This window comes from Acomys minous, assembly GCF_964271855.1.
Source record: "Acomys minous genome assembly, chromosome: 2".
NCBI classification, from domain to species: domain Eukaryota; kingdom Metazoa; phylum Chordata; class Mammalia; order Rodentia; family Muridae; genus Acomys; species Acomys minous.
In genome coordinates this window covers 113,296,954-113,441,132 of record NC_140484.1, presented here as the reverse complement: position 1 = coordinate 113,441,132, position 144,179 = coordinate 113,296,954, and positions in this window count along the sequence as shown.

Below are 144,179 nucleotides of genomic sequence, written 5' to 3'. Positions count from 1 at the left end.
TGTTATATATCCACTTTAATTAGAGATATGATGAATGACCTGAGAATTCTGGGATTCATAAGAGAGAAGATTATGAGCATAGAAAATTTCCAAAGGACAACTGTCCAAAGTCAACAGTGGAGAAGTTGTGACTCCTCTGAGTACTTCAGGAACAGGCTGCAGGTTAATGAATGTATTCCACTTGCCACATGCTCTGCTGTGATGCATCTTATTTATCTTCATGACGATTTCTTAAGGAAGTGTGGAAGATAATATTTACCAATGATGGTTTAAACAGTGGTTGCCTCTCAACATGTTCCTCGGCTTCCTCCTCCTCCATCTGGCAATGGAGGCTAATTTCCTTGGTCTGGAAACTGGGCAGGCTTCTGGTTTGCTTGCTTCCTGCCAATAGCATACCATACAAAGTGTGATTTCCAATGTGGTATGATTTATAGTTTACTGACAAGGGCATCCGGTTTTCGATCTGTTGGTTCTGTATAGGAACCAACTACTCTTATGCCATATTCTGTGAGGGTGCTGAGGAACACGGAGAACTTGTGTAATGATGCTCCTGTCAGAAGCCCTATGCTTTGAACCCTCCCAATCCAGTCTTAAGATATCCAAGTAAATTAATTTTTAGATAAGTCAAGTCCTCATATCTCAATCACTTTTAGTCTCCCATTTCCCAGGTGTGTCCCTGACCACTGGGCAGAGACAAGCTGCTGACTCTGCCTTTTCTGTAAATGTAATCGAGTGGCTGTTCTGTGCCATCAAGTTAGAAATGATTCCACACACAAGTGACAGCTGGAATTAGCACCCCACATCTTTACAGGCAACAAAACCCAAGTCTCAAAGAAGGCGGCTGTTTTCCACAGTCCCATATCCGATTATTGTCATTTCAGATTCACATAGAGGGCTTCCAGGCAGGAAATTCCAGACTCTTTGCTCTATGCTATATTTTTCTGCACATTGGAAAGATGGGAACTGTTGCTTTATAATTAGATGATCTTACCAGGACAGAGAAGGGAACCAGAAGGAGAGGAGAGAGAAAGCAAACCAGCTCCTAGAGAATCCTAAAGACTGCTCGGTTCCTGATGGAAATAAACCTGCCAGTGGGAAAGCAGGATCTGAGTTTTCAGTGAGTTGAAGGACTGAGGGCCAACTCTGAAATTAAATCCTAACACTATATACTATTAGAGGAAATTATCACTGCACTTTGGAATTTGTAGCTGTTTCTCGTATAGGCACATTTCTACCTCAGGGTGGGGTGGGATGGGGTGTGGAACTGATGCTTCATTTAATAGTGGCGTAGTTTTAAGTCTTTGGGTGTCCAGATCTCATCTGAGGACCTGTGGCATAATTTCCTCACTCCTTTGCCAGCAAGACACTGCAGAAAGGGTGTTGATTCTTCTTCAGTGGATCCTTGGGATCATGGGAGCTACAGCAATCCTCTTATCTTAGGGTATAGGTATTCATGGGATGATGGAAAGCTGTCCCCAAATTGTCTCTAGAAGTCCCCTCCCTGAGATGGCAAGTACCACTGGTAAGCCTGCTTAGCTTTTTCTCTTGGATACTACATCTGCATACACTCTTTGCACTCTCGTTTTTATCAACACCAATCCTTGTCATTACTGTTTTAAGCAATTAATACATTGTGATCGTGTGGCATCATGTGCTATATATCTACACAATGCTTTACACAGTAGTCTCACAGCAACAGCTTCCTTATTCTCCTACATTACAGGTGGAGAAAAGGGGACAGAGAAGGTAGCTATCAACATCACTGGACTGACATCAATGTAAAACAGAAGCTCTGTCCTGTAGTATTTTATTTATTTATATTATTTTATCAAATAAAATCACAGAGGAAGGAGGGAGACCAATAATTGTGAACTATAGTGGATCTTATACATAGAATGCCCGGTATTTTGCCTATTCTTGAAATTAGTAATCTTATGATAAAACCATCTCACAGATGAGGACTCAAAGGCCATGGGGGCATTCATTCCTTCATGAAAATTCCATGCACTGCTCTACTAAACTTACTCCAAGTTATTTGAAAATGTTATTTCTGGGCTCAATCATGATAAAGTCCCCAAACTCACATGGCTTGAGCCACTTATATTGTCATGCTTCCTTATGTGCAGAATCTAAAGAAATGGGCAATCAACAGTGGCTATAGTGGTGTAGAGGTGACAGCCAACTGAACTGAAGCATTGCCCATCCCCTTGCAATTGCCATCCTTGCCCCTTTGCCTGGAATACAAGTCTTTCTGGACTGAACTGGTACCTGTCTCTGAGTGGATTGTTTAGATATTCTCTTCAATAAAACAATCCATCTCAAAGAAAAGAAGCAGGGTCATGAATCTCAAAAAGACAAAGAGAGTTGCAACATCTAGAACCTCACAAATTTATTGGTATCCAAGGCTTCTTCACAAGTTTACATAAGCAGTAACCTTCCAAGAAGCTGCCTGTCAGTTGTTCAAGGAGCTACAGGGATATCTCATCTGTGAGCCCATGTTGGGTTGGGCTTTTCAGTGATACACCTGCCTTTGAGTCATCTGTTTCCTGTACCCTTTCAATATGCTCCTTCCTCTAAGTAAAGTCTCACCCATGTTCCTATAACAACAATAAACCCATTGGTTCACCAAATAGACTTGGATGGGGTTATGAGGTTATTTCTTTGTTTTGTTGTTGATACCTTTTCTGCAGTGTATAAGTATTTGTTCACAAGTCCCTAGATAAACCTCACAAAACCATACATGCTCTAGCTAGAGCTGGTGTTTGGTCTGTGAGATCACTTATCCCTTCTATAATCTGAGGTTCATCTCTTTCTTAGCCTCTACTGTGAAGCTATTCCTGACTCCTCTGAGCAAGTTGGGTTGATTCTTGCTATGTGCTGTCCAAGCAGCAGGTCTTAACTAGACACTCAGTCTGAAGTGCCCTAGGAAAAACCATGTATCTTTTCCATCTTCATTATCAATGTCACTGGAATCAAAGGAGGCCTCAGTAAGTTATATTATTCAGTTACTTTTAAGTACTTCATAGAGACTGACTAAGTGCAGAGCTATTGCATCCCATTTTTAGAAATGCAGAGAGTGATGCTTCTCTAGGATTCCAGCTACTAAGTGGAAGAACTGGAATTTGAACCCACTGGATTCAATCTACCTCTTAGCCTGTCTTTCAGTTTTCTGTCCATCATTTCATGTCAGGTATAATTCTAAGATTTGGAGAAAGAAGTGACCAGGAGACAGAAAGCACTCTGTTTGTCTTAGTGTATTACTATTGCTATTACAGAATTCTAGAGAATGGATAATTTAAAGCCAAAAAAAGTTATTGTATCACAGATAATGAAGACTGGGCAGTGCCATCTTAAGGCTATCCATTTAGCAAAGAACTCCATATGACAGCATTGTGAGCCTTCTACCCTCAAGATCTTACTTTAATGTGGTAGAAGTTGAGAGAGTGTGAGAGGAAGAAAGAAGGGGTCAAATTTAACCTTTTGTGTTATCACTCACCTCCACTAATTTGTAAAATACACTCTACATGTTCAGCTTTTTATCTGTGTTCTAGAGATTTAAACCCAGATCTTCATCTTTGCACACCAAGTGTTGTTGACAATATTTAATTTTATGGTAATATTTTCATCTAGATTCTATTACCAATTGGCTGCTGAAGGAATGCACAGGAAGATTCAATTATGTGCCTCAAATTTTCTTACAGTAGTCAGGAAATGAATCTGTCCTATTGAAAAGTATGATACGTGGGCTCTACCCTCAGACTGTGGACTTCCAGATTAATGTGTTGGAATAGGGAGGCAGGGGAAGCATGCATTGGAGGAGCAGACTCAGTAACATATATATATATATGTGTGTGTGTGTGTGTGTGTGTGTGTGTGTGTGTGTGTGTGTATGTGTGTGTGTGTATTATATATGACTTATTGATTAGTTCTTTGAGAATTTCTTACAAGGTAGTTTTGTTTTGTTTTGTTTTTAAATCATATTCCCTCTTCTCAACTTTTCTCTGATCCAAATCCTTATTCCCCACCTATTTAACTTTCTGTTTGTTTTTAATAACTAATCAACTGAACAAAAATGCCCAGTCTAATTTGTACTGCTCATATACTCTTGTACGTGTGGCTTTTAATTGGAGTGTGGTTGACCTACCAGAATTCACACCCTTAAAGAAAGCTGACTCACCCTTCCTCAGCAGTGATTAGTTGCAGATAGTGTCCCTGCTAGGGTTGGCACTTCATGCTCATGTCGTCTCTCCATGCTGGGATTTTGTTTGGCTTGAGTCTGGGCAGGTCTCGTGCATACTGCCATAACCGCTGTGAGTTCACACAATCAACTTCCTGCTGTGTCTGGAAAACACTTGCCTTGGAGTCACCCACCAGCTCTTGCTCTTATGACCTTTCCATTTCCTTTTCTGCAATGATCCCTCAGCCACGAGTGAAGGGACTCCTATCTTGGATTGAGCATTTATACAGTATATGGTGATTAACACAGAGACCCAGAGTAAACCAAGGTGCGAAGAAGTCTGGCAGTCTTAAAAAGGCACGCACATAACTCAGAACAACAGGAGTCCTGAGGAATGAAGAATAAAAGCCTGTCCTTCTGATCTTTCTCCTCGGCTTCCTACTAGGTGTCCACTTCCCCAGGAAGGGCCTTTCCTTTGTGGAGTTCAGAGCTGGGCAGACCCTGAGGGAAAAAGCTTTCTCCACTGCAGGTGTCAGGAGTGCTGGGCGCAGCTACTGGAGTCATAGGTTAAATGCTGCATCTAACTAAGCAGGATAAGATCTTAGCAACAATTAGCACCTCTCCAGTTCCTGACAGCAGCTACTTGCCGGACTGCACGGCTCTGCTTCCTACTCACCTGTTTTGAATTAACAAGAGAAGCTTGGCAATTCTGGGCAGTCGGAGGTTTTCCTGTGCACAGTTTACCATTCTCACACTGGCCTCTTGGTTCTTTTTTTTTTTTTTTTTTTTTTAGAGTTTTGCTTAGACCACTTCCTGCATGGTAAGATCTCCTCCTCTCTCTCCTTCTCCCTCTCCTTCACCTCTTCCTTCTCCCATCTCATCCTCTTCCTCTTCTTTCTTTCTCTCCTGGCACTGCTTTTAAAAATAACTGTCAGTGTTTAGGGATGTATCAGAGTCTCTAGCAGGCTTGACAGGCTGTCCACCACATAGACACATCCCAGTAATTGTTCCTTAGCATGGAGTCAGATGCCAGAGCCTGATGGAACCTGTGTAGAGACCATTTAGGTCTTCCCAGTTTCTTTCTCCTCCACTGTTTCTCTTTTCTTAAGTCACATTTAAAAAGAAGACTATAAACCAGCATGTGGTGGCACATGCCTTTAATTCCAGCTCTCAGGGAGGCAGAGACAGCAGCAGGAGGATCTCCGTGAAGCAGGCTAATCTCTATAAGTTCAAGTCCAGCTTGGTCTACAAAGGAAGTACAGGACAGCCAAGGCTATATAGAGAAACCCTGTAACCCTGTCTTGGAGAAGGAGGAGGAAGAAGAGGAAGAGGGGGAGGAGGAGGAGGAGGTGGAGGAGGAAAAGGAAGAGGAGGAGGAGGAGGAGGAGAAAATGATGATGATAACTGATGCAGAAGGCTGAAGACAATGATGACACTGTTGAAGTTCATGGTGACTTGGATAAAAACTAGACCAAAGAAGGAATAATTACTTTTTTAATAAATAGTAACTCAAATGCCAACCACTGAACAAGTCAAGGTTTAGAACCAAGCTCCTATTGCTTTTAAGTTAGTGGAGATATAGTCTCAGATTTCCATTTGACTTTTATAAAGTACAGTTTTTCCCTTAGGGGTATCATCAGGTCAGTTTGGTCATTGGTATTAGTAAAGCAAAAATAATTCAGGAGGGCCATTGGCTTGAGTTTTGTTTTTCTTTAAAACACCACAATTCCTGCTGCTCAGGGAAGCATTTCAGACAAACCTGAAATAGTCATGGTATTTTCATCTATTCATGTGTTTGGGTTTTTTTTTTTCATTTGCTTTTGGCTTAGTGAGTGAAAAGTTCTAGATGAAGATAAAAAAAGAAAAAAATATAGCCTATGAAATATATGTAGAGAGTAACAGAGACAGGGGAGAGAGAGAGAGAGAGAGAGAGAGAGAGAGAGAGAGAGAGAGAGAGAGAGAGAGAGAGAAATAGAGAGGAAAGAGAGAGAAGAGGAAAGAAACATTCAGAAATTGTACTCAGAGTTCTAGCTGAGGTATGGGGACAGACTATAATGACTATTTAAGGTGTTTCACATATGCTACATGCTTAATGTTTCGACATCCTTATGATGCAAATGCAACAGATGAAATTACTGAGAGATAGAAAGGCTAAATAAATTCCCTAAGGGATGAATTACGACAGACCCAGATTCTAGCTCACTCACCTTGTAGGTCTATTGTGCTACTTTGATTCTACCATGACCTTCCAGACACACAGCTGGGGTCCAGGTAAGATATCTATCAGCACAGTCAACTCTGTCCTTGGATGTTACAAAGAGAGTTGATTTCAGGATGGAGCTGGACTTTAGCCTGGCCAGCTAAGAGAGTAGGTCTCATGGACACCTAGAAACAGAGCAATAGAAGAAACTATGTGTGACTAGATCAGGAGAGAGCTGTCAATTTGCCTAAGAAGGCATAAAAGTGAGATGAGAATACATCGTATAGATTGTTTGTGGATCTATGTGTGGTTGTTCAACAGGAACACAGAGTTTGTTTTAGGAAATAATGGGAAATCAGCACCAAGTGGAAATGTGTAGCTAAATGATAAGAAGTCCAAGTTAAGCTTAGTATATGGGGCTGGGTGTTGCAGCTGCTGAGTGCTGATAGATACCTATTTGTCACAATTTCATGTATGTCTGCCATTCAAGGTACAATTGACCTCACTATGACATTTTCTTCACATATTTCAGCTACATGCTTCAGATTGCTGACATTGTCCCAATTTTTCATGGATAAATGTCAAATAGGCTGCTTGCCATTCCATTTCAGTCATAATAAGCATTGACACCAGAAAGAAAACATAAACAGTCTTAAAGCTTCTTCCTAGTTCCATTTTTTTTCTACATAACTTCAGTTTGGATATTCCTCAGGTGAAGGTACCAGCATCAATTGTTTGGTCCTCAGCAATGAGTCTCCATATCGACAAACCACTGCTAACCATGAGACACCCCTCATTCCTTGTCTCTCCTGTCAGCCTGCCATCTTGTAATCTCTTTAAGAATTTCTCTCTAACCCTGATTGATTCCCTAATCTCCCAAATTAATCACAGCCCAGTTAGACCATAGACCTCCTTTACTTGTTTGGCCACCTCGCAAAGGGCACTCACCCTGATGTTGGGTCATTAATCCTCATGCCAGATATTTGCTTAATTTGCCTAGTTTAAATTCATGCAACTCATTCAATGTTGTTATTTGTAAAGAATTGCTTTGGAAGTCATGGGATCAGACCTGAAATTTCCCCATACCCATTACAAAATCTTATAAGGCATGCCTTTAATGTGATAGGAAGAGAAAATGTTGCTGAAGGCAATGAATGAAAGGAGAGGGTGCTGTATTAAACACTAAATAAGCAGTGGTATACAAAACACTGGCTCTGCAATTAAGAGTTCAGGGTGCCAGAGGGTAATTGAATTGGTGCATGCATGAGGAGGGAGAAAAGACTACAGACCTTGATGAAAATTTTAGCCTAGGATGGCATGAGGGTAGGGTTTGAGAATGATTATGTATAGGTGATGTCATTCCCACTAAACTTTAAGAAATAAATCAGAGCAGCTATGGAATACTTGGGAGTTCATAGGGCTGACTATAGGCATTCAACAAAAATGTAAGAAAAGGAAGCACAGGGTTTTTTTTTCAGCTTTTCTTATCATGTGTAGGCTCTTCTTCTACTGGGACAGCAGAGGTTAAAGTCTTCAAGGCGGAGTCCTAGGCCGTCTATAGTCCTAAGTCATCTCTTCGCATGACTCCACTCATGCTTGTGTGCGTCATAATTCTCTACATAAAACGGCAATAGGTTCAAGTTTGCTCATAGTCTGACCTCTACCTCAGAACCCTAGACCTTATACTTTCAAACGGACCATATTTTATTTAAACTTAAGCCTGTCATTTTTCTCAGATAACTCCTCCCTTTATTCTCTAGCTTTATCCCTTTATCACCCATCCAACTATATAAATTGTCCACTATCCCAAATATGGGCCTTCTTCTGAAGACTCTTTCAATTCCCATATGTCTTTTACCTTAAGTGATGCAAATTCTACTTAAGTATTTCTAAAATCTCTATTATTGATTTCTGCCAAACAAGTACCTACTATATGAAGCTACTATTGCTTGCCTAGGCTATTTCAATAACCTCTAACACATGTGTCTGTGTCTACTCTGAATTTCAGTTTAATTAAAACTCCCCAGTTCAGAGGCAAGGGATCTTTTAGGAATCTGAGCGGTGTGGTAGTATGGAGAGACTACTATCTTCTTTCATCCTGCAACTAAATAAACTACTGTCTTACTGACTTGAGAACAGGGTGGAGAGTAAACTCATAGAGATAATAGAGAAAGTAAAAGTACTAATCTGTAGTACCTGTCTCTTGTTATGGAAGGAATTCTCTGGGTGGCAATAAAAACCTGGACCAGCATCAAAAAGGAAGTAGAAATAAGGATTAAGAATAAAGCCACATTTCCAATAATAATATCTACTATGAGTTAAATTAAGGAAAAAAATCTACTCCTGAGGGAGACTTGGAGATATATGCAAGGTTTTTCATGGTTGATATCATGAGAGAGAGGTTAAAGATTTTATTCTAGGCTCATGATCTGAGAAAACAAAATTTAAAATGGATATCTAAGGCAATCAAGTTTAGCCATTTATTATTTAACCTGCATTAATTTTTTTTGACTGGTGGAACACTAGTTCACACTTCAGTGAGCTTTTACAGGTAAGACAATAATTAAACACACACACACACACACACACACACACACACACACACAAGACAAAGAAATAGATTAAGCAGAACTCAAAACATAACTTCATAAGCAGGCCTTTATACTTAAAGGTCTGTGAGCTATATAATATTGAAAACATATCTAAGGAATACAAAGAATTTGTATTGAAGCAGATAAAAAGTGTGATGAAAGAAAGACAATATATTAAGAGTGTTTGGACAGATATGACCAAGGAATGGTACATACTTTATAAAATAAATATACCAGTCATAGAATATGAGTTTTATTACAGGTTAGACACAGAAAAATGGAAAGTTCATATAATGTAGGACACTAAAAAACTAATGAAAGAAAATTTGGAAAACAGACCTATAGGACAACACAAAAAGGAAGAGAGACAAGAAATATTAAAATATGAGAGAAATAGAGGATAGAGCAAGAAGAGACAATGCAAGTCTAATTGAAGTTTCAAAAGGACATTACATAAAAATGGGTAGTATTTGAATTGCCATGGTTAAATTCCTTGGTTGATAAAATATACCAATCGCTGAAAATAGAAAGACCAATAATCTTATTATGAAAAGAAATAACAGTGCCAATGCTCCCCCCTATCCCTGGAGGCCCTCTGTGACCACCTGGGGAAGACAGGGAAGATTTCTATGAGCCAGGCCCCTGCTTATACCAGGCCACTGGGAAAACAAAGCAGTAATGAGCTATGTCAGACTGGACCACCTGCATCCATGATCTATTGAACATCACCCTACCTGCTTTTCTGGAGGCCTGTGGGCCTCAGAGACCACCAGGTGAGAGACCTCAGTGATGAGAATTCCAAGCTGTCCCTATCCTCCTGTTCAACCTAGCAGAGGAGAAAGTCACCCTGTCCCCTGCTCTCCCCATTCTTAGTCCAGAGCCCTGATCCCTCAAGGCCCTCAATGGCCAACTGGGGAAGACAGAGGCCTATGGCCCCCTGGGACTACTAGGCTACAGGGAAAACACAACAGAGGTGAGCTATGTCTGGCCCCTTGCACCCTCTATGTACTGCACCTCACACATACATACATTCTCAGGATCTGGCAGCCCTAAAGGAACAAGCAGCCAACACTAGACACAACCAGATGGCTAAAGAAAAGAACAAAACCAGCAAAAGCCAACTAACTTGGGCCTAAAGGGGCTTGCAGAGACTGACACAAGTCAAGGATCATGTATGGACTGAACTTAGGCTCCCCTACACATACATAGTTGATGGGCAGCTTGGTATTCATGTGGCTTCCCTAGTAAGGAGAACAGGGCCTGTCTTGGACAAGGACCTTTTTGAGTGTTTTTAAAATCACTTCGCCCTGGGGGAGCTACCTTGCCAGCACCATGGTAGAGGACGTGCTCAGTCCTAATATGACTTGCTGTGCTGGGATGTATGGGTGGGGGTTGTGTCCCTTTTTATGAGGGGTACAAGATGGGGAATACAGGAAAGAGGAAGGGACAGTAGGAGGAGAGAGAAGAAGGAGTGGGCTAAATTGGGATAAGTGAATAAATAAATTATAAACAAATAAAATCAATTTTATTTTCTAATACACTTTATGTAACAGACAAGGAAATTTCTTTAAAGTAGATATGAGAGGAAAAAAAAGACATACTTCTTACTACTTACTATGTAATATTTACAACACTAGTGATTTTTCAAAGGTAACAACGGGAACCACAAAAAAAGTGAAATTTTATCTTCAGAGTTAAAAGAAGGTGCTTTCCTTTTAAAATCTTTCTTTGAAGCTTGAGAAAGCAAGGTGATATTTGCAGACAAATTGAAATAGAGTTTACTAGTAAACCATCTTCACTAATGAAACTCTTTACTGTGCTTCAGGAAAAGAAGAAAATATTATGAGGGTGACATCTGTATTACAAAGGTAATAGAATGATGAAAAAGGCCAAGGCATCAGCTATTTCCAGCCATAAGGGTGGTACATAGTGTCTGTTGGTGAAAGGTGAAAAGCAACAAAGGCAATATCTACAGAACATTTCACCCAAACACAGAAGAATATGCCCTTTTCTCAGCACTTCATGAAACTTTCACCCAAACTGAACACATATTCCTCAAATTGTCCACAAATTGTCACAAAGCAAGTCTCAACCTATATAACGATATTGAAATAACGACCTGTATCCTATTAACAACCACAGACTGAAGGTGAATTTCAACAGCAACAGAAACAACAGAAAGTGTACCAACTCATGGAAAATGAAAAACTATACTGAAAGACTACTGGGCTAAGACAGAAAGAAAGAAACAAATCAAAGACTTCCTAGAAGTCAATGAAAATGAAGGCACATAATGAAAGGGACACAATGAAAGTGGTATTAGGAAAAAAGTTCATAGCTCTAAGTGCCTTCATAAAGAAATTAAGAGTGCTCTCATATTAGCAATGTACTAGCACACATGATGCTCTAGAAAACAAGATGCAAAGGAACCCAAGGGGAGTAGATGTCAGGAAACAATCAAACTAAGGACTGAAATCAACACAATAGAAACAAAGAGAACAATACAAAGGGACATACATAAACACAACAAAAACAATATACAGTAAGCCTATAGGCAACAGTAAATTAAATGGAGAAAAACTCAAAGCAATTCCACTAAAACCAGGAACAAGATAAGGCTGTCCACTCCCTCTATATGTATTCAATATAGTACTTGAAGTTCTAGCTACAGCAATAATACAACTAAAGGAGATTAAGGGGATACAAATTGGAAAGGAAGAAGGCAAAGTACTGCTATTTGCATGTGATATGATAGTATGCATAAATGGCCCCAGAAATTCTACCAGGGAACTCCTACAGCTGATGAACTCAGCAAAGTGGCTGGATACAAAACTATCTGAAAATAATAAGTAGCCCTCCTGTATACAAATGACAAATGAGCTGAGAAAGAAATTAGGGAAACAACACCCTTCATAGTAGCCACAAATAGTATAAAATATCTTGATGTATCTTGAAAGACCTATATGAGAAGAACTTTAAGTCACAGAAGAAAGAAATTGCAGAAGATATCAGAAGACAGAAAGACCTCCCATGTTCATGGATCAGTAGAATTAACATAGTAAAAATGGCCATCTTACAGAAACAATCTACAGATTCAATGAATTTCTATCAAAATTGCAACACAATTCTTTATAAACTTTGAAAGAATAATACTCAATTTATATGGAAAAACAAAAAACCCCAGAAGAGCTAAAACATTCCTGTACAATAGAAGAACTTCTGGAGGTATCACCATTCCTGAACTGAAGCCACAGTAGTAGTAGTAGTAATGATAATGATAATAATAATAATAATAATAATAATAATAATAATAATAATAATAATAATAATAACAATATAATAATAATAATAATAATAATAATAATAATAATAATAATAATAAAACAACTGTGTGGTGTTGGCATAAAAACAGACAAGTTGATCAATGAAATTGAATCAAAGACACATACTTAAATCTACACATCTATGGACACTTATATTTTGACAAAGAAGTCAAAATTATACAATGGGGAAAAAACTTTAACAAATGCTTCTGGTATTACTCAATGTAGGCATGTAGAAGAATGCAAATTGATCCATATCTGTTGCCTTGCACAAACTCAAGTCCAAGTGGATCAAAGACCTTGACATAAAACCAGATATAGTGAACCTGGTAGAGGAGAAAGTGGGGAATAGTTTTTAATACACTGGTACATGAGACAGCTTCTTGAATAGAATAGAATAGTCAGGCACTAATATTGAAAATTAACAAATGGTTCCTCATGAAACTGCCAAATTTTTGTAAAGCAAAGGGCACTGTTAACAGGATAAAACGGCAGCTGATAGAATGGGAAAACTTTTCTCCAACTCCACATCTGACAGAATTCTGATATTCAAGATATATAAAGTACTCAAGAAACTAGACATCAACAAACTAAATAATACAATTAAAAATTGGGTGCAGAGATAAACAGAATTCTCAACTGAGGAATCTCAAATGACTGAGAAACACTTAAAGCAATGTTCTTAGCTATCAGGGAAATGCAAGTCAAAACAACTCTGAGATTACATTTTATCCCATGAGAATGGCTTAGATCAAGAACACAAGTGACAGCTCATGTTGGGATGGATGTGGAGCAAGGGAAACATTCTTCCATTGCTAGTGGAAGTGCAAACTTGTACATCCACGTTAAAAATAAATATGGCAATTTCTTAGAAAAGTGGGAATCGATCTACCTCAAAACACAGCTATACCACTCCTGGGCATATACCTGAAGGACACTCCAACACATCACAAGGACACTTGCTCAACTATGTTCATATCAGCTTCATTCATAATGACCAGAAACTAGTAACAATCTAGATGTCCCTCAGCAGAAGAATGGATAAAAAAATGTGACATATTTACACAATGGAGTATTACTCAGCTGTCAAAAACAATGACATTATGAAATCTTCAGGCAAATGGATAGAACTAGAAAAAAAAAATCAAACTGAGTGAGGTAACCCAGACACAGAAAAATGCACATGATATGTGCTCACTTTTAATTGTGTATTTGCTTTAAAGTAAAGGATAACCATGCAATAATACACAAACCCAGGGAAACTAAGTAGCAAGGAGAGCCCAAGGGGGTGGAATGCATGAATCTCCCTGTGAAGGAGAACTAGGGTAGACAATGCGGGTGGACGTGGAGTGGTGTCTGGTTGGCGGGTGTGTATGGGAACAGTAGTGATCAGGTTAGGGAAGGACGGAGGGAGAGAAGACTGGGAAAGATAATTGGAATCAGGGGTGAGGGAGGCATCTCTGGGAGGACCTAGAAATCTAACACAATATAAACTCCTATAAATCTAAGATGGTAACCCTAGCTAAGAGTCCCAGCATTGTAGAGTACGCTGCCATAGCTGGCCATCTCCAAAAATCATGCAAGATTTCCTGTGGAAGGATTGGGAAGTAAACCCAGCCACAACCTTTGATGTACAATTTGTCCTGCCTACAAGATGGGCTGGGGTAAAGGTAGTGCAGAAATTGTGGGAGTGGCCAACCCATTGACTGGTCTACCTTGAGACCCAGGCCATGGAGAGGAGGTCCACTGCTAACATTGCCTGGAGGGCGAGGACCCAGAGTCTGGAGAGTGCAGAGACCTAGGGTAGAAAATGATATTCTGCTACACTCATAGATTGATGCCTAGCCCAATTGTCATCAGAGAGGCTTCAGCCCTGCAATCTACAAAAGCAGACACAGAGACCCAAAGCCAAACATGAGGCAAAGCTTGAGGAATCTTGTGGAAGAGGGGAAGAAGGATTGTAGGAGCAAGAGAAGTCAAGGATGTGACAAGAAAACCCATAGAATCAACCAACCTCTGCTCACAGGGACTCACAGCGACTAAACCAAATAAATGGGTAAAATTTAAACATACAAGGAGTATATAAATACAATGGAGTTTCTGCTGTTAAAAACAATGACATCACAAAGTTTTTAGGCAAATGGATGGAGCTAGAAAAAAAAAGTCATCCTGAGTGAGGTAACCCAGACCCAGAAAGACAAACATAGTATATATTCACTTATAAGTGGATATTGGCTGTAAAGTAAATGATAACCATGCTACAATCCACAGACCCAGAGAAGCTCAGTAACAAGGAGAGCCCAACATGCCTAAACTTAGGGAGCAGAATGAAAGTGGTGCTAACAGGAAAGTTCAAATCAGTAAATCCATTCATAAAGAAATTAGAGGGAAGAGAAAGTAAGATGCCTGCATGTGTCTTACCTAGGCCCTCTGCAAAAATTACAAGCTGTGTAATTTGGTCTTCTTGTGGGACTACTAACAGTGAAGCAGGACCTGTCTCTTAGTCTTTTGCCTTGTCTAGCCTCAGTATGAGGGGAGGTGGTGCCTAGTCTTACTGGCCCTTGATATGCCATGGTGTGTTGCTATCCATGGGAAGTCTTCCCTTTTCTGAAGAGAAACAGAGGAGTGGATAAGGGGGATCAAGAGGAGATATGGCAAGACAAAGGAGGGGAAACTGTAGTATGTATATATATATATATGTGTGTGTGTGTGTGTGTGTGTGTGTGTGTGTGTGATAGATAGATAATATGTATATGTATATTCACATGAGATAGAACTAAAACAAACAAACAAAAAATTTCTGGAGCAGGGCAGTTAGCAAAGCAAACTAATGTGCTTGTGTTGTTTTCTACTAGGTTAAATACCAGTGTTCTGTGATGATGGAAACTTCTATAGATTTGTTCAGTACATGTTGAATTATGAACTTGAGATGTTGCTAGACAAGACTTGGGAGCTTAATTCCTAATTTCACTGAACTTTAATTGATTTAAACATAAACCTAGAGTGATTGATAGCTACAGACCTATATGAAATAATAAATAGAGGAAAAATGTCATTATGGGCTTCAGTCAAATAACCAAGAAATCAAAGAGCAGAGAGAAAAAGGGAAAGTATATGATATGATTCTTCAAAATTATTTCCAGATATCTGGTATGAAACCCTTAAAACAGGGCTACTTCCTCCTCCTGGAATAATCTTTCCTTTCCCAGCACCCTACAAAGCTCTTCTTCATCATTAGGTCTTGCATCTCAGAGAAGCCTCTTCTGAAGCCCACAGTCAAGTCAGATCCCCACTAATGCTTCTCTCACCTTTAAAATTAAACTTTAAAAAATTTCAAAATCATTATAGATTCATACATAACTTTAAACAGCAATGAGGAGAGACTCCACATATTTTTTTGCACATTTTCCAATGCCAACTTTCATCAAAATGTCAGTTGGATATTATTCTCAGCCTGTGTTTTGTTACAGATAAAGTCATGGTGATTTTAATTACTGTATAGTTAAGTTATATGAACTCTGCCTAGCCTTGGATCCTGAAGATTTTTCACCTGTTATTTTCCTAGGCTTTTCACTGTTATATTTTTTTTTATATAAGCCAAAAGTGCATTTTGGATAATTTGATATAAACGAGAGATTATTTTTTATCTTTTTAAATTTTTTTATACTTTTATTTTATTACACATGTATAAAACAAACTACATACAACAGGGAGAACCATGTGACAATAATGAGAATACTAAGTTCTATATATGTTACATTCATAGACACTTGGCCATCTGCATTCATCTCGTTTGAAGTAAGTCTTTTTCCTGTTTTGTTGGGTCTAGATTTCCAAATGAGATTCAATATCTATCTTATCTCAACTCTAATAGCTTAACTTCTTTATCTTGATCTAAAACGATCTTGTCCCCTAACCAGCTAACCTTGGTTATAGAACTATATTATCTTGTCTTCATTGCCCCTCAGAGACTTGAGAAGGAATAAAACATAAATTCCTGAGTGAATCAGCAGTGAGGGTTAGCAGTTTCCAAAACGTACAAATTGACTTAAGACAGTTTACCTACTGACTAGTCACCCAATACATTTTATAACGTTGGAGCCTCATCTTCAGCTTTCTGTCCTAATACTTCTGCCAGACTTGTTCACAGGGCAGGAACTATTGAGGACTTGCTTACCCTGATTTGGCAGAGTGCGGCCTTGACTCTGCCTGAATCTAAGTTTCCCATTTTTAAGCAGATTCTGTTAGTGGTGGAGCAAGGACATTTTGCCCAGTGGTTATTTTGCCAACTTTGAAGCCATGTCCATAAGGAGGCTCTTTGATGCTCATCATTTTCTTTGAGATCGGCTGGTTGTTGTTAGGAGTTAACTTGTCTTGTCAAAGAAATTTATGGGGCTGGAGAGATGGCTCAGTGGTTAAGAGCACTGACTGCTCTTCCAGAGGTCCTGAGTTCAATTCCCAGCAACCACATGGTGGCTCACAACCATCTGTAATGTGATCTAATGTGCACTGTATACGTAATAAATAATAAATAAATCTTTAAAAAATAATTTTTATTTTTACATATATTTATATTATTGCATACATATAAACTACATAAAGCAAGAAGAATAATGAAACAACCAGGAGTTATATTAATGTTACATTCACAGTTTTTGCCTATTTGTATTTAGCAACCTGGAAGAAAACATCTTTCCTATCTTGGTGAGTCTAAAATTCTGAACGTAAATCAATATCTATCATATCTCATCTCTATCAAATTAAAACATCTATCTAGACCTAAAAGCATTTTAACCCCTAAAAGGTTAAGCTTAATTATAAAACTAAACTATCTAGTCTGCAACCCCATCAGAGACTTGAGAAGGAATAAAATTAGTTACCTGAGTAAACAGGAAGTTCAAGTTAGCAGATTCCAAAATGAAAAAAAAAATGACAGAGACAGTTTGCTATCTGAACAGTCACCCAAAAATCTCTGTAATGTTGAAGCATCATCTTCAGCTTTCTGGCCCAATATATCTGACAGATATTTTTGTGAGGCAGGAACTATTGAGGACTTGCTTATGCTGTCTTGGCAGAGATTATTTTTAATTACTACATCTATTTTTATTTGTGTGTGTGTGTGTGTGTGTGTCTGTGTGTGTGTGTGTGTGTGTGTGTGCGCACGCGCACACAGGTATGCACATCTGAGCATGTACACCTTTGCCACTGTGTGAGCGTTGCGGAGGGCCAGAGGGAATTTGTAGGAGTCTGGTCTCTCCTCCTGCCATGTGGGTTCAGGATCACACTTAGGTTGTCAGGCTTAGCGGCCACCAGCCCAAAACTGACTTCTTTTTAAATCTTCATGAATATTTAGTTTCTCAGCACTTTCTGTTGACGATGCTATCTTCTACTGACTTGGTTTTGATGGTTTATGATGAATTGGTTGCACATTATTTGTCCATGAATATATTTCTAAGATCTTTATATTGTTTTACTGATTACTATAAAATTTCCTCTCATCAATATTACTTAATATTAATTACTATATAATAGGTCTTGATATGAAGTAGTTATCCTCCAAATTGATTTTTACTCATCACAAAATTGAAGAATTGCTTTACTCTTATTCATTAATGGATATTTTTGCTTATGTCTACAAAACACGTTGTTGAGGTTTTGATAGGAATAGTGCAAAACTGGTAGCTACCTTGAAAGAATTAATGTCAGTATTACAATGAGTCTCCTAATCCATGAATATAGTATGTTCCTGTATCTATTCAGCCTCCTTCTGTTTTCTTTTGCTATTGTTTTGTGTATTTCAACATCTATGTCAAGTACGTATTTTTGTGGGATTTCTACTTAATGTCTCTCTACCCAGTTATAATTAATATTATACTGAGGGCACAAGATAAATCTAAAAATTCAACTGAGAACTTAAAGAACTTGCTATTCTTTCTGACAGCTATTTTATGTCTTCCTTAGTGTTGCCTGCATACAACATTATGCCCACCTGCAAATTTTCCTTTCAGATATGTGAGCCTTTTAGTTCTGTTCCTTATGATATTGTGTTGTGTAGAAGAGCCAGCATTATTTACAAATAAAAATGGTAGTTATGAATATTCTTGTCTTGATTCTGATTCCAGAAGGAATATAGTACTGCATCATTAGCAAATTAAGTTTACATCATTTTTAGGTGATCTTTTAGATGTACGATGCTATATTCTATTTTTTTTCTGAATGATTTGAATGAAGATTGAATATTGAATTTCAAAAAAAGTAGTTTTCTTCTGTACCAGCTTGTACAAACACATGAGTTTTCTTCTTTGGTCAGTTAATATGTGGGATTACAGTGATTTATTTTCAAATATTTAACCAGCCTTACATCTCTGCAATAAACCTCTCTTGGGTGTGGGATAAAATTCTTTTTTTTATATATTTCTGAATCCTGCTTGCTCATATTTTAAGGATATTTATGTCTGTATTAGTGAGGTTACTGGCCTGCAATATTTTTTTTCTTTCCTTGATATTGTTTTTTGCTTATTTGAGGTGTCAGCCTAACACTGGCTTCATAAAATGAATCAGGAAGTGTGGCTTCTATATTTTGGAAGAAATCGTACAAAACTGGTAATATTGAGTCCCTGATAGGGGATACAATTATCCAGTGAATGAAACCATCTAGGCCAGGAGATTTCTTTTGGAGAGTTTTTAAAATTATGTATTTAATTTCTTAACAGTTGTAAGACTTTTAAAACACTTATTTCATATTGTGTTGTAATTTTAGCCATCCTCAAGTTTACAGTTGAGTGGTTTTTATTATATTACAAGGTTATACAACCTTCACTGCCTGATTTCATAGTATTTACACCATTCTAGAAGCTAACTCCGCTCCCTTTAGCAGTTTTTGCACATGCTCTTCTCATCCCAGTGCTGGGAAATCACAAATTTCCTTGTTTTAGCTCTCTGAATCTGTGCTTTTGCATTATTTCACATAAATAAGGAAACACAACACATAATCTTTTTATATCTCCATTTTCATTAGATTGATGATTTTGATGTTTATGTTACAACACACATCATAAAACTCATAATTTCATGCCCAAATAATACTCCATTGAATGAAATAACTTAAGTTTTGTTCATGTTTTAATATATGGACTGTTTTTTTTTCTTATTACTTATTCTGAATAATAGGATGGGAAGTAGTCACTTCCAAATTTAAATACAGATAAACTGGGTGGGTGAATGTAGTCCTAAGTAAATATGTACTATTGACATGAGCACAGACCTGTTAAGAACTCTAGTGGCTCAGACCCATGGGTATGGCTATACCTCTTTTTTTCCCCCAGGTGAGGCTAGAACAATGGCAAGGCCTTCCCCTAGTCGATGGGCTGCTGTTGATGAACAATTGACTTTCTGCTAAAACTTTCAGCCGAAAGTATGCACAGCAGCTCCCTCCTCCAGATGGCTGCATCCTGAGACTTCTGCCCTACGGAGACTCCTCCTGAGATTGGCTAAGCCACCTCCTCCCCATTTCTTTGCCTTGTGTAGTCATTAAATTTACCAAGGTTCAGATAGAGCACCGGAATCACTTGATCTCAGCTTTTCTGTATGTATATCCATGTCTGCTTTGTCTTCATTGCCCTGTTGCCTCAATCAGGGCAACTCCAAATCTATTCAAGTCACAGGAATACATTTCTTAATTCTTTTGGATAGACACCTAGGAGACAATTTATGTATCATAGAGTTTAAGATTTTTGAGGAACTATTAACATATTTTTTTTCAAAGGAAGTACGCACATTACATGGGGTATGTGTGTGTGTGTGTGTGTGATTTTAGAAAAAGAGTAAAGATAGTTGAAGAAAACATATATTTAGGTTCTGAACAGCATCTGTAAGAAAATGGGGTGGGGAGAAAAGAGAAAGAAAAAGTCAAGTCTTTCTGATTAAGTCTTGAAAGGCAGGCCGACCAGCCTGATCACGTGGTGCCTTGTGGGGAATGTGCTAGGGAGAGGTAATTCTGGAAAGGAAAAGTACAGTATCTCACTAAAAAACCCTTGTTCTGCTTGTTTCTTCAGCATTGTTGAGGGTAAGCCTGTCTTCCCAGGGGTGGTCCCTTGGTAGATGGAGTGACGTCATCCAACATCCATGGAATGTTAGATCTGCACCCATCCCGGCGATTCCATTCTCTTGGCCAGGAGGAGCTTATTCTTTATGGGCCTTTATCAACACTCCAAAAGTTGGCGTAGACGCAGAATTATTGGTTGGCCGAATTTCCCCCTTTTCATTTCTTTTCTTTTCTCTGCAGCTGCTCTTCTTTCCTCCATATTTGATCTCTCCCCCAAATCTTTTCCTTGTTCTCTTCCTGTTCATCTATTCTTGCTTTCTTCACTCTTTGCAACTCTTACATTTCTACTTAGCTCTTTTCAAAGTTTCTGCCACTTTTGGGGTGATTTCTTTTGATGATGACCTTGCTCTTCTACATTCATTTAACTTGTAAACCCTTTAAAATTTTTTTGAACATATTAAAGTAGTTGATATGTAGCCTTTAATACATTCAAAACCAAAATCTCCTTGGAGATAATTTCTATTGATTCCCTATGTACAATTTGCACACCAATTTTATTCCTGTAAAAATACCTAGGTGGTGATGATAATATACTATAAATCTCCTCCCTAAGTTTTTTTTAAATTTCTCTATAGGCAATTATTTCAATCTTACCATTGGCAAGTGTGAGACCAAGACAAATCTCATGAAATCCACTCACTGTTAGTCCTTGAATTCCTAACAAGTCTATCTTCCTCCTCTCCAACTTCCAATGTATCTGTGATTTTCTTCTGTGTAGAAGGGCAGTGTTTTATTACTGATAATTGAGAGAGGATGAAAAGTGTATGTACTTCCTTTTCAAACAAATAGAACTCTTCTTGATTCTTAGGAAGATTGTGTCAGGGAGAATAAGGAGAAGTTTAGAGAATAAATATTGCCACAATTCACTGCATAAATACATGCAATTATCAAGGATAGAGAATTAAGAAGATATTACCAAAAATATAGTCATATACAGTTTTTCAATGATTTTTGTTTTGTGTTTTCTACTAGGCAATAAGCTATGTGGAGCAAGAATTTTGTCAGCTAACCATAGGGTTTTTTTTTCAATGCCTGACACAAAGAGCAGGTTCTGTACATGATTCATCTACCTTAAAAATCTCAATGAAGTGATGTTATAAACTAATAGACATGATACAAACTTTGTCACATAGTGTTGTTGTAGATGAAACTTCAGAGCTTAACCAAGAGGTTCTATGTATGTTGAGTTCTTTCTTGATGTAACCAAATACATCAGCAGGGATACTATGAAGTGGTGAAGTTGGTGCTACCTGTTGATAGTTCCAGAGGCCCAATTCCTCCATGAAGACCACAATAACACAAATATAATCATGAATGTATGGTGCTGGAAGAAGTTCTCTGTGTTTGCAAAATGCCACAGCAAAATTTCAAATACAAGGCTTACTTATACAATGATTTGGATGGAATCAGAAGAAGAAAGTGAAGGATTACCAGGCTGGCCATTTATCTCACATCCTTTTCCTGGATTTCATGGGTGGAAATGGAGGTAAACACTGCTTTTAAAATCATCATGAGCAAACATCACTTATAATTATACAAGGATATCTAGTCCTGTTGCATACTGCTCAGGCACTGTTCTGTTGCATCTTCTTTACAAGAGTTATGAGACATAGAGATGCTAAAGTAACATGCCTACATCTGAGCTTGATATATAGTTTTTATATGTATGCATGTATGTGTTTGTATGTGTTTTATTTATGCATTGTACAACACAATAAAAATCTTCACTGTGTAAGCAGTGTTGCACAAAGTGTGATGGACAATGGAATATCCAAGAATGAGACTCAGGAGTCTAGAAAGGCTCTGTGATCTTCGATCTCAGGAAAAGAACCAATAAGTTCTGGACCTACTGAAAAAAATAATCAATCCAGAATACAATAATATGATCTCCCTCTGAAAGGAACAGATAATTAAGGATTCTGAGAAACTTAGGGTTTTTGAATGGACATTTCTATTTTTTTCAAATCATTACTGCTTTGACCCTGAGTCACCCATCCTTACCCACAATCCTCATTCTTGCATTGGACATAGCAGCTGTCATTTCTTCACTGGCAGGTCTGAGGACTACTCCATGTGGCATGTGGTTCAGTGAGCGGCTGAACGAAGAAGAGCAAGAGAGGAGAGTTGTTATTGCTGTCCTGGAATGCTTGCTCTATAGGATTCCTGGTGAAAATACATTTTTTGTTTGTTTGCTTGTATACTTTCCATCCTGGTTGTTGCCCCAACCCCCTCTCCTCCCAGTTCCACCCTCCCTTCCTCTTCTCCTTCTCCCTCTTTCCTCCTCCCTTATTCCTTAGAAAATGGGAGCACCCACCCCACCTCATCAAACTGCATCAGGACTGAGCATGCCCTCTTCCCCTGTGGCCTGGCAAGGCAGTCCTGCCAGGGAGAATTGATCAAAAAGCTGACAACAGTCCATGTCAGAGATAGGCTCAGCTCCCATTTTAAGTGGACCCTAATGAAGTCTGAGATGCCCCCTTTCTTGGGGGCCTAGGTCCAGTCCATGCATGGATCTTGATTGGCGCTTCAGTCTCAGCAAGCTGCTCTGTATCCTGGTTAGTTGGCTTTGCTGGTCCTCTTGTGGAGCTTCTGTCACCTCCAGGTCTGTTTCTCTTTCCCTGTACTTTTTCACAGGACTCCCTCTGTATTGCCCAAGTTTTGGCTGTGAGTCTCAGCATCTGTTTTGAAGTGCTCCTAGGTGAAGCCTCTCAGAGGACAACTCTGCTAGGCTCCTGTCTGCAAGCAGAGCTGAGTATCATTAATAGCGTCAGGTGTGGGCTCCCTCCCATGGGGTGGGTCTTGGGTTGGGTGCAGCATTGGTTGGACATTCCCTCAATCTTGCTGTGTCTTCTCTCTTTATCCATGCACATATTGTAGGCAGAGTAAACTTTGGGTAGAAGGTTTGTGGTGGGTTGGTGTTTCCTTCCCTCTACTAGGAGTCTTATCTAGTTGGGGCAAGTCCACTTCAGTTTTTACAGCCCCGGCTAGTAGGAGCCTCCACTAGAGTTCCCTTCCTATTCTTCCAGGAGCCTACCCTGACTTAGGTCTCCAGCTTGCTATAGTCAAGACACACTCTCAAGTCCCTGTGGCTATCTTGATTCATTCTAAAAAGATGGCTGTAAGTCTGGGTAGAGATCCTGGTTATGAGCCATAGGTTCCATTAATTGGACAGTATAAAGGGTAAATTTTTCAGTGTACTTGACCTTTAGAGAAAGATACTGTCACTATAAGCTCTGATCCCATTCAAAGACGTTCATTGCAGAAATATCATGAGAGGTTCAGATATCACCACAGACATTTACAAATAAACAAAGGGCTCAGCAGTGGTACAGACAAAACTGATAACCAGGGTTCTAAAAATGGGTACATACTTGCCTCATATTCTAGATGAGAATGTGTTTGCCATGACTGAGTTCTTTGTGGCTTCCATTTACTTCTTGTTAGAAACCAGACCATTACATAGAAGGGGGCGGGGTAGGTATAGCCTATCATTTCCAGACAAAGGGATTGTTTCCTCAACTCCACCTTAGTGAACAAATCCTCTTTCCTTATCTAAAATTAATTTGCAGTAAAACCATTAGCAAGATCTGGAATATGTACACTCAGAAGATGAAGACACTGAGAACTAAATATCCACATGTAGAACATCTGTTCATACATCTGGCAGCCAGCTAGGAAGCAAGCAGACAGACTAGTACACAAGAAGTGACATAAGGTTGAGTGCAATGACTAAACTCTCCTCAGTGTGTTTGGGACAACAGTAACAAAAGAGAGATCATGCATAGATAGGGCCACAGAGAGGTTCTTCTGTTCCCAAGATGCCATTTGTTTCTTTGCATCCTTTACTAAAGGAATGATGGAAGCAAGCTGATATTATCTCAGGCCTCTTTATTTATTTTTTTTAAACCTCATCTTCAATGGAAAGTAAAGGAATCAAGAAATCAACTAGAAAGCCAAGAGCAACAGGACATTGTTCCCTCTGTAGAATTTGGCACTGTGGTTTGCCAAATTCTTTATGGAACATTTTTTCTTCCTTGGCTCACCATGACATTGTTTCGTCTGATTTCATTCTAGCAAAAGTTGTGATCACTCTTACTCTGTTTCCTCAATTGCATCTTCTTTTTCATCTTGTAGAGGAAGTTCCGTGTTTCTTGTTATACTTTCACAATACTTCTTTCTTAGAGCGTTAAGTGAAAGCCTGTACACTGACTTGTGCTGACATGTTTTCACTCATGTACTTTACTTGACCATTTATTTATACAGTGCACATTTGTTTCCAGCCCTCACAAGAGGAGCACTGAGCCAGGTTGTACATGTTACTTGAAGAAAATGACAGCCCCAGAACAAATACTCACTGTCTCTCATGCCTTAGTATAGCCACAATGTTCCTTATTTGTCCTAATATGTAGATGTTTGTACCCTACTGTTTTAACTATTAGCTTAGGCTCTTCTTAGAGGGAGTGTGTTAAATCATAAAGAATGCTTATGTCCAAAACCAAGATGGCTCTGAATTCTAATGTAAATTCTTCTGGTAAAATTTCACATTGATGTCAAAAGTACAGATAACTAGTTATATTCAACAACAACCAACAAAAATAAAATATCACGATTTGAAAGTGCCAAGTCCATTTCCTTTCAAAATTGTAATCATAGATCTCAGAGCTGAAAGAGATTTTGGGAAAATGAGCTGGATTCTTATTTTGAAATAAGAAAGAATCCCTCAGTGAGGGGCTGTGGATCACCCGGTTCAGCAGCTGACTAGAACCCAGATCCCCCAGCCCTGTCTTCAGCATATCAGCAGTCTTAGGGATTTGGAAGAATTTTTCAATTTCCTACCAGCTGCCCTGGCATGCAGACACAGTAATGAGATTCTGAAATGAGGACGTGGCTGTGCATTACCAAGAAGGTGTGAAGGCAACATGTGCGAACAAGTGCATTCTCGGTGATGGCCACAGGGATACAGTCACTGCAATGCTGCTCTCAGAGCAATCCTCAGGCTGCCACATCATCTGCATGTGTTTGGTGCCATTGTTTGAACTTGCCACGTGCTGCATGCCGCTCCAACAAGGTCCTTTGGTATTGCTGTGTTAGATGTTATGACATTGGTATGTGTCGATGGCTGAGGACATTGTGATCTCAGATGATATGTCTCAGATGTTTTGAATATTCAGATACTCAGAAGCTACTTCAAACTGTTTCACACAAAAACATTTGCATATAAGCACATACATTCAAAATATGACTGTCCTCTATTAGTTCTTGTGTCCGAATATTTGCATAACAATATATGAGCACTGTACTCATCAGAAATACAGCAAAGAACAGTAAACAGGAAGAATGACAAAAGAAAAGTGACAGATGACAGTCTAATAGCAAAGGAAGAAAAACATATATCGTGGCAGTGAAGGGCCTTCCTGAATAGTGACAAATTGCTTGTCAGATAGCAATGTGATATGACAGTAGGGAGGATAATGGATATTAATAACGGAAATCCTGGAACACCAATGAAAAAATGCACTAGTTTTCTATTCATTTTTAAAAAACACCGAAGCATACATACCCCTCACACATGCATACACACGTGTGCTGCAGATTTTAGGAAGGTTTCCACTGAAAATGGTTATGCTAACTGAGTGGTGCTTTAAGGTCGTGATACTATCACTGTAATACTGGTCACAGAGGAGGAGGAATAGAGGAGATAGTGTGGGGTTTCCCCACAGTTGTAAGGTTTTTCATTTTCTTTTAGGTTGTCAAATAGGTCTGTAAACATGTATCAACATGTAGCCAAACTTTGTTGGTTATAAGATGCAACAGAGTCAAACAATTACATGAAAAAAGGATTTATGGCTCATCCTTCCAAAAATAATTCATGGACTACTCTTTCTGGAATATCTCAAAGTAGTGGTGTCCACATTCCTGGCTCTCTAAGTAGCTACACGTGATGGGCCTACATTCTGGGGGCTGGCTGATTATAAGCAATACTGGGTCGAAGGTCATTCTATTTTCTTTTAGAGACATCTTAACAATGTATTCTTTTTGTTCCAATATTCACAGCTCTATTTTATTTGTATCTATGAGAAAATTCCATGATGTTCTGTGTGACATTGCATGGTTATGCCACAGCATTCTTTCCCACTTACTCTGGCAGTCAGAGAATGAGGAGTGGGCATTGTAGGTTATGGTGGGTGCAATTGTGCTCCAATATGAAATTCAGAAAACTATCACTTGTCCCATAGTCAACATGTTACCTTTTCACCTAGCATGTGAGCATCACGTCTCTACTCAACATGGTTGTGATGGCTATTTTTGGTTCTCAGCTTGACTTCATCTGCAGTTAATGAATACCCAAATGATTGGGCATATGTGTAAGGGATTTTTTTCTTAATTAAATCATGTGATGTGGGAAGACTTGCTTCTAATCTGAATCTTTGAAGTGAGATCAACCTTCCATCGGGACCACACCTTCAGATAGCCTATATACAGGACATGGAAGAAGAAATCTTCTTCTCACAATTGCTAGCAAGTCCATTTCATTAGTGGTGTTCGAGCATACTTCTGTGGGATTCCAGCATATAATGGAAACCACCTGAGATATCTAGGTTGGTGGTCCCAACCACCATTGGATTCTTGGACCTTCCATTGGTAGACAGTCATTGTTGGGTTAGGTGGACTACTGCCTGTAAACCATTCTAATACATGTAATATATATTATGTGTAGTAAATACATATTAAATATATTTCAAAAGGCAAATATATTATATATCATATTTATTAGATTATACAAATATATATAAGCATGTGTGTATGTATAGGCATATATGTACATACATGTATATTTTTACTCATTCTGTAAGGATAAATATCCATCCTCTAGGGAACCCTGACTAATACAATAGTACTCCTTAGTGTGTTGAGTGTGGTGGTGCTCTCTAGTGTTAGAGAGGTCTTATTCATCAGGTTGTTGTCAGCTCTGAAATATACAGTCACTTGTCAGTTCTACTAAAATCCTTAGTTCTTACAAATTAGACTTATGAGCATTGTTGGTCCATCAGCCCTTCTGATGGGCATGGACACCTTTGAACCTGAACCAGCAACAGTTCTAGCCTTTGCTATGAGACAATTCTTCTAAGCCATTGCCTCATCCCCTTGTAACAACCACTTAGTGGTAAACAGTTTCCAAAAGATTCAAACCAGCTCCAGGCAAGTGCGAGGAGATGGTACCTCAGAGTAAGCTGATGGAAAATGTTTTCTCCTTTCATTCCCATGCAGACCGTCCTGAGATCTGTTTCATTCATTTCCTTAGAAGCTCCAGCAGGATTGAGTCTTGGTTCCCTGCAGCAAGGAGCAATTGAATAATGCGCTCACACATGTGTTTTCTCTCCTTTCACTCCTCTGCTCTTCCTCCCTGGGATCACATCCCAAATAAACCACAATGCCTATAAGCTTTTGTTGAAAGTTCTGTTTTAAATGGGAGGGTTAGGGGGAATAAAGAGGAAGTGCAGTCCAAGTTAAGACATTTATGCTCAAGGTAAAATACAATAATTAAAGAAAGAAGATCCAATGTTTGCTAAGTACTTATATGCTGAATATAGTTGACGCTTTTCATGTTCCAACAAAGATAACGCAATGTGTGCATTTTGCAGATTTAAAAGTGATATTGTGTTGACATGACTGTGCTGAGTATTGCAGCTTTCAGAGTTAGGGCATGAAGAAAATAGAGAACCTGGATTCAAAGTCCTGGCAACTATACAGAAACTTATGGTAAGGCTTCAGTTGCTTGGAAACCTTCGAGAGGCACATCATTCATTCATGTTTCCTGCTATGGATGGACCCCAGGGCCTCATTCATGTTTGGCAAGTGCTCTGCATTTGAGTCACATTCCAGCTCCAATCTGTCTATTTTATTTTGAGGCAAAGTCTCACTACTTAGTCCAAGCTGGAATTGAACTCACATGATAGCCCAGAATTATGCTCAACCAGCCTCAGCTGCCTCAGCATCTGACATTAAAGGCTTTTGTCAATGAGCTGACCTGTATGTAGTTCAGTTTTGTAAACTAGCAAACAGCGTTCTTGAGTAAGCAATGGTTGACCCAGCTGTGTGGAGGTCAGTCACTGACACCTCCTGTCCAAGCTGGCTAGTTGAGGGCAATGTATTCAGTCTTTTTCTGGTTTGTGGGGTCCTGAGTCTCATTGTAGAAGATCTCCTTTGTGTGGTCCCCCAAAACAGAATGGTTCATCCACCCACACCAAGAAGGACAGGGAGCTTCCATGGCTTTTGAGCAGTCATCAGTAGCATTTTTATACACTAATGCTGGTTTCAAACACACACACACACACACACACACACACACACACACACACACACACACACACACAGCCCTACCTTAAAACTACCAGTGGGGAGACATTCCACCCTGTATTGTTTCAAGTTCTATTTGAGTTGCTCAACAGACTCTTGAAATTGAGGCATGAGGAGCTCACTTCTCAAGTACAACTCAGGACTGAATACAGAGCTCCCACCTAATCCATAGACATGGAGTTCATCTCTTCTGAGACAGTTTTCATGCCTTTCACAAACCTCTGCCCAGACCTTCACACCTCAGAGATGCCAGTGCCTCCTGTTGGGTGGGGTTCACATCCCGGAAAGCTGTCTCACAACTCCATGCAGAAATAGCAGCCGGCCATGCCACTGGTTGGTTTATGATACAATAGCTTCCTTGGAGCGTGCTTATAAATATTTATAGCACAGAGCAAGCAGTAATGGGCTGCTATTCAAACACACCTGCTGGGGAAGAAAGAGATGAAGAAGAAAGGGAAAACACATACACACTTACACACATTTATGCCCACTACATGAAGGCCATGTGGGCACTTTGACCTAGAGAGCATATATGCAAAACAATCATAATAACCACTGCTTTTCCAGGAGCTGTGGTCCACCCAGGCAGAGTCCTCTAGGAGGAAACAGGACAGGAGCTGTTTTTAAATGCTTCTTTTCTTCAATGGTGAACATGTTTGTTGAATTAGGTTTGGAAATACTGAACGGAATAAAGCATAAGAAAATACTTACACATCTTGCCTCTCAGAGGCAACAGTGCTAATATTTTAAAATATTCCTTTCTTTGTCCTAGGAAATGCATACTGTTCTAGATCATTTGAGGTCTGCTTATTACACACAGCTAATGCAACAGTTGTTTCAAAATGGTATAAAATCATCTCTAATTTGATAGTTGAAAATGATATGTTGCTGTTCTTGTTTGTATTGATTTGATTATTGATGGCTGCTTACTAACCCAATCAATAAAGACTTTTCTGATGTGACTGGATGTTGAGATGCTAACATATGGGACAAATATGTACAGAAGACTTGGACAGAATCCTCGCTTCCCCAGGCTTACAATCTGGTGGAAAAACAAGGCAGCATTCCTCTGCAATAGACAACCATTTCTTTCTGTGTTACCTGTAAATTCAGAACTTGTAAAGATTTGGGATTTGAATGGTTTGCCCCACAACTCAGTGCTGGTGCTTTCGTTCTGTGCATGGGGCAGTGTGTTAGTGAGAGTTACTTCATTGCAGCCCTACATCTTACTACCAAACCTACTTCCATAATAAACCATGCTACGTATGGCATTGCTCAGAGAATATTTAAAACACTTGTACTCCAAGGCCTGGAAACAACTCCTTAATTAGTCTTGAAATGGACACAAAGGATTTAGGTTAAAATAAAGCAAAAGAGGAGGACAACTTAAAGACTGGTAACAATATAAAAAAAGAAAACAACAACAACAACAAAAACAAAATGAAAGACAAAACAACCAACCTACCTGCATATATATCACGTTCTTCATATGCCTGGGTGATTCTCAGGTGTAGTCTTTAGTAACAGAGTGTTTAATTATGCTTCCACTTTGTCTCATATTAAATGGTTTCCTGTGGATTTCCAAGGTCTCTATTGTATCATATTCTGCATGTAAATAGTAGAGACTCAGCATTATGAAAGAACAAAGCCTTCCTGAGTATATATTGTATGTACAGTGTTAAGTCCTGAAATGAAAGCAATATAGAATGTACACTCAAAGAGACTCCTCCCTTAGTACCCAACATGCACTAGGGCTCAATCTAACTGGAAGTGTCAGTGCTGCCAAAAGGCAAAAGCCTTCAGCAGATGCTGGAACAGTGAGGATTGACTGGTATAACTGTGCACATGGTGTTTAAACAACAACCACACACAGTTTGTTCCTTACATAGTTTGTGCATAGCTTTGTAATGGAGGATTCTGGTTGTCAGAGAATCTCAGCATCACTAGGAGCAGGCCAAACAGACATCGCTTGTGTCCTGCTGTGATTCAAAGTGAACTCCAGCACCCTCCCAGGCATGAGCTGTCGCCCATGAAGTATTTCACCTGAAACTAATGAAGTCTTTAGCTCTGCATTCTGGATTGCAGAAAGCACAGACAATAGATACGCAAGTTAAAGAATGCTGAGAGAAAATGACCAGACATCTCTAGCATTTGTACTCAAAAAGGAAGGGATGGATTCTTTATGAAGGCAGCGTGGTAGCAGCAAATGAAAAGGTGCTTGCCGAACTGTGTTTGGAAAATCATGTTTCAAAAGAAGAATTTAACAGATTGGACAATCAAGTGAATTGTGCACTTTTAAAAATTCCTGAACTATACATTTTGAGAACAAGTAGGTAAGTCCGAATATAGTTTGATAGTTTTTGTGTCATAAGAAAATGATTGCTAATTTTATTAGGTGTGAAAATTTCTATGTGGCCACAGAGTAGGAAGCATTTTTAAGGAATATGAATGACAGGAAAATGATCTCTAAATGATAGGGCTACTGAAAGACAGGAAGCTCTGTAGTTGAGTAAATTTGGCAAAATATGCATGTTGAATCAAGAGCCTGCTTCATTGTAATTTTCATTTTTTTCTATATATTTTTGAATTTTTCTTACATTACCACTATTTTGGAAAGTATTTCTTTCACATGACTTCAAAATCCTGGTGAAATGTGCAAATGTCATTTCCATTAAAATTTGATTATGACAAGACATAGGGTGAGGTCACCCATAGGCACTTGGATTTTCTGGCATGTCACAGGAAGCATATCACAGACATAACTTTATAATTTCTGTGGAAGTTTTTATTCTTTAAAAAAAAGACTTCCACAGAGTTCATAGCTCACTTTCTTTAGGCTCATAGTATCTTGTTCAGATCAAAAGTAAAGTTACTCCTAGCCAAAAAGGGTGTGTGTGTGTGTGTGTGTGTGTGTGTGTGTGTGTGTGTGTGTGTGTGTGTGCCTATTATAGCTGTTGGGCTGGAGGAAGATTATTTAATCTCTGAATATATACTTTCTTAAAATATATGTAAATAATAGTTAATTGATTCACTTCCCAGATTTCCTATGAAATAATAAGAAATCTTTGTAGAGCTCATCTCCATACTGGATGCACCAAAATATGTTTGTTTGTTTTTTAAAATCCACCCCCAAAAGAAAATAGAAGCTATTCTACCAAGACACCCATTATTAGAGCTGTCCAAGTGGCATAGCTGGTGATGAGGAGACAGTGCCACTCAATGGGTAACAAAGGGCAAAGAGGAGGGCATAATGTTGCCAGTATCAAGAGCGAGGAAGGAGGAAGGAATAGGAGTTAATAAACAGAGCTTGGGGAAATCAAGTAAAAAGTATCTAAGAACTAACCAAACAGATGGTGCTAAATATACACATGAATATGAAAGCGGTGATGACTAATATGAGACAAGGAAATTGAAGTGGGAATGATTTAAAAACAAATTAAGGCCAGAGTGACCCAGCATGAGAAACAAAGTTAGGTAGGGAATACACTTGTCAGAGAAGCCAGAACTGGCCTTGCAGGAAATGGTAATTGGAGGATGAAGGTGGCTGAAAAACCACTTCAAATAAGCATTCACATTTTGCTTTAGTAAAGACACCTGGGGAAGTGGGTGATGGGAGAGGGCTGGTGATCAGCACCAAGTGTAGAGTTTGAGCTACATATTTAGCCTTATGGAAATAGATTTTTTAATTGATGAGAATGGCTTGTGAATGCTTTATGGGTATGAGTCAAAGTTTGAAATTAGAAGGGTTTAAAGTATAGCTCAGGGGCAGAATATATACAAAGTTTTAAGAAATTAGAAAATGGTATTATTCACGTGGTTGAACAATATCAAAGTTATTTTTGTTGCTAGTGGTGGTTTGGTTCCTAGTTTGACACAAGAATAAAGGGAAAATGGCAAATTTTGCTGATGACATAGAGCAACAGAAGATGAATCCAGAGTCTAAGCCATCCTATGTCTAAGGATTTGGATGGAAGGACCTGGGTCTGAGAGTGGTCAAATCCTGGAGTGAGGGAGACTCCACCAAGATTACTAACTCCTGAAGAAACAGCTGTCCTGGTCTCCTTTCTAGCTTTCTTTCTTTGGTTTGACCATGGTCACTCCTTAATAATCTCCTTTTAGTTTTTGTTCTACTCTTCTCTCTCTAGTTGGGGATTCTTGGCCATTGCTTATTTACTAGCTACCATGGTTCTTCAAGATACCCAGTACTTTGCTTTCCTTGCTTTTGACTATAGATCTAACTTGAAGTAACAGGAGTGCCGTGTTCACCACAAGGAGGGCCTATTACCCAGTAATTCCACCATGGCTGCCCAGGCACATGTGGTAGAACCACAGTTCATGCAGAGATGAAAAACAGACTTGGAAAGTCTACTCAGAAGCAGATCCCTATAAACGGAATCACTAATGCTCATGGCTTCAGACTCAGCCATGTTTGCCTTTAGTGGTAGACTAAATGCCAGTTTAGTTAGCTAATCATGAGATAAAATCACCGGTTTGCACATAGTAGTTAATTTTTTAATGGGACACAAATACTATGAACATAACAATGATCTCAACATGGTGAGGGTTTTCATTGTCAGAGGTACTTAGGAAACAACACAGGATTTAGGGCACCAGATTCATGTCTGTCATTTCAAGGCCCACATATGGGAAAGAATGGTACTAAGAATTTTTGTGCTATTAAAATTATTTTGCTGGCTTTCTTCTGCTTCTCCCTCCTTTGTTATGTACCTACGTGAATTCACTTTAATGTAAAGCATCTCACATGGTTCTATGTCTACGTCTAGTCTATACATGATGGGAAAGAATGGTCTATGGCCAGGCAAACCAATGGCAGGAACAATGAGAGAGAAAATACACCAAAATATGGAGGTGGAGGGTAGAGTCTCATGTGAGCCTTTTAGCAGAATGCCTGCTGACATGAGGGGACAATGATGTTTATGTAGAGGTCTTTAGATCACGGTAGAAGTGCTACGGAACCATACAGTGAGTACCCAACATCCTTTTCTTCTTCTGCAGAGCTTCTTGGTGATTTGTTTTGCTGCACATTCCCAACCTTGTGCACTACTAACCATAAAGCAACAGGGTGAACCAATCATAAACCAATGCCATTGAAATGTGAGCAAAATAAACTCCTTTTCCTTGTAAGCTGATTGCCTCAGATATCCACTGTAGGGCTGGAAAGCTAAACCAAACAGCCCTAGGCTCTTCCTATGCAGGCTCACTGTCCCTGTAGTCTCCTGGGATCCCATCAGGAGAGGTATTTCAAGGGCTTAGATCTTTCCCACAGGAATCCCTCAGGGGCCACATTTATCGTTGGGCAGGATAATACTTGATCACACAGAAACAATCAGAAAAACTACAAAGAGCAAAGAAATGTGGTCAGTAATGGAGAAGGAAAGGAGAGGGTCAAGAAAGCAGTGAATTGCAGCTGGAGAGATGAGCCGGTAGTCCAAGAGCACTGGCTACTCTTCCAGAGGACGCAGGTTTAATTCCCAGCACTCATCATGGTCTAGAAGTCCACCTCTGGCGCATTCCAGCATCCTCTTTTGGCTTTCACAGAGAGTACACACACATGACACACAGACATACATGCAGGCAAAGTGCTCATAAACATAAAAAATTAATAAAATCTTTTAAAAAAAAGAAAGCAGTGCTTCTAAGGATATTAAAGGCAAAAGTGGTATGCAGGGAGCAGAAGCCAGGAAGCAAATGGACGCGTTAGCTGCTTAAATGAAACAGAACTGGCATTTGTGGTACCTATAACTAAAATCACACATCAGTTATCATACATGTTAGCCCAGCTTGTGCCAGTATGGACTGACAGAGGGGCCTGTGAGTCTCTGCTTTTGTACTTCCTGCTGTCAGTATTCACCTACTTGGATGGCTTAAAGGTTCCTCCAGGCTTTTTCCCCCAGGATCTCAGATTCTCAGCAGGAATTCTCTTATTCCCATTTGTCCTTTAGGTCCCACCCCCACCTCTATCACTGCAGGTAGACTACAGCACCGGGACACACGTGTTTCCATGCATGGCCGTACACATGCCCACCCTCCACCAGGAGTACTTCTGTTGTGTATTCATGATTTTGCATATAACAGTTCACCACACTCACTAGAGGCTGCTTTGCCTAGTGTGTGTTCTCTTACACCAAATCCTAACTTGTGTAGAAAATCTGGCCTGTTTCTCCTTCAAATAATTTCTCTTTGGGCCTCATCTATAGCAAACTCCCTTTATCTTTTCATCTTGCGGCTGGGTGCTTCCCTTCGTGATTGGAACTTTACAAATATGAAACAGCTTGAATAATTGACCCCTTATCATGATTTATCAGAAACAGCTTTCCCTTCCATTTTCTTCTTGCCTTAAAGACAAAGGCCTGCCGCACAGGCTTGCCAGTTCTCTAAGCCTTGGAAGTGGTGTCCTTGGGAGGACAAAGGGTTCCTGAAGCTTCAGCTTGTACATGCCAACTTCACTTTTTCTGAGTGTATAGAGTAGAAACATGGCTAATGAATTGCCTATGATGGTGTTTTCTTTCTCCTTGAGTTTGTTTTGGGATGGCTCCTCAACATCCAAAGCCAAATAGCAGTGCTTGCTGCAGGATGCGCCTGTGTAATATTATCTGTGCCATAGGATTGCTTCTCTTTTTTTCTTCAGACTCTCTTCACAGTCTCTGGAGAACTCCCACTTACCTAGAGCACCCAAGTGGCCTCCTCTATCATCCTGAGTCTGTTATTCCACCTCATAAGCTGCATTTCCTTATCAGTCCATGCCATCCAGTTTTCCAGATGCCTTCACATCCATCCTTTTCAATATTTCAACGAGTCAGGATAAGTGTCCTCATTATCGTCATTACTTTGTTAATTGCAATCATTTTTACAGTTACAAAAAACCAAGATCAATGTAATTTCAGTGAATTAAAAGTACTTCAAATTCCTGTTTCTAATCTAGATTGTTCCATTTGTCATTGCCTGTGTGGTTCATGTAGACCATGCCATGATGATCTTATAGTGCCTTTCCACAGTGCTTCTGACAAAAACCTCTGTTCTCTTTTGTTTCTTCCTGAAGCACCTTGTGTGGTTAAAATACACTCTGAGTAGTGTTCTGGGCATTCACTTCCAATTGAGCAGAGCTGGCAAGTGGGTCAACACAGTTTCCATTCATAGTGGGGACGTCCTAGTGGTATTAGTCATGAAAATTCCTACAGTGCGAAGGCCTCCAAGATTTCATGGAATGACTCCTGCTTGGAGGCTTCTCAGACACATATGCAAAGGGAATTTATATGAGTGCCTAGGTTTTTACCGACTTTGCACTCAATTCCCCTGACAACATGTAGAGCTAATGCGGTATCGTTTCTGGCTTTGCATTGAGTCAACAGAAGCTAGTATTCAACACACCGTGCAAGTAGCAGATCCATTATTTAAGTCAACATGGAAACCAGAAGCCCTGTTGTTAATGTCCCTTCACCCATCGCCACATCTTATTGTAATAGCACGCATCTCAGCCTTATAAGATGGCAGCTGAAAAACACACTGGAGTGAGGAAAAACGAAAGTGTAAGAATGACACGAAGCTTTGTTGTGTGTTGCTGTGTATAAGAAGTAAAGTCAACATTAACTTTCTATTTCCCGACAGGTAAATGACTCTGCCTGAGAACCTACATCTTAAGACTTTTTTTTTCCTCAAATTTCTTTCTATTTGTTTGAAGGCACCCTTACAACCCTGTGCATATGTGTATGCAGCAATTTCCTCTCCACCACTCTGCAATAAGTGGATCAGGATCAATGACGGTGGCAGAAAGGGGAGCAGTAGAAAGGACTATCAAAGACTTTGTCAGCTGGCCAGTATTGATTGACTACTTTCTGTGTATTTTTCATTGTTCTGGGCACTGTGGCCACCATAGAGAATATATAATACAGGATCATTCCTCCCTCAGATATTATAATGGGCTTAATTTCAAAGACTTTAATATATGATGGAAAAAATAGTCATGCCTGTCTTAGGGAAGCAGGAGAACCACAAAAAGCTAGGAATTGAAAGGGTGCTTATATTACACGTGGCTACATCCCTCACTGAAGGACTCAGGGAAGGAGATATGCGGTCTTACTTATATTGCTCCACCTATAGCAGCCGACAGTTCCTGGTAATGGTGCAATTTGCTTTATCACCTTCAGCCCGCGTTCATCCTGATTCTGCAACATGAAACCTTTCTTCATTTTTTTCTCTAAGGAGTTTGTCATTATACTTGATGTCAGCCACCATGCTCCCTTACCTGCTTCTTTTCCTGTTCATTTTTCCTTCAGCTATTTTTGTGGTCACTTTCCAGAATTATGTCCATTCCCCATTATGTACTCTTTTTAATTAACTAGAATTTTCTTGAGCATGATGGGCAGAAGAAATACAGTATTATTCTGGAGTGGGTGATTGGGGACAAACTGAGGCAGCATTTATTTCCAGCCTTTAGTTCTATGATTCTTTTAGTGTGGGTTATGGTTATGTTACTGGTTCTGTAGCAGCAAAATGTTCTTGGCCTTATTAAGTGCATGTTTCCTGAAAGCTCCTCAATTTATTATCTTAGGAATGGGTGCTGAGTCAAGGGGATCCTCTATCAACTCGTAAGCATTTAAAAGGAGGCAGACGTGAGAGGTATGGGGGTCAGTTCTGGTTTCACCACTCTTTGGTTGTTTGTCCTTGAGGTGCTCCTACACTTTGCTGGCTTGTCATCAGCATCCTGGTCAAATGAGGCTATTGAACATAACCCTAACCCACAATGAAATAAGCACAAAACCACAGACCGGAAATGAGCGTTGCCTCATTTTGATCTTTCACATTATTTATATCACTATATTTCTGAGCTATCACCTTTATGCAAAATTTCACATTTACCCCAATTACATTTGTTCCATTTACTTCCGTGTGTTTGGCCTGGAATCCCAGGCTCTTTACTTCTTTTTGAATTATAATCCCATAGTTGAAAACATTAGCTCCTGTGCACCACAATATTTCATTGATTGCAGATGAGCCACTTAAATAAAGCTCTTTCAGAATATTGCCTGACCTGCTCTCTTCCTGACCCTGATGCTGATCAGCCTGATTCCTCCCCTCAGTCTGGTCCTTACTGCCTGCACTCCCGAATCTATTAGCTCCTTGTTTACAATCCCATTGTTGCTACCTTTTAGAAATTATAAAATTATGCATCGGGGTCTCCAGGCCTATATCTTCCTGACTATTTTTTACTGTCTCAGTGCTCCAAGATGCAAACATCCTATCTGCAAGTGCTTTTTACCTTGTGTGATGAAGATTTTGTCATTTAATTTTTAGCTGTCCAATATTAAATGTAATCTTATAGTTGGCAAATTCTCCCATTGTACATCTCATGGGCAGCATATGTTACCACATTTTCCACGGTGGAAGTCCATCACGATGCAAGTCAAAGGTGAGTGATTGATACTCTTAATGTCTCGTGTCAGCCTGCCTAAGGGCACATGGCCTAGGCTTCCTCAATCAGATCCTCTTGTCTAGGACTTTTTGGATAAAGTCATATAAACATGAAGTCACCCACATTTTGGGTGAACTTATGAAGTCTGGGGTAGTTTTTTGGAGCCACAGCTTATCTTTAGCTTCAAGGCCGTCATAATAAATGCTTCCTCCATAACTCAGTTGTTCTGCTTTCTACCTGTTGCCCCTGAATAGTTCCATGGGCCTTATGTCTTTCCAGTCCTCATTCAGGTTTATGAACGACCCTGTATTTCTAGTATATTCATCCTTTAATTAAGATAGTTCGGTTGTTAGCTTCTATTTGCGACAAGGAACTCCAAGAAAATATCACTGAAGCTATCACTATTACCAAGAAACTTATTTTTCAAGGATATTTCTTTCCAAAGAGAGTTCTGTGCACAACACATTGCTTGTGTGTGGGTTCACTCATATCCGTTGAAATATGTTCCAAGCCCCCCCATAGAGTACTTGAAACCATAAATAATATCACATTCACCATCTGTAATGTTTTCACCTACATATAAATGGCTACACTAAAATGGAATTTAAAAATTATGCTCAATAAAGTTAAAAAACTTATCATTAATAAAACAGAACAATTACAGCAGGATTCTGGGGGAAAAAAGTTATGTGAATGTCTGTTCTCATAAAATATCTTACTTTACTGTACCTATTCCTCATCTTCCATGATGGTGAGAGATGATACAGGCCACAGAATTTACTGTACCTATTCCTCATCCTCTGTGATGGTGAGAGATGATACAGGCCACAGAATGAGTTGGAGTGACATAGATGATGCAGGTATTGTGGTAGATCTGATGACATGATAAGAAGAGGGCTATCTGCTCCGGTTAATCCCAAATGGTGAGGCTATGTTAGTGTTGATGGTCTAATATTGTACCCTGGCTCATGAAGTATAACTCACTGGGGAACATGACATCACAGGTAAGAGGGGGAGGGTGTCAATTTTGACAGGGAAGAGGTGATAGAGTCTTACAGAACAAGGAGACAGTGACACTTGTGGTCTTTAGAAAGGGAGTGACTGAGTAAAAGAACCAGAAGGGATTGAAAGGTTGTTGACTTAAAGGTGAGCCTATGGGATGGAGAGAGAGAGAGGCAGGGGGTGGGGTGAGGATCAAAGGAAGACCCAGAAAGATTAAGAACAAGCAAAGAAATGCAGAATGGGTTGCCAGGAAGAGACTGCGGCTGATGAAGCTTGCAGTTTAGGTTTGGACTTTACATATCCAGAGATAAATGGATACAGAAAGCCCCTCTCCATTGTGTCTGCATGTACAGCAGAAATACAATTATAGATACAAAATCAGAATCAAAATACATTTCTCATCATATGTATACAATGAGTGTAACACTTCAAGTCAGTGCTAGAAAAAGAACAAAGAGGGAGCACAGGGAAACTTCAGGCATCTGTATACACACCGTGTTTCAGGTATTTAGCTTGGCATTGTGTTCTGTTTTATAGAATTATGAAATACATCCAAAATCAAGATAGAAATAAATTCCTTAAAACACAAAGGAAAGTAAAACAAATGAGCCTTAAATTATACTGCATGCATAGCATTTTGACACAGCTACAGATACTAAAATTACTTCAACTGGATTTAAAATGCTACATGCAAAATACACAGTGAAAATGCCTAAACCGTAAAAACAAAAGAAGAATCACCAAACCTAAAAATGTTTCCAGAATCACATTGCTAGTGATCACTCTGCCACTCTGCAGCATTGTACACACACACACACACACACACACACACACACACACACACACACACACACTTTACACAGTAAGACAAAGCATGTGGAGTACTTGATCATAAGGAAGCCAAGGGAGGTAGCAATAACTAGCAATGACTTGCCAAGACAGCAAGACAGATGGGGAATGGAGACAGATGGAAGACTCTATTAAAATAGTGTACATTTTGTGAATAAATAATAGACTTCTGATACTTGTTTGGCGGGGGAGATATCGTGATCACAAAGGTGGCTCTCTCAGGACAAGGCTTATCCTTTGCATTCCTGATATTCTGACCCATGTAATAGTCCCAAACTTGGGAAACTCAACTGCTTACTTTTATGTAGTGGGGGGGGGACTGCTTTCATATTCTTCCCTATTAAAAATAGACTTCTGCCTCTAGGAATATGTAGTACTTGCAGTTTTATACTCCCCCACCCTCTGACAAGTACAAGTAAAATCCTTGGACACTGTATTTATAACATGAGATGCTGAATGATGAAGAGGTGATAAATATTGGGACAGAGAGAACAGAGAAAACATTTGGTGAGCTCCCTGAGATTTCCTTGTGCCTCACAGGTAGTGGGTCTGGAACAGAATAATGGTAAGTTTAAAGGGGCAGAGCACAGGTCCCTTCAAAATTCTGCCCTCTGTGTGCATCCTAATGAACAGGAAATGAGCATCTGATAAATATGAAACTTTCTAGACAATAGACACCACATTCTAGCCAAAAGCCACAGAACAAGTATGTCCTCACACTCTCCTATTTCGGCAAAGGTCCAGAGGGAAACCTAGACTTGCTCTGTCCTAATCGTTCTGCTGATTGGAAGGACAGCAGAGAAAACTCAATGAGAACAGAAACAACAGCAGGAAAGACAACCCACGCCCTGGTAAGATGAGTGAAAAGGCCATAGGTAACCAGGTTTCTACTCTACTGGGGTGATGTTGCAAGTCCTATTTGTACTCAGTGGGGCCCGGTCAGAGGAGGCACTGTGGAGATTCTGGGTGACAGAACCCTTAGGATCAGCAACATCATGGTAGTATGCCAGAACGCCCAAATATTCCTGCCAGTAATCCCAAGGAGCAAAATGGGGAGCCTAGATATATATGGGTAATGAAGGACAGAAAGAAAATAAATCCTAAACATAATGAGTAGTGTGTTTCAGGGACCTGTGGCTTCTGTCAACTGTGTTCACCATCCCATGGTTTTAGAATAACTTTTCAATAAATAGTGCTGAGGCAATTTTAAGAGCCAGAGACACAAGAGAAAATAAAAACCAGAAAGATGACGGTGAGAGTGCAGAGAAACTGGTTTCTTCACATATGGCTGTTAGAAATGAAAAATGGCGTAACTACCCTGAAACCTGCCTGGAAATTTCTGTAAAACTGAACGTGTAACAACTGCATGAATCAGCAATTGTGTTCCTGAACATATATCCTAAGTAACTGAGAACTTTCTTCACAGAGCACTCTCTATACAAATCTTCACAGAACCTCTCCTAAGAATATTCTCCAACTAGAAGCAACCCAGATGTCCTTCTAAAGCTTTTATACAAACTCTTCCACACCATCTGACATTACCTGGCAGTGAAAAGTAATGATCTACTAATATAGGTCAAATTATAGAGGAGTGTGCTACTTCATGATTCTATTACATAACTAGATGGATGTTTGCCAGTCGTGTCAGCCAGCTTTCCCTGGCTGTGCGTATGTTGGCTCACATTTTCAGAGGGTTCAGTTTCTTGCCTCCATGGCTTTGTTCCCGTGGTCATACATTAGTAGGCCACGGCAAGTATAGGTGGTAGAAGTTTCTTTCCTTCCAGGTAGCCAAGAAACAGAGATGAAGGGGATAAGGCCCAAGGCCCCAAGTGAGACTAAAAAAAAAAAAAAAAAAAAAAAAGAAAAAGAAAAAGACAAGGTCTCTCCTTAAACCTGAGGCTCACTGATTGGAGAAGACTAGTTGTCCAGGGAGCCCTACTAATCTTTCTGTCTCCACTTGCCCAGCTTCCTACCATGCCTGGCTTTTGGGGCATCCATACTCAGCTCCTTATGTTTTCTTACCTAGCATTTTACCCTCAGAACTATTGCCCCGCCCCCAAGATCACCATTTTAAGCTTAATGAATTAGTCCAAGAGTGCTGTGTTTCTTGATAGGAGCTGAAAGCATGGATAAAAAGCTGACGGGACAATTCATGATGGAGCAGAGTGATAACTTAATCTTCATAGTAAGGAAAATCAGACATGAGTCTACTAAGGAAAGTACATTTCTTCATCTATACTCTTCTAAAAGCTTAAACCAGAATCAAGAGTCTTACTGTTGTTGACAGATTATGGAGTTGGGGGGAGTGGACAAGATACATGCTAAGGGACCCACAGGACACACATAAAAAGAGTTACAGTAGGATACTCTACAGCACTAACAAACATATTGTTTTAATTAAGAAAAATTTTATTAAAACGAAAAGGAATCCAGGCTATAATCCCTTAGTGGGCATGGGAAAATGCAACTCATGGACTTTGAATACTGGATCTCAAAGGAAAATGATAAAAACACAGATTATAAGACAATGGAGTAGACTTTAGATAATTGATGACATTCAGGATCTGCTATACTTTTTAGATATGAAAACAATAATATTGTTATGCTTTTAACAAGACCTTAATGTTCAAAGATACATATTGAATTCTTTAAGATTTGTATTTGCTTCTCACTAGTACAAATGGTACAGGGAAAAGTAAGCCTACAACCTTCCACTAGTCACTTTAGCATGCCAATTGATGCCATTCTTGTTCTAGTTATTGTTCAGGGGTTTGTGCTGATGAGACTTTATGGATGTAGCTTCTGACATTCTTAGGAGACAAAATCTCACAGTATTTTTTGAGCATCAGTTTGTTCTGATTGGAGCATTTCCCAGCTACATCCGCATGGGTGTGGAGCGCACCTGCTTGCTCTCTCCTTGCTCACATACATTCTTGGAGATGTTTCAATCCTTAGATTTCAGCAATCTGAGCTTGTCAGAGAACCCTCTCTGAATCACTTCATACTTGAACAGCATTTCTTCCCTTGCCATATAATAGTCAAATTGTAGCATCAAAATTTCACTTCTCATAATCCCTATTTAATTTTAGCCATATGCTGTCTTGCACTCCTGCATATGGCAGGCTTCATCTCATTTCCTTGAGCTCTATGATGCTTGTAACCAGGACAAATAACTTAATACCTGCTGAGTATGCACTATGTGACTTTGAGTACCCACTATGTACCTGGCACTAATAGATTCCTCACATGCATCACCTTACATTTAGTTCTAGCAATTGTTATAAGAACCAAATCGTGCACCTGTTTCTCCTTTGTTTGTTTGTTTGTTTGTTTAATGCAAAAAGAAACTGTAGAACAGCAGTAAATGTATGTAAGCCAGGAAGTTGAATCAGACCCAAATTCAAATCTCTGCTCCATCACGTAATAGTCTTGTAACTTTCTTTCTGGATCTTATCTTTATCACCTGGGTTTCCTTCATTTATGCCATTCATTCTTCTTGACTCCGAGAAAACAAGATAGAGGCTTACAAGATAGCCTGCTTATATCAGAATTTGGATGCTAGTGGCTCTTGGAGAGTTGAAATTCCTCTTTTAATTTATTCCTATTTGATAGTGTACATTAAAGAGAAACTGGCCATATCACTGGAGTGTGTAGGCACAGAGTATGTTTGAATAGTCTGTATATCTCTGATGTAATCTGCATATATCTCCATGTGTCTACTATCACCACTGCTTACATGTGAGCATCACTGAAACTCAATAGTGGGACAAGTTCTGGATTCTGAACATCCCAGTTCAATGATTAGTATTGTACAGTTTTTGGGCACATACTTTTGCCAGACGCAGTTCCCAATACCTTTAATCGATGATCCTTTTCAACTGCACAACAACTTATTAGAGGTAAAGGATAGAATGCATAATGTGACTAAGCAATGCTAACAATACTACACAGCAAAGTAGCAGTAAGGCTAAGAATGCTATCACTCCAATTCATTCATCCAAGTCAGTTCACCCCTTAATATAGTTCTCCATGAATCTGCAGGATCTCTTAGATCCCCTGTGCCCGGGTCTGGACACTTCATCATTTGTTATATAATGGATAATATCCAAACATATTCTCTACCTAGCATTTTAGTTGTAGTTTTCTATGTTTGGTGATTGAGCTATAATAAGTTTTAGTTTTAAGAAGTAATAACTGATAAAATTTTGATGTTGGTCAGAATCAGTGGCTACTCCATGTCTAATGAATGGATATTTCAAGTTGGGAAAATAGTTCAAAGTTTCAAACCACTTAGGCAGCATGGGTTATAATTTTTGGCTTGATTCATCTGTGGTCCAAATGGCATTCAGTCTGTGGTTTTCGCATCAAACAAACCCTGGAGGACAAGCTAGGGCTGCTACTTCTTTTCGGATTTCCCATGTTTGCTGCAGCTGCTGGGAGGCACAAGCCATTGATACTGAATGGGTAAAAGTGGACTTCTACAGTTGAGCTTAGAAGGCTGCCTGCTTGCCTTATTTTATAATGTGCAGTTCCAATGGATCATAAGATTCATTTGACTCAGATGGTGTGCTGTATAGATCTAGGTCTCTAGCTCCTGCAGCTGATGTAAAGTTCTGAAACCCATGCACTTCCCAGTGGAATCAGGGCTATGTCACAGTATCCTTTCCTGTCTTATGCTCCTCCAGTGCTGTGGTAAACTTGGCAGGATGAGCAACAGCCTGGTGGAGCCAATCTCTTCATTATCTATCTGAGACAATTGGAACTAAGTCTAATATCAGTGGTTGTGTGTGGATGGTCATATGTAAGTAGGGGTGGACCTATTTTGAGAATTATTAGAGAGAGAGAGAGAGAGAGAGAGAGAGAGAGAGAGAGAGAGAGAGAGAGAGAGAGAGAGAGAGAGAGAATGACAGAGAGAATATGACAGAGAGATTAAGACACAAAGAGGAACAGAGCAAGAAGGAGAGTGATTGAAGATGCTTTTGCCTCACTTTGGTTTTGGTCCTGTGGGCTGTCTAGTCAGCTCTGGGATTTATTTTCTTCTTATAGCATGAAAAAATATCTGGGTACCCAGTACTAAAACATCAAAACCTAAAGTATAATTAGTAGCAGAAAATATTGATGTAATGCCACAAGCACTCTAGAGCCTGTGAGCAGAGATTTCTCTCTTGAAAGTGCCTGCTGTTGGGTGAGGTGAGGGCAGGCAGAGCCTGGGAGGATGGCTCAGAGGCCTGCTTGGCAATATTTGCTCTAATGTTGCTTATTACTGCAAAGCTGTCGTTGCTATCAAACAATCAGAATTAGTAACTGCAATACATGAGTCTGAGAAGAGCTGGTTTTAGCAGGTAGTGAAATTTAATAAAAATAAATAAACCACCTTAGTAAGAATTATTAGTAAGAATTATGAAAATCTAATTATCTTTTGCCATTGTGATCCTTAGGACTCTGGGCTGTCACTCATAAAGCTGAGTTGGTTCCCCCGCCCCTGCTCCTCCCACCCCCAGAAAGCAAACTCCAGACTCATTACTCCTGTGTGCTCACTTGAGCTTTCTGCCCAGCTCTGGACCAAAACGCACAGCTCCTCCTGGTACCTTTGTTTTCTGTGGCTCCCTGCAATCTTACCAAAAGGCTACTGCTTATGAGTCATTATTTTTCTGAATTCCAAGAAATACCACATGGCTATACACTGTGAACGATGGAAGGTTCCACAGCTCTGCAGTGCCTGGTCTGCAGTGCCTGGTCTGCAGTACCTGATCTGCAGTACTTGGTGAACGAGAGCTGAGGACTGGCTTCTGTTTAGCTCTCTTCATACTGTTCCCATTTCCTAGCTATGTTTGCACTGTCTGTTCATTCTGGGATGAATGGTCTTGCATTTGCAGGAGGATAATGCTAGGAAACTAAAACCTGTTCATTACAAGTTGTGCTGTGTGCTAAACATAGTCACATTGCTTTGCGATGCCACAAGGCAAGGCAGGGACCAGCACCAGATATCCAGGCTATCCCTAAGTTTTTAGTGGTATAGGAAAGCAGAGGAGCCCAAATTGGCCACTCATGGGAGGTTCTAGAACCTTAGAACATCCCCTCCTGAGGAGACACTCCCTGTTTTAAAACAAGACCCTAACTACAACGAGGCCCACTTCAGAGTAAGAATGACAAGTAAAAATGTAATTATTTATAATGGTGACTAGGGGAGGGGTGTTTACTCATCAGGTTTGTACTGGATTCATGTCTATTTTCCCAGCTTAACTGGGCAGAATTAATGTGTGTCTCACTATATACAGTTAATTCTTCATCACCATAAATCTATAGTTCTCACTGTCTGGATGGTGAGCTAAAGGTACAGAAGTTTTAAGCAATGTTTCACAAAGTGACAGTGAGGTAACATTGTGGCCACTCTCATGTCCATTTCCTTGGGAACACTCAGACACTAGGGAAAACGGCAGAATTCATGCTATGTGATTGGCCCAAGCAGACTTTCTCTGAGGATGACAGCAATAAATCATGAATATTCAGAGGGTCAGCCCCATGAGGGCTACAGTGTAGCAGATTTTAAATAATGACTGAACTCCCACTATAGATCAGACGGCTATTAGTTTTAACATGTATGTGCCCCTCAGTACCCATGGGGACTTTGTTCCAGGATCTCCTTACAGATATGAAAATAAGTCTTCTATAATATGTGATAGTGTTTGCTTATAACCTGTACATACCTTCTCTCATGTCGCCAATCATTTCTAGATATAATACTTCATGCAATGTAAATCAAATTAACAGGGAATAAGAATGCCAAGGATATCTGTGCATTTTCAATAGAAATGAACGTTTTTTGCTCTTTTAAAAAAAATCTTGATGTGAAATTGGTGGATATTGAGAGCCACCTGTACAAGTCTGTAAAGGCATGTAACAAACAGTTCTTCATGTTAAAGTCAGAGAAAATGAGCTGGGGTGGTTGTGTAACAAATCTCTAGCTCTTGAGTGCAACCAGACCTGGGCTCTATGCCCAGGAATCATTTCTGGCCACTTTGATGTGATGGGGTCTGACACACACACACACATTACTGCCTTTCTGCCCCCAAGCATTGAAATGCTGGAGAATGGTTGCTCTGGCTATAACTCAGCATTCTTGTCCCCTGGATCCAGCTTCATTTCCTCTGTTCCTCTTTTAATTTCCTCCAGTGGCAGTGCATCACAGGCAGTGTCTGAACCTTCTCCGATTCTCCATCAAGGTTGCCATGGGTGATGATGCTCACAGCTTGAGTGTTTTAAACTCCTCTCATTTGTTGACAGCCTTGCTTTGGAGATACAGGATACCCAGAAAGTCTGATTAGCTCGTGGCTTGTCAGAACAACATTAGCATGCCTCACGAAGGGCTCGAGCACACTGTATTTCAGATTGCTTGGTCATTCCTGGAAAATAATAACATCAGCAACAAAACACTGGCTAGCATGGGAGTTACTGACATTTTCTGAGCTTAGGACACATTCATCCCAGTCCTGCTCACATCATATATGGCTAAATGGATAATGTCACATGATGAATAAATGACAGAAACTCAGAGACTTGTCACTCAGTATGACAAGTGATTGCAGAGTGATTGATTCGCTCTCCTTCTGGCCCTATGATGGCCGTCAGTGGAGTGACTGAGGATGGGTGGAGTTTCTGAAATAATGACAGGCTTCATGATTTGTTTTCTGAATTCTCATTGGAAACCAAGTGTCCTGGTGTAGTCTCTTTGGCATAGCTGAATACCACACCTTAGAAAACTTAGAAAAAACTAAGGTTGATTTAGCTAGTTGTTCTGGAGGCTGAGAACCCCAGGCATAGGGCAGGAGATGGGTTGTGCTGCACTATAACATGGCTGTGGATATTGTGTGGTGAAACAGAAGGAGCCTTAATGTGGAAATGATCAAAAAGCAGGCAACAGAGTCCGTGTCAGAGAGAGCCTTTGCTCCCCTTACTAGAGACTCACCCACATGAAGCCTGAGCTTCCTATTGGCTAAATCTATATAGCGGGCTTAGTCCAGTCTGTGTATGGTCCTTGGTTGGTGCTTCAGTCTCCACAAACCACCCCCCTGGGCCCTGGTTAGTACATTTACACAATGGAATATTACTCAGCTATTAAGAGCAAGGATATAATGAAATGGATCAGGCAAATGGATGGAGTTAGAAAAGATCATACTGAGTGAGGTAACCCAGAGCCAGAAAGACACACATGGATATACTTACTTATAAGCGAATTTTTAGCCATATAGTACAATATAAACCTACTACAATGCACAGACCCAAAGAATCTAAGTAACAAGGAGGGGCCAAGGAAGGATGCTTAAATCTCACTCAGAAGGGGAAATAGAATAGACAGCAGAAGTGTTTGAAGAAAGGGAACAAGGTAGGAGAGAGAGAGAGAGAGAGAGAGAGAGAGAGAGAGAGAGAGAGAGAGAGAGAGAGAGAGCACAGGGAGAGAAATAAGAGTAAAAATCAGACATGGGGAGAGTGGGGGCAGGAGGTCAGAGAGTCTTCAGAGAGAAGAGAAACTGTGGGCAGGGGCATCTCTGTGACAGGCTGGAAACATAGACAGGGTAGGCTTCTGGAAAGACATAGGGTAATTCTATCTGAGACTCCTAGTAGCAGAGGTCATGGAGACTGAAGAGAAAAAGAACACCAACCTACCCACAAAAATATTGACACTACAAGATGTGCAGGGTTAAAGATAGAGACTGAGGAAATGTCCAACCAATGCCTGGACCAACCTGAGACCCACTCCATGGGAGAGAGCCAACCAGTGACACCTTTAACAGTACTCTGATATGCTTGCAGACAGGAGAGTAGCAGAGTGTCCTCTGAGAAGCTCTACTTAGCAGCAGAGCGAAACAGATGCTGGCCCTCACAGCCAAACATTGGGTGTAGTGTAGGGAGTCTTGAGAAAAAGTGGGGGGAAAGATAGAAGACCTGCAGGAGCTCCACAAGAAGACCAATAGAGCTTCATAGGGTTTTAGTTGGCTTAGTTATTTCTTAGGGTTCTTGTAATAAAACACAAGGGATAATGAGGGAAAGATAAGAACCTTCACCAAAGTCACATCACTAGAGTGGCTGGAATAAAAGAAAATCCGGAATTTCAAATCTAAGCAAAATACTGTGCCATGTATGCCTTGGCATCCATTAGTAATGATCTGTTGAAGGCTTTGAACTTGAAGCCTTGTAACACTGTTATGTTAAAGAGGAGAATATCATGGCTATCCAGGAGTAGAGAATATGTTGATATCCTTATCAATGAAATCTGTCGTGTTTTCAAGGCACTTATCCTCTAAGTTGGGAGGGCAGGGAAGCACGTTAGGGAGGCCAGCCATCATACATCTATACATAGCTAGTATTTGCAGGACTCAGGTGCTTTGGGAAATGCAGGACGAGACAGGAATTGGCACAGGGCAAAGAAGCCTACAGTTCTAGAACAGATGACCCTCATGCAAACATACAAAGATGTGTAGGGTTAGAAAGGCAGCAAGGGCAGAAGCCACACTCCAGGCTGAGGAAATAACACATGTTCCACACAAAGGTGGAGTGGACACCTGACACACTGTAGGATGCAAGCAACGCTTGACGGAGCTGGCTCTAGGTAGCTGCTGAGACCAGACATTTGCTGCTGAGGGAAACCTCAAGGGATTAGAGAGATGGAGGCCAGAAAGTAGCATCTCTATGTCCAATGAGAAACAGCATGATTGTCTTCCATAAGGAGGGAGGGTGCAGAATTCACCTGGCTCTTTTCCCTCCTCACACCCACTCCAATGAATTAATATTGCCAAATAGCCTTTCTTTTTTTTTTTTAAAGCCTGCTTTCTGGCACAATAACAAGAGGAGGCTTGTGTGAAGGAGGAGCGAATTGATTTGGGAGCCACGTGCCTGCCTCCCTGAGCCAGGAAAGCAAGGCTCATTGTCTCCACAAGATACACCTTTTCCAAAAGCTGTTTGGTGACAGTTCTGACAGCCCCTCAGTCACAAGGATGGCACTCTGGGTGCAGGGAGTGAGCAATGAGAAGGCCTGGCACCAGAGACAGAAACACACATACACACCCAGCGAAGGTAAATGGCTGTACACCAGGACATTTATCTCTGAGGTTGTTCTCCCAGCAAAACCAATTACTGGCCTTTCCCTTGCGAACGTGTCCCGAGTATCAAGTTGTTGGGGGCTGCAGTAGAAAGACGCTAGGATACATCTTTGTGATATTCATAAGTCTGCTGAGAGTCCCCAAGCAAGGAGTTTAGTATTTCCGGGCTTCAGCAGGTGCGAGGGCACAAAGCGCACTTTAGAAGAGCTCTGAGAAACGTGGTGTTGAAGTGGCACTTTTATAGCACGCACACTTGGGAATTGCAGGAGGAAGTTGGAATCATTCTGAGAGGGGAGGGGAGGAATGATCACAAGAATACAAGCCCTACGAAAGGGCAGGTCTACCGCTCTTTAGGGGAAACCATAAGAGGTCTCAGTGTTGAGCTCATCAGCAGGTGAGACAAGGCCACCTATCATCAGTCAGCAGACTAAACTGGGAAGAAAAACCAGATGTTGTATAGGAAGGCGGAGAAAGGACCTTTCAGCAGCCCCAGGGGGAAAGAAAGAACATGTTAATAACACTATATTCATAACCTGTGAAAATCAGCCATTAGCACCATTGTGCCTCTTGGGAGACTTCTGGATGCAGAACTGATTTGGTGACTTCATGCAACCCTGTGACCACTTTGGATTTTGCATCTCTGGTTCAGTCCAGAAGGAGAGGCGTTCGATATGATTGATCTGGACCTGCTCTGTGCCCTGCGCATCATGCCCTGCCTCAGGAGTCTCTGTACAAGAGGATTCCTTGGGGGCTCCTGCACCTATTTGTGTGTTTTCTGTGCTAGAGGAAGGCATCAAGCAAGAAGCCTCATCCAAATGGAACTATGCGGGGCTGGAGAGATGGTTCAGCGGTTAAGAGCACTGACTGCTCTTCCAGAGGTCATGAGTTCAATTCCCAGCAACCACATGGTGGCTCACAACCATCTATAATGTGATCTGATATCCTCCTCTGGTCTGCAGGTGTACATGCAGGCAGTGCTCTGTATACATAATAATAAATAAATAAATCTTAAAAAACAAACAAACAAATGGAACTATGCATTCCCAGCGTGCTCCCAGGAACATAAACACGGGTGCCGGTTTCCTCGCTTGTGCATTTTCACAAGGATGAGCAGAAGAACTCCATGAGAGGAAGACAGGAAACCCAGGCTGTGCTGGATGGGTAGCTGTGGTTAGCAGCAGTAGCAAGATGGGCACAGGAGAGTCCTGCACAGTGTATGTCACTGAGGGCACATGCTCAGAGGCTGGCTCTGCTTTCCAAGGGAGCCTGCTTGCCAAACACAGGCAAAGGTTCCTCTCTTCCAGTAAGCACTCCCAACCTCCCTTGGCATGAAATGGGATCATTCTTTCTTGGGACCTAACCAATACACAAAATTTACATCTTTTAGGAACAAATGCAATTAGCAGAAGTACAAAACATGCCAGTATTCGTAGGAGTCTGGAAACAGTGCTAGAAAGAATGTCTATTTCACACTCTTAGTATTTATTTATTAATAATTTATTCAACTTTTTACATATGTGGTTCCCAGATGTAAGCTGTGCTTTTCCCAGCCCTGCTCTGGCACCATCTTCCACAAAGTCTATCTGACCCATTAGCAAGGCTTGCCTGCTTCTTGGAAACATTGGATTGAATGTGCTTGCCCACTGCCTTTGTGATTTTTGTCACTGCCATCATTGTTGTCAAGATTTGACTGCTCTATGCTCATTATACATGAGGTTGTCATAAAGACAGTTTCTTTCTAGTGTATCGTCTACATTGATAATATATATGTGCATACACACACACACACACACACACACACACACACATCCCTTTGTGACTTCCCCTTCCTTCTTTCCTTCCTTCAGTGTTTCCTTCAGTTTTGTGTCATACACATGTGCTTTTATATATTTACATATAAAGAAGAGAAAACATGCAACATTTCTCTTTTTAGTCTGAGTAATTTACTAGGTTTCTGGTTGCATCTATTTTCTATCAAGCGCATAATTTCATTCTTTATTAAGAGACATAAAATTGAACCAAATGTGTGTGTGTGTGTGTGTGTGTGTGTGTGTGTGTGTGTGTGTGTGAATGAAGTGATTCCTAATGATGGTCTGCTGTATTCATATGTTTGGCATAGTCCAATTATCATCAGAGAGGCTTCATCCAACAACTGATGGGAGCTGATGATGCAAAGACCTACAGCCCAACATTACATGCATCTCTGGGAACCCAGCAGAAGTGGGTGGTGGAGGAATGTAGGAGCCAGAGGGATCAAAGACACTGGAGAACATAGATCACAGAATCAACTAAGGGCTCATAGGGGATCACAGAAACTGAAGTGACAATCATGGCCCTGTATATGGACTGAGCTAGGTCCCTTGCATATATGTTACGGTTGTGCAGCTTGGTGTTCTTGTGGGACTCCTAACAGTGAGAGTCTGTGGTAAGGGTGTCTCTGACTCTTGCCTGATCTTATGACCCTTTTCCTCCCATTAGGTTGTCTTGTCCAGCCTAGATACATTGAAACTTGTTTTGTGATGTTCAGTTTATATCCCTAGGAGGATTGCTTCTTTTCTGAAGGGAAACTGAGTGGATCTGAGGTAGAAGGGAGGGTGGGTGAGAGCTGAGAAGAGTGGAGGGGAACTTGTGGTAAGGGTATAATATATGAGATATGAATAAGTAAAAAGAATTATTAGGATTCCGTTGTGTGGAATAGTCCAAAGAACATCACATTTTCTTTATCTGTACATTTGTTTGTGGGCATCTCATTTGATCCCATAATTAGGCCAGTGTGACCGGTGCAGGAAATGTGAATGTGGAAGTATTTCTGTGTATGTTGTCCTGGAGTCCTTTGGGGATATTCAGGAAGGGTGTTACTTGTTTGGTATTTGGAAAAAATAAAGCTGAGGAAAAAAATATACAAATACACATAGCCTGTCATCAGAAAAGGTCACATTCTGAACTGGGCCTCTCGATTCCTTTATTCCCTTACATTTTCTTCACTTAGAGACGTTCTCCAAGTATTGACATGATCAGACTTCTTTTAGTAAATGGCCAAACAGGTTGTAATTTGATCTTGACCTTAACCACCTTTTGAGTCTCATATGTTTTCTCCTTTACAAAGAAGATCTAGCACTGAAAAGAAACCCCAACCACTTCTCTGTCAACTGAAAGTCTAAGGTGATGAACAGTTACAATGGTCTGAGAGTGACAGCAAAACTGCCTCCTTCACTCTGGATGTGTCTTGTGGCTTCCAAGGTCTTTCTCTGCTCTGACCCACCTTCTTATGTCCTGTCAGCCCTGCTCAGTTTCTCCTCTGCTGAGAGGATTTTTTGTTTGTTTGTGTCTTGGTCTTGATTAGCCATGGTCTATTGAGCAACCGGCATTTCCTCCTGGATGGTTCACTGCCTAGAAGTGGTATTCTTGGGACTTAGACAATGTTACAGCTTCCAGACACCTATCTCCCAACTGTCAGCCTGATGCACTTTTCTTATCAATACCTCAGTCTAGTGTGTCTATTACCTGAGCTCTTTGGACTATACAGAGGTAAAAAGCACTTCAAACCTTACCACTCAGGACTTTCCATCTATGAGGATTTTGAGCTTTGTATGGAGAATTGCCTATAAGACAGAGTCTGCCTAGTTTGCAGGCTCCTATGGCTCAGGAGTGTATTCCCCTTAGCCACGCAAGCCCTTCTACAAAGGGTCTACCTTATGACATCCTGAAGAAATTACAGATTGGCTTTCTTCCTAACCATCCATCCATCCAATAATATGCTTTGAAAAAAACCCAGCTAGTCTCTCTCTCTCTCTCTCTCTCCATATATATATATATACATTACATATTAGATATGGAATATATATTATGTATGAATATATTATATAATATATGAGGTATGGGATATATATTATGTAATATGAATTATGTAATATATTAATTTTACATCTTTGTGTAGGGAAACAGTATAAGTAAATAAATAAGATGATTCCTATGAGTTTTGAATGTTAAGGAGAAAATAAGATCAGATGATGTGTTTGAAATGGGTGTAGAGTGTTCACTTTGATCAAGAAAGAGCTTGCTAGAGAGATGGCAGTTGTAGTTTTCATGAAGGACAATAATTAATTAATTAATCTCTGATGTGGAGACCAAGACATAGAAAGCCACATGAGTAAGACCTTTGGGGATGAAATAAGCTTGTAACATTGGTGGAAGTGATTGAAGGCCCCATGAGGAAAAAAGTAGTTTAAATTAGAGAATTAGGCAGTGCCTGGGTCTGATCACTTATTAAATAGTTTGAGCTTCCTTTTTCCACATCTCTAAATGTAATGGAAAGCTATGTGAAACTTTTAAGAACAATAAAAGAAATCTAAGGCATGTTTGAAATGTTATTACTGAGGACCACTATATGGGAAGTAGAGATTTGAGCTTTGTTTTTACTCTCTTTCTGGACTTAACAAAGCAAGTGGCCATAATGGAAAAACCCACATCCACAGAGTAGATGGCTGCTTCTGGATAAGACTCACCAAAAGGCTGAGACCATGCATGCATCAACCTATGGCAATCTAAGCTTTGCTAAGAGGAATGTAAGCAACCGTGGTGGCAGCTACTTAGACTAGTATCTATTGTAGAGAGGACACCAGCTCTACTGAACAACTCGATTGCTGTCTGCTTAGAAATGCTGAAGGAGAAGAGGTTCTGAAACATCTGTGTCCAGACCTCTAACCTACAGAATGACAGGACATTGAGTGTGTATAATCTTAAGTGGCTAAGTATGTGTCAATGTGCAATATATAAATAATAGTGATTACATGTGTCAGCAGTTAATTGTGAATACCAGAAAACAGTGTAGCTGGGTATCTATATCTAGTGAAAAGCAGTGACTGTCTGGAATTTTGAAGGGATCACGTGCTTAGGGGACATATGAAGGCATGTCACTTCATGGTAGTCACAGTGCTCTAGTTAGTATCTGGGAGACAGCACATAGACAGAAATAATCAGCAAGAGGATGAGACAGAAAGCCAAGGGTGGTGGTCCACACCTGTAATGCCTGTATTCTATTTGGGGAGGCAGGGTGGATCTCTGTGAGTTCGAGGCCAGCCTGGTCTACAAAGTGAGTCCAGGACAGTCAAGGTGACACAGAGAAACCTTGTCTCAAAAAACAAACAAATGAAAAACTACAACAGAAATTAAGACTAGACAGTCAAGAAGAGCTTCGAAAAAGTCACTCTCTACAAATTCTTGTTTCTCAAGTTCATTATGCCAGTGTGTCTAAAGACCTCATTGCCAAAGACAAACCACTTTAAAACTAAAAATACAAGCTACTGAACACCCTCCTGAGATGTAACAAATTAAATATCTTGAGGATAAAACGATTTTTACAGTGATAGAAGTAGCTGGATGTGGTGGCTCATTCATATAATCACAGCCCTTGGGAAACTGAGACAGCTGGGCTATCAGGAGTTCAAGACCAGCCTGGGATACATACATAGTTAGTTTCAAGGCACCCGAAGCAATAGAGTGATGCCTTGTTCTCACGCCTCTGATGAGGTGGAAGCCCAGACAGGTTAGTTTCACAAGTAAGCTTAGTTGTTTAGGGGTTAAGGTGTTTGTAGGTCTAGATAGATGTTTTAAGTTGATAGAGTTGAGATATGATAGATAATTGAGTTGCATTCAGAATTTTAGACTCACCCAGATAGGAAAATATTTTCTTCAAGGTTGCCAAATACAAACAGCCAAAACACTATGAGTGTTGCATCAATATAATTACTGATTGTTCTGTGATTCTTATTAATGTATGTAGTTTATTTTATATACATGTATTAACATAAATTTATATGTAAAAGTAATAATAAAATAATAAAATAAAGAGACAGGAGAAAGACATTAAGCAGAAAATGGTGGGAATTCAGGAAACAACAAAGAGTGGGAAGAAAGTATTAAGGAGAAACTACTTTCTTTACCACAATATCTAAGGAAGGTCTTATAAAGGACTCGTAGAGACACTGAGGGTTAATGTGAGGCTCTGGGCATCACCTCAGTGGTAGTAATGGGCCCTGTGGGCATAGCCAAATGTCTTAAGGTTATGTGTTTTCCATATGATAGAAATTATGTGAGTATACAGATGACATTAGCAGGGCCGGTTGGCTGGTCTGTTCAAGAAAACTGTAACCAGCACCACCTTGAATGTCCTTCCATTGGTTAGAGTGATGGATGCTGGAGTATGTCCGTAGCCAAGGCTTGATGTTTGCTGGCTGTGTTCTAGTCCACTAGAATAAGCACAGAATTGGCACATGTAATGGTTCAGCTATCGTTTGTGTGTCTTTGAAAGGGTGTACAGAGCGGAGCGTATGTGTCCTAAACAGCTGATTAAGGTAAAGGCTATTACTTAAGGAAGAATGAGAAAGAAGCTACAGGACTTCGAAATTTACTCTGGTGCACTGCAGAAGCAGTTGCTGGTCATCTTCAATATGCAAGAATTGTAGTTTTCATAAGTATGATGTTTAAAGTGATATTTTCACACAGGCAAAATACCAATGTATGTAAAATAAAGGTAAAGAAATTAAAAAGGAAAATAATTAATAAAAAAATTCGTGTTTAAAAAAATGATAATATGACTTTGATCTGTAGCACTTGCATTTACAACAGCTGTACATAATTGCATACACGTGGAATCTAAGTGCTGGAGAGCTGGGGATCGGCAGATTACTGGGCTCCCTAGTCAGACCAGTCTAGCCTGCTTAGCAAGCTCCAGGCCGATGATAGACTGTACCTCAAAAGGAAAGATAGATAGTGCCTGTGTAATGACACCTGAGGTACACACACACGCACACGCGTGCGTGCACACACACACACACACACACCATAAAAAATTTCTAAATGCTGCTGGGGTTGTATCTCAGTGGCAGCACTTGTCTGGCAAAAACACAGCTCTGGGTTCAACTGTTTAATACCTGGGGCCGCAGAGCTAACAAGCAAACAAACAAAATTCCAACACAAGAAAGAAATTCTAAACAAGCTGTTTCTGCTAGTTCACATCTGCCTTGAGAGACACAGGGTGACCCACTTTGCTTATAAATCTTCATCAGGCTCCTCCTATCTGATCTGTGAGAAACAAGGCCGAGGAGGAGAAGGAGAAGTGAATTGGGATGGGTGGGTGAACCCTGCTGAGAAGTTGCTGACAGTCGTATGCCTCACATATAGTTTCACTTTCAAACAACTTTTATATCCCAAATGAGTCCCGTAGGCTTAAACACTGTCATCAGTCTTCCCAGGTTCCAAGGGCTGAGCATATTAAATGCTCCTTTCCCACTTAGGCAATGTGTGGCAACATGGTGGCCCCCAGCAATCTGCCAGACAGTGACTCCCTCAGGTATCCAGCTGCCTTGAGTCAAAGGACACTCTCATCTTTGGATAAAGAAGAGGTGTCTATGAAGACACACAGGTACTTATCTTTATGACCTGTAAATGGCATGGATTGTGCCTTATATTTATTAGAAAGACTAGTCACACTAAATCTACCTACATGGACGGCAGGCTTTCAAGTGCAGGCTTGGGCCTAGCAATCCTTTCTCACCAGCAGTGCTCCCCTTGGAAGGCAATAAAATTCACCGGGGTCCACCTGTCTCAGATTCCAGCTATCTGTGAGAAAACTAGAGCTCACTGTGGTTGAGTGGTCCACAAATCTTATACATGGCAAAAGCAAGATCAACGTTTTTGGTAGAAATATTTCAAAGAGCACACTGACCAAATCTGACTACATCCCGAAGGCTTTTGAATTTCCTGGGCAGGGTTGATTAAAGATGAGGAGGCTAAATTATCTCTATAGTCTCTAATTAGAATATAGTGGGAATGAAGCTTGGTACCACTGTGTGTTTGCTACATAACCGTGGTAAACTATAATCCCTTTGTTATTTTTGTTTCATAATTTTAAAAGCCATCACAAAAATAGCAACCACATTAAATGATTTTCGTGACAGTTAAAGGAATTGTGCATAAAACATTTAATCTGGTACTTGGGACATCACACTAGGCTTCACAGTTACTCAAGATGTCATAGTAGACTATTTTCCCATTTTGCGATGATACATTTCAGTGTTGTGTAGTCCATTGCTCTTTTACCTCATATTCATTGATTAGACACATTAAGCTAGTTGCTATCGGGCCCTTTCGATTCACAGCCTAACTTCCTCTCCTCCTGGTCTCCAGGGCTCTCAGAGTTAGTGTATCTCTTCTCAAGTATAGTTTTAATATTTAAGTAACTAACCAACCAGTTTGTTCCAAGAAAGAAGAGACTGGTATCCCAAGCCAAAGGAATCTCATTGTTCTCACATTTTGATCCTGGCTTCAGCCCAATAAAGATTTCTTTACTATATCTACTTCAAAGTAATTACATGAAATTGTTGTATGTTCTAAATATATTTCATTCTATAAATGGCTGTTTTAGGAGTAGCAAAACCAATATACTCTTTATTAAAATTGTAAACTACTTTGAGATTCAGGCATACCCTAGGACAGATAGAATAAGCAAATCCAATTTGTACTAAGAAAGCAAAGAATTTGAGCTAATGAAATGAAGACTTCTTTGACCTCTCCAGTGGCTGCTTTTGAGGATAATATTCAGCAGATATGCTATTGGCTCAGTCACTTTACTTGGGTAGAAAAGAGCCAATGTTGAACTTGCAAATGCTGAAGAGGTCATTTGTCATTAAGTCATGTGCTAGGAATTTTTCATATGAATGTCACATGCTTCCAGTGTCAATGACCTACTCCCCCTAAGCCTACATATCCCACATAACACAATGACTCAGCCATAGAATGTGCTCCATAGGGCTATGCCATAACCTTTCGTTTATACCATGGTCACTCATGTGGACCTTGCATAATATTCATTGTGGTCTCTCAACACAGGGCCATTGTGAGCTGCACATGGAACCCAGTTCTTTGATCCAGAGGTCATCTCCAAACAGCAGTGCATCTTCTCCTCAAATTCAAGGACACAATCACCCTGTGATCCAGAGGTCATCTCCAAACAGCACTGCATCTTCTCCTCAAATTCAAGGACACAATCACCCTGTGTCACATCCCTACCAAAAAATAAATAAATAAAAATCCAAGACTAGAGCTCTTATTCTAGTATTTTCCTCCTTGCTACATCTTTTTATTGTGCAGTTAAAAATGTCTCATTGGGTTCTGAAAAAGAATTTGAAGAAGATGGAAGCATGAAAAATATCATTGGATATCACCTAGTTAAGATTCCCTAGCCCATAATGGCTTTGGATTTTTTCATCTGTTAGATGAAAGAATGAAACATCCTCTACCAAAAACTGTCATGACATAAGAGGCACCCAAAGCAGATCACTAAAACCATTTATCTGTTGCATTTGGGGAGGATCAATTTCATGATATTCATCACAATATTAATAGGTACACAATTTGTGACCAGTAATTAAGTTACAGATTTCTTTTTGCCCTGCATCATCTTTCATAAGAGAAAAAATAAGCCCAGAGCAATCCAATACCAATCGTTACTTAAGTAATTAAATCATGACACTGCCTTACACCTCAGTATTTTCCAGCCATTGACAAAATAAAAGAGACATTTGGGTGGAGAGAATCTATGCATTAGACAGTATCCTCAGAAGCTACTGTGAGGAAGAGAATGTGGTAGTTGTAGGAAATAGAAGGACACAATCAATTTCCATTTATTCTTTGTCCTGTCTCTCACTGTGCTGATGTCCTTATTTATTAGCTTGATTTTATTTTTTAAAGACAGATTCTCATGCATCCCAGGCTAGAATGAACCTTCTTTATAGATGGCAGTGGTCTTGAATTCCTAATAATCATCGCTTTCATCCCTCAAGTACTAAGATCAAAAGCATAAGCTACCATGCCCAGCGTGGCAATACTCTTTATAGGGGATATATGAGTCATTTTACTTCTTTATGTATGTTTAAAGCCCTGAAAATTGTTGTTTTTATTATTGAAATATACAGTTCATTGTAGAAAATTTTGAAAGAATAGATCGTGACTCATGATTCTCCTCCCCACTGCTGACATTATGTCATACGCCTGCTCAACCTTTTCATTAGGTGTAATTGTATATATTTAAATATCACAGAGTTTTCTCTTTGATGAAACTAAGATCCCACTGTAAATACACTTGACAAGTTAAAATAACAACTTTCAAGTACATTAAGCAATCATTTTGTAAAAATTTCAATTATTACAGGATAGTCAGCTTTCTGGAGAGTTTATTAGGCCACCTCCTGCCTATTGCACATTTAAATTGTTTGCAGGAGTGTTTTTTCTTGCAAATATTCATATATCTTTATTTATATCACCCTTACCACACCCCAGATAAAATCTTAGGTTTAGTTGCATTGGTTTAACTGTCTAAACCTTTGAAATACTTTTGATAGTTATGTCAAACAATTGTAAAAAAAATTCCCCACATTTCTGATAGTATTCATTTACCTGCAGTAAACATGAATTTTTATTTACATTCATCCATGATGCAGAATATAATAATTACATTTTGGCATTACTTGCCATTTCTCAACAATTAAGTCACATTTCTGAAGACTATGGTACCCTAAACTATGAAAACAGGCTCCTGTTTACCATTACAATGAACTCTCTGAAAGACAAAGGTACATAGTGAAGGCTGGTGATGCTCATCTGTCACTCACTCTAGGGATATTTATTGAGTATCAGGCTGTGTTTTAATGTCTAGTAACTGTACTGATGTAGGACTAGAAAACTTGTCCAGGGGAGAAAGAAGACTGACTGTCAAATGACTGATCAGGGAGAGACTCTTTGAAGTGACAAGGAAAAGGTCCAGTAGCAACAAGTACATTCCAGGAAGAAGATGCAGGAAGTATGAGATCCTTGAGGTTGTGAGGTTCTCTCATAACCTTGGGGATCAAAACAAAAATTGTGTTTCCAGTAAAGGGATGGAATGCATTAAGATGAGCTTGGTTTTGTAAGGAAAGGAAGACATGAGGCTTCTAAGCCATGGTAGGGAGTACCGATAGCAAAGACAGGATTGGTCAAGTCAATTACTGGGTTGTGTTCGTTGTTCCTTGAAAGATTTCTGTTGCTGCTGTGAAGAGATTGGAGACTTGAGTAAAACAGCACAGTAGCTATGCATACCAGACATCTGTAACTGGCTCCATTTAAATTAAGTTTCAACATGATGCCCAGTGCAAAATTTAAATGCAAAAGTCAAAGCCAGGGAGCCCATGATGAAGCGCGTTTAAGCCCACAGAAAGTGATGGTGGTCTCCAGACAGAGTAAAGACATAGATTCAACTGCTTGAAGAGTAATAAGGCCTACAGTAGATTGGAAGAGGGAAGTTAAAGAAAGACAGGCATAGACATGGATCCTTTGTTAGGAACTGAGCCTCCAGCTTAATGAAATAGATATTTACCCAGAGTAAGGAGATTGAAAGAAGAGCGTCATTGTTAGACTACTGGAATCAAAATTCCTATTTGGAATATATTAAACTTGATATTCATACTGAGCACACAAATTCAGGTGCTAAGCTGGCAGAGATTGTAGCATATTAGCCAGGTAGTAACCAGAGGGTATAAAGCATGCATTTAAACTTAGGCCTAGATGACATCATTCTGGAAGGAAACAATCAAATTTTGAGAAAGAAGAAAGTTGAAGTGATGGGAGGGTGAGAAGCATGGTCTGTGAGACCAAGCCCTGGGCTGCTCATGTATTTCCAGGGGGCATGGTGTCAACAGTACCACAAAGGAGATGAGAAAGAACAGTGTATGCATATATGACATCACAGAGGATAGGAGAACACGTGCTTTCTGCTATTACCCTAGAGCAAAATGGCTATTAGCAATGTGAAGAGAAAAACAGCCAAAGGAGAGGGCTGATCGTGGAGTGGCCATCCCACTGAATACGTACACAAAAGGTGAGAAGGATACAGTTCTTAGATGTTCCGAGACCTACCACAGTCTACAGAGGAGTTGTGCCATTCATATTACAGTTTTAAATATTAATTTTTCAATTAAATTTCAGTGTGTGAGTTTGTGTGGTGTGGTGTGATATGTGTGCGTGTGTGTGTGTGTGTGTGTGTGTGTGTGTGTGTGTGTGTGTGTGTGTGTGTGTGGCGTGCACATGACATGCATGGTACAAGTGTGGAGATCAGAGGATGACTTCCCGGAGTTAATTTTCTCCTTCCATCATGTGAGGTCCAGGGACCAAGCCTGATCTATTACTTAGGCTTGGTAGTAGAAATCTTTACAGGCTGACCTAAATTACAGGCTCTTGTTCATTTTTTCCTGTAAAATATCATACACAAACATGGGTAAAAGAGAAGGAGGTGACTGTAGATAGTTAAACAAAGAGTTACAAGGCGAATCCCTGACCAGTGTCCTCATCAGCATCCAAACGCATGGCTCTGGGCCTTTCATTCTACCCAGTGGCCATTATAGCCCTGACTTAGGGATTGCTCTGCCCAGCTATTCCTTGTACTTTACCACAAGTCAGTCAGTGAAACCTTAGAATAGTAATCATTGTGTTGGCTAGTTTTGAACAATGCATAAAATTCTTGTAATTTTGTTTTCTTGGGGATGTACCTGGAGCATTCGTCTTGCTACAGATGGCCCAACCTTGATCACTTGTATTATGTGGACTTTAACTGTGTGAATAGATTATATATGGCCTTTGTCCATTCGGCTTGAGTTAGATATTTGGACTGCTTGCAGCCTGAGGTGACTTGGGGCCATATTTTAAATGCTCATACACATATACATGTGCTTGCTTAGAGTGGATGTCTAAGATAATGGCTGTGTTAGGTTAGGGGAGAGTTTCACTAATTCATACTTTTGCCAACTTTTGCCAAGTGTCTAAGAATGTCTCTCATTCTATATTTTGGTTCTCTTTAATATTAATAAATAATTATTATCATACCATCTGACAAGTGTGCAAAAGTATTTTATTGTGGTTTTAGTTTTCATTCTTTCCTAATCTTTTTTCCTCTCTTTTTTAATATATAATTTTATTAATTTATTCATATTACATCTCAATAGTTATCCCATCCCTTGTATCTTCCCATTCTTCTCTCCCTCCTGCTTTCCCCTTACTCCCTTCCCCTATGACTGTGACTGAGGGGGACCTCAAATATTTGGAGTTTCTATTTTTTTTTCCTTTCTACCTCCTCCCTCTCCTTTATGAGAATCCAATCCTAGAGCTCTGCAGGAATGTCTTAGTTTTTCCTTTAATATTGTGCTTTAAAAAAAAAGAGTATTGAGGTTTTTTTTTTAGCTATAGATAGTTATTTTTGTTGATCGTGTGTTATAAAAGGTTATTTTGTGTTTTCAATGGCAAGTTTGAGTTTTTTTTTTAGCTATAGATAGTTATTTTTGTTGATCGTGTGTTATAAAAGGTTATTTTGTGTTTTCAATGGCAAGTTTACAATTAAAACTAAATTTGTTTAAAGTAGGTGGGGTGATATTTTTGTAGAAAGTACCCTCAGGTCACTAAGATAGCCATATCCATGGAGTCCTGCGGGTCACATCACAGTGTGGAGAGGGGAATGACTTCAGGTGTTGCTGTTTCAGGACTCTAATTCCATCACAGCATGCTCATGATCCCAGTACCCCTGGGAATGGAGGAGGAGGATCAGGAGTTCAAAGGCAGCCTCCACCACACCCTAAACTCAAGCTGAAAAAGAAGACCATGCAGGAGTTCTATGCTCACGAAGGACTCCCTACAGTTGTGTTTGGACCACTCACCCTGATGATATCAGGTGGACAGCTAAGTGATGCTCCAGAGCCCCAGGTGGACTTGAATCCCCAGCTCAGTGACCTGCAAAGTTATAAGTAAGAACACCAGCTCTTTGTCACACTTAGGTGACACATTAGTTGTGAAAGGAGGAACAAAAAGGGAAAGCAAAATGAAATTCTGAGACATTTACCATATGCAAAAATGTGTTGGCTTACCTTCTGTTTCTTTTTGGATCATGGGAGATGGAAAAATGTGGATATCTACCAGCACTACTTAATGAAAGGTAAGTCACTTGAGCATGTGAAGGCTCGTGCACCTCCAGCATGCTTTGCCGCTGTGAAAGTTGCTTGCTCTTTTGCTCACCCCATCCCCCATTATTTCTCAATCTGTTTAACCAAATCCAAACCTATTCTTCCAGCTTTGAAATCATTGCCTGCCATTCAGAACTGTGCAGGTGAGCTCTGGATGGCATTTGGTTCTGAATTAATACATATTAATGGGTGGTAATACATTTCCACCAGTGCATATATTTACTCGAAATACAATTTGCCATCTAATGCATATTATTCACCTCCATGCATGGTAACTGCATCTAGAATAATATCTCTTGTGATTATTCATTATGAAAATAATGTATCAGCACCGAATGGCACCTTATAAGTGGCTTCATATTCTTTTTCCTTTATATTTAACATATTATCATTACACAGATAGAATAATCTTATTATCTTTGACAACTGGAGGTGACAGCTTTCCAGGAGTCTAATTCACAGAGGCACATTCAGGTGGGAACTGGGGCCTCCTGCTGATTGGGCATGACACGGGAGTGGGGAACAGGACAGAACCGGTTCTGGGCAAGGTGTGACTTTGGATATGAATATGAGTGTGAGATGGCAGAGAAGCTGAGAGCTGTCATGAGATGGCAGTTCTCAGAGCAGTGTGTATGCTCTCTGAAGTGAAAAGGGAAGGTTAAAATGTTCAATGAGTAGATGTGCTGGAGAGAAAGAGAGTCAGGGGGAGGGGATGGAGAGATAGAGAAAAAAGGGAGAGTGGGAGATGGAGAGAGAGGGAGAAAAGGAAAGAAGAAGAAAAGGAGAGGGGAGGGAGGAAAGAAGAGAGAGGGGAGGGAAGGTGGGATGGAGGGAAGGAGAGAGAGGGGAGGGAAGGTGGGATGGAGGGAAGGAGAGAGAGGAGTGAGAGAGGGAGAGAGCTTTGGAATATAGAGAAAACTGTGTTTAAACCATCATGCACAACACAAAGCCCTGGAGACATCAAGTGATGTCAGCAGCTGTCACTGTTATAGAAATGTCAGAATGTTCTGTTGTGACCCTGTTGACTCCCGGAAAGCCAGTCACAGGCCTTAGGATACTAGGAAAGCACAAGAAACATTTATTGAACACCATTTGTTTCTTCTATGTCATTTATTGTTTTTCTACCGTTGGTTATCTTCATTTATTCAGATTAGGGAAGCAAGGCTAAGGTGATGAAATTAATTGTCCACAGTCATACTTAATAGGTGCAAAAATGATAACTGGACTCCCAGATTTCATGATTCTTCTGATTCCTGTGCTACCTTACTGGTTTCAGAAATGGAGAATAGTTATAGCTACAAACTTCTAAACTCCTAATCTTATCACTTATTCTTGCAAGGCTTAGATTATTGGTTTAATTCCTTCACTTGATGGTTGATATTTTCCTACAGGAACAGTTAGAAGATTCAATGGGCTCAAGCATATGGAAAATGCTGGATCACAAAGTGTTGGATGTTTGAACATAAACTTTCTCTTCCTACTCCATGTTCTGGGAATAAATTGATGGGACCCTGGCGGCTGAATGCATATGAAACCCCGTCCACTCTCATGAGCCTGCTGACATCAGTCTTACTTTACCTTTGACCCATGCCCTCATTTAAAAAAAAATACAAGCTTGGAACTGAAGAGAATATTTATCCTTCTTAAATTTTGATTTAGCGATGGCCACTGCAATCAGTACTTTTAAGAGGGACCAGAACACTAAGGAAGGTGACAAGTCACTAACCTCTGAGAGGGACACAGGGGAGGGGCAGGGAGAAACCTGCATGACTTTAGAGTTTTCTCACAAGACTTACATAGATGAAATAAAGATGTCAGTGCTGAGTCCAAGAGATGGGACCCCACTGTACTTATGTTTAAAAATCACCTGTTTATTCCAACCATGCTTTAGGGCAGGTGTTCTTTGATCTTGAAATTGCTTGCAGATTGTGTTTATAGATGAGAAAATTGGTAGCACAAAATATGACTAATGTACAAAAAAGTGGACAGCTAAGTGATGCTCCAGAGTCCCAGGTGGACCTGAATCCCCAACTCAGTGACCTGCAAAGTTATAAGCAAGGACATCAGCTCTGTTGTCACACTTAGGTGATACCACGTTAGGGACTAATGGGATGACAGTGTAGCTATTCACTGCTTCCAAGAGAACCAAAGACAGTTTCCCTTGGTCTTTGGGGCCTACATTTTCATTGATACTCTTTCTTGTTTCTCTGTGTAAGTTGTACGACTCAAAATAGATCTGGTTTTGCCACCTCCTACGGAGAGGGAGTTATGGAGGAATACAATCTCATATGTTCCTGAAAACTATAACTACAATGAAGGACTCAGCCAGAGACACAGGCTTTCCACAGGACATATGTCTGAAAGATTTCTGTTCAGCAGCTGTCTGCTCCACCTTGGACTGCTACCTGTTGTGGCAATACTTACGGTAATAACAAGCATCACTGTTTTAAGACATTTTGTCTCATGCCTACTTTTCCTTTACAAACAAGTCCATGCGTCAACGTCTTTGCAGATACCCGTGGCTTATGGCACAGTTCCATCCTATTTCCATTGTGAAGTCCATTCTGGGATTATTAATCACCCTAGTGAGTCATTCTTTATTTAATTCTTTAAGTGTGTACCTATGTGGGGACACACACACACACACACACACAAACACACACACACACACACACACCTTTGTTTTGTAAAGTATCACTTAATAAAATAGATTTTCTGGTGTACATTTAAAAATGTTAACCCATGAAATCTTTATAATCATATCATGATAGGAAATATATACATGTGCTATCTAGCATCCTGTTCCAACTCCAGCCCATACCAACCACCACTACAAGTTTACTTGTTCAAGGAGGCTATCTAAATGGAATACATACATGCACACACACACACACACACACACACACACACACACATATATACATACATACATGCATGCATACATATATACATACATACATATTGTTTAAAATCCCTGAGACTTTTTCACTAAACCTCTGAGAATTAAATTTCTATTACTAGTCTTCTGCCATTTTATTGACAGGCAGTATTCATTTTCATGACTGTGTCACATTTTGTTCCTTAGGCGTGGAAAAGCATTTGATTTCTTTCCAGTTTGTGTTTGTTATGGCCAGAAATCATATGGCTATCTATTATTTTATGCATAAAAATATCTAAGCTTTCTGACTTTGCTCTCTCTAGGTTCACATGGTAAGCTTGTATTTGACTGTAAGTTGTAACCAGGTAGATTTTACAGAGACTTATGATACTATCTCACATTCGGGGAGGAGATGTGTGAACTCCGGGGTCTTCATATCCTCCTCAGCACTTGGCATGTGATTTTTGTATTAATTTTAACAGGTATGCAGGGAATGCTGTCGTTATTGCAACTCACAGATTCCTAATGCCTAGGTATTCTGTAAATGTTCCCATGTTATGTTATCCTCCAATAATTATTGCTAAGTCCTATGTGTGTGTGTTTTTCCCCCTTTATTTATTTATTTATTTATTTTGTCTTCCTCTTTGGCATCTTTAACTGAACTCATAGAGCACTGCATGCACTCTCCATTCTAACCTGCAGGCAATGTGGGAACATTTTCTAAGTCTGTGGCATTCCTTCTCACTATCTTTCACAGAGAAAGATTCTTAAAATGTTGCTATACAATAATTTACCCTTTCAGGCTGTGGCATACTGTTTAAGGCTACTTTCCTTTCCTTCAAACCATAGCAGTTTTCTTACACATTAAAAGACTGTGTGGCTTGCAATTAAATATACAATGCACTTAAGGCAGGGACATCAAATAGAAAACAATATTCAAAGAGCATTTTTTAACGTGTGGAGCCTCATCGTTACAAATTCATGTGTTCCCTCAAACCAAGAAGAAAACTGGCAATGGCTGTGCTCTATTAAAATTTTCTTCATGCTTTACTCCTAATTATCTGGTTATGTCTGTGTAGCTATCTGTCTAGATTCTGCAATCCATTTCACTGCTCTAGATGGTGGTCCCTTTATCAGTATAGTTCCCTATAGGAATGTGGGAATATATCCTACCAAGCTGCTGAAATTGAAAAATGTAATCCCTCTGATATTTATTATTCTTGTTTGTTAAAATAAAAATTGCTTTTGCTAAATTAATGTATTCATATTTCAAGCAAGTTTAAAATCAGCATGTCCATATTGGTAAAATTTAATCTTGCTGGGGATTTGGCTACATAAAATTTATAGATTTATTTTGATATTTCTACTATTTTGAGTCTTCCATTCAAAGAACATGTCATTCACCCTATTTAGATTTTTTAAATCAAAGATTTTATCTTAGGGATTTAAATTATGCTTTTATTTTCTCTTTCACAGAAGATTATGGAACTAATTCGAGGTTTGTAATAATTTTAAAATTTTAATTTTCCCATTGTATATTAGTATGATACAATATTATGGCTGTATATGTGGATTCTGCACCCTGTGCTGTTACCAAACTCATATTTTGTTTCTGAAATACCTTAGAATTTTATATAGGCAATAAAGTAAAGTCAAATATAGGTAATATATTTCTTGTTATCTAAAAACTTTTTAAATGAAAAAGTAAATTTCACACAACACATATTAGCTGCCATCCTGAGATGGACTGTGAGACACCCAAGCAGCTTTGGGTTTGGATCTCTCTCTGCCGACTCCCCACTGGCTTGGCCCATCAGGGACTAGCCAGCAAACCAGCAGAGGTAGCTCATGGGATACTGGAGCATCTTTGTGTTTGGTTCTCTCCCCCACCCTCCCAACTCCCTGCTTCTCACTGGTCTGGCCCATCTGGGTGACAGAGCGCTAACTAGCAGATGTGAGTGGGGTGCTGGCCACAACCCACATTGTCCACTGTACTGAGAAGGTCTCAGTGGTACCCGAGAAGCTTTCAGTGGGGTAGAGCTGGGCTTAGGCTCCACCTTGAGGAGGCCTCTGGGGAGCCCTAGGAAGCAGACTTTAGTTTGGAGTTCTTTGTACCTACTCTCAACCTGCATGGGCCACCTGGGACACAAAGAGCAACCCTATCTGAGGAACCTCGAGGCCTGCTAACACCAGAGGTAAACACATGGCTAGAGGCATGCACAAGAACACATACAACAAAATGCAGAGCCACATGACACCACGGGAAACCAGTGGTCTTAGCACAGTAAGCCCTGGAGACACAAACACCTCCTAAGCACAACAAAAAGACTTGAAAATGATAGAAGCCTTGCAGGAGAAAAAAAATCTCTCAAAGAAATACAGAAAAAAATATCCAAATGGATGAAGGAATTGAATGAATCCCTTAAAGAATTACAGAAAAAAATACAATCTAATGGGAGAAAGAAATGGAAAAAATGAATAAAATTAGTCAAGACCTAAGAATAAAATTAGAAGCAACAAAGGAAGCACAACCAGAGGCAATCCTGGAGCAGGACAACCTAGGGAAAAGAACAGGAAATGCAGACACAAGTACACAAACAGAATACGATAGACAAAAGAGAGAATTTCAAGTGTAGAAGATACAGTTGAAGTAATCTATATTTCAGTCAAAGAAAATGTTAAAAGTAAAAAGTTCCTGACACAAAACATCCAAGAAATCTGGAACTCTGTACAAAGACCAACTCTAAGAATAATAGGAATAGACTACAGAGAAGAATCCGAGCTTCACAGCCCAGAAAATATTTTCAACAAAATCCTAGAAGAAAATTCCTGGTAACACCTTGCCTATCTCAAAGAAGACAATGAGCACCAATCAACGCCATTATGGAGATGGCTTCAAATGTGGCAAACCAGCCACTGGGGAAATGTCCTTGTTTTGGCTACAGACAGAGTTCTTAAAATAGGCAAACTCGGATGCAGGCAGAGTCAACAGCCAAACTCTAACAAGACAAGGTGAGCAAGTCCTGCATATTTCTTGTTTCACAAATATGTCTGTCAGATATACTGAGTCAGAAGGCTGAAGATGATGCCCCAATGTTATAGAGGATTTGGGGTTTCGGTTCAGGCAGCAAACTGTCTCTGTCTCTGTCTCTCTCTCTCTCTCTCTTTTTTTTTTCCACTTTGGAAACTACTAACCTGCATTTCCTATTTACTCAGGTAATTCATTTTATTCCTTCTCAAGTTTCTGATGAGGTTGAAGACCAGATAGATTAGTTTTACAATAAAGCTTAGTTTTTTAGGGGTTAAGATATTTTTAGGTCTGAATAGATGTTTTTAGTTGATAGAGATGAGATATGATAGATATTGATTTACATTCAGAATTTTAGAGTCAGCAAGATAAGAAATATGTTATCTTCAAGGCTGCCAAATACAAATAGCCAAATCACTATGAATGTAACATTACTATAATTCCTGATAGTTTTGTGGTTCTTTTTGCTGTATAGAGATTATTTTATAAATGTGTAATAATATAACATAAATGTATATGTAAAATACTTTAAAAATGAAAAAATAAAAGAAATCTTCCACAATCTGGAGAAAGAGATGCTCATAAGTATACAAGAAGAATACAGAACTCAAAATACATTGGACCAGAAAAGAAAATCCTCCTGCCACATAATAATCAAAAATTAAATGTACCGCACACACACAAAAAAAATATTAAAAGCTGCAAGAGAAAAAGGTCAAGTCACATAAAAAAAAAAAAAAAAGCAAACCTATCCGAATTATACCTGACTTCTCAGTAGAGACTATTAAAGTCAGAAGGGCTTGGATGAATGCCATGCAAACACTAAGTCACCACAGATGCCAACCCAGATTATTATACCCATTAAACCTTTTTAGCACAATAGATGGAGAAAACAAGATATTCTACAACAGAACCAAGTTTAAAGAGTACTTAGATACAAATCCAACCCCATAGATGATACTAAAAGGAAACCTCCAACCAAAGTAGACTAATTGCACCCAGGAAAACACAGGAAACAAATAACCCCATATACACAAAACTAAAAGAAAAGAAACACACATGCACACACACACACACACACACACACACACACACACACATACACACACACACACACACACAACCACCACCACCCTCAAAAAATAAACAGGAACTAACAACCACTGGTCATTAATATGTTTCAACATCAATGGCCTCAAGTCCCCAACAAAAAGACATGGGCTAACAGTATAGATGTAAAAACAGGACCCATCATTCTTCTGCATACAAGAAACACACCACGGCAATAAAGATAGACATTACCTCAGAGTAAAAGGCTAGAAAAAGGTATTCCAAGCAAATGGACCAGAGAAACACACTGAGGTATCCATTCCAGTGTCTAATAAAATAGACTTTCAACTAAAACCAATCAAAAGAGATGCATAAGGATTCTTCATAGTCATCGAATGAAAAACACACCAAGATGACATCTCAATCTTTATCATCTATGCTTTAAACACAGAGCACCTACATTCATAAAAAAAGCATTACTAAACATTACTAAAACAAATCATACATCGAACCCCACACATTAATAGTGGGAGACTCAACACCTCACACTCACCAATCATGGAGACAGAAACTAAATGGAGAAATAATGAAAATAATAGAAGGCATGAATCAAATGGACCTAATAGATTATCTACAGAATATTTCACCCAAACACAAAAGAATATACCTTCTTCTCAGAACTTCACAGAACATTCTCCAAAATTGGCCATATACGTGGTCAAAAAGCAGACCTCAACAGATACAATAAGATCAAAATAACCCCTTGCATCTTACCACACCATCATTTATTAAAGCTAGAACTCAACATCAACAGAAAGAACATAAAGCCTACAAACACATGAAAACTGAGCAACCCCCTCCTCAATGACCTCTGGATAAGGGATGAAATTTTTAAAAAGGAAATTAAAAACTTTCTAGAACTCCATGAAAATAAAGGCAATACTTATCCAAACTCATGGAACACAATGAAAGCAGTACTAAGAGGAAAGTTTATAGTACTAAGTGCCTTTATAAGGAAAGTGGAGAGATCCTATACTAGCAATTTACTATATGAGCCTAGCAAAAGGTATTCCAAGCAAGTTTATATAATATACTGGGATACCTGAAAGCTCTAGAACAAAAAGAAGCAGAAACACCAAAGAGGAATAGAAGGCAGGAAATCGTCAAACTCATGACTGAAATCAATAATTAGAAACAAAGAGAATAATTCAAAGTATCAATGAAACCAAAAGCTGGTTCTTTGAGAAAATCAACAAGATAGATAAACCCTTACTAACTTAACTAAAAGCGAGAGAGAGAGAGAGAGAGAGAGAGAGAGAGAGAGAGAGAGAGAGAGAGAGAGAGAGAGAGAGAGAGAGAGGGAGAGAGAGAGAGAGAGAGAGAGAGAGAGAGAGAGAGAGAGAGAGAGAGAATTCAAATCAACAAAATCAAAATTGAAAAGGGAGACGCAATGACACACCAAGGAAATCCAAAGAATAATTAGGTCTTACATCAAAGGCCTACATGTCACAATGTTTGATAGCTGCCTATTACCAAAATTGAATGAAGATAAAGTAAACAAGTTAAATGGTCCTAAATTGTCTAAGGAAATAGAATCAGTCGTCAGAAGTCTCCAAACCAAAACAAGCCCAGGGAAATATGAATTCAATGCAGAATTTTACCAGACCTTCAAAGAAGGGCTAATGTCAATTTTCTACAAACTATTCCACAAAATAGAATCATAAGGAACATTACAAAACTCATTCTGTGAGACCACAGTCACCTTGATAAACAGACTACACAAAGACTCAGCCAGTAATGAGAATTTGCAAAAATACTCAATAACATACTTGTAAAACAAATCCAAGAAAACATCAAAAATATCATTTACCATGACCAAATAGGCTTTATGCCAGGCATACAGGGATGGTTCAATATACAGAAATACATAAATGTAATCCATTGTATAAACAAACTGAAGAAAAAACTTACATGATCATCTCTTTAGATGCTGGAAAAGCATTTGACAAAATCCAACACCCTTTTGTGTTTAAAGTCTCGGAGAAATCAGCAATAAAAGGCAAATACCTAAACATAATAAAGGCAATATACAGCAAGCCCATAGCCAACAACAAACTAAATGGAGAGATACATAAATCAATTCCACTGAAATCAGGGAAAAGAAAAGGCTGTCCATTCTCTCTGTATCTCTTTAATATAGTATTTGATGTCCTAGCTAGGACAATAAGACAACTAAAGGAGATCAAGGGGACACAATTGGAAAGGTAGAAGTAAAGTTTCACTATTTGCTGGTGACATGATAGTATAAATAGGTAACACTAAAAATTCTACCAATGAACACCTACAGCTGATAAAGACCTTAACCAAAGTGGCTGGATACAAAATCAACTAAAAAAAATCAGTAGCTCTCCTTTCTACAAAAGACAAACAGGCTAAGAAACAAATTAGAGAAACAACACCCTTCAAATAGCTTCAAAAAATAATCTCGGTGTACCACTAATCAAAAAACTTTGCTGGATATAGTAGTCTGGGTTGGCATCTGTGGTCTTTTAGTGTCTGGATGACCTTATCCCAGTCCCTTCTGGCTTTCATGATCTCTGTTTTGAAGTCAGGTGTGATTCTGATGGGTCTGCCTTTATATGTTACTTGGCCTTTTTCCCTTGCTGCTTTTAATATCTTTTCTTTACTCTGCAGATTCTGAAGTGTTTTGGTTATTATGTAGTGGGAGGAATTTCTATTCTGGTCTAGCCTATTTGGTTTTCTGTAGGCATCTTGTATATTCAAGGGTATCTCTTTCTTTAGGTTGAGGAAATTTTCTTCTACGAATTTTTTGAAAACATTTTCTGGTTCTTAGACCTTGGCATGTTCCTTTTTATTTACTCCTATAATCCTGAAGTTATTCCTTCTCATGGTGTCCTTGATTTCTTGGTTGATTTATGTCACAAGTTTTTCTGTTTTAATATTTTCTTTGAGGGGTGTATCCATTTATTCTAGTGTTATCTTCCACCTCTGAGATTCTCTCCTCCGTTGTTGGATTCTGTTGGTTTTACTTGTCTGTTGGATTCATGCTTTCTTCTCTAATTGATGCCTTTCAAAGGTTTTCTCAATTTGTGTTTTTAATTGATTATAATTCCGATTTCATGTCTTGAAGAGATTTTACCCATTTCCTTTGCCTATTTTATTGTGGTTTCATGTTTTTCCTCGGTGGCCTGCATTTGCTTGTTTGTATTTTCCAGAAAATCTTGGAAAGATCTTTTCATTTTCTCTTTATAATTCTCAAATAACTGTATAATCATAACTTTAAGGTCATTTTCCTGAGATTCAGCTACATTAGAGTGTCTGTTGATGTCTGGGCTTTTTGGTGGAGCCATGCTGTTCTGTTTTTTGTTGTTTGTCTTCTTACCTTTTCCTTTAGGCATCTGCTGAGAGGGCTTGGGATTTCTAAGCTGGCAGTCACAGGGGGCAAGTACCTTTGGAAAGCATCTGCTTTATATACTGGATTGGCAGACACTGATTTCCTGGAGCTAGATTCAACTGAGCTCTGCCACCTAGCATCTGTGATTTTGAAGGGTTCCTCTAGCTACGTGTTCTCTCCCCAAGAATCAGCCACAGTGTAGAACAGCAGCTTGGATGCCAGAATGATGTATTGTTTCCACTGTGTCGATGCTTTGTTCCACATGGGGTCTATCCTGCTCCAATGCTCAAAAGAGTGCAGTGTTGTTGGAGCTTGTGGTTCCCAACCCAGGGGGAAGGCCAGCCACAGTGGGGATGTGGGGCTGGGAGTGGGGGTTTGGGGGGTGGGGTGGGGACTTCTTATTCTCTCTACTTGTTTAGTCTGAGAAGTCCCCGAGACTCTGGTTTGACTCAGCAGCTGGTTCAGTCAAGGTATTATTGAAGTCTCTGAATCTTTCTTCCCTCTGGGAGGACTGCAGAGTGCTCGGAGGTCTGTGATTCCCAAACCTTGGGGGAAGTGCAGCTGCAATTGCGACGTGTGTGGTGCTGGGAGGGTTTCTTCTGAACCTTCCCAATTGTTAAGACGGAGAAGTCTCCAAGACTGTTTTGGGTAGAAACTCTTTTGCTCATCTTATTTCCTGAGCTACCACCAGCCACAGCCCTCAACTTCTGTTCCCCAGGGGGTCCGTGCTGTGTCTTGGAGGAGCTCAACACGCTCAGAGTTTGTGCCTTCTGAACTGGGAGTTGTCCAACTGCACTGAGGGGGAAGCTTGGTGTTCCTGATTTTTTCTCTTCTAGTCCATTTCCCAGCCTTCTGCTCCTCTGCCCTTTAGACACGGTAGATACTGTCGACTGCCATTTTGTCCCACCTCCAAATACTTTTATATATAATATATTTTGACCACATTTTCTCCCAGCCACCAACTCCTCTCTGATCTTCCACACTTCCCTACCTACCCAACTTCATGTTACTTTTGTCTCTTTCAAAATGACACATTTAATTTTAAAAAGGCCAAAAAACAAAACAAAACAAAGCCACAAAATGCCAGTAAGTTAAAAAATTACAAAATAAAACACCCCCTTCAAACACAAAGCAAAAAGAACAAATAAAACCAAACATGGAGTCTGTTTTGTTTGCCAACTGTTTTCCTTTTCTTCGTAGGTATCAATTGCAAATAGCTTCTTGGTCAGGGGTAAGACCTTGTGTCTACTTCCCCTTTTTATGATAGAATATTGTCTGGGTTGAACCTGAGCAGGCCCTGTGCATGCTCTCACTGTCTCTCTGAGCTCATGTGAGCATCATTCTTGCTGTGTCTGGATGACACTGTTTCCTTGGAGTCATCCAGCACCTCTGGCTCTTAAAAATCTCTCAGTTTCCTGTTCTGTATAGATCCAGGAGCCTTGAGTGTGTGTGTGGGGGGGGGGGTATGATACAGATATCCCATTTGTGCTTGTCTTCTCCAAAGTCTCTCACTCTCGGATCATTGTCTAGGTGTGGGTCTCCATGTTAATCTCCAGGTACTGAAAGAGGAAGCTTCTCAGATGATGGTGGAGCAATTTTGATCTGTGGGTATTTCAATGTGTCATTAGAGGTCATTTTATAGCTTTTTTTTTTTTTTCAAAATAATAGGTCCATGACCTACGTAATCTCAGGTTCTATATTCTACTTACTTCATAAAATTTGGTAGAATTATCCAGTAAATCTACCCTGTTTTAGAGTTTTTTTTTTTTTAATGAAGATTTTCATTTATAAACTCAAACTTATGTGTTATTAGACTTTTCATCTCGGGTAAGTTTTGATTTTCACTTTCTGATTCTTTTAATGTAGTTGGTTGATTTCATCTCACTATCAGTTTTGATTCAGCATCATCTTCTTTTGTTCCTTTAATGCATACATTTTCTATATTGATATTTATTTAATTCCCAATATTGGTAATTTATATACTTTCTCTGTTGTCTGTCTTATTTTAATTCTATGAATTCTATCAATAGTGATAAAATGACTCCTAATGACATTGATTTTGAATGACAGACAGCATTTGGTTTGTTTTTATGTTGTGTTATGTTTTCATCTACATTGGATTTTCTTTTTTTCATGTTTTGATTTCCATATTTTCTGCATGCTTTGGTTTAGTTAGCTCATCATTGTCTTATTTTTTCTTTTAATTAAAACATAATTGTTATTTCCTCCCTTCATCTTGTTTTTATGTAAGGTGAAAGTTTAGATTGTTGACTTGACATAATTTCTTCTTTCCTCATATGTGTAAACTACAGATTTCTCTGTAATGACTCCTTTGGGTTAAACTCCCATGTTTGGTGTATTGTACTTTCATGTTGATCATCTATATAGATATCAAAATTGGCATCTCTTACTCACAGATTTTTAATTCTATTTTAAATGAAGTCTGTAAGTAGGATCGTCTCCCATGGTTATTAGTTCCCACAGCAGGCTTGTTTATTTATTACTCATTTGTGTATTGGAGTGTAGAGATGCATGTGCATACAGGTACAATGATATGCCCATGCATGCCCATGACAAGGGTCTGCTATTGATTTCCATCTCTGTTTTGAGACTAATCCTCTCATTCATTTTAAATCTCACCAACTTGGCTAGACTGACTGGACACCAAGATCCAAAGATACTTCTGTCTCTCTTTCCCCAAGTATAGAATCTTACGTACAAGGCAACGCTAACACGTTTTAATTTCAATTCTGAGGATCCAAGCTCAGGTACTTATGTGTGCATAACAGGTACTTTACTGGCTGAGTCATCCCTCGCCATGTTGGTGACAAGCTTATACTTGTTCACTCAGTAAATGTTTATTGTGGTGCAGCCATTTTTCTAACCCTTCGGATACTGCACCGAACGTCTGATGGGAATCCTCTCTCTTTAGAAGCTTAGTTTTCAGGGGAAAGCAGATAGTAAACAAAGAATGAGTACAACTGCAGGTGATAAGTGCCAGCAAAAAAGGATTCAGAAGTAGTTTTCTTCCATAGGGAAAGGTTAGGAAAGATTTCCTGAGGCGGCATCACTGGAAGACACTTGAATGAAGAAGTAGGCTATGTTTCTTCTTCCAGGATGAATCTTTAAAACACACACAAAATGATGCCATGCCTCAGGAGTGAACATACATGTATATACACATACAAGCATGTACATACATACATATACACATCAATACAAACATACATACATACATATGAACATACAAACATACATACATACATACATACTACTAAATATACACAATGATGCAAAGTCAAACCTTTGGGGTGGAGAGTACAGACACATGATTTTCTCATCTTTTGTTCCAACCTCCAACAAATACTTCCCATGTAGGCCTCAGTCTGCCTAGGGAAATTATTAAAAGCACCTGACTTCCATCCTAGTAACTCTGACTTAGATAAGGTTATGTTGGATCTGTCCATTTTAATTGTTGGCAAGCCCGCCATCTCCAGGCACTTCAGGTACAGGGCTTATTGGAATACACCAGGACTCTTCAGTCTCTCATCTTCCTCGCACCATTGGGGTTTCTTTTTGTTATTGCTATGCAGGTTTACACATAGGCATTTTCGTGCAGTCGTACAATGCAGTATGGCTGTCTTGCACCTTCTCTCACATCCCCTCTGTCCTGCCTTCTTCCCCATCCCACCCACTACTGCCTATTTTTTCCTGTTCCATTTGTCTTCCAGAGAGTTTTGTGGCCACTCTCTACCCTCAGGTGTTCTAAAGATAATAGATGACAGGTTCGTGTGACCGCACCACAAGTCCAACATCAGCAATCAACTTGCAGTCAGACGGATAGCTAAGGCACATCCTGCTCCTTTATTCAGGAGGCCTAGGCAAGCTCTTGGGGGCAGCTAGAATGACAATGTCCTGCAGTAGAGGACCCTGATGTCCCATTGCTTCTTTTTTAATAGTCTGGAAACAATGGCTGTTTGCATAGCAGGTTCTTATTTGGAAGGAAAGAAATGCATCCCTTGGAAGAGAAATAAAAACAAACAAATAAGTGCACAGTCAAGTACAGACTAATTAGTAGCAAAATAATTAGTGACAAACCGCTTCTGGGCAAGCTCTGGAGCAAATCTCCCCATTCCGATGGTGAGGCGCTGACCCCACTAAATGCTTATTATTCATAGTTTTCCAGGAGCCTCATTGATACTGTATCGCCCAGACCTCGGGGACCCACTATGGCTATTTCCCCACAATTTACAGGGAGAATGGAGCCCAGTTGCTTGAGAGATTAATTAACTTGTCAAACAATTAAGCAGACAGGCGGTAATCGAGGTTTCCATTTCATAATTGATTTATCACTTTGTAGCTTCTTAAGTCCCAGGGCTCAGACTGAGGGACCGCTGTGCAGGGAAAACCTTTCAGAGAATGCCAGGGGGCCATGGGAGGGCACAGTGAGGCTCTGTTCATTCTGAACATGTGATGTGGTCCAGCCTGACTTCTGACCAGCCTTCAGACACAGTGAGAATTTCACTTTCCTTTCCGGCAGTACCAGAACAAGATTTATTTTTAAGTCCTCCAAGCACTACCTAGTCCAGCACTGTTTGCTGCAGCAAAGCCTCCAAGACATACCCACAGAGAACACATCTGTAGTTTTTCAGTCCTCTTCTCCTGTGAAGAAAGTTACTAAGGAAATGTCACACATTATTAATTCATCTTGAGACTACAGCTCCAGCCTTCCTTGTATCTTTAACGAGACATCACAGGTTCATCTGGGGATGCTGGGCCTTTTGGTAGACACTCTGCACACTTTCAGCAGCGCTGTGGTACACAGCAGCATCACTGCAGAGTTTGTCAAATGAGTGGATGCCCAGCCTCCCTGAATGCACAGACCATCTTAGGAATTCTGAGGTAGGCTTTGAGATCTGCCTGACCATGCCCAATGGATTCTGTTGTAGGCGCCCTCCAAAGATTTCATCTTCATATTGGGTTCGATTGCCAAGTGGCAGGTATCATTTGCAATTTGATTTCCACCTTTTGTTTGGGATAGGATCTCTCATTGACCTGGAACTTTCCCATGGATGCCTAAATTGGCTGATACGAAGCCCTAGAAACCCACTTATATTTCCTCCTCCTGTCACTATCACAAGGTTTACACGCATGTGACTCCATGCCTGACTGTTTTCCTTCATTGTTTTTTTTTATTAGTTCTTTGAGAATTTTCTACAACGCATTTTGGTCATATATACCCCACTTCCCCCAACTCCTTCCAGATGCACCTCCTCTATCCTCCCTACAAGATGTGTATCCTATTTTTTGTTTAACACATTGTGTCCAAAGCGTGTTACTCATATATTCCCAGTATGTGGCCTTCAACTGAAGTGTGGCTCATCTTCTGAGGGTTATTTCCTTAAAGAAAATTGGAGCCTAACTCTTCCAGCAGCTACCTGTTGCCCATAGCATCTCACTGAGAGTGGCACTTATGCTTACCTCCTCTCTTCATGCTTGGATTTGTGTCTGGCTAACGTTTACATGTGTCTTGTTCATTCTGTCATGACCACTGTGAATTTATATGTGCAACTTCCCTACTCTTTCCAGAAAGGCTTTTGTCTACCATCTCTGGAGCTCATCATCTTTCTACCCTGCCTTTTACAGTGATCCTTGAGCCTTGGAAACAGGTTCTGTGATATTGATGTCCTATTTGGAGCTGTGAATTTCACCACCATCGTTTTTAATCTGTACCATGACCTGTTGTGTGTGTCTGTGTTAATCATCATCTAGAGCAAATAGAAGATTCTGTGATGACAGTTGATAGATGTATTAATCTATGGCTATAAAAGTATGTCATTATGAGTTGGTTTAATACTGTATCCACTTAGCAGAATGATGATGATTATGATAATAACAATGATGATGATGATGATGATGATGATGATGATGATGATGATGATGATAAAGTTATCCCTTGGGGCCTAATACCTGTCTAGATATATGTTCTTTTCCTGATAATGGAGGCCCAGTATGGATTTAATCTTGTAGACTGGGCCTTCAATCCAATCAGAACATAGTTGGTTACTATCATGATGTTCCTGACAATATTACATCAATGACATATCTTGCCAGGCCTGCCATTATTGTAGCTCTTACAATTGACAGATGAGGAAGACTGATGACTGCTTTTCTCCTCTAGTAAGGTGCATAGCTTCATGCCTGCTAGCCAGGAGGGATAAAGCTGCCAGTTGAGTATTAACTTGATTTCTCTATGTTCTAAGACTCAAGCATATGAAGTCTTCTGCAACTTTTAAATGTTGAGTGCAATCACAAGCATTGGAAAGAGTTCTTAATTTTTTTAAAGAAGTCATTACAGTAGTATATTTCATTAAGGCCTTTTCGAAAACTCGTGTTATTTGTCCTTCCTTTACTCCCTCCTTTATCCTACCTCTCCTTAGGAAATATAAATTAACACTACTTTGTGCTTTCATCTTGCCCCACTCAAAATGCCTAAGATTAAAGACACAAATAATAACAAATATTGAATTGAGAAAGGGGACATGTATTCACTTCTTGTAGAAGCACAAACTGTGCATCCTCTAGTCATATCATAGTGACAGCCTCCCCCCCCCACAAAAAAAACAGACACAGATCTACCACATGATCCAGTTATATACCACTCTTGGGCATATACCCAAAAATGGACTTTATATTCAACTGTAGAAATACCTACTCATTTATGCTCATTGCTCTTCTATTTACAACAGCCAGGAAATGGAAAAAATCCAGATTTCTACCAACTGAGGAATGGATAATGAAAATGTGGTATCTTTACACATTGAAATAGTATATGGCTATTAAGAAAAAAATGAAATTATGGAAATTGCAGATGAATGGGTGGAACTGGAATCATTCTGAGTGAGATAACCCAGAAATACAATAGACACATGTTGTCTGTCATTTATGGATGCTTGCTTTGAATCTTCATGTTCTGTGTTTCCTTTAGAATATCTACATAGGTCAGATAGTAAGTTACATCTCATGGTGTCCTGTAAAGGGCTTCATGGGAGGGGAGCTGTACCTCAGTAGTAACAGGGCTAACGGGGAATGATGAACACTCTCTGCTTTTCACATAGGTTCTGCAGCTCAAACTAAGGTCCTCAGAGTTGGGAGGCAAGTGCCTTATTGAGTGAGCAGTCTTCTTGGGCCCCTTCACCACGCTTCTTACGTGCTTCTGGTTCTGTGCTACCCAGAAAGGCACTAGTTGGGGATCAGGACAAAGAGGTTGATCTCTGTAGAAATGTTTTAGTTTGCCACTTTGAAAAGCCAGAAGCAATGTTCTCTTCTGCTCTTTTGGGCAGATCCTCCATGCTTTTGGACAGTTATAGATGTATATGTGTATGTAGCTCATAGGCACATGTGTTTTGACTGCAGTTGCAGCCATTTTCCTGTTACTCAACTGGATTACTTCTCTTTTCTTTTTAAAATTTCTTTTATTGCATCTCAATTTTTACCCATATATTTATATTATTACACACAAAGAAAATAAACTGCATAAAGCAAGAAGAACCATGGAACAATCATGAATTTTATAAATGTTACATTTATAGTGTTTTTGTCTATTTATATTTGGCAACCTTGAAGAGAGCATCTTTCCTATCTTGGTGAGTCTAAAATTCTGAATGTAAACCAATATCTATCATATCTCATCTCTATCCATTTAAAACATCTATCTAGACCTAAAAACATCTTAACCCCTAAACAATTGAGCTCTATCTGGTCTTCAACCCCATCAGAGACTTGAGAAGGAATAATACTTAATTACCTGAGTAAACTGGAAGTGCAGGTGAGTAGCTTCTGAAATGAAAAAATGACAGAGACAGCTTGCTGCCTGAACAGTCATCCAAGATTCTGTGTAACGTTGGAGCATCGCCTTCAGCCTTCTAGCCCAATATATCTGACAGACATATTTGTAAGGCAGGAACTATTGAGCACTTGTCTCCCCTGTCACATTACCTTTTCACAGAAAGCATCCAATCAGCATTCTTTTCATCCACCAACTTCCGCTCAGATATCAAGGCTCACCCTTGACTTTCAGCTTTCTTTACATCTCATTCCTAAACCAAATGTGCTCCCTTCATCGGCTCTCTGAGATCCTGTGAGGGTGAGCAGTCTCAGCTATCAAGATCCAACAGTAAGCTTAGAAAAGAGGGCTTCCTAGAGAGAGCTCTAATCCACGCAGTCGAGGCCAGACCACTCTCAGAGCAGCAGAGGGTTACTTTCTTCATCACAGATCAGAAGGAACCACCGCTTATTTACCTGCTTAGCTTTCCAGAATAAAGCATTATTAACATTGCAAAGTTGGTTTCCTCTTCTCACCTCCTGCAGCAATTCTGACTTTGGTGCTGGTGTGCGATACATCTTTCTCCCATGTTATGAGAAATGTGCCTCTTCTTAAACAGGATATTACTTTCTGATTTCTTTTCTAACTAACCTGTTTCTTCATTGGCACTGTTAAAGTGTTCCCCACTTATCTCTTTACACTGGCTGATATCTCTTAAATTGCCTTTTCCTCTCTAACATTTTGCTTTCAAATTGCCTTTTCCTTTTTCCTAGTTTTGGTTAAGTTCTTCCCTGCAGAGCTGCCCTTCATCTATGCATGGCATTGGCCTAATCAGGCTCGCTGAGTTGTTGCCTAAGCTTACCTGTTTTGATGAAAAACCCTAGAGGCCATGGGCAGCATCCCCCTGTGCACACACCTGCAAGGGCTCCTCACAAGTAAACACTTGGGGAAGAAATTGCTGACTCCGAGGACTTGGATTTAGATTTGAACAAACATTTGCAGAGTTCCCTGTTAGTTCTTGTATCAATATGTAAAGATGAACGGGTTAGATTTTCCGGTGACCACAGTAATGCTGTGTGTTCTCAGACTTTAGATATTTCCAACAACTAAGGCTCACTCTCCAGTTGAAACAGGGCTGAAAGTGAATTCTGGACCATTCCTTTCATAAAGTATTCAAAGAGGGGTCCAGGTTTAAATTGGCAAGTCACAAAGTGAAGGAATGGGATGAATGTAAATTCAAGTAATATAGGTGCCCCAATGCATGCTCTAAGAATACAATGAAACCTTGTTTACTGAGCTGTCTTTTTAAAATGTACAAATTTGTAAATTTGTAAAAAAAAAAAAAAAAAGTAAGATAATGTCTAGTTTTTATATGCAGCTATATGACCTGATGATAAATGAATGTAAATTGCAAGCTGCTGTGTATCAACTCTTTCAAGCCTTTTGTATTTTGGAGCTATGTAAAGCAAAAGTACAAACATGAAATTAAAGGGAGGTCATTTGTGGACGGAGCTTTTCCTTTATGGACATCGCTGAAGTTGGACGTACTCACGTCTGCTTGGCCAGCCTCTTTGCTCTCATTCTCAGGTCGCTGCACCAGCCTCTCCTTACCCTGGCTCCCGTTCTTCTTCTTTTGATAAAGCACACAAAGATAAACTTGGGCCTAGTTCTCGTTGGAATTATCATTCTGTCTGCACTTGAGAAGCCTATATTAATGAGGACTTGTGGAAACTGAATAATTGATGCCTGTGTATTTCTGAGCTTAATTATCACTAGATCGAATTCTCTCCTCTCTGTCGTTTACTCTGGGTGCATAGACGCTGCCGTCAGCAGTGGATCTGAAGGTCACACAGTCACCCTTCCTCATGGGAAAGCTCAAAAGGTAGTGCTTACCTGGTTACCTTGTCCTTCCTGGTTGACTAATGATGTCTATCTGTGGGTGTGGCTAAAATTCTACTAGTTACTTGCCCAGTTTCATAATTGGAGCACAGGTTACAACAAGAGATAGACAGAGCTGATGCAAATGAGACCTCTCTCCTCCTGGTGTTCAGAACATGACAAAGGTGCCAAAACATATTAAAAATCCCCCATCATTGGCAGGCAGGCACAGACTAGAAAGCCAGTTGGGATGTGGTAGCAACATACCCACCTGCAACTGGTCTCAAGTGCCATGAAGAGGAATAATTTTCAGGGAACACCTGCAAAAACCACTTGGTAACATGTAGCTCACTAAATGGAAGGAAAGCACACAGGCAGCCAAGTCCTAAAGTAGGCTGCCAGGCCTTTCTCGGCAAAACCACAGGGAATCTAGAACCAATTGGTGTCTGGCCGTGTGCATTTTGTAGCTAAATTTCCCTGGGCCAGTGGTTCCGAGGCTTCTCTTACACAGGAATCACCTGGAGAGCTTGCTAACACAGAGAACGCTGGGCTGCAGTCCAGTTTCTGATTCCGGGACATGGGCTGAGCCAGGGAAACCTGCATTTCTAACAGCTCTGAGCTGCTGCGGAGGCAGCAGCAGCTGCTGCTCCTAGCCCAGGCTTTAAGCATCACTCCCTGAGAAATGGGTACAAACAGGAGTATTTGCATACTACTTAGCTGACAGCTTCTGGCTTAAGGTGTGTCACAAGAAGATAAAGATACAGGAAGGAGGTAAAACTAACAAACAAACAAACAACAACAAAACAAAAACAACAACAACAACAAAAAACTGAAGAGAGCAAAGAGAAAGAGAAATGATAAAGAGGTGAACACTAGCCAGTCTGAGAGTGCAGTCAACTTGTAAATGCCCATGGGTTTTACTAAGGGAAGAAGGCATGCTCAGAGTCAGGAAGAGCTATTAGCTTATGGGAGCCTTAAACAGACAAGTTGTGGCTGAAAATTTAGAAACACCGCACTGAAGCCTGTTACCTGCACCTCATATGGAGGAGAAGCCACTGGAATGATTTCATCATTGTGTTGCACAAAGATACTTCTCGGACAGTGGACCAGGCAAATGGAATTCAGTCCTCTCAGCCATGTTGTCATAGTGAGGGCTCAGTCCCTATACCCTTCTCGGTGTAAAGATAAGCTTTTATTCTGAACACAAATGTTGCCAGTTGAGGAATCCAGTGAACATATTGGATGATATCACTCACAGATATTAGTGCTAAGGATGCAACCTGTTGGGTGTGGAAGGGAAAACAGAGCTGGGCCATTATTTTGTTGAGTGATAATTAGAAGCTGAAATGAAATAATAGACCATTAAAGGTAAACTCAAAGTTTTAAGGATAAACAAGGGAGTGCTGTTACACACTGTGTTGTATGTCACACCACTTTCTATATGATAACTCGTAATGGAGTGGTATTAGAAGATGAGGTCTCATAAAAACGCATTGTGAACGTGAAGTTCTCAAAAACTGAGTTAGGCTCTTTATTAAAAAAAAAAACACTCATGGGAGAGAATTCTCTCTATTCCCTATCATTGATAACACAGCAAAAAGACAGCCAGGTATATTTTGTTCAAAGGACACACACCCTTGTCATCACTATGTCTGTGAACATCTTTATCTAGGATCCTGAAATGAGAGAAATGCAATTCTGTTCAAGACATTTCCCTATAGTTTTCAGCTGTAGAAGCCTAAGCCTTCATAAGGTAATGGGGAGTGGACAGCAGAAATACCCCTGTGAGGCAATCTGTACAAAAGGGGTAGGAGGGAGGGAGCAGAGAGGGGAAAGAGATTAATATAGTCAATTCACAGAATTAAAATAGAATAAAAATTTAGAATTGAAAAAAATTAGGAAACCTAAGCCTGACTGAAGGAGAGATAAACCCTGTTTCTGTTACGATCCCAAATGTGGCATGGCAAACAGTCTTGTGAGAGAACAGGTGATGTTAATCCACTAGAAAGGCAAACCACCTCATGCAGGAGCTTGATTGTTGCCAGCTGAAAAGATCTGTGAACGCACTTTGGGAGGAGATATTTAAGTGAGCCAGAAACAAGAGGCAGGGCTTTTGGAGACTTGTGATAGTTTTTGGCTGTTCATCGCTCCACTTCGAGACACTCCTAGAGAGAACCACTCGAGGGAAGGCTTCGTGGCTTCAGGCTCCTGCTGATGTTCCAGATTCTGGTTGCTCCAGGTTCCAGCAGAAGAAATCCTGCTGATTATGCCAGGAGAATCGTTCCTCAGAACTGATATCCTTACAGTTTTGTTATTGTATTCAGTAATCTTCTTTTGCTATCATTTAGGTTAGTCAGGTTATAAGTGATGTACATTTGGTTAATAAGTTCGTAATAAAATATATTTGTTAAGAAAATTGAGCCTACACCAGACTCATTGGCTGACCATGTTAGCATGAGCAGTTTTTAAAATGTCGGAAATTCTGACATCTCTACAGGAAAAATATACATGATGGGGAGCATTTAGTCCATGATCCTGATATACAGTGAGGTCTGAGTTCCTGGCAAAGTCTATTCAGTAAAAACTCATGTCCTCTGATGTTACCTGTTGCTCAGAAAACATAAGGATTTCCCGCCCTCTCTTAGGTCTTCCAGAAACAAAAGATAGACAGATCCATCCTTATGTATTCTGTTCTTGAAGTCTTTCGTGCAGAGATGCAGTAGACACAGGCATGGGTGGGAGACTTGGGAGAAAGAATTACGTTAGTCTGTCATTGGTTCCTATTCCTAATTGAGAGGCATGTCATGGGCACCCTTCTCAGATCTTCACCTGAATTGGAGATAGCAATCTCCCTCACCCCAGGAGTTTTATTAGCATGTGTGTAACATTTGATGTGGTGAGCTGTGCAGAAGGGCACCGTTTTTCATTTCATACTCTGTGATGTGTCTTGAAATTCTTACTAATGTTTGAAGAAAAGACCCATCCTGGGAACAACTCACTTAGCACTTACACATTGGCACTGTGTTTAACATTTTGAAAAGTATAACATTGATATAAATCTGAAAGTCATCTTGGGTCCAGAATTGTGCATCACAGAGATTTCATGGAAATTCCTAGGTTTTTTTTTTTCCTTTACTACATCTCAGATGCAGACTCACCAATGCAAGATGCTTTTGTTGATTCCATACTTGCAAAGGGGCTTCCCTGACTCTATCACACATCCTGCCCTTGGCTGTCATCAACCCCCATGCTGTTGTAGCATCTGGCTTGCCTCTACCATCCTGTGCAAGGTTTGTAAAGACAATGCTTTTCCTAGAGCACTCTTCCTCACACATGCTTTCAGATGAAATGTCCATATTAATGCATGGATTTCAGTGCAGAAAGGCATGCTCCAGAGGCACTGTCCCATACCCACAATGCTTTGGTTACTTTACTAGTCTTCTGTGACAACATACCTGACAAGAAGCACTGTAAGGGAGGAAGGGTTGATTTTGGCCCATAGTGTGAGGGCACAGTCCATCGTGGTGGAGACTGTATGTCAGCAGGAGCACAAGGCAGGGGTTTTGGTGATCTTTGTACCCAGGAAGCAGGGAAAGATGAATGCTAGCACTCGATCAACTTTTCTTTTTGAAACAAGTCTGGTGTCTCAACCAGTGGGATGGTGCCACTTAGGTTGGGTGGGTTTTCCCTCTTCTATTAAACAAGTGTGGAAACACACTCGCCAAGGCACAGATGTGTTGATTGTAACCCAGTCAAGTTGACAGTGAGTCATCACAAGTAGTGACAAGCAACCAGCAAGAGCCATGCCCAAGTGTTCCAAGTAGTTTTGTTTGGGTTTTGAATGAAGGTTGCCAGTCCAGTGTGGACTCTCTTTCTCAGCTAGAGTTTTAACTATGGTGTCTAGTATATATTTTCTGTATGGTCTACTCTAGCAGAAACGTTGGTTTCAAATCCTATTAGCCAATTTTGGAATAATGGACTACCGTTTCTGAGAAAGTACTGGCATTTTCATGAGAATCAATCTGTCTTTTTTTTTTCTCTCAGCATACAAATTTGCAAACCATTGTTATGAAAAGCAATAAATGCAATACAATAATAGGAAATTATCATCACACCTGGAACCAAGATGAAGGTTCCTTGCATCTGAGTAACTAAGAAGGCTCCTAGATCAACACTTTGATGGGCAAATAAATTACTTTGGCTGCATCAAATCCTTGTCTTCAGTTTCTCACCTCTTGATTTTGTCACAACCTCTCTCTGAATTCATATTCATTTATTCATTCAGAACTTAAAGGCAGTCTTTATGCTTGCCAGGACTTTAATGTTGTAAGTAGTAACACAACCTGTGTGTGCCTTACCAGCTCTGCTTTAGCAGATGCAAAATCAAACTTCTAAATAGTACTTCTATAGTCCTTCTGAAAGTAGTCTTCCTGGAAACCCTACAGTGAAGGAGGAAGAAGGAGTAGAGGAAGCAGAGGAGATCAAAGACCCCAGGAAAAAGAGGCCCCCTAAAACGACTGAACAGATCTCCTATGATCTCACAGAGACTGAAGCAGGAAGTACAGAACCTACACAGGTCTGCACTTTCAGTTCAGCACTTTTATGGAACTCCTAAACATGTAGACCTCTGACTCTTGTGCTTTCTCCTGAGGCTCTTTTATTTTTTTCTCTTTTTTTAAAAAAAGATTTCATCTTGCCAAAATTTGATATGATGGCTTTTGTTTTATCTTATATTTTATTTCGTTGTGTTTTGTTGTTATCTCTTAGAAGCCTGTTCTTTTCTTGTGAGACATATAGAAAGGGGGTGGATCCATCTGGGAGGCTAGGTGGGGAGGAATTGGAACAAGTAGAAGAATAGGAAACCATGTTCAGATTCTAATGTAGGAGAAAAGAATCTGTGTTTAATAAAGAGGAAAGGACTACTTGATAGTCCTTGTTGACTTTAAGTAAGTCCTTGTTCTGAACCCTGACCTGCATTCCTCTGTACACAGCACTCTTGCCCCTCCCTGAAGTGAAGTCTTCCAGCTTTCCTTGGTTTCCAGCTGTTTGATGAGGCAGTCACCGAAGGTTACATAGACACTCCACATCTGGATGATGTGTGTTCTTACAGAAGTGTAACTTGCCTTTCAGCTTCAGGAGGGGTGGGAAAGGAAAGCATACTTTATTTTGTTTATTTTTTCATGGCCAGCAGCTTGAAATGAACCTGCCATGAAGCCCAGAAATACAGATTTACTGAGCTTGCTCAGAGCACAGAGATCCCCTATGGATCCAGAGCTTGTGCCTACATTTCAGGGTGCTGGGCAGCAGATATTTCCACTAATATTGATTCAAGGGTTACCACACCACACATGAAGCAAAGCAAGAAAAAAGCCACAGGCTGCAGGGGTGAACTCTTCATTACACGATGAGCATTTGCTAACGAGGAAGTTATGGTCGAGAGTTTTCGGGTTTTCCATTCTAAGAGGTCTCCAAGGATAATACTGACTCCTCAAGTCTCATTTCTGTTGTTGGAGGGAACAACAAAATGCAAGAGAGCTTGAGACAAAGTACATCACCCTGCGCTGCACACTGCAATCTGTTGGCAAGCTGGCTAGTGGATGAAGCATCCTTTTCCCCTTAGGAATGTAGCTGACAATAACATTAGTGTTTCTTGTTCTGGTAGCACTGCTTCCTTCCAGAGGATGATCTCTCCAGGTGTGCACTGTCCAGACCCTCCTTTAAAAAAATACTCCTGTAGGATCACCCTCCAAGCATTGTTCTACTCTATCCATATTATTTAACACCAGCTGCGTGATAGAAGTCCCAGGCCTTAGTCTTCCCAGACATCTGGACCAAGCTGGTGCCAGCGCCTATACATGTGCTTTATCTCTAAATCAAGCTTTGATATTTTGACCTTGACTTTGGACATTTCATTTTTTCCATTGAGAGAGGGGGAAGGGAAGGAGGAAGGGAGAGAAGAGAGGAGAGAGGAGAGGAAAAAGGAGAGGGAGAAGGAGAGGGAGAGGTAGAGGAAGAGGGAAAGGGTGTGATAATATAGGCTTCTGACTGAGCCTCTCTCTTTGCATTCTCAGGCATTTTCCCTGGGAAGCAACCCCAGGTCTTCCTAACACTAAATTCATCCAAGTCCCTTCCAGCTTTATTGCCTTAACCTCATGCACTCGCTAGCCTCCTTCATGTATTTGGAAAGAATACAATAACGAGTGAAGGTAAAATGCAGAAAGCATATATTTGACTCTTGTGATGTCATCTGGAGTAATAAAAGGAACAAAAGCAGATCTATAGTCCCAAGGCCAATCATAAATACCAAGGGTGATGTGTCTCCCATCTAGCTGGTGGATTCTGGAAAGCTTGATGAAGAGATGGCGTCTGGTGGAGGAGAAGACCAAGCAGATTGTCAGACAGTCCCTTTATCTGCTGTTCTCGCTTATTTCTATTCATATCTTATGATCTTAGTGGAGACTTTGGGAAAAGATGCCTGAAATCTGGCTCTGTAGCTTTCCTCTTTTTGAGTGACAAGCTGAAAAAAAGTTTCCTTTGAAAAGCATAGCTCGTGACAGGCAGAGAATGAAGGTCAGAGTTAGGCATAATGAATGTTCTCAGGCTTACTCTACCTGTCCCATGAGAGAGGCATTGTCAATTACTGCAGTTTTCTTTGGGGAAACTAACATAGTTCTTTAAGGTGGTGACCATATTTCTGATCTCTGGTTAGAAGCTCAGTGTGCACAGGTTCTCTGTTCTGCAGTTTCATGAATTCATGCATGTTAGGGGCTCCTCTCAGATCGACTCCCCATGGTGAAAGTGGAGTGCCCAGCTCTGCTTTCCATACCTGTCCACACTGATTTAGACAATGTCATTACTGACTGTATCTGGGTCAGAAGAGGAAGCAAGATTTGAATTCAGCTTAGTCTGACTCCTGAATGCTATCTACCACAGTTATCTATCATTTTTCATTCAGAAAAAAATGACTTATTGCCCACCTTTTAGACGCTGGGCTAAGTCTAGAACCCAGAAATATTGAACAGCAAGGCACAAGTCCTGTTATCAAGCCTCGGAGTGCAATGAGGGTACAGAAAGCCTCCTTCCCTTTGCGCTCCACCATTGTCATAGATGTCTCATCTGAGCCTGTCCACCCTCCCTGAATCATACATTCTAATCACAGTCACCTAAGCTTCCTGCCTCCGTCCCATTTTGTCTGTCAGTTCTATATCATAGGCAGATGGAATATACAAAGAACCTGCCTGTGGGAGCAGGGCAACAAGAGGAAGGAGGACATGTGTCGTGGAGTTGGAATCAGTTGGACAAACGATGTGACAGCAGACATGGTGAAGGTGACAGCTGGAAAATAGCAGTTAATAGCCCCTGCCTAGGCTGTGCTTGGGAGATGCATGCTGAGTGACATCATAATGGCTTGTGGAAATACTACTGCTCAGAGCCCACTGATGCTGTCACTGGATACCCAGGCCTGTATATTTCTCTGTCACATGCCTAAAGCTCACTCTTTTGGAAACAGAATCTGCACTGGTCCTTATCTAGTAGTGCATTCAGAAAGAGCCATGCAGGGGAGAGCAGAGGGACCTAATGTCTACTTAGCCACAGCTCTTGTTAATAAAACCCATGCCATAATGGACTGCCAAAGACACCAGGGAATGGGTGAGGCTCATAGCCAATCACGATCCATGTCCCCATTGCTCCTGAAGATAATTATAAAGATAACACCGGTTAAAATAGCTAATGTTTTATTCAATATTTCAGTGAGTTTCAATTGCTCCCAATTATAATTCAACAGCCTTTCTATTTAAAACAATTATTGCCCTTTGCAATGAATTTTGAAGCAAATAAGTGGTTGGACATTATTAGTCCCTGCTCTGTCGGAAGTTCATCTTCAACGCCCCCCCCCCCAACTCGATTGTTTTTCAGTTTGTGGCTAACTATTGTTAGCTTTTGGTTAACCCTTTTCCTGATCCCCCATTAACAACCAAGCTAACTTATGAAATGGGAGAAGGAGAGAAGCAACTCCAGTGACACTTGAGACAATTACACTCATTAAAAATCAATGGGATCCAATTCCTAGAGGCAGCACTCTGACCCAGTTCAAGGTGTATTGACTGACAGACACACATTGTGGCATCTGTCAACTGTGTCAGGAGAGGAGACACTTGGACACAATTCCATTTTCCACATCAGAAGCCACCTCCTCTATGTCATTATCATCACCTTCTGTTTATTGTATAATTTCTTTCTAAGCTAAGTGTTAAGGATAAAGTAAGCTGTAAGGAATAGGATTGCTCTCGCAGCTGTAATTAAAAAGAGCCAATGCCTACAGACATGCATGGTTTTTATTAAAGGGGAACTCAGGCTGAGAAACACAAACTTAAACTTGGAAATGTCTAACAGACTGGGAAGCATTATTCCATAACAAGTATTTTACTGAGTCCTGCTATTCCTCCGGAATTCACAGATGATTGAAATTACATCTGTCCTAGAGGAATCTGCTAGGAAAACTGTGGTTTGTGGCTTGGTTATAATTGCTAACTCAACTATCAGCTAACTAATGATTAAATAGGCATGGTAGTTATAAAATTGTAGTATGACAAAGTAAAAAATGGTTACTGAAGGTATTGATATTGGTAACCATTGGTGAACTATAGAACCATCAATAATTGGTGATATTTAAACTGTATTTATTAGAACTGAATCACACCACAAAACTCAGCATAGAAAGACCTTCTATAAAACCTATATTTCTATCTAAATTGGGGTTCAAATTTATGTCCCATTATTTCTCCTCCAAAGTGTTGGGGTGTTAACAACTTTTGATGTTGTATCTGACACAGTGACCAACAGGTTCTATTTTCCCTGAATACATACTTCGTAACTTCAAGTTTAACTGAGCAGCAAGGTCAAATATCTATAAATTTTCTTGACCTACCTTAGAATGAAATATAAAGGTAAAGGAAACCATTTACTCACTCATTTAAAAATTTGTAGATGTTTCTGGAAAGGATCCACCATGTGATCTATCACAGTAATGAATCAAGAAGGAATGATCATCAAATATTGGATATCTGAGTTCAGCAGCCACATGAAGAAGACAGAAAACAATATAGCTATGTATAAGTTATGCCACTGAAACATTGATATAAATTTGGGAGTACTTATTTAATACAGAGGTTGAGGATACAGTTGAGTATATACATCTTGCTGCTCTGTTGGAGACCTTGTAACTGTATATATGATTTGAAAATCATGGATATTACAGTCATGGAATAGCATCAACTCACTTTGGCTTTGGGCCAAGGGCACTATTGAAACATGTCAAGTGTGAAAAAAAGGACATATGATCAGCAAACAGCCCATGATGAAGCAGGAAGTCTAGAATAATATGAAGTGTTGTATGACATAAGAGAAGTAGCTATTTCAAAAAAGGGGCATAACCTTCCTCAAATGCTACAAAACAGTTGGGCAATACTAAGACTGAAAAGTGAGCCTACGCTGTTTAGTTTCAGTTCAGTGATTGTGAGAAAGGTTGATTGGAATGGGCCACTGGGGAGTAGACAAAGGGGAAGAGAATCCATTCTGTAAGCAGGGAGAGGAAACATACGCTAAAGTAACTACAGTCTAAAGGTTGCATAGCAAGACTTGGTTTGGTTTGCATCAAAGTAGGAAGCTAGAAAGCAGATCTGCATATGACATGCCCAAGAGAAGGGGAAATTGTAGATAGCATCTTGCTAACCACACTAGCACATTCCTTCAGAAGGGAAGCTCAGCTGAGGTCACATGAGGAGAATCCAGACCAACAGCCAGTTGCAGACAGAGCATATTTGAGCTATCTCAGAGTGTTTGAACTGACAAGTGCTCCAGGGTCATGTAGTATGACCATCTGCTAACATTCCTTCAAGCCATCAGTTTTGGATATCTGCCAGGGAGAAATCATGATTGAAATGTAACTTGTGTTCTGAATATGTCAGGATAACATCTTTGAGAAGATATAAACAGAAAATGATATTCTGATAGCCAGAGTTGGACTAGAAACTCATGCCTTTTTACTCTCAACCTATTGCTTTTTTCAGTTTACTCTCTAAGTACTGGACTCAGTCTCTTATATTATCACTTACTACATGGGTATCTAGGACAATAATAACAGATCATTCAATTTCAATGTTATATTTACAAAACAAACAGACAACTCAGATAACATGACAGAGACATCATGAACACACTAAAGCATATTTTGTACAGATAAAGTAAAAACAGACTATGATATACCCTTGGAATAAGTCTGCTAAATAAGCACAAGTATTCTGATATACTTCTGTGGAAATGGGAGTTGATACTAAATGGTTAAGATGTTGTTCACCTTTGTTCTTCTAACCCTCAGAGAGGGTTATGAAAAAGAGCAAAAACTGTAATAACTTAAAAGGTCCAGCAGGTATGTAAAAGCATCAGGTGAAACATTTAAAAACACTATGGCACATACACCTATCAGCTTTCTCTTTGTTGGAAAAATATTATTGTATTTAAAGAGTCACAATTCGGGCTTTTGCAGTTCTTCTTTGAGTGTCTTAAATCAAATGCTGTCTTCCTTGAAGTTTAACTGTGGCGCACAATCTTAATTCATGTGAGCACTAGATTTGCCTGTCCTATCTGCTGACACCTGTTTCTGTCAACAGTGCTGACAATGCATGTATAGATTCTTAAAGGGGATGCGAGATCAGTTTATACCATAGGAGATGGGTAGCCCAACAATGGCAGCATGTACTAGGAAGGCTGAAAACAGGGTAGATACTTACACGATAAGGTTGAATGCCTCAACAGTCCCGATCTGGTGCTGGTACCTGGAAAAGTCTTAGAGAACTGCTGCATTTGAGTCAATGTTGGAAGCTGAAGACGCTGGAGTGTGCACGTGTGGTGGTATAAACAGCCGAGGCACTTGATAGCAACAGTGAAGGCAGGCAGGTGTTACTGCCTCATGTTTAGGACCTCTGTATCTGGGTCATCCATTGGAAGATGCTTTCCACCCTGAAAGGTCTTCCCATGAAAGGGACATTTTTCATGGACACCTGTCTCTTTGTTAATCCCATCTCCTCTTAAGCTAATAATCAAAATTATATGCCACAAAAATCCACCACCAGATATGGTTTAACCTCACCTCCCTTGCACCCTGCTCTAGTTCCAAATGCTTATTTCCCCAAGTCTAAAGTAAATTCTGCTGTGTGTTTTGCCAAATGTGGCTATTTTACCTTTAGATTTCTACTGTATTGAGGGACTAATATGACCACCTCACTGTTGAGTTCACTCAACACAGAATTGAGAGCCATAATGATAAATTGTTTAAACTCAAACAATTGTGGAGGATGGTTTTCTGTTGGGAATGGTTCTGCTCTCCAGAGGACATAGGAAGACATCTGAGGGTGGTTTTGGCCATCACACTAGTGGTGGGTGTGACATTGTATCCTAGTGGGTAAAGGCCAATGATACTGCTTAAATATCTTATAATGCACACGACTACACCCCACAATGTACAAATATTGAGCCACAAGTGCTAATAGTGCAGTAATCAAGTGGAATTGCAATTAAGTGAAATTAATATGATTTCCTAGCCACTTACAATTAATAATCAAAACTGCTTCCTTTTAAACTTGTGCTGTAATCAAGTTGAAAAGGGACACTTATGGAGTTCTGCATATCGCATGCATATTTCTGCCTCAGTTTCTTTGTTATATCTTAACCCACCATACTGGAGATACGTAAGAAGCTTATTAATATGCAGATTCCTGGGTCCTGTTGAAGTTGGAGTCTGTACTTAACTGGATTTTTAGATTGCCTACTCAAGTATAAAGGCCCTTTCCTAGTCCTATTCTGCAATTCCTGTTTTTGTTTTTTTTGTTGTTGTCATTTTGTTTTTGCTTGCTTGTTTGTTTGTTTTTTGTTTTTGCTTTTGCTTATCAGTCTCCCCAAGCATTTTAAACACTTCTTCCTGGTAGATTTTTCCTCTGGCTATTGTCAAATACTAACATAATACACATTGTTAATTTCTTCCCTTACATTTAGTTACATTTTAGGGTCTAATATTCTGCTGTGATTATAAACTCAAGGTCAAACTCCAACTTGTATGTTATGTGTTCAGATTGACCAAAAGCCAGCACAGTGCCTATCACAGGGTGGCTGGGTGTTAACTACATACACTTGTTATTTTCGTGCAATTCTTGTGGAGCCATGTGGCAGTTTTATAGAAGACCTTTCCTAGGGGCTACAATTTCAGAAAATTCAAGTGGAAAGTATCTGGCTTGATATCAATTACGTATTATCTTCCCAATGAGGAATCAGCAAAGTCCGCAGAATCAGCAAGGACAAATCAGCAAAGACAGCTAGTCTCTTGTGCAGTGTAGATGGGCATGCCTTATGCCTTCCTCAAACTCTGGCCCAATATCCAGTCAACCTTTTTGTACATAAACAATGTGAGCTACTGGTTCATTGGAACGGGCTGCATCCTGCCTGGAAACCGGTCCTCTCTCAACAGGAGGAAATTTATGAGAATACCATACCGGGAACTACAGAATGGCTTTTTCTGCTGGGTTAGGGCAAGCTCTGGAATACAAGGGAAATTGTGCTAGCCACAATATATAGAGATAGGCTTCTGCAGTTCTATAGATCTATGTGCATTAAATCAAGGACGCAGTAGTCTGTCAGAGGATTTTAATGTGATTATGTGGTCCAGGGTTGGCAAGCGGCAAAACTGGCATCCAGAGCATATTTGATAAGCTTCCCATAAGGGGACGTGAACAAGTGTGGAAGTGCAGAGATTTTCTGTGATCATCGCCTCCAAGACAGCAATGGACGGTTGTCACAGACACTCAGTACCAACATTTTCACAGCTCTGCAAATGAACTAAAAACGTGCTGCAATCTTGTCATGGCCAATATAGACAAAGTGTCAAACACCCGAAGGAACACATTCTGTTCCATCCTGGTGTATGTAGCTTCAAGTTAGCTCTGGAAACAATGGAGGTCAAAAACCTGAAGGAAGAACAGAGTTGGGGATCATTCAAAGCCCCATTCCCAAAGAGTCTCATTGCTTGATATTTCCCAAGAAAACCCCACTCACAAAAGCATCTTAAATTAACCCAACTCAGAACTTGCTTTGTGCAAATGGGTTTTATCAAGTATGTATTTATCCAGGATGCTCAGGGGCAAATATGTAATGTCATGGTTGTTTGAAATGATGAGATTAAGTGAGGCAACAGAGTAAGCCTACTAAAAATTTCAAAAGGAAAATCTGGATAATAAGGTGTCCTTAGGAGCCTTGTCCAGCTCCTGTGTGATTCTGGGAAACCTTAGGGCCATGTAATGTGTGTGATGCTGTGCTTAGTCTCATTGCTGGACATATTTTCATGAAAGAATTGAGGACATTTTAAGTTTTCACATTTGTTGACCATAAGAATTGGAAAAAATACAAAATACAAAATGAGAAGATCTGAGAAGAACTGTAGACTACCTGGCAGAGTGCTGAAGCATTCATCAAGAGGATGGTTGACAGAAGATGGGACAGCTTATTGGCTACTGACAAATAGGAAATGCCCTGAGGAATTCCAGGGTTCTGTTTTGATGTGAAAGAAGACCCACACAGGTACATGCATTTGAACCCAGGGGTGCTGCTGCTTTTGGAATTACACATCCTTTAAGACACAGGGTCTGGCTAATCAGAAGTGGGTCATGAGTGGCAGATATTGAAGGTGACATCTGCTCCTGGTTCCAGTCTGAGCTCTCTTCTTTCTGATCTGATAAAATACAAAAAGCTGCTCAGCAACTGTCCTGCCACTCTGAGTGGAACTCCCAAAGCATCTAAACTAGGGTCAAAGGGACCATCCGTCCCTCAGGTTGCTTCTGTCACGTATCTGGTTACAGTAATTAGAACAGTCACCAGCATGCTGGATACTCATTTACTAGACTAAAATGCTTTAAACATGCCCAGCAAGCCAAAGGAGACTGGACTACTCCACTACACCCCTAGTGAGATATGGTGGAGCCGCTGCAAGCCTTGCAGGAGTGGAGGATCCCATAGCAGCTCGACATTGTGAAGGGCAAAGTGTTCATCACGGATGCTGGGGTAGCTGTGTCACAGTGACATCAAGGCACACAGATAAGATTTACTAAACAACAATTGATATCTTTTGAAAAAGAGAAACCTTGTCTAAAAAATAAGGGAACTAAGAGCAACATCACATTAAAAGTACGTCAACAAAAGCCAGACAAGATAGTTAAATTTGAAGTTAGAGATATTAATCAAAAAAATCACTGGATGGTATTAATATCAATAAAAGGGATCAACAGCAGATGTGACCTGATGAAGTCAGCAAGCTGGGGTGTCTATAAATTTAAAACAAAGCTGCCTAGTCATAGAGAAAAAAGATAAAAAACAAAAAACAAAAAACAAAAAACAACAAACAACAAAACAAAACAAAAATAAAAAAATAAGAAAAACCAAGCCTCAGCTGAGACACCATCAAGCATACCAGCAAAGCCATAAAGAGATGTGAGCAAGAAAAGGGAGTATATAGAAGAGTTGAATGAATTATTATTGAAATGTCAGGAACTTGATTAAACTTAAATCTACTCATTCAAATTTCCCAATAAACTCTAAATATGCTCAATTCCAAATTGTCTGTACCTAGACACATCGTAATCAAACTATCAAGCCAAAGAAAGACACCAAGTCATTAAGAGAGAAACAACTTAAAATACTCAAGGAACACCTCATGATTGTAAAAGAGGGTTTCTGATGAGAAGCTATGGGGTTCAAAAGGCTTCAGGATGGCATAGTTTAGTTATTATCAGACACGATTCTATATCCATTAAAGCTATCCAGCAAAATGAAGGCATAATTAGCAGTTTTCAGGACAAATAAAAATAAAATACAGTGCTACATGAACTATTAAAGTAGAGCTGGCAAAATGACTCAGCAAATAAAGGCACTTACTATCAAGTCTCACCAGTAGAATTTGAGCTCTGGGACTCACATGGTAAGAAAAAAAAGAGTATAAATTATGATATTCAATACCTGTGCTCCTCTGGTATCTGCAATTACATTCTTATGTCTATACACAGACACAGATGCATACACATAATTTAAAATAGAAATACACCTTTCTAACAATATTAAAATGAGAAATACTACAGGCAATATTTCAGGGTAGAAGAAAAGGATACTAGACAGTTGCTAGAGTTAGTATAAACAAAGACGAGTACCAGTAAAATAACTGTATAGGTAAAACACACACACGCACGCACACACACACACAAAGTCTCATTTGAGGGATTGCCTGGATCAGATTAGGCTGTGGCCATGTCTGCTGGGGATTATCTTAACTGTTGATTGATGTAGGCTCTGCCCACTGTGGGCGGTACCACTGCTAAGCAATTAGTTCTGGGTTGTATAACTAAGCAGTCTGAACACCAGCCAGAATTGGCAATTCAGTATGCACATTCCTCCATGGTTTCTGCTTATACCCTGCCCTGAATGGACTGATTATTACCCAGAAGTGTAAAGTGAAACAAACCCTTTCCTCCTTAAGTTGCTTTTGCTCAGTGTATTATCACAGCTATAAAAAGTTACCAATGCAGAATATAAGGTTATTTCAACACTAACAAATCAGTATAATAATCCTGTATTTAATAAATAAAAATTTGTTATAATTTATACTGAGAAATTTTTTCTTTTTAAAAAAATATATTTTATTAATTTATTCATATTACATCTCAATTGTTATCCCATCCCTTGTATCCTCCCATTCCTCCCTCCCTCCCATTTTCCCTTTACTTCCCTCCCCTATGAAGGTGACTGAGGGGGACCTCTTCCTCCTGTATATGCTCATAGGGTATCAAGTCTCTTCTTGGTAGCCTGCTATCCTTCCTCTGAGTGCCACCAGACCTCCCCATCCAGGGGACATGGTCAAATATGGGGCACCAGAGTTCGTGTGAAAGTCAGTCCCCACTCTCCACTCAGCTGTGAATACTGTCCTGTCCATTGGCTAGATCTGGGTAGGGGTTCGAAGCTTACTGCCCGTATTTTCCTTGGCTGGTGCCATAGTTTGAGCAGGACCCCTGGACCCAGATCCACCTATCATAATGTTCTTCTTTTAGGTTCCTAGGACCCACTGGATCCTTCTATTTCTCCATTCTCCCATGCTCTGGTTAACTGGATGTCTATGTGTAAAAAAATGCAATTGGACCCATATTTCTCACCATGCACAAAACTCAAGTCCAAGTGGATCAAAGACCTCAACATAAAACCAGAGACATTACATCAGTTAGAAGAAAAAGTGGGGAAGAGTCTGGAACACATTGGCACAGGAGACAACTTCCTGAACAGAATACCAACAGCCTAGGCTTTAAGGTCAACAATTAATAAATGGGACCTCATGAGGCTGAGAAGCTTCTGTAAGGCAGGAGACACTGTCAAGAGAACAAAGCGACAGCCTACAGACTGGGAAAAGATCTTCACCAACCCTATGTCTGACAAAGGTCTAATATCCAAAATATATAAAGAACTCAAGAAATTAAACACCACCAAACCAAATAACCCAATTGAGAAATGGAGCTCAGAACTAAACAGAGAATTCTCAACAGAGGAATATCAAATGGCTGAGAAACACTTAAAGAAATGCTCAACCTCCTTAGTCATCAGAGAAATGCAAATCAAAACAACTTTGAGATTCCATTTTACACCCATCAGAATGGCTAAGATAAAAAATGTCATCATGCTGGCAAGGATGTGGAGAGAGAGGAACACTCCTTCATTGCTAGTGGGAACGCAAACTAGCACAGCCACTTTTGATATCTAATCCCGCACTATCTCAGAAAACTGAGAAATTTTTTATCAAAATAACATTTTCACATTAATAACTCTAATAAACTGTTAGTTGATGAAGACTTGTTTAATTTAGAAATTCCACCGATTCAAAATCTATAGAGTATATCCTACTTTATTGTGAAAGTGTAAACTATTATGAGCTAAAATAAGAAACTTATGTGATCCCCTGTCAGTTTTATTTAATATTGTATCAAATATCTTAGCTAAAACAATTTATAGAAGGTTTGAACCATTTAATAAAACCGTTGGTATAATTAGATTGTATGACATATCTTGAACTTCTGGAAAAACACAATTCCTCTTTCCCTCCTCTCTCTCTCTCTCTCTCTCTCTCTCTCTCTCTCTCTCTCTCTATATATATATATATATATATATATATATATATATATATAACATGTGCCTATATGTATGTATATACTTATATGTGTATCCCTCCAGATGACACGAAGCTAATGAATTCTGAAAGACTAATATAAGATTAGTATAAAATAGGGTATTTATATACTACCAATAAATTATTCAAAATCAAATGAAGATAACAACTTCCATGAAAATACCATTATAATAAAATATCTAGGAAAAATTATCAACAAAGACAAGACTTAAATAAACAGAATTGGAAATGTTGCTTGTAATGAAAGGCTCTGATTGATTTTCCAGTGGAGTTAGATTAAGAGAAGAAAATTTAGATGTATATATCTGCACAAATAGTTTCTGAAACAATATTTTAAAAATGCAAAATTAAACAAAAATAAATAGACAAAAGGGATTAGTAAGAATTAAATGTGTTTTTTTAAGTAATTATCTATATTCTACCATCTATGCTGGCATTTTTAACTGGCTTGGTCTTGTACAAGTCTCCTGTAAGTAAAAAGCAGCTTTGCACTTATGTGTGCAACAATCAAGTCATGTCCAGAAAACATCATGTCATAGCATTCCTCCCATCCTCCAAATCTTACACTCTTTCTGCCTCCCTTTTTTGTGTGGGTAGTGGTTAATGCACAGACTCTTACCAGATCCAGGTGCCAAGAAGGAGCAACTGCCAGTGATCAGCTCTAGAGGAAGCAGCTCTATTAACCGGCTTCCTATTCCCCATGCTGCTCAAGGAGCATCACAAAAGAAGAAATATACATCTAAGTTTTCTCCTATGAATCTTACATGTTTGGGTTTTAATATTTAATCCATTTTCATTAATAATGGTATTTAGGCTGAGATACATATACAATTTTGCCAAAACAAAACAAAACAAAACAATTGCCCCAATATCATGTATGAAAAGAGCTGCCACCTTTATAGAAAAATCTTTACACTTTTATTGAAAATCAGCTCATTATAAATATGTGATTTTAATCCATTTGATTACATTTCTATACATTTATATGATATATATATTTGCTAGAATTTAATCATTTTGCTTATGGTAACTTTGTACTGAGTTTTAAAGTGAGTTGTCCATCTTTGATAATCTTTTTCAACATTAATGTTCTGAACAGCCTGCAGTGTAACATGTGTTGATTCTAAGATTTTAAATATATTTAGAAAGGGAAACTAGAGACGTCTAGACTATTTTGGATATCATGGCCTTCTTACCAATATTCTACCCACTTCAATAAGAAGCTTCTCTTACCAAGATTGAGAGTAACAACAACAACAACAACAGATTGAGAGTAACATACATCTATGGCCATAAATATTTAGAAAATAGTTTAACAACACGACCACTTAGAAACAAGCAAACAAACAGAGCAGTCGGCTCTCCCTTGTACCTAAGTCCTTCTTTGCCATCACTTTAACCACGTTTACTGAATCCAGCATGTATTCTCTTCTCTGAAGCACACCTGTAATCCAGCCAGGAGAGTGATTGATTAACTCTATAAACAGTCTTCCTATTATTGTATCAGTCGCATGTTTTGGCTGATAGATCAGTAAGGTCCCACAGTAGCTAAGACCACAGATATCTTTTCTCCATCAGAAGCCCCCATAGGACTTAAAAGAAACAGGAAAAAGCTATCCAGCAGGAAGGTAGAAAATAATATTTGGAAATTGGAAATTTGTATCTAGAAAAGGTTCAGTCTCTTTCCCTCTCTGTCTCTGTCTCTGTCTGCCCCTGCCTCTGCCTCTGCCTCTGCCTCTGCCTCTATCTCTGTCTCTCTCTCTCTCTCTCTCTCTCTCTCTCTCTCTCTCTCTCTCTCTCTCTCTCTCTCTCTCTCTCTCCTTAGTTCCTATGCTTGGTCCCAGTGCTCACTTGGAGGGCATAGAACTACGTTCTAGTAGTTCTCTGAAAATTAAAAGGAAAATATAGAGTGCTATTTAATGCAGAACCACCATGCTACTGGGTATGTCCAAGACAAATAAAAACATCTATCTACATAATGACCTTACACATGCCTGTTCGTAGCAAACATCTTCACATGAACCCAAAGGTATTAACAGCATACCCATTCACTGAGGAATGGACACTAATTGTGTCGTGCATGTACAGAATGGTATGTTATTCAGTCAGGAAATGAATGAAGCTGTGGTTCACACACAAACAAGCACAGAACTTGAAAATCATCAGCTAAGTAAAAGAACCCAGAGAAAATATGTCACACACGTTATTATTTGTACAAGTCCAGAATATGTACATGTACAGAAATCAAAGTATATAAGAAGTAGTCTATGAGGCACCTGGGGAGAGGTCAATAAGAGGGACTGAGAATAGGCATAGACCTTGACTTTTATGTCCCTGTGAGTGGTTCACCAGCATGTATGCATGTGTACTGCCTGGTTTCTGCAGAGTCCAGACTAGAGTGCTGAATACCTTGCAGATGGAGTTCCAGAAGGTTGTAAACCTGCAAGTGAGTGCTGGGACCAAGCATAGGTGCTCAGCTAGAACAGAAAGTACTCTTCACTGCCATGCTGTATCTTCAGCTCCTGAGAGATTTTCTTTTTTCTCTTTTCTTCTGGCATGATGAACATGTGTTGGTACATGGAGTGGGGCCGAGTACACAGTGTAGTGAGGATGGTGAGGACCACTGTGCTACATGTACAAGTGGTGAATTTTATGCTGTGTCAATTATGTTTTAATAAAACAAGAAGTGTCACAGCAAACCTGCAATTATTTTGTTTGCGCAGAACTGCCTTTTCATGATAGCAAATGCTGAATTCTCTTGATTGTTTTTTTATCTTAAAAACATTGTTATCATGTGCTCATGGTTTGTGTGGAACGTGTACATGTGGAGGTCAGAAAATAACTTCCTGGGACCTGAAACCAGTTCTCTCCTTCCACCTTTGTGTGGGTTCTGGGGGTTGAACTCACAGTTTCAGTCTTTCATTGCAAGCAATTTAACTGCAGAACCATCTCACTGACTCTGTGTGTGTGTGTGTGTGTGTGTGTGTGTGTGAAAATCTATTACTGCAATATTCTGCATTGGCAGAATAAGGATGAAATCATTTAAGTATCACAATGGACACACACAATATTTACCAAATATCAAAAAATAAGCATTCATACACTAGAAATAGATGTAAATACCCTCAATTGATAAAAGTCTCCCATATTCACAGCATCAGAGTCAGCATTGAAGGCTGGAAGTGTTCTTCCCGGGATCATAAGATAGAGCCCTTGCCACTTCCTTGAATGAATTTTCTAATATGTTTTTGTTTCAAATGCATTAATGTAAAGTTTTGTCAGAATACTCTCAGCTATCTGAGTGGGCAGGGTTGATAATAATTAGAACCAGAAGGAACTGAGGTTTGGGACCAAAGATGATATTAAAGCAGATGGCAAATAGGAGGAAGAGATTCTTACAATGCAGTCTTGGGAAAGATAAAGAAACTGCCTTCTAACCTGTTGGGAAGTAGAAAGCTGAAATGGAAGTTTCAAGGAGGCTAATGGAACTGAACTGGAGCATTCTGTATATTCTGGCATGAAATTATTACAAGCCATTTAATCCTGAGTCTAAATTGGAAAGGGTGTTGGGAAATCCCAGTGAGGACTCAGGGGGAGATTTCCTCAGCTAGGCAAAATGTAGTATGCCAGGGTTCTCCAGAGAAGAATTAATGCCTACACGGAGAGGAAGGTGCTTTTTGTTTGTTTTGTTTTGTTTTATTTTGTTTTAATTAGAAGTCCAGTATTCTAGGGTGCTTTCAAGAAATTCCAGTGAAAAATGTATACTGATAGACTCCCCAACTCCTTACTTCCAGTTAGGGAATGACATCCCAAGGTAGCAATACCTGCTTAAGCCAATTTTCCTCTGGAAATGGTGTAAGCGTTAGACGGATTTGTTCTTGTTCTTGTTGCTTGATGTTAGCAAAATCACAGTTTTTATTGACAGGAGCTATAGCTTGGAAAGCATCCAAATTTCCCACCAAGGGGAGTAGCTAAGCAAACTGTCAACATGGTAAATAGTAATATGCAACAATTTCAATATATGTAAAACTCTAAGCCACGAAGCAAATTAACAAAACACAAAATTATATGCCACAGATTATAGCATTTTGTGTGTTTGCAAATGTTGTATGTATTGTTTAGGAGATAAATGGAAAATTTGAAAAAAAAGAAAGCAACTCTTAGGCCTTTTTTAACAGTTCCCAAATAACCTGTGAGGTTGATATTATCTTTCATTTTTACATATGAAAAACTAATGTTGTTATATTGTTTTTTATTTACCTAAAGTTTCATAGGATAGGGAATCGACTATTTAACAAAACTCCAGCACCAGGCTTGAGAAACTTCCTCTTGAATTGTTGTTTAGGGGAATCCAAGAGAGTCCTCTGAAATAGCATAGGCTATTACTGCTCCTCTCAGTTGCTGCTCAGAACCTTCAAGTCCCTGTTGCTGAAGACACCACATTCTATGGACACAGGACTTGGGAGGATGCTGTTGAACCTGACTTGGATGTCTCCATTGTGATGATTGCCTCTCACAGTACTAGAAGAAGCTGTGCAAATTGCCAAGGAAGAAAAGCAATAACTAACCCTATAGAGATGTGCTCCTAAGAGTAGCAATATTGAGCAGCACTGCAATGTAGCCACAAAGTAAATTAGTGGCACTTATAGATGGATGGTAATCAATAACTGTGTAATTAGACTTTGAGTCATTCAAAAGGGGGAAATTTATACCTAGTACTGTAAACCTAGCCAAGTATACCTATGGCTGGTTAGGCTGTGGAATCTAGATAACAAACTATTGTAATTTTCCTTAACCAGTATCACTTCTAACTGCATTCTAATACTTAACCTTATTGTTACACATAAGTGTAGCTGTCACCTCTTACTAAAAAATACTCTCCCCTCCTCAGAAGACTGAGGAAACTACTGAGATACACAATCGGGAAAATTCAGAGAACAACTGACTTTGGAGTGCCCAACTCCAGCCGAGGCAGCTACAGCAGAATTACTACACCCAAGACTCAGGGCATGTCATGGGAGAGGCCATGGAACGATTGTAAGATGGAGGAAACAAGAAATTTGCTGTATCACAGTGTCTTCTATATTTGACAGAGAAGCTGCCTGCACTCATGAAATCTCAACAACATAGTAGCCTAAATAAGACTTGAACAGTTATTAACACCAGGCATAATGCCAAAATGAGTGAGGGGATCTGGCAAGGCCCTATGTCTAGATGAAACTCTGTAACTACTTAATGGTTGTTGAAAGAGAGAGAGAGAGAGAGAGAGAGAGAGAGAGAGAGAGAGAGAGAGAGAGAGAGAGAGAGAATATTAGTCTTCCCAGAGATTAGGCTACTGGTTTGTTATCCAATACTGTATGGTTAGCCCTAAGAACATATACATAGGAATATATATATATATATATATGTATATATATATATATATATGAGAGAAAAATAAGAATATAGATGAGGAAGGAATTGGAGGAGGTGTGTGGTAGAAGATGAACATTATCAAATGTTGTTTAAAGATTAATATTTAAATAATTTGTCTAGAAACAGCATTGAATTGATATGGAGAAAATCAAAATTCAAACCCATGTCCTTTGAATCATTGAAATATAATTTTCTAGGTTCTTTTGATACATAAGTATGATGACTTACCAACATGGATTTTTTCTTTTTTTTTCCATCATGTTATGTTGAATCAGTCTTTCTATTTCTTCATGACAGCAGATCCCATAGGCACCTACCATTCTTTTAATTTTAATTTTAATTTTTTCATATTTTAAAATTTTTACATATACATTTATATTATTACACACATATACAATAAACTACCTATAGCAAAAAGAACCATGATACAATCAGGAATTATATAAATGTTATATTCTTAGTGTTTTTGGCTATTTGTATTTGACAGCCTTGAAGATCTTACCTATCTTGGTGCATGTGAAATTCTGAATGGAAATCAATCTCCATCACATCTTGTCATTATCAACTTAAAACATTTAGACCTAAAAACATCTTAACCCCTAAACAACTAATCTTCATTGCATAACTAAGTTACCTGGTCTCCAACTACATCAGAGACTTGAGAAGGAATAAACTTGAGTACTTGAGTATGCCAGGAGTGCAGGTTAGTAGCTTTCCAAATGAGAAGATGACAGAGATAGTTTGGAAAGCACCTACCGTTCTTTATCACATCAATATCCTCTAGGTTTAATCCCCCTGTTCTATTCCATTGTTCAATGCTTATTATGTCCACATTCTCTGTATCTACCAGACTTTAGAACAATGGCTCTCAACCTTCCTAATGCTGCAACTCTTTAATATAGTTCCTCATGTTGTGATGACTCCCCTGCTACAAAACATATTTTTGTTGCTACTTCATGACTAAAATTTTGTTACTTTTATAATTGTTATGTAAATATCTGATAAGTAACCCCCAAAAGATGTCACATCACGACCCACAGGTCGATAACCACTCCTTTAGAACAAGGGATTCACAAAATAGAAGTCAGAATTAGCACACAGGTTTGCTCCATTCTTCTGCCTTCTGGTTTCAAGGTCTTGTGATATCAATCAGGAAGATCAATTGAGAAAGGAATGAAATGACCTCATTTAACTACCCTTTCCTTAGTGACCTATTGTAGCTCTTTGTCACACGGTGCAGTTATATCAGTGCTGGCTTGCTCATGGTATGCACGAGATCTACCTCAGTTTCAGACCATCCCTTTCCCTGTTCCTCCCGGTCCACAAACTTCTTAGCTTCTTTCTCAGAATGTCCATACAACCCTTGGTGCTTTGCCCAGGACTTTGGTTAGCATGGCATCAAGCTAGCTTAGTTCAGACTCCCTGGCTGTGCTCCTATTTTCTACCTATTTTTATGTTTATTTTGTGCTCCTATTCAATTGAGAGAAAAGTATCAAACCCTTTACAAAAGAGAAAATAAACAAGCAATAAGCCGTTTTCCATTAAACAAACAAACAAACAAACAAACAAACATAAAACCACTAATCTGATCTATCCAACCTTTAGAGTTTACTGTCCAGACAGTGGACTCACTTTTCTTGTAATTGGTGAAAGGAATATCAGCTTTCACCAAACCAGAGGGAGCTGTGGCTACACCCGGTTGATGAGTCATGTCTCTGAGTGTTCTCCACTTCTTCCCTTCACATCCTCCCTTCCTGGCCTTTAAGTTATACTTACTTCGATTGTGGTGGTAGCCAAGTCATTCTGATAGTAGAGCAATTCCCTCGGCCACAAAAATAACCAATGTTTAAAGATTTCTGGTCCCTAAAGGGCTAAATCTCATTCTGAGAAAAGACTTCTTTTACCTTGTATGTCCCATTTGTATCCTAATCCAGAGCAACAAAGCCTCCTCACCCTACAGTTATGTGTGTTAGACCACCAGTGTGCAAAGATGGTACAAGAGAAGGTGTGAGACACAGCGCTACTCGGGAGGGCTCCATGTCATTTTCTTTACTCATAAAACATGCTAAGAAAGGTAGAAAATAGTACAACAAAGTATACACTGTGTCTTAGTATTTCTATCACTGTGATAAAATGCCATGACCCAAAGCAATACTTCCAGTTAATAGGAGGGCAGGGCAGAGCCAGACAAGAACTCTAGCCCAGAACCTGAAGGCATCTTACTCGCTTCCTCCCCAAGGCTTGCTTAGCTTGCCTTCTTATACACTCTACCACCATACCAGGGCTGGCACGTCCCACAGTAATCTGGGTCCTCCCACATCAATTACTAGTTAGGAATGTGTACCACAGGCCAGACACATAGGAGTGTTTTCTCAATTGAGGTTCCTTCTTTCCAAATGGCTCTAGCTTGTGTAAAGTTGACACAAAACTAGCCGGCATACTAAATCATTTCTGGAGCGTATGAATATTTGTGTGTGTGGAGGGGAGTGTAAAATTTTCTACAGACTAAGGAGTTAAATATATACAATGTACTGTATAATATAATAAAATAATATAATGTAATAATATATATGCTTTTTTAGAGTAGTGGGATGATAACATGTTCTCCAGGTTGATCTGTCTCTGTGGATTTAGCTTAAGTTCTATTAAATATTTAGAATTACTATAATTTGAGATGAACAGCTTTTCTAGGCTGACTTAATTCATGAAGCTACATTTCGAATATTGAACCTAGGGATTCACTTACCATCTCTATGCAAGTCTGGAAGGTTATTGCCTCTCTAGTTTTCCTCACACCCTTCAGGTGTTTAGCTAACAAATTTTCACTCACGTTCTACTCTAACGTTCCACTTCCTACACAGGAAAGCAACAGCAGAATTTGTTTCATTGCCCTGCTTTGGGTGTGAGGGCTAGTTCTTTTTCTTCCTTTTCTTTATGAGATAATGTGCAGTCTTGAGTCGTGTTCAAGACTTCTAGGAATGGATCTAGTTGGTCACCCATGGTATCTGATGGCATAATCTCTACTATTGTATTTACTTTAATGGTTTTGGTTTAGCATAAGAGAGGGACATTTACGGGGGCATAACTTTAAGGATGATCTGAAAACTGATTGAAGTCCATATTGGATTATCTGAATGACCAGCAAGTAGCTGAACAACTCCTCAGGATTTCACGGTCCATGTATGCTTATAAATTTCTACATAAATTTTACAGTTTCTGCTATAAATTTTACAGTTACAGTGTCACCAGGAACCCCTGATGACATCTGTGTAGAATTCAGCTTAGTGTACAAAGGGAATGTTCATGCCAAGGAATTTGGGCAATGCTGGGAGAAGGTTGATTTTATAAGAAAGAATGAGGAGCGATAGGACACATTACTATGCCAGTAACTGCTTCAAAACTTTCCTGGTGGCCCTTTCTAGTGTTGAAATTGAAAGCAGGAACTTTTAAATGATGTTAGTGGACATTAAAATATCTTTTGAGATACAATAATGTTATGTGGCTCAGGTTGGCTTGGAAGTTATGCTATAACCTGGGCTGGCCTTGACTCCCCACTGCACCTTCCCCAACCAGTAAAAAATGCACAATCATGCCCCATTGATTACAATAGGTAAATACCTTACTCTGTTAATGCTTCTACATGTTATTTATAACTACTTACTTTGTGGAGAACCACCTTTCTAGGCAATTCAACTCACTGTGCCCTACTTAAATACGCTAGCCAGGGATCTGTCCTCTTTTCCCAGCAAGACTGAAGTTGAGATACTCATTAATTTAGTACTATTGAATTAACTGTTATTACTTTTAAGATTTCTGTTTGGATTCAAGTGGAAAATTTGATTAACTTTAAGAAGTTACAAGTGCAGAAACATCAGATATTTGTGCATAATTTGGTGGTTGTGCAAACCATAAGTTTAATTTTCAAAATCTCCAACTAAAATAATCTAGATTGTTGTTTTTCTTTCATTTTAGAGAGATCTGAGCTGGAGCCAAAGGGCATCAACAATAACACAAAGTTTATTGTTCTGAGCCACAGTAGAACACGCCAGTGCTGAGGAGTCTAGTAATGTTTATTTAAAGACGTGCAGTTTTATTCAACCTTAAAAAAGTGTGGCTCAGCATTAGTCATTTGTTCTTACAAGTGTATCCTTTTCGCCATCATTGGTAGTATCACTTTAAAGAATTATTTTAATTATTTTTTGAAAATGTATACATTTCCTCAATGTACCTTGATCGTGTCCATGCCTTGCTTCCTTCTCGCAATCCCACCATTACCTCTATTTTATCTTCCTCCTAACTTCATGTCTCCCTTTTAAATTTTTATCTATGCATTTATTTGTAACCCACTGAGTCTTAGTATTGCTCATAAATGCATGAGCATAAGGTCACCCACTATAGCATAGGAAATCTACCCAGTAGCTATACTGAGAAAGAAAAGAGACTCTCCCAACTCTGGCAGCCACATCACAGTTCTATAGTTCCTCAGCGAGGAGATCAGGCTTCCCTCCCATTCAGTGAGGAATCTTTTACTGGCTTTAACATTGCACAACTGTTGTGGACATAACCACAGCTGCTGTGAGTTCATGTTTGTGATACCATGTCCTAAAATCAAGGGCTAACAGTTCATAGCACTCTTCATCCTCTGGTCTTTAGATGCTTTCTGCCTCTTCACTCATGATGTTCACTGAGCCTACGAGGGAGTGGAGATGCCAGTATAGATGTCTATCCTATGGCTGAACACTCACAGTTGCTAATTTTCAGTACTTTGAACAGCAGTGCCTCTCTGCACTAAAACCAATGGTAGTGATCTGGCTATTGCTTCTGTTTTGTTTTGTTTGTTTTGCTCAGCTAAGAGAGCATCTTACACATAACCTTTGCTCAACAAAACTTGTGGATGACGTACATTTTTTTATAAATATAGTTTATAAATTTATTCATATTACATCTCAATTGTTATCCCATCCCTTGTATCCTCCCACTCCTCCCTCCCTCCCACTTTCCCCTTACTCCCTTCCCCTATGACTGTGACTGAGGGGGACCTCTTCCCCCTGTATATGCTCATAGGGTATCAAGTTTCTTCTTGGTAGCCTGCTATCCTTCCTCTGAGTGCCACCAGGCCTCCCCATCCAGGGGATGTGGTCAGACGTAATCTTTTTAAACACTTCTTTCTCCAAATCTTCATTTCTGTGTCCCATGAGCCTGACTACTACAATTCGTTTCTAAGTTCCTTACTCTGATATTCTAAACAGTTTGCATGGAAAGTAGATTTCATAGAGGTTAAAGGTAAGTGTAGCGCTGAGAAGCATTTTCTACAATTAATGCATAGTGGTTGTGCACGTTCCAGGGAAACATGGTTTTTCCAAAATGCAGAGAATGTGCATTTTCTCAAGGAGCATTAACTTCTGGATGACACTTTCTAGCAAGGAGGCAGCTACTACGAGTTCATTTTTCTTGTGTTCTTTTCTTTGCTGAATGCCACAAGGCATTCCTTCTACCTGGAGATAGGCATAGATTGCATTTTGTTTGGTTCTTGCAATTTTCCTGAAGGAGCCAATTATCAAACCAATTGTGAAAGCAATATGCCCTACAGTTTGCGAAAGTGCTTAGAAAGATATGAAAATAGCTAAGTAAATATTAACACACAGAAAAGCTCAGATACTTCAGCAAGAGAGATGAAGAGTTCAACTCACCATTGTCTTCTGTAGTATCTAACCATGTCTCCTGGGCTAGCTTTGATATATGCATATTTTAGAGTTAATTAATTAATGAACTAATTAAGCTTTCTGATTTAATTTTCTAATATACTCAATACACTTAGCCAGAGACTTCTGAGCTAGAACCACAGTGTATCAACTATGGATGTTCAACATTAGGGAAATTCCAAAACTGGACTTACAGTAAGAAAATCACGTGTGGCTCTACATCTAAACGCTGTGCTTTTAGTGGCAAGACCAATGGATTTTTTTTTTAATGTGGCCACTTAAGACCTGAAGGAGTGGAGTTTGCCCTGATTCTAAAGGTGACTCTCCATTTTCTTGAATGACCAGATTCACAAGATGTAATTATAATTGTAGAAAATAAGAGTTATAATTCTAAGAAGAATACATACATTTTGAAACAAACAAAATGGAAGTTGAACATTAAGAGCGCAAGTGGAGCTCAGGAATGCATCTTTTTTTTTTTGTTTTGTTTTGGTTTTTCGAGACAGGGTTTCTCTGTGTAGCCTTGACTGTCCTGGACTCACTTTGTAGTCCAGGCTGGCCTCGAACTCCTTGAACTCACAGCGATCCACCTGCCTCTGCCTCCCGAGTGCTGGGATTAAAGGCATGTGCCACCACTTCCGGCTAGGAATGCATCTTTTAAAGAAGCCTTTCATTAGGTTTAACACTCACTGTCCTGTGAGGCAGGGCCAATGGCTGCCTATATTGTAGATCCTTAATCCTTAGGAAAGGCTCTGACTTGAAGAAAGTGCTCTGTGAAAGTCTGTTAAATGAATTTTAAGCAAATCTCCCCTATCACCTGTGAGTGATGACATTGATCCTGCTGTTATTCAAACTGACCCTTCAAAAGATGGATTACTGAGCTAATTATGGCTGGTTCAACCAAGGAAAAGCAATATTTTTAAATCACCATAAACTATAACTGGCTTGGGGATAGTATATAACATTGTACAGCACACGGTGCATATAGCCCGGTTCATGGCTTTAAAGTCTTATCTCCTTCGCATATAACAGACCTGCCTTCAGATGTGTCATGACTTCCACCTGTGTTTGCTCAGAACCAATTCCCATGACATGTTTGTTGCTGCTAGACAGAAAATGTTGCATACTAAGGCCAAGGCTGATTGCATGCGGTAATGTTCCTTTCTTTCATGAGGTTGTATTCCTCCTGCATTGGCCTGTGTAGAGCTTCTCATAATGAATAGTAACTTAGAACAACACACAAAAAAATCATCTGTAGATTGTTGTTGAGTCTGGCAGAACATGTGGTGTCAAGGCTTCTAAAACACCTGGGAACACTTCTGATACAGATGTTTAAGCCCTCTACCCAGTGACTGGCTTTTTCTTCTTCAGCAGTTTTTATTATTCCATGCAAGGCCTTGTCATTTTTTTTTTTGAGGAGTAAAAATGTCAGAAATAAATAAAATTTTTGGAAAATGAGAAAATAGAAGCAAATAGCAATAATGTTTTGAATGGTAATTAATTAGTGCGTGTGCACGCTCTAGCAGTTGTGTGTGGAGGTCAGATGACAACTTAGGGAAATTTTCTTTTTCCTTCTGTCGTGTGGGTTCTAGACATTCCACTCAGGTCATCAGGCAAGCACCGTTAGCAACTTAGACATCTTGCTAGTCTGTGAAAACTAAGACTCAACAGTGGTCCAGCAAAGACAGTTTGCTTTTCAGGCAATTACAGAACCCACCGAGATCCACCTCTATGAACATTAGAAAACGAGCATAAATGAAAGCTCAGACTAATGACCAGGGAAGATACTCACAGAATATATTGCACAGGGAGTGAATAGTTTGCATCTAAAAAACCTATACAAGTTTTCATAAAAGGAGGCATTTTATAAATGAACAGTCAGTGGAGAATACACTTAATTCATAAGAGAAGCTATTGAAGGGATAGATGCAAATTATATAAAAATAAACAGAGAAACAAATTACAAGTAAGATCCCATTTTCTCTTCCCAAATAAACAAAATATAAGTAATTCAAATACAATAATGATATCCACCTCAAATGATAGTGCCTCAAATGATGCTTCTGGGACAGTAAATTCCCACAAGTTTTACACATAAAAATAGGATTGAAATTTATCAAGATACATTCAAATGAGCAGAACTATTAACTTGATAATTCTTGTTCTAGAAAATGGTAAAATTTAAAAAGAAGTAAAAAAAAACCTTAAAGATGAAAACTAGAAATGAAATTCATATATTTCATGGAAATGTATTTATTATAAAAGATAATGAACACTTTGCCCCCAGGGGAATACATAAATTGCTTTATAATTCTGTCTTACCCTAGTCAGAATGGATATCATCAAGCATACAAATGGCAACAAGGAGACCCTTTTACATTGTTGGTGGGAGTGAAAACAACTGTAACTACTTTGGAAAGTTGCCTGGAAGTTTTTTTAAAAAAAAAAATTCAAAATAAAACTGTCATACAACCCAGCTATACCGCTGGTGGGTATATGCCCTATATTCTACCGTAGAGATAATTAAACCTCAAATGATAGCGCCACTAAGAAATGCTTAGTGCTCCTTTGCTCAAAGTAAGAATCAAAGGATATTAGAGCCTAAATTCCGCCAACAGATGCTTGGATAGTGACAGTGTGGTACATTTACACAGTGGAATTTTATACATCAGTAAGGAGAAATGAAAATGATATGTAAATGCATGAAACTAGAAAAACATGTACTGAGTTACACTCTTCCCAGTTCTTTTTCATTTGTGAAACTTGCTTCCAAGTGTTAGCTTTGTATGTTTAGCTTGGAATTCCTTAAGTCCATAAAGCTAGAAAGGGGGAATGGAAATGTTTAAGTAAAAAGAAGCAGGTATGGGAAAACCATAATGAAGGATATTTGAAAAAAAGAAACATATGAAAACCAACCATATTTTCAACGAATTAAATAATACTATTTTCAAAAGAGAAGGCAGATGTCCCATATTTGGTATTCGAAGCCCTGAGTTGCTAAATCCAATTCTCAGAACCAGGTATGGCCTACCTCTCTATGAGTTGTCAGTCAAGGGAAACCCAGGGTACACCTCTCTAACATTACAGGTCCTTGCCAGTCCTCCTAGTTACCCATGAAAACATGTTGGTTGTGAGGTATAGAAGAAACAAGTTGGAACTGAGCTAGAGATTTCCTCATTGTTGGCTAGCTTTCATGATGCTGGGAAGTTGCTCCAGAAACTATTGGGAAGAAAAGATACCTACTGTCTTACCAAGTATGAGCTTCAACATCTAGCAGGTAGACAAGATATTCCCACTTGGCAATACTGGCACATTTCTTATGTGGGCAACCAACTGCTCTAATTGGATTTGAGAACTTCTAAATGTATATTACACTCATAGACCAAGGCTGCTCTTTGTCTTAATGAGAAAATCCTCTCTTTGCAGTGAACTTTGGTGAACACTATATAAACTGAGGACATAATCATTCCTAGGTATGGTTGGAGGAAAGGTTTTTATTGTAGATATGAGGGAGATTACAGACAAAGAGATTCAGAGCAGAGAGGAAAATTAGTAAATTGAACATAGCCAGGAAACTGGACAGGGCTGTGAGGGATGAGAAGAATGAGAGAGGAAGACAAAGAGAGTGTGGGCCTAAAAACTAAAAGAGAGACGCGTGTGCGTGAGACATGCATGAGAGAGAGAGAGAGAGAGAGAGAGAGAGAGAGAGAGAGAGAGAGAGAGAGAGAGAGAGAGATTGATTATGGGTAAAATTGCAGGGTCATGAGGAAGTAAGAAGTTGTGGGTTAGGTTTAGGGAAACCCATGAGCTGGAGAAGTTAAGGTTACAGGGTAGGGAGACAAGTGTTGAGAAAAGCCACAACGGGTATGTGTGATACTGAGGGAGCCTGGAGGCTTGCATGTTTTTTTTTCTTTTTTATTATTTATTCACTTTACATCACAATCATAGCCCCCTCCATCATTTTTCCTGGTCCCACCCTTCCCTCCCTCCTCTCCTTTATTCCCTCTTTCTCCTTTACCAACTGACCCCAGCCTATCAAGTCTCATCAGGACTGCTTGCATCTTCTTCCTCTGCGGCATGGTAAGGCACCCTACCAGGAGGAAGTGATCAAAGTACAGTCAACAGAATCTATGACGGGGCAGCTTCTGTTTCCCTTAATAGGGGACCCACATGGAGAATAAGCTGCCTATAGGCTACATCTGAAGGGGTACCTAGCTCTTCTCCATGCATGGTCTTTGTTTGCATGCTTTTCGGTATGCTAATAAGAGACCACAGATAACCATTTGTTCCAAGTTTCTTTTGGACTGGACAAAAACAAAGACACTAGACTGCTCTTGGAGATGAGAGTAAGTGACAGCTGAGTGTTCAGCCCTACAAGATATTTAAACCACCTCCTCTAAGACTCGAAGAATATCAAGGAAGAGGGATAAAAAGAATGAGTCAGAAAATAGGGAAATGGGCTGTGACATGAAAAGCCATCTAGAAAGGACAAAGCTATTGCTATCTTGAGCTCACAATAACTGTGGTTACCTGCATGTGGTCTATACAAGATGGCCCTTATCAACAATCAGTTATCAATAAGAGGGAAACTTACAGGGACCTACTTATGCCTGTTGAAATAATGCCTATTGACTATTGGTCATCTTTGGTGTTGTGCCTACTGGTAAATCTACCAAGCTCCAGTGATAATTTCAAACATATATTCACACAAATACCATGGGTCAAACTCAGAGCCAAACAAATGAGATGAATATAAGAAGGAGATTTGGTAGAAAGGAGCGAGGGTGACAGGGCTGAAGGTGAGAGTAGCCAAAATGCCTTTTTATATGTGTGAAAATGTCAGACAACAAACAATAAAAAACTGGAGACAAGTTAGTAGCTAAAGATAGATATTTTGGCTCATAGTAACTCATGTGTCCAATGAACTATAATGCAGCCACTAAAAGATATGGGAACAACTCTAAATACTATATGCCATCATATTGTAGGACACAGTTTCCTAAATGGTGGCTCATGACTCTATTTAGGATCATGCAACTGAATGTTGTGGAAGGTTGAAAAACTTGGCAACAGTAAACTGTGTCTGACTACGCAGTCACTAAACAGTCATTCAATGTCAAATGTGAACTGAATCCAAGATGTTCCTGGAAATTTCCCAGCAGCCTTAGTTCTTTACATACAATTAGTTTATTCTGCATTTTGCGTGCTCTCTCACCTAGCTACACAGTGCCAACTTCCTTAAATGTCTTAGTGTAGATATGAGACTGTCCTATGACAAGATTAGCAGTACTTTCACTACTCAAAGATTTCTGTTCTTGAACACTCTCCACAGTAGAGTGGAGAGTGGGATATTACTTTCTCACATACTCTGGTGCCTTACCTTTGACCATGTCCCCTGAAGACCTGGTGGCATTCAGAGGAAGGACAGCAGGTTACCAAGAAGAGACTTGATACCCTATGAACATATACAGGGGGAGGTAATCCCCCTCAGGAACAGTCATAGGGGAGGGGAATAAGGGGAAATGGGAGGGATGGAAGAATGGGAGGATACAAGGGATGGGATAACCATTGAGATGTAACAAGAATAAATTAATAAAGGAGAAAAAAATTTTGAAGGAAAAAAATAAATCAATACATATTTGAAAAAAAAACACAAAGATTTCTGTTCTTATAGAGAAATACCCATCCCATTATCGAAAATAAAAGCTTTCAATATTTCCTATAATTATGTCTCAGCATGTATCATATTATTAATAGTACATTTGTACATTATATTGTGTTACAATGTATGGCTCTACACATTTGCTGACTTTATTTTCATAAAAGTGTTAACTGACATTTTTATTAAGATTTTGACAGAACTTTAACCTGCCTCTGAAATATACTTCTTCTATTTAATTCTATTTAGTTACTGCTTATTTCAAACACCATTTACTGTTGCCAATTTTTTTTTAAACCTCCAACATTCCCAATCGCAAACAGGGGATGAAACAGTTTAGAAACTATGTCCTACAATATGATGGTATACAGTATGCTTGGTTGTTTCTATATTTTTAATGGCTGCATTATTGTTCATTGGACACATGAATTACTATGAACTAAACACTTTTACAAAACGGCATCCACATTGATCATTATATAATCAACGTGTCTCACAATTCAGCTCTGTGCCCTGCAGTATCAAATACTCAAGCTTTAACCCACTATGTAAAGCTAAACAAACATATTTCTTCCATTAGCATGCAAATTTACTTTTGTGTTTATGACTGATAAAATTGTATGTATTTTTAAACTTGTATTAAAGCAAATGTTTATATATTTACTTTATATACCTAAATACCTGCATACAATTTTCTCAGGTGAAAAGGAGTTGTGAGTGTAGAAATTTTATCATCATATACACAATGAATATAGCTATAATTAATTCAAGCCTATCTCCTAGAGCTAGAAAAAGAAGACAAACTTATTCATATAAAAATATACAAAACTTCTGTCTGTGTCTTTTTTTATCACTGTTTCCGTTTTCATCTTCAGATCTTGAACTGTTTTATTTATTTCCTTCATCTGGTTGTTGGTATTTTCCTGATTTTTTTCCAGTGCCTCTCTATAGGCCTCTTTTATGTCTTCTACCTGGCAAGGATGTGGAGAAAGAGAACACTCCTTCATTGCTGGTGGGAATGCAAACTTGTACAACCATTTTGGAAATCTATCTGGTGCTTTCTCAGAAAACTGGGAATAGGGCTTCCTCAAGATCCAGCTATTCTCCTTGGAATCCAGTATACTCCTTGGAATATACCCAGAAAATGCTGCACCACACAACAAGGACATATGCTTAACCATGTTCATAGCAGCCTTATTCATAATAGCTAGAACCTGGAAATAACCTAAATGCCCCTCAGTTGAAGAATGGATAAAGAAACTGTGGTACATTTACACTACGGAATACTATTCAGCTATTAAAAACAAGGAAATCTCGAAATTTTTGGACACATTGATGGGACTAGAGATGATCATAATGAGTGAGTTAACCCAGAAGTAGAAAGACTCACATGGTATTTATTCACTTATAATTGGGCACTAGCCCAAAAAGCATGTCCCATGAAAGTCTCCACTTACCAGGAGATTGGGGCTAGATGTGAGGAGATCCTACTGAAACTCCAGGTAAGAGAAATATAGAAAATGGGGAAATAGAAGGACCCAAAGGGTCCTAAAAACCTACAAAAAGGGCCCAGGGTGGGGGTCTGCTCAAACTGTTACACTAACCAGGGACAATACAATAGTAAACACCGAACCCTTACTCTGATCTACCCAATGCACAGGACATTCTCCACAGTTATGTGGAGAGTGGGGTCTGACTTTGACATGAACTCTGATGTTCCGTATTTGACCACCTCCCTTTGGTGGGGAGGCCTGGTGCCACTCAATGAAAGAATAAGCAGGATACCAAGATGAGACTTAATAGCCTATGACCATATAGTGGGGGAGGAGGTCCCCCTCGGTCACAGATCTAGGGGAGCAGAATAGGGTGAAAGAGGGAGGAATAGGAGGATACAAGTGATGGAATAAAAATTGTGTTGTAATCTGAATAAATTAATAAAATTAAAAAAAAGAAAACATATACAAAACCATTAGATATCACGAGTATGTTTATAGCTGAATAGCTCTTTATCAGATCTTTTCCTAATATCCCCTTGGGTGTGCAGTGCTCCTAACTATAATATCTACCAGAAAAAATACTAACTTTCTCTAACGACTGTCCTCCAGCAATGGCTATGATAGGTTTTAGCTCAGGACTGTGTGTCCTCACACTCTCATTGGTTGAAAGGCAGTTTGATGAGTATATTGGAACTATCAAAAAGACCCACAGATTCTTAGAAGGACTTCCAGCTTGTTCTATGAGAAATGGAAGAAAAAGTTATTGTAATATCATTGACTGTTGACATAAAGTTAGTGTTTTGAGCTCTGTAAAAAAAGTTCTTGATACTTACAAGCCACATAAGACATTGAAAATAAGGACTTTTTAGTTTTTGAAAGTTTGTATGTAATATAAGCCAGATTAAAGGACAAACAATAAACAAGAACCTACTACACAGATGTATACTCAGTCTCTGCAGAGTGTGCTGCTAATGGTGTTTTCATGTACTTTGGGAAGATCCACTCTGCAGAAGCTGACAAGAGGTATGCTTTATCATCTCAGGGAAGGATCAGGAGCCACAAGCTTCTGCCTTTTATGAAGTCCTCATGTGTTTTTCCAGGTGATGGTGGAGCATGTCTGTTTTCCTCCAAGCCAAACATTAATGATAGTTCTGGGTAGAAACTTCATTATATGATTATGGGAATATACATTTTCTTAATACAAATTGTCATATACATTCCTTAAAACTGAAAGTTGTTTTATGTAGCAGTTATATATTAGTAGACTTGCAATATTCCTTAACATTAGATCTTTAGGGTGAATTACAGAAAAAGAAAAATGGAGGTGAAAAGACCACAGTGATTACATTTAGCTTAAAAGCATTATTTTGCTGATTGGAAAACTAAAGCTGAGACAAGACAGAGAAATGCTTTGTACAAACACAAAAACACAAAGACATAGACTGAACTGTGCCCTGCAGCTCATACTACAAAATAGAGCTATACTTTTTAATAGAAAACAATGGTTTTGGCATATTTCCCCACACAAGTTGGTTGTGTGGCTTTGCTTTGTTTGTTTAAGTGGGTTGTGTATGTGTGTATTTTCTGAAATCACCTGAGTCAAGACTTCTGTGTATTTTATAAAGAATATTTTGGAAGAAGATTAACAAACTTTTGATGTCAATCAATAGTATCTTTTGGGTATGAAGAAAGAGTAGACAAAAATAAAAATTAGTAATTATGGGTATAAATAACAGTAGCTTAGTGGAAGCACAGTTGTAGGACAAGTGTGTTTACTCATTATTGAGCTGATATTTTTTTAGGCGTCATGAGCTCAAGAAAGGTATCCTGGACAACACTGGATTCCTGTGAACATAAGCCTGACACGCCATGCAAATTTCCAGGTGCTTTGCTTTTCACTAATATATTCAACAATATTCTCAACATGGCATCAGCATATTCCTGGTATTATACAAGATAATTTCTGATGGTACTTTAAATTTTCATTGTAATGGACATATTTTTTTATTTTGTATGAAATTATTGCTACCACATCACACTTAGTTTCATGGGTACTCTTGAATAGGATCCTACAGGTACTCTATATCACAGGCAGCATTGAAGATAAGACACACTTAGGGACATGATGGAAGAAAGGCTAGTTTGGGCAGCAGTATTCTTAGATGCTTTTGGCACTGTGGGAATAAATAATACTTAGCAGAAGGCTGGGGGCACATTTGAAAAGGTCTGTTTGAAGGTTTGGAGCTTAGTTGTGCAGCATCATGAGATAACACCTTCATTAAAAGAACCTCGAAGTGTTTGTCCTCTTAATGGCCAGAGGAGATAATCTTTGACCCAGCCCTAGACTATTAGAGATAAACATATTGAGTAGGTGAGATTTGTCACAGCAACAGAGTTAAAATGTATTCACTAATTACAATTGCCATTAAAATGTCTATGTTCTAAAAACTGCAAATATGCCTGTAGGATATGTAAACAATCATGGTAGCACCAAATTACATCTTTACTATCAAACTATTGTACTGTTGATATTGTGAAAAAGTGGGCAGATGTATTTAGTGCTGAAACTGTACGAGTTGGAGAATCGCTTAAGGAAGACCCTAGACTCAAATAGTATGCGAATGCAAAGAGCGTTTCTTCTGCAGAAATGGCCAGCATGTAGGGGTCAACCACTCATACAAAATGACAACCCTAAGCAGAGCAGGCAGGCTATGTTTAAAGCCAGTTAGGGGATTTCCAGCCAGGTCATTTGACCTTGTTAGGATTGGTTGGGTTCATTGTAAGGGATACTTGTCTGGTCCTGATTGGTTCTGACCTTACAGAAGGAATGGTCACCTCATATCTAGGGCAGCTGTGGAGCAGTTGCTGATTGGTTGCCCTTTTCCCGCTGCTAATGAGCCCTTCTGGGAAACCGAGGAACTAAAGCTTAGCAAGGTGGTCTGATTCAAAATGGAGTAGGTTTGGACAGGACCACCGGAGCTGAAAGTAAACCAGGAGCAATTTTATTCGCCATGGCGAGTGAGCACTTATAGTCAGTTATGCTCACAGCTCAGTCTGAAACTGTGACTCCGGGGTGTGGGGGGCAGGGGGCAGTGAGGAGGGCAAGTAGGCTCCTTTTAAAGCATCACAACCAGAAGTTCATGTGATGATTAGAAAGAATTTAGTCCAGGATGTGGCAGTGGCAGCATATCTGTTTAAGCTCAGGGTTAATTAATATTTTCCATAAGGAAGAGAGTCTAGGGCAAAGGGCATTCAGAAGAATGGGTTACATATCTGAGAATGATGGTCACTCCGTCCCTTCAGTACTTTTCAAAGAACCTGATGGGCTCAGGAGATGTCACCCTAGAATCTCACTAACACAGAGAAAAAGATAATAAATCCTCTGATTGGCCTGCCTACTCTGATCAGCGTCTGCTGTGACAGAAACTAGGGAGGAAGGGTAACCAAAGCAATGTAGGAAGGGGAACTACCAAATGTCCCGGTGACTTCTTGTAGGTCTTTAGGGGTGCACTGTGACCCAGTCAGAAGGGAATGTTAATGGCTATTGTACAGTGACTTGTATGATTGTAGCTGCTAAAATTCTTAAGATAACCAGGCAAATACCAAGTGCAGTATGGAGCATTGAGGGTATGTGATAAGTAGTAGTGTTAACTGCCAATTTGACAGAACATACAGTCACCAAGGAGATAAGCTTTGTGAAAACACATGAACGACTGGATTAAGGCATACCTCCGAGGTCATTTGTGAGGGAATATATTAATATTATTACACACATATAAAATAAACTACATACAGAAAGAAGAACCATGAAAGAATCAGGAATTATATAAACGTTACATTCATAGTGTTTTGGCTATTTGTATTTTGCAACCTTGAGGAAAATATCTTTCCTAACTTGGTGAATCTACAATTCTGAATGCAAATCAATATCTTTCATATCTCATCTCTATCAACTTAAAAACATCTATCTAGAGCTAAAAACCTCTTAAATATTAAGCAACTAAGCTTAATTTTAAAACTAAACTATCTGGTCTTAAAGTCCATCAAAGACTTGAGAAGGAATAAAATTAATTACCTGAGTAAACAGGAAGGGCAGTTTATCAGCTTCCAACGTGAAAAATTGACAGAGTCCGTTTGCTGCCTTAACAGTCTACCCAAAACCCTTTAAAACATTGAAGCATCGTCTTCAGCCTTCTGGGCCAGTATATCTGACAGACATCTTTGTGAGGCAGGAACTATTGAGGACTTGCTTACCCTGTCTTGGCTGAGTTTGGCCATCGACTCTGCCTGTATCCAAGCTTGCCCACACTTAGGCAGAATTCTTTCAGTGGCTGAAACAAGGACATTTTGCCCAGTGGCTGGTTTGCACATTTTAATCCATCTCCATAAGGAAGTTCTTTGATCCTCACATCTTTGAGGTAGGCTGGGTGTTGTCAGAACCTTTATATATTTCTTATTGACAATGAATCTTTATATATTTCTACTCTTATACGAGGTATTGTACCCATACAACTCAAGTAGAATAAGAGGTTTACCTCCAGTACTTTGAAAATGGCTAGGGCAGGCTGTTTAGGATAAGTAAGTTATACAAGTTAATTGTTAGTTGATCAACTCATGGTCATGTCAATTACTAGTCTATATTACAAGAATATACACCATAGTTTTAACAGATAGATATAATTCTATACATAGGTAAGGTAAAATAGTTAGATAAGGTCTTCAAAAACCTCAGAGACCTACTGAATACTATTTTCAAGATTCATTGGCAGTGAAGGATTATCTTGATTGTGTTAATTGCCATGTGATGAGCTGTCTTACTTCTAGGTAGAGCCATTCCCTCAGCATGGGATCCAGGAGTGCATAGAATTGAAAAAAACAAGCGAAATACTAGGAAGAAGGGATTAGTCTCTCTGTTTCCTGACTGTTACTATGTTCTGAGCAGGTGCTTCAAGCTTCTGCCACCTTCTCTCCCCACCATGACAGACTGTGCCTTGAACAGAATAAACCTTTTGCCTCTCTTTCATCAGAATATTGCGTCTCAGCAGGAAATATAAAGAAAACAAATCGGAAGACAGTTCCAATAGGCATTAATATTGAAAATTCATTTTATCTTTCACATTCAAGCTTTTGTAATTGTGCATAGATGGTGAAAAAGAGTGTCTATGGTTCTAATATAGATACTATTGCATTGCAATAAATACGGTATTCAGAAATACAGACACTCTTCCTTCCTTACGGACCACTCTACAGCTTTTCAGCATTATTTGTGTAGGATATTGTTCCAGAATTCCTGCTGACTACTGAATACCTACAATGGAAGTTTATTTGCCACCTTATTAGGGAGAGTTAGATACCACTGCATTTAATTACTTTACCTAAAAAGTGTGTTGTCTTCCATCCGCTGGAAGAAATTAAAAGAAATTGCAAACAAACAGATTAATTTGCTTTATGAAGTAAAATTTTCCATCCCTTTAACTGCACTGTAATCACTTCTTTTATTTATGAATAATTTAAATAAAATTCATGACTGCTTACTTTTATTAACCTTTGTTGCTGATTTTCTTTGGAGAATAATTTCATACTTCAAGAAACAAATAACGGTTGAATTAAAAAGTATGTGTTTCAATAAAGAAGATTTTGATCTTATTTCTCTCCCAGTAAGCTACATTTCCCCCTTGAGAGTGTCAAACTATTTTCACTATTTTCATTATTCTTGAATTCAGAGCTATAACGTCTAATGTCCACTGTTGTTATTTCCTGTCACATCTGACCCACACTGATGATAGTTTTCAATAAGCCTTTGTTTTATTTATATAGGAACTGTGGAGAAGCAAGGATAAACTCTTCAGGTGTTGAGAGTCCCAGGCCCTTGCATGTCTGAGGTTTAGGGGATGCTCTCACAGGTCCAAGGTCTTTTTTTTTTAATTCACTTTACATCTGACCATAGCCCCCTCCCTCATCTCCTCCTGGTCCCACTGTCCATAACTCTTCCCTTTATTCCCCCTCTTCTACCCCTCAGATAAGGGGAGCCTCCCTCCAAGTCATTGGAGCACATTGCATCAAGTCACAATAAGAGTGAACACATCCTCTTCTGTGTCCTGGGGAGGCAGCACTGCCAGGGGGAAGTGATTAAAAATCAGGCAACAGAATCCATATCAGAGATAGCCCCTGTTCCCCTTACTAGGGGACCCACATGAAGACCAAGCTGCTCACTAGATAGTTCTGTATAGGGGATCTAGGTCCTGTCTTTGTATGGTCCTTGGTTGGTGCTTCAGTCTCTGTAAGTTCCCCTGGGTCCCAATTAATTGGCTACATTAGTCTTTTTGTGGAGCTTCTGTCCCCCCCTCTTTTCTATCCTTAGCCCCTCTTCCACAATTCTCCCTTTGCTCTGCCTGGTGTTTGGATGTTAGTCTCAGCATCTGTTTTGATCCACTGCTGGGTGGAGCCTCTCAGAGGACAGCTGTGCAAGGTTCCTGTCTGCAAGTATAACAGAGTATCACTAATAGCGTCTGGGGTTGGTTTTCTACCATGGGGTGGGTCTCAGCTTGGGCCAGGCATTGGTTGGGCGTTCCCTTAATCTCTGCTCTATTTTTATCCCTGCATATCTTGTATGCAGGGTAAATTTTGGGGAGGATGTGGAACAAAGGGAATACTCTTTCATTGTTGGTGGGAGTGCAAACTTGCACAACCACTTTGTAAATCAATCTGGCACTTTCTCATAAAATGGTGAACAGCTCTACCTCAAGACCCAGCTTATACCCAAAGGATTCCCCACCATACAACAAGGATATTGGCTCAGCTATGTTCATAGCAGCTTTATTTGTAGTAACCAGAATCTGGTAACAATCTAGATGTCCCTCAACGAAAGAATGGATAAAGAAACTGTGGTACATTTACACAATGAAATACTACTCAGGTATTAAAAACAAGGAAATCATGCAATTGGAAGGTAAATGAATGGAACTAGAAAATAGCATCTCCAGTGAGGCAACCCAAACCTGAAAAGATATGGATGCTATGTACTCACTAATAAGCAGATTTTAGCCATATGTACAGGATAAACATACTACAATTCACAGACTCGAAGAAGGTAAGCAACAAGGAGAATCCAAGGGGGGATACTTGAATCTCACTCAGAAGGGGCAATAGAATAGACAGCAGAAGCAGTTGAAGAGAGAGAACAGACAAGGAGAGGGAGTGTAAAGAGAAATAAGGATCGAGATCAGACCTGGGGAGAGCCAGGGCAGGAGGACAGAGCCTGCAGAGAGAAGAGAAGACATGGGTGTGGGGATCTCTATGACAACGGAGACCTACCGCAACTACAGGGTAGGCTTCTGGGAGGGGAGGATGGGGGTGATTCCAGCTGAGAATCCTTGTAGCTGGGGTCATGAAGACTGAAGAGGCTACTCTGTAAGTAGACAGGACTTCTAGTGGAGGGAGGGGGGAACACCAGCCTACCCACAAAAATCTTCAACCCAAAATTTACCCAGGTCCAGAGTCTTAAGAGATTGAAGCCCTGATAGCTATAGGATTATTGTTCCGGACTTTGGAAGCTAGAGACTCTATGGCTTCTAGGCTTTTAGGTTGGAGGTTCACGGCTTTTGAGTTGGTTAGCTATTGGTTTTCTTTCTCCCCCCCCCTTCTTTTATTGACAACAGATTATTTTCATATTATTGTAATGGCTCCCAGAAGTAGTTCACAACAAGCAACAGCTGGGAGTGTTACAAGTGTCATATAAGCCTGACGCACTGGGATCCTAGGCAGCACAGATGAGGGTCTCATGGCTGACTCAAAAACCGAACTTAGTGGCTTGTTGACGTAGACATAAAGTGGGTGTGGCAAGCGGCTTGTTCTAGATGCATCAGACCTTCATTTTTAGTTTATATAAGATTGTTTACATCAACCACAGGGCAGCCTCACAAAGATGGAAGATTGTGTCCATACTAATTACAGACCTTGTGCTTGGACATGAGAGGCGTCCTGCCCCCTGCTTTGGTCTGGATAAAATTGGCTTTAGCATCTTCTAGAGTTCACATGGGCTTAACTTGCTTATAGGATTGTAGTATAGGGCTGGTACAGGCTATCTGAAGTGGCCATAACTGAAACATGTCTCCAGCTATAGTTGTAGAAGTAGAAGGTCTTCTGAAGCTTCTGGACTATCCTCAGAGTTGTTGTTGTATCCAAAAGAGGCGGTTACTCTGAGGCCAGCAGGGCTGGTTTCCTAGGAATCAAATAAAGCTGGCACTTAACACCTTAGTTTTGTTTTGTTCAGGATAAACACAACTTGAAAGGGGTGCTTACAATATAAACACATGTCACCAAAAGTCATTTAAAAAGTATTTCCCAGTCCTCTGACAATTCTTAATGCCTGTCCCAGGGCTCAGGTTGGTCTCTCTAATCTATCTTACAACCACCTATGAATCCATCCTTGTTGAATTAAATTTTCACTTGTAATTATTAAGATCTATCACAAAAGGGTCAGAGTTACAGTTCAGTGATAGAATATTTACCTACCATCCTCAAAGCTCCGGGTTCAATTTCAGAAAAAAAAATGTTATGAACAAAAAGGCTTGTTGGAAGTTTCATGGTGTTAGCTTAGAAAGTACCACCTACAACCTGGAAGCTTAGGCTCCTCATTAAAGTAGCTTATAGTTTTTATATTTTTTTTCATTAATACATTCCTTAATTAAGCCCTATATGTCTACTTTGTGTCTTTCCTAAGTAATATTTTTACATTTTTAAATTTTGTTTTCATGAAGCCAACCTCCCCTTCCTCAAGCCCCAGGAAGATAAGAAATGCATAGTGTTTATAAAATTATCTGGTATGCAGACATTCCTGGTATAGAAGTTGAGTGAGTTATGCCATTACAGAAAATAGAAAAATGACTTCCACCAGGGTAAGGAAGAAAATAAATTCCATGAACATTGTGGTACCAGAGTCCAGTCTTGAGAGATGAATAGCAAACACATTGAAAGAAAAAAAAAGTGGGGTGGTGACCAGGGTTTGGACAACTGAAAGAGTAAGACAGCTGTGTTAATCAGGGTTGCTATTGCTGTGATGAAACACCATGACAACGGCACTTGGGGAAAAAAGGGTTTGTTTCATCTTACAACATTAGGCCATTTTACAAGGAAATCAGGGCAGGAATTCCAGCTAGGCAGGACCTGAAACTTGAGGTCAGGGTAGAGTGCTGGTAACTGCCTTGTTCCCTTTGGCTTACCCATCCTGCTTTCTTATAACACCCAGGACCACCATCCCAGGATGGGCCTCCCTCCATATCAATCATTAATCAAAAAAAAAATGTTCCACAGTTGTGTCCACGGGCTAATGTGGTGAAGCTATTTTCTCAATTAAGGTTCCTTTTTTCCAAAATGACTCTAGCTTGTGTCAAAGTGACATAAAAGCAGCCGGTACAACAGGGCTGTGGGCAGTGAGCATCAGCAGTAGGGAGAGGTGAACTTGTCTATAGATGATCTCACTGTTATGCTCAAGAACATGACCTTTCTTCCACTGCAAAGTTCTAAATGGTAGATCAGAGGGTCTGTCCCTAGAGACTTTAGACAGGGCTTTTTATTCCCACTTTGTTTTCTTTTCTCATTTTCGATCCACTCTTCCTCTGCAGTGTGCTCCTTTACAACAAAATGCAGTTGTCGTATGTGAGTTACTGCTCTTGAGATACCATGAGGCGGTAGGGCACGCAGGCCTGGCTGCTCTCCAGAGAACTGCATGGCTGCGCTTGCTGCAGAGGTGCTACGATTAAAGTGCTAACCACTGCAGTATCCACCATCCCACCCTTTGCTGTCAAAAGCAATTAATTCGGATTACATATATTGAAAGAAGAATTTCTTTCATTTCAAACTTTGGAGCATCTCCAGAGAGGATTAGGTAGGAAAATGAATGGCCCCATTTGCATAAATTAGGGAAATCTGAATAATATTTTGTATTTGGAAAAGCTTGCTCAGACTTTTCTCAGTACATCGGTGCCATATGGCTCATCAACTAAGTGTGACCGGAAAGAAAGAGTTCCATATGATACAGTAATCCTAGGAGCCAAAGACTCTATTGTCATGTTTCATGCGCTTTGATGCAAAACAGAAAACAAGTAAATTAAAGCAATTATATTTCAGTTCCCAGTTATATGGCTGGCTAGTACACAGAACAGATTTCCAGAGTGGCAGGTCAGTACAAGAGCTAGACATTACTAGACAGAGATACACACTGACGTCAAAATGAGCAGAACAGGTCAACTTATAAATTTAGAGATTTGAGTAGTACAAAAAACAAGCACTTTTCTTTTCCAAGGCATTTTTTTTTCTCTTCAAACACTTGGATGCATCCTTTAGGCAGAAGCCAAAAAATAGACCAACAAAGTTCACATGGGCTGTCTGCTTTATTGTAGTCATATTATGAAGCGGAGGTAGAACAGCAGCTTACCTTACATAAAGCCATCGTTCGATGAGTTTTGCTTCTTCTGGTGGACAGATCACAAGTGCCCTTCACAGCTTTGACCAGTAATCAATGACAGAGATGAAGTCATCTCACAGTTTCTTCCACAACGAACTCCCTGTCAGAATGAATGACATGTTGGCACTGAACCCAAGTAGTTGTAGGTTTACAAAGTAGCTCTTGGGCTGTGGAACTGGCTGGAGCAAAAGCATAAGGGTTCAGATCACTATCACCTGTGTAAAATCCACGTGGAGCCGCATGTCTGTGACACTAGTTCTAGGGCTGGGGGCAGCAGGTGGGAGGAGGAATGAAACAGGCAGATCCTCAGAGCTTGCTGGTCAGTCAGTCGGTCTAACCAATCAGTGACTTCAGGTTTCATGGGAGCCCAATCTTAAAAATAGAGTTGGAGAGTGATCAAAGATAAAGTTCTTTTACCCCCAGGAGCAAATACAGGTACACTCATGCACATGTACACACAACACACTACACACTGTACACATGCTGATACACAAATAAAAAAATAAAGCAGTGTGTGTGTGTGTGTGTGTGTGTGTGTGTGTGTGTGTGTGTGTATGTGTGCGTGTGTGTGTTTAAGTATCATTCTGCATTGGGTAACAATGGTCTGCTGGTGCCTTTTTGGAAATCGATGATAGGTCTTTCGGAAGTCTCTCACACGTTGCACTCTGTGGCCTTTTCAGGTTGCAAGAGGGCTGGGATGTGGCAAAATGCAGATGCAATTAGCAAGAGCTAAGCTATTGAAGCATCACAGGTTGGTAGGAACTGTGATACAGAAGCAGAAGCCTCAGAGGTGGTACCCAGTCTGAAACAAGGCATGGTGGTTCGGCAGGTTAAATGAGAAAGGACATGAACCATTTCTAAATTATGTCTAGGATGTCCCTAGCTTTGTCAGTCGGCATGCTGGGCCACACCGACAGATCTGCAGGAGGCTTATATAAGAGAAGACATTATTTTTTAATAGAAGCAAATTAGAATAGAGAAAAGACGGAGATAGCATCTCAGATGATTTTACTTTGGTTTGGTCCATCTGTGGCTCACACCAACCAATGCTGCTTATGCTGAAGAGCATCGCAGAAGCTTGCAGTTGACGTGACAGAATTCAGCAAACACAATTTAAAAGTATAGTTGTGTATTATTGCTATATGCGCAGATATGCATATAAATAGAAGACGAATCTAATATTTTATGTATTTAATTTAGCTCAATTAGCTAGCAAGCTTAATTAGCTCCACTTGCCAAGACAATCCAATCAAATGGATGATTTTCTTTATAAATCTATGCAGGTATTATGTAGTTTTGTTAAGCGACAGCAACATTCTCCCATGGATTCTGCTTTTTGTTTCTGTATCTGTAAAAACCTCTCCCTCTCAAACATTTCTCTTTGCCCTTCCCATAGCAAACACCGCTTGGGATTGTCACCTTTTCCATGCTTGTTCCTTGCACCCTGTTGCTCTCTTGCTCCCTTTACTCGTCAGTTTTCTCACTGGCCCACTTAAGTATAGCATTAGCTTTCCCCAGCAGCAAAGATCTTGGGGGAAGAATGTGGCCTACTTCTATCTTCCTCTGACATTTAATCCATTCAGTCTCCAGCCCCATGATAAAGTCCTTGTCTCCTGAGGCCCATTGCTTCTGGCTATTCAGTACTCAGCCCCTCACTGCCCAGGCAGCTTACGATTTTGTCTTGAGCCCCGCCCTAAGTCAGTAGATATTTTGAAAATGTACATTTCTGTTCACTCTGTGGAGAATGTATGCCGACGTCTCACCTGAAATCTTGCTTTTTCAGTACCTGGAACTCATTCAGCTCAGGTCACCTCTTTCCATGTTTTACTCTTTTACATCAACTCCAAATACTCTTAACCTTTTGGGCCTACAAGGCCCACAGGTGACTCTACTGGCTGTATCATTCTGCCTGCCTGCTTCAGACTCTCTTTCCTTTTCATTCCATAACGGACAGAGACAAAGGTCCTTCCTCAATAAACTGTGCTTCATTTCCAAGCTAGTCCTAGCAAGGTCAGACTCAGGGAATGTTGCATGTTGATCATATTAATTTGGTCTATACATTTCACTTACATAGTATTTGATTTGAGTATCAAAAAATCTTGAGTTGACTTTTATAATTCATATGTCTCTGGACTACTAGATAACATCATGACCAAAAAGTAGCATTTTGATAGTGTGTCATAAGCATCAATAGGCATGTTATTTAAGTTTATTTTTGAAAGCTATATAAGGAAAATACTAAATGCAATGGGCTTTGAACATTTTTTTTTTAAGTTTTGTTTTGTTTTTAGATTTTATTAGAATAATCTTGAGAATCCTGCAATGAAATTCTCTGTGCTGGGGAATCATGGGTCACCCAAGGCAACAAAATTAGCAAGAGAATTTAGACTTCAGATAATGGCACAGCGAGGAGACATAGAGTTCAGATCTGCAGGAAATCGTTCAAGGATAGAAGCTCCAAAGTAAAAAAATTTAATATTTCTTTTCAGCACAGCCTTTTATCTGACCTCATTAAAATGTCTCAGAATTGTTTATTCAACATACCATTTAATCAAAACCTTCTGCTAGATTCTTCCCAGGATTCATTTGTGATCCATATGCACAAACATTCTGGAGGATGATAATGAAGAGAAATGTAGAGAATTATCACAGCTTTCTTTTCTCTTTTGAATAGTAAATATTTTATTAATCCATCTCCATTTCTTGAAATTGGTTTATATTTGAGTCATGTATTACTTTGCTTTAGATAAAAAGCACTGTACATGTCTGAAAAAAATCACAGAGATGGGGGGGTTCAGAGTTATGTGTCTTAATATTGCTCCTGACTTCTTTCATACAAGCTTCCAATCTGGGGAAAAGCAGCCACATATATCATTTTTATAAGACAACAGTTTGCTCTGCTATGTTATAAGAAAATAGCTAGCAGTTCTGCATTTCGGAAAGAGAGTTTGATATGATAGTATTTATTTTAGACTGAATAAATAATGCAAAAGATCAAGGAAGGTCATTTTGGAATATGGGGCCTTCATTTCACAGATGAGTCAACCAAAGCTGAGAGGCTCAAACAGTAATTACTGTATGATGGCTTTTTGTGTGGGCTTCATTTCTTCCCCTGATTCATTCTCTCAATATTAATTGTCTCAGTGTTAGGAAAAATATTTACAGGGTGGATTATTGGGACTACACTTTGAGATCTATCCCAGTTATGTCAAGAACTACAAACCGAATTATCATTAACTCCATGTTTATTGTTATTTTTTCGCTTCAAGAATTAAAAAGGTAGAAAAGTTCAAGAGCTGGTTGTGACTTGAATGCTGTGATTATACCTGTGGCAGGAAAGAAGCGTGGCACTTCCTCCCCCTTTGCTCTTCTGCAGTGAAGAGGCGGCCTCTAATCACACCGCCTCTTAATCTTGGTGGACCTCTCTGACTTTTGAAACAAAATATCAATGTGGAAATGACGCTGTGCTGAGTTCTGAGGCTCAGTATCAAAATGCTGTGTCATTCTGCTTTGCTCAGAGTGCTTTCTCCTGAAGCCTTCAGCTAGTGTGTTGTCACCCACATCTCATGAGAATGCCACACAGGCGGACCACCCAGGGCCAGAGCTGAAGTCCCTAGCCAAATCTGCCTTCTTGCTCTTCCAAAGCCGTCCACTGCTTTATAGCAGCTTCCAAAGAAATCCAGAAGCAGAAACATCCATCCCAGATCCCCCAAATCTCTGACCATACACACACTGTGAGACAAAATAAGCTCAGTGATTTTCTTATAAGCAACACAATTTGCGAGAGATTTATTTATAGTAATAGATCCAGGAATCATTTTCCATAGCCCTTCCTCTCCCAATAGTCTTAAGTTATTACTGGTCACAAAAGAGATTTGAAAGTAATGTGGGAAATATATATATCATTTCTCTAAAGATTGCCAAAAGACGTCATACATGACGTATATACATATTGTTACTTATCCAGTGTAGCGTAGAACAGTCCTTAAGCTACAGCAAAAACTCTCAGTCAATGTCTTTCTTCAGCTTTTTTCAGCTCTGAACTAAAGAGCCCGCAAGTTCAAGGCAAGCAGCAGAAGTTTCTCCAGGATATAGGACATGGCCTCTAGATTTCAAGTGCTGACCAAATACTGTTTCTCCTCAGGGATTCCGCTCCTGTTCAACTAATTGTCATCCACACTGGTGGATTCCAGGCTTGTCTTTGGCGTTGTACACATTCACTTTTCTTTCCTGAGACCTCAGCCAGGTGCGCAGTTTCCAACTACTCAAAGGCATAATCTCTAAAACATTTTCCTCCACATCACTCACGGTGACCCCGTTTGTGAGAAACCCTGACTGGTGCTGATTGGAATGACGGTGTGCGTCACATGAGAGGCTTAGCCGTTGAGCAGTTTTGATTCAGTTTTGATTAGAGTAACTACATGTTCCTGTAAAGACCACTCAACTTAGGAACTGTATGCTCTCCAATTGCCACAATACAGTTGCAGTGCCTGCCCTCCGGGAAGCTAGAGGGAGGCTGAACCATTGAAACCCTTATGCAAATGTGTGAATTCTGCAGAAGCACCCAGGACAACAATTCAATTTGAGTGAAGTGGGTTTTTGGCAAGAGCATGCATCCGTGGTTTCATGAGTAGCACACTGAAGACTTCAGCCGAGTTTCTTTAGCAAGTATTAAGTCATTAATGTATTCATCGTTTCCATTCATGTAGCCAACTCTTGTTTAGTTCTTACTGTGGGGCTGATAACAACAAGGACCATTGCATACAGGGACAAATACTGTAGGATGGAGGATCCTCATTAGTGAATAAATTGACTTTCCGAAATTTTGTTAAGAATTACTAATTCAGCCACCATTAATTGCAGGTATGGCAATAACTATGTCTACTGCAAACATGGTTGGTGCTTAATTATTCAGGGAGGCAGAGGAATATTGAACTTACCCATATGTTAATTGGGTATGCTTCATGAGCTGGGGAAATCAGTGTGAGATGTTTTCTTTTGCGCTGGGATTATTGTACTTAGTGGAAAAGTTATTCTTTGTAGAAGATGGTTCCCATAGGCAAGCCAGTCTCTGTAGCTCTGGGAACAGTCAGGACCATAAGAAAGCCCACTAAATAGTAGCACACGTGACTATTTTTGTTTTTAGGTAATTAAGAAATAAGTCAAGGTGTAAGATAGTTGGGGAGCAGCCATCACTACATTTCCAAAAATGGACAAATTGCAAGACATAGCTTAACATAAGAGTTCAATCACCCAGTCACAGAGCTCACATCAACAGTGTAAGAATTCAGTAATAAATGGTAAGCAACAGAAGATCCGGTGGGTAAGGGGTGCACCTGCGGACCCCTGGAAAGCTCTGCATTTGCACTTGCCAGTTTGCTGAAACAGTAAGCACTGCTCAGAATATGCTGCGCTCTGGCAGAAGTAGGGTAAGGTAGTAAGTGGAAGAGACCAGGGCAGATGCACAAACTTACTCCCTTCACAGAGCAGGAAACAGGAGTAGCCGAGAACGCCCCTTGATTAGTAGGGATCAACAGCACGTTGGTCTTCTCTTGAGAAGGAGATTTTGAATACATTTTCCAGAACCCTCTCCCACTAAGTCTCTTTCTTTATTCTGTACTTGTGTACCATGGCTTCCAATCAAAGAGCAAGCAGTGACAGAGGCAGCCATGCCAACACCTCTTTGAACGCAGGGTCTTCTTGCAGCATCTGCCTACCACATGTGCCTTCTCAGTGCAGATAGACCTGAAACTGGGTGAGGGGTGACTCTGCCAGGGTAGATTTAACTCTTTACCTTCTTTTTGCACACCACCCTGTTGAAGTACACATTTCAAACATACTTCATTTACATTGCCTCACCACTGAAATTAGCCTTCATTAATCCTGGCTGCCTCCTGAACCGCCGAGCCACACCTCACCTATGTTCCCTGCATCCTTTGATGCCTCACTTCTTTTTTCCTTACTTCCTCTTCATCAATTCTTGCCTTGTACTTCTCTCCTGCTTTAGTTTCTGTTTCTCTAGTTGTTTCTTTCCCAAGATTTATTATTTTTTTTTTTTTTTTTGAGGATTGTCAAGGCAGAGACCTTTCTGTCGTGCACTGCCACTGAAGTCTTTGTGTCCCACTTAGTGGCTGAAACCTCTGATTGTGCTAACATTTTCAAAATTATTGTTCCTGTATCTTGTTGACATATGTAAGATTATGGTGTTCTGATGAATATATATATGTGTGTGTGTGTGTGTGTGTGTGTGTGTGTGTGTGTGTATGTGTGCGCGCGCGCGCGCGCGCGTGCATGCACTAAAGGAAAATTACTCTTTTTAATCCCGAGTATGGGTTTATTTAAGCCAACATTTTTCTTTCTCCTGACTGGCTTAAGCAAGGATTCATAACTTCACTGTGAGAAATAGAAAGACAGCTTTTGCGGTATTTCCAAGCAAAATGAGAATGGATGTTGTTTTCCTACAACTGCTGTTACAAACTACTACAAACTAAATGGCGTACACAACAGCAAGGTCTCAAGGCCCCAGGCGTGTTAAGCATTGGTTTCTTCTGGGAACTATACTCTCTCTCTTTTGTTTCAATTCAGAGATCTCAGGATGTCCAATTATCTATATTGAAAGTTCTCTTTTCTATGTGGAGACACCTGTGACCTCCTGTAATTGTGATTACTTCCTTGCCTTTGTCTACATGCATGTGTATAAAGTGTGTGAGGCAGTGTGTAGGGGCCAGGCTTATGCTGAAGCCATTACGTGGCATTCCAGGGACAACCTCTGCTGTCAGAGTTTGCTTTCCATCTTTCTCTTCTTGTTTTTAATTTTAGTTTTTATGGTTTTTTTTGTTTGTTTGGTTTTTTTTTTTGTTTTTTGTTTTTTTTTTTTTGAGGGAGGTTCTATTGTTTTCCATGGCAGACACTGATAGCTGGCTAGCGACCTTCCAACAATTATCTTTCCTCCATTTCCCATCTTGGTAAGGGAGTGCTGAGGTCATAGATACAAGTTACCAAGCTCAGCTTCGCATGGCCTCTGGGAATCTGGACTCAGGTCCTTATATTTATTCCACAAAAATATAACATGCTGACCCACGTCCTCACCCCCTGATTACTTTTTAAAATATCCAACGTGAGGTAGTGGGACTAGGCTAAACCATTGAAGGTCACCGTTCAATCCTTGCATAACATGCAATATCTTTTAGTATTGGTGTTGCCGGGAACAGCAGAAACCAATCAGGTACCGTTAAAAGACAATACAGTCACCCAGAGCTATAGAGCTCAGAAGTGAAAGAACAATAAGAAAACTTGGTAACTACTTGAAATTGGTAAACTACTCAAAATACTGTTTTAAGAAGAAACATTGCCTGGGACTGGTATTTCATGTGGACTGGGGTGGTGCGACTTTGAGGACGGGCAGGCTGGTTGTGTGAATAATGAACTCCTGTGTGAGCTCCGAACAACAGCTTAAGGTAGGCTGGTGAAAGAAGGGTATAGTTGAGAGTGAAAACCTTCCTGTAGGGATCCAGATGGTAGCTGGAACTCTGCTCATGACAGCCTCTGTCTTCCTGGTCATCGGATCATCAATCCCAGGAGCTCCGGGCAACCTAAGAAGTGTTTCAAAAGAAACAGAGCCAGCTTCTACTAATTATTTCTGGACAAGGAGGTACTTGAGAGCTAACTTTCTCTTCTTCCCAGTAGTGCAATTCTAGATATTACCTGACAGTCTAAAAATAGGCTCTCACACGGGTGCTTTAAATCAGTGTGCTCTGGAAGTGCTAGGTCTATGAGCTGTTATTGTAGCTTAAGGAAATCAAAGTCAAGGAAGGAGTTGTTCTATCTGAAAAAAAAAATTAAAAGTTGCTTATAAAATCCCATACTGCAGAACTTTTCAGAGCGTTTAATACTCTGATATAAGGTATAAGTCACTAACATATGGGTGTAGCCGGAAGTGTTTGTGAAAATCTTAATTTATCATGTGTCAATAACCACTGTTTCCCCCAGAGCATCTTTTTGTGGAACACACCAGGGATACACTCTTTTAATCTTTTTCATTCGGGGCTTTATTTCCTTTGCCTCTGATATATCTCACCTGGGCTATTCAGGCCCCTTAATATAAAGAGCCCATTACAGATGAGATGGTCAAATCCCTGGAGACCTGTGAGCTTTTGTGCAGTGATATCGGCATCTCCATTAGAAACACTGAGGCCAGAGGAGCTGAGGCACACTATTCTACGAATGGAGTCATTCCCAGGAGACAGGAAGGAGAAGAGAAATCTATGAGCTTGCTCTATGTCAAGGTAAATGGCCAAATAGTCAGTTAGCCCTATAGTCATGGCAAGCCCATGCTTGTAGCTGAACTCACCACATAAAAGGCACTTTGCTCTAGGCACCCACCGGGAGGGAATTATCAGGTGAGAAAATGCAGTGGCAACTTCCCCAGGGAGTCAGGTTTTTCTTAGAATTATTTTTCCATATATGGCTTGTTCCTTATTTCATGTCCGCAGGTAGTGATAGTGTCAGCATTCAGCAGTTAGTATATTTGCCCACACCTGAGGGTCCCTATTCTTACATCATGGAAAATATGCTATGGGAGTCTTGAAACGCATGCCTGCTTCGGTTCTAATCTCTGCGCCTTAGTTCACTTATCTATACAATAAGGATGATTATAATAACTTTCCTGAAAACAGTCTCACAAGACCTAGGGCTGAGCATAAAATGAATGTTCAAAAAGTGTTGTAATAAATGCTAAGAAATTAGATAAATATTAAATAAATCATATAGAGGCTCTATAGACATTTACCTTCATTTTTGTGTTGTTTTTGAGTGCTGGGGAACAACTTCAGGTTTCCTCCTACCCCCACAACTTTGAGTTACGCCCCAGCCCAACATTGCCATGTTTTTGAGACAGAGGTAATGACATATTCTAATAAAGATGATGGGTAATGGGAAAAAGAGAATCAAATGGATACGGAATTTTAAGGTTAGCTTTGGACAGATGTGGAAAACAATGCATGATGATTAATTGTACATGTCACCTGAAGCGGGTCGCAAGAGTCCCAGGTTAAACACTTTGGGAGCGTTCCTGGCTGATATTTCTAAGAGACTAATATTTGCACCTGTGGATTCAGCCCGGTAGGTGGTTTTCCCCATGCGATGTGATTCTCTTGCTCACCTTAGTCTTAAAGTGGGACGAAAGACAGAAGCAGGAGAAACGTTGGTCTTTGCTGCATACCTGCTGAGAGGCGGCGCCTCTTTATCTCCTCTCACCTTCCACTGGGATTCCCTCGCAGGCTTCCAGGCCCGCATCACATGACTGACATCCCTCCACCTTCCCTACCTTCATCATTCACGAGCCAGTTGCTCATACTCAATCTCTCTCCTTCTCTGGAGTATTCTAATGAATAGGGTTGGCTTAAGTCATTGCATACTACTGTGGTTATTTTGGCTGCAGCATTAGGCTACTTATGTGTGCAAAACTCTGACGTGGCCTTCACCTTGAGTAACTTGTGAGACAAGGTAATGATGATTTAGTTTGCTGGTCATATAGGTATTACTGCTACTATATACAGTTGACAGAAAAACGACTGAAGAATGTTGTGTGTATGGGAATGACAATGCGTTAAAAATAGTACCATTGATAGATTTTGTATGAAGATTGAAGAATTTAAATATCTATTCATATTTTCTATTTCCAAATAAATATATGCTTACATGAATGACGTCTGCATGACAGTAGGGAAACAAAAGCATGCCTTACATCCCTAGGGTTCTGTTTGTAAAAGCAATATTTTTTTTATATGTGAGAAACTCTTAGTGATATAGGAACTTCTGAATAGACATTGCACATCAAATTTTTTATATTGGCATTCCATAAACATGCTAAGTCTCATAGTATTCTTTAAATAACATCTCCCCTATATTCCTCTATCAGAGATTCTCAACTTCCTAGTTATGCAACCCTTAGGTGGGGCATGGTGGCGCACGCCTTTAATCCCAGCATTCAGGAGGCAGAGGCAAGTGAATTTCTGGAGTTCAAGGCCAGCCTAGTCTACAAAGCAAGTCCAAGACAGCCAAGGCTACACAGAGAGACCCTGTCTCAAAAACAAACAAACAAATAAGTAAGTAAATAAATGAATAAACTAATTATGCAACCCTTTATGTTGTGGTAGCCCCCCAAACCATACAACTATTTAATTGTACTTCATATCTGCAATTTTGCTATGGAAATAGATTGTAATATAAGTATGTGTGTTTTCTGATGGTCTTAGGTAACACCTGCCAAAGAGTCATTGGATTTTTAAAGGGGTCAAGAAAATAAGGCTCCCATAGTTCTTAAAAAACTGAAGTGTGTTTCTGGCACAAGAATTTGGCTCAGTACAATTCATTCCATGGCCCTTACAACTCTTTTCCGTATGCCTTAGCTATAGTGTCTCTTTGGAGCACATCTGGGTATGCATCTCCTGTTCTAAAAGGACTCCGAGTGCTTAATACTTCTACATTTCAGAATTCCCTATATGCCATCCAAATGCACTGCCTATATCACTGAGTTGCAATTTAATCTAGGTTGCTGTGCTAGTTCCTTTTTACTACCAACTCAACACAACCCAGAATCACCTGGGAAGAGAGGCTTAATTGGGGGATTTGAGGTCAGGTTGACCCCCCTGGGTATCTGCGGGGGGGGGGCAGTCTTCTTGATTGTTAATTGATATAGAAAATACCTATCATTGGTGACAACACCACTCCCTAGGTGGTGGTGAGGAGAGCTCCTAAAAGGTACAAGAGAGGGAAAACCGAGCATTAGATGCTGAATGAACTCCCTTTCTCCATCAAGTTGCTTTGTGTCAGGATATTTTATCATAGCAGCTGAAATGAAACTCAAAAAGCTATGTCACAAAATGTCTCCGTTTCTGTATAAATCCGTGGTTAGTCTGTATCTAGAGGTCTGGTGGTACCTGCCCCACATAGGCCAGGACAGGAGAAGAGAAAGGGCTCAGAGTGAGGTCTTGCTTTAGGAAGAGGACTGACCTTTCAGGATGAATGTGTTCAGCTGAACACATGCAAAGGGTAAATTGTATAAGAAGAGATTTTTCAGGTTTGACTGTACCCTTTGGGAATTGTGTTAAGCTCTGAGCTGTTGTTGTTGTTTTCCTCCTCTGCAAAGTAAGGTAAACAATTAAAAAATAAATAAAAATAAACCCCAATAAACTCTTGCTTCTCACAGGGCTAGTATGAAAATTAAATCAATGAACTTACACAAAGCACTTACCACAGTGATTGATACATAATAAGTACCCAATAAATGATGAGTGTTATTAGTATAGTTGGCAAATGAGAGGTTACAGCAAAGTGCTCCTGGATCTTAGAAATAAATTACCCTTCACGAGAGAAACTAGGAAAAAAATCAACACATAAAAAAATGAGATTAACCATCTGTGGAATTAAACTCTCCTATGATGGCTGCCTTCTGTGAGACTGTGGAGTCTTGGGAAACACCCCAGTCCAATCAAGCTGGCTGAAGCTTCATATTACAAAGGCCCAGCTGGAACGTGATTGATGGAATAGAAGTCTGGATCCCAATCAATTATATTAGCATAACAGAAGAAAACGTGTCTCCAGAGAATTAATGGACTCTAGAAAAAACAAAAAGGGTCAAACATGGAGAGTTTGCTATTTTTCACTCAGGGTTGTGGGAGGGGAGAAAAATGAAGATGGACAGAGGCTGCAGATAAAGAGAGATGGGCTGGACATAAAAGACAGGGAGGGAGGAAAGCACAGAAGGCAAAAGGGAGGTAATGGTGTAAGGAGAAGCACAAGAGAAGGGAGAAACGTGGAAAGAGGGATGTTAGGATAACAGGGCTAAGATGGTCTAATTGATTCTCCTCGCAGAGAGCCATGCCTTATAGTCCCCCGCTGCCAAGCAATTTCTGATTGTGATTTTACCCTAGAAGTTAAGGGCCCTTTCAAAGGCTGCACTTATAGCTTGTGTGACTCTGCACCCAAGTCATAGCAGAACTCCTCTGTTGGGGGGGTTGGGGGGAGCACGGAGTGAACTTCCCAGGGAAGGCTTGTCCTCCTTTGTCCTGGCTCTGGAATGGAGATAGCTGAGTTTACGAGTGTTCAGAAGGGCAGCTGGTCACTGTTGGTCAGTGTGTTCAGATTCTTTTGTAAATATCCTACACCAGAAACACAGAAACATTTCTCTTTCCACAATGTCAGAATTTACTAAAAGACAGTAAACTCACAAGCTCTGTTTTTTATTTACTTATTTATTTTTGGCTGCTGTTTGCCAAGTGTTCTCACTTTCCCTTGATAGCTCGCTGTTGGCAAGGACTGGTATTTTTTTTTTCAAAATATTTTTTTAATTAATTTATTCTTGTTACATCTCAATGGTTATCCCAACCCTTGTATCCTCCCATTCTTCCGTCCCTCCCATTTCCCCCTTACTCCTCTTCCTTATGACCATGCCTGAGGGTGACTTCCTCCCCTTTTATATGCTCATAGGGTATCAAGCCTCTTCTTGGTAGTCTGCTATCCTTCAGGAGATGCTTCAGCACACAACAAGAAACTTTGCTCAACCATGTTCATAGCAGCCTTGTTCATAATAGGCAGATCATGGAAACAGCCTAAGTGTCCCTCAGTAGAAAAATAGATAAAGAAACTGTGGTACATTTACACTATGGAAGGACTGGTATTTTATTCCAATCTTAATTATGAATATTATATATATGTATATATGCATACACACACACACACACACACACACACACACGTATAATCGCTGAAAAGGGGTTAATGAAGTGGTCCAGGAGTTTAAGGAGTTCAAAGAGGCAGAAAGCTGGATACACTTGGAGATAGATGCAAAGGGAGCCACTGCAGGTGGCTGAATAATATATGAGGGTAATCAGTTGGAGAGCTGCTGGAGGCACAGGGCTGACCTGCAAGGTCTCAGCCTTAAGCACAAGCTTCCTAGGTATATAAGGTACAGGACAGTGGGGGAGGGGGGGCATCATGTCGCAAGGCACGATATCCAGACAGACTCATGGATAGTGGGAAGACAGAAAGACAGCCATTTGAGCAAGCCACATCTGGAAAAGGGAGACCGACTAGATGGCTTAGGAAGTAAAGGGTCGTGATGCCAATCTTGGTTCAATTAATGGGACCTATCTGGGAGAAGGAGCCAGGACTGTCAAAAGTAGTCCTTTGCTCTCCACACATATGAGCACACGTACACACTTACACAATACATTAAACAAACAAATAAATAATAAACATGCAATAAAATGCCCCTTCAAAAGTAAAATGAGTACCACAGTGGCCTGAAGCCACAAGTTTACCTACCAGTTCTCTGTCTCATAATCCCTTGACACATACATTAGGCAGTCAGATTGTCATACATTAGACATGTCAGTAGGGGCATTGCCAGCAGGGTGTTGTTTTTCACTGTCTGGATATTGTACCTTGCGACCTGATGCCTCACCCCCACCTTGTTCTACCTTATATACCTCAGAAGCTTGTGCTTAAGGCTGAGACCTTGCAGGTCAGCCCTGTGCCTCCCCCTTATGGGGGGTCTGGTGAAGGTGTGTCACAGCTTATCAGTCTGTTTCACTAAGTTCTTGGCCATATTCTTGTTAAATATGGTTTTAACATGCTCATTTACCTGGATGGGTTTATAGGCAGTGCCTTTCTAGCCCTAGAGAGGATAATTTATCATTTTTTTACTTCATGGCTGCTGATAGATAGGCAACAGGGTCTACACACACAATCAGAATTCATAATCATCCTGCCTTTTTATTTGCACTCAAAATGGAGTCACCCAGGGCCAGGTTCAGCCTATAAGTCACTGTTTTACGCATTATAGAGTAACTGAGATCAGAGCACAGATATTCATCTTTGTACTTCTATGAATGCTCATTTTCTACCCATTTAGTACAGAACACTGGGTTATTT